We start from the raw sequence: 138,855 nt of genomic DNA, 5'->3' as shown, positions 1-138,855 counted from the left end.
TTTATTTTGAAATATATATGTATGTGCTTCATAATATAATAGTGATGTTGCCTAATAATATATACAACAAAGGGTTTAGGAACACTAAAGTTAAGTTCTTTGAAATATATAATTCTTTATACTGCTGTCGGAATATTCCAAGATCCTTCTGAAAATTCATCGTAGATGTTGGCCTTACAGGAGCAGTTTTTGGAGTCAGTTAAAGGGCTTTTGATATACTCGTTGCTGTAATTATCCGAAAAAGGTTCATATTCTATAGAAATATATTCCGAACCTCTATTCTCACAAACCGAAAATGCCAAGTCTATGCGTTTTTGAGAAATGCTTAAGCTGTGAAGAAGATCATTGATATTTTTAAGGTTGGAAAACTCCGGTTTATGAGCTTCCTCAAGCAAGTATAGACTTTTATCCTGAGTTTGGTTGACAACGGCCAGCTGGTTAAGCAGGGATGTCACCTTAATAATGGAAGTCTCGGTGAGATTTTTAAGCAATGGCAGATTCTTTAGTTCAGCTTCAGAAATAACCTGGGATTCATTTATGTTGCCAAATGAGTCCTTTAAGCTATTAACTCTTGGTGTAATGTATTGCTTAAGTATCTGGTTAATCAGGCTCAGCTTATCGTCCAATCCCTTTGAGTTGCGCAGGATTTCCTCTTGCATTTCTATAAGTTTACTCGAAAAGTTATTAACATGGTCACGATTTAATTCTTGGAACTTAAGCAAATAAGAGACAGTATTAATAGTTCGATTTCCAAAGTAGTCCACTTTGTATATGGAGTTGACCAAGCTTTGCAAAAGATCGGCTTCTGAAACCGCAAGAGATCCCGTCACATTCAACAGGAGCTTTTCGATGTCATTAATCCGGGCTAAGGACTTAACTTGCTTGTCTAAGTCTGAAACTATGTTTGAGGTTTGCGAGTTCACAATATTAGCCAAAAAGTCAGACTTGGTCAGAGCAATTGTATTCTCAGCGAGAAGAGCTAAGAATATATCTTCTTCTGATGGCTGGGCAGTGGTTGTAGTGGCAACAGTTGATGTGGGAACGGTTACTGTAGTAGAACTTATGGAACTTATAGTTGAACTTTCTGTTGAAGAACTATCTGTTGTAGAAGTATCTGTTGAAGAAGTATCTGTTGTAGAAGTATCTGTTGAAGAAGTATCTGTTGAAGAAGTATCTGTTGAAGAAGTATCTGTTGAAGAATTATCTGTTGTAGAAGTATCTGTTGTAGAAGTATCTGTTGAAGAAGTATCTGTTGTAGAAGTATCTGTTGTAGAAGTATCTATTGATGATGTTACTGTTGTTGACGTTTCTGTTTGTGAAGAAGTATCTGCGATCGCAGTCTCTGTTGTTGCAGATGTTTCTGTTGTTGAGGCATCTGGTAATGAAGAAGAACCTGTGCTTACTATTCCAGAAGAATTGTACAGATTGTCAATTGTTGGGGTCGCCGTTATAATTGTGGCTTGGGTTACTCCAATTTCTGCAAGTGAGGCCGCTGCTTGGGTACCATCGTAATCTACAAAATCCGGGGACTCCTCAATAGTTATACTCTGATTTAAGGATGGATCTACTGCCGCCACAACAATCACTAAATATATAATTGTAGTGGGCAAATACATCTTGGCGTCTATTCGTTCGCTGGTATAATGCTTAACTGTCTTCTGACGACCTTCACCCCAGCTTAAATACGTAGATTAACAAACATTTCGCCCACACGTTCACTGTTCTGAAGTGCAGGTGTGTTATCAGAGTGCTTCTTCAGATTCTCCGAAATTGTTTCGTACACTGTACACTCTCGATTATCGGCTTTATGCTTCGCTTTGTGGGTCACTTTGACCAGCACGAGTTTAATGTTTGAAGAAACTGCCGATTCTGGTTCATTGGAATGGGGGGCAGTGGCAAACAAAGAGACGGACAAAACAACGAACACATGGCTCGATTTCCCCATCTATCAGTTGAAATGCTAACTATTAACCACATAAAAGTCAACGCCAGCCACATGAGGGTCACACTCAAAGTCAAATTTTAATGAAAAAGTGATTCATCATTTAAGTGGCTGCATCAATTAATGGCCAACGGGGTGAGTTTGGGGCCCGAAGGGTGGGCCTCTCAATAAGCGGGTCAAATTAGAATAAATAGTTACACAAACAAGCGGACCCCTTTGCTCCCACCCTCGGCGGAACGGGGTGGAGTGCGGGAAATATTGCAACAAATCAAAAAATTAAAAATAAATAAAAATGAATTGAATAATTTAGGTCACCCAAGTCTCCTCGGTCGCTCCCTGAAATGCACAAAGCCCATGAATGAGTCGAGTCAAGATGATGATGATGATGATGGTGGTTCAATGGGGATTGGGTTAGTTTCGGGTTTCTTTTTCTATTCTCGTCTAATTAATTGCCGCATAATTCATGAATTGCATGCTTGGATGGAATATATATTTTGAATATAAAAATATAAAAGTTTTGGAACCAGTACGAGTGAGTCTACAATTTAATTTAAAATGGGTAAGAACCTTACAGAAAATTGAATTAAAATATTTTAAATTTTATACAAATTACTTATTTGAACATTTATCCCTTCTTTGGTTGGTTTTCCCCAGTGTACGGAAGTAATTTCAATATATATTCTATTAGTCTATTGAAAAACATGAAAATATTATGAAAATTGCCTTTCTTTTGGGAACACTCTTATGCTGGTTGACATTTAAACCCATTTCGATACGAAGATGCCAACGGGGGTTGCCATGGATGGGGGGATTGTGTTCCGGGGGCACTGCAACCGCATGGCATGCAATTATGCATTCATCAAGATTATGACACGACATGCGAGTTCCTCTTGTGTCTTTAGCAGCAAATGAATTTGTACTTTAGCTGTGGGTGATGTTCTCGTTGCCAGTTTTTTTGTTCAGCCTCTTCTGGTGGTGCTGCTGCTGATGTTGCTGTGTTTTGATAGAACAATTTTGCCGGCAGCACACGCGATTTGGAAGCGGCGCGTAATTAATCGTCAAATGAGTTTAATTGTTTATGTCTCTCGCTCGCGTCTGTGAACCGAGTGCGGTGTCTTCAGATGGCCGACAGATAGGAAAACATAACATAAAAATTTGGCTCACAAGCACTTAACTAAGAGTTTAACTAATGGCCCCAACTAAAAACAAACTGTGCATCGCATAAGCCTTTATATTTATTTAATTAATTTATTTATGGATGCAGGGCATTTTGGTATTTCTTTAATGATACTTCTATAGAAAAATATTCTCATTACAAGTTCATCAGTGGAAATTAAAAACGTTAGCTAGGGGAAAATTAGAAAAATATAAAAATAAATTGGGGAAAAAAACAATTACAGCCAGGGGGTGCAAAGTCACATGGCCGGGACCAGGACCCCTGAATCCTGACTCCTGATGCCTGGTCCAGCTTCCTGACATACGCCGGGGTTCACCATTCATCATCAGCCAAGTGCAACCGCAGTGGGCCTGTGGCTGCCCGCTGATTAAGACAAAAAACAACAAAATTAACAAAAAATTTGCATTTTAATACGAAAATTCGAGCTCAAGCTACAGAACAAAAAAGTTGTATCCTCCTCCTTGGTTCCGGTTCCATCGCAGGGGAGTGGGCTAAAAACAAAAGGAGGGCTAATAATTTTATCAGCGACAAACAGTTGACAAAATCAGCAGAATTTTTTCCAGCCAGGTCCTGCATCCGTTTGGCGTGGAAACTTAAATTAACTGTGAAAGAGACCACGCAGCCAGGACATTTGTCTTGTCGCGCGATTTTCCCTGGATGGGGGATGGCACTTGGGAGTCAGGGCAGGGTCTGTCTTGGAGATTATTAATCATCTTTTGTGCGCATCTTTTGGCTTTTCGTATGCCTCATTGCAGACAAGTCCTTGCTTTGAACTTTTGGACTAACTCTGCATTTCCAGGGGAAATCCTTTTCTAAGGAAATTATTTTGTGTGTTTATTTTTTCTCTTTCAGTTATACTTTGTATGGCGAGACTTGTTTTAGATTCAAGCTAATGAATTTCTGTTGATAAAGAACTTCATAAATTTTCAACTTAATTAAGTTGCCCCGCTTGTCAGTCGGCAGCTTAGAACGTGAGAGAGACTTCTGCTTGGGTTTCATAGAAAAAGCGAGGGTTTGCGGTGCTCATGGATATGAGAGTGTTCAGGTGGATAGATTTACAGCTGGTACAGCTAATTAAGATTGTTACGATGCTGGTAAAAATGTCAGTTATCACCCGCTCAGGCGATATGAGAACTAAGATATATGATAAAATATACGAATACTACACATTGGAATATCTATCATCTTGGACAAAATGTACATGTTGATTAACAGTAACTTAGCGATATGCCAATTTTAAGTTATTTAGTGGTAAGTAAGTCTTATTTCTTAGCCATTTTCATTTACCCTTAGGGAAAGCTTTTCGGATTTTCCTAAACTCCAGGAAGTGTGCCAGCTCTAAGAGGGCAACCTCTGTTCCGTCTGTTTGGGCTTAAAGCGATAATTCGTAATTTATGTGTCACACGAATCGAAATTGAATGCCAGGCGAAATTATGGAATATTTATCATTTCACACAAGTCCAACCAAAGTGAGCCAAACTTGGCCAACACCAGCTAAGGCAATGCACTCAGAAAATAAGTGTTTCTGTCTTGGTATTACTGTGATCAGATCTTAATTAAATTCAATTAAATAAATGCTCAAATAATGAATATTCTTAGTTAAAATAAAATATATATAAAATTATTTTATACGTGTTTTATGTGACTTTTATACATACTTTTTCCTGCTCCTCAATCTTTTTGTGAGTGTTAAGATTAAGCCAGGGAACTCCAAGGCAAACTGGGGCCACGGAGCGTTTGTCAATTCGAATTACGAATTACGACAAAGTGCGCTTAAAGTTATGTGCGTGTTTCGTTCGCGGCAGAGAAAGGGATTGCAGTCTGGTGTTGGCCATAAAGTCGATCTCCCTTTTGGCCAACTGCCGGGATATTGTGGCTGCTAACCGTAAACAGCACACAAGGAGTGAAATATTTATAACGTTTGCATACAGTCCGCCGAGAAGAAAGGAATGCAACCGCCGGCGGCCGATGGGCAATGTCCACTGTCCACATCGCCATCGACTGGCAGTCCTTGCAGCGGTGGCAAGTGTTAATTGGAATCAATTTGATAATCTCTTCACCCGATCCCGGCATACGGGTCCACTCTGCTATGCTGAGTTCATGATAATTTCGCGGATGTGCGTTTTTGATTGAAAATTACGCTGTGGGGGGCTGCCTGCCCTGGCCGAGACCGATTTCGAACCCAATCCCCAGGCCGAGTGATTCCCTTTTATCGCACAAAGCGCATAATTCAAGGTGAATTAATTTAAATGCCAATTTATGGCAAAAACATTCCCTCTCCGGCTCGGAGTGTATGTGTGTTAAATGGAGCAATGCAGCCCAGAACGGGCCCAGAATAACAGTAACTGCGAGCGACAGATTGATCATAAATAAAGCTTTATATTGCAAAACTCTTCCCTTGATAAATTTGTACTGGAAATGGGTTTTGTTGAGTGGATAAAAAAAGAGGGTCTAAAAAAAAGATTTATAAAAAGAAAAAAACTTTCGGGAAGACTAAGTTTATTATAAAGGATCATTTTGACATTGATCACAACTAAACTAAACATATTCGCATTCCTATTTAGCAACAGTTTTATACGACCATTTTTTCAATAAATCAAATTTTAAAAATTGCTTAACTAAGTCAAAAATGCGTTAATTTCAATTTGGAAAACTGTTCGGGGCTTGTTTTTGTTAGGTTCACATTTTAAAAATTATTTTTTTTTTGTCAAATTTTGGCAATTTTAATGATATATGATATATAAAATTTTCAATTTTCGGAAAAATGTCAAAAATTTATTTCTTGACCGGACATCATTACATTACATTACATCATTAAAATTGCCAAAATATGACAACAAATTTAATTCTTTAAATTTGAAAACTGAGTATGCAGCTTTGTTAATCTATTAAAAACTAGCATAGAACAGCTTTCCGAATTAAAATTAATGATTTATTGGCTTAGTTATGAGTTTTTTTAAACTCTGATTTTTGGGAAAAATTGTCTGTTTTTATACCTTTTTGGAGGTTATTATAATTTTAGTCAGAAACTTATATCAGGATCAACAAACGCAGTATGCAGATTTTTTAGTGCTTTTAAATCTTGCACAGAAAATCTTTCCGAATCAAAATTAATGGTATTTTGGCTTAATTATGATGTTCGGAAAGCTCCGATTATTTAAGAAAATTGTCTGTTTTTATACCTTTTTGCAGAGTATAGCTTCAGTCAGAAGATTAAAATGCAGTAAAGGAGTCATTTCCGACCCTATAAACCATATATATTCTTGATAAGCATTAACAGCCCAGTCGTTCTAGCCATGTCCTGTCAAGGAATTAATTTTTGACATTTTTCCGAAAATTGAAAATTTTATAAGGGGTTACATCATTAAAACTGCTAAAATTTGACTAAAAATTGAATTCTATAAATTTGAAAACTGAGTATGCAGCTTTGTTAATCTACTAAAAACTAGCATAGAACAGCTTTCCGAATTAAAATTAATGATTTATTGGCTTAGTTATGAGTTTTTTTAAACTCTGATTTTTGGGAAAAATTGTCTTTTTTTTATACCTTTTTGGAGGTTATTATAATTTTAGTCAGAAACTTATATCAGGATCAACAAACGCAGTATGCAGATTTTTTAGTGCTTTTAAATCTTGCACAGAAAATCCTTCCGAATCAAAATTAATGGTATTTTGGCTTAATTATGATGTTCTGAAAACTCCGATTATTTAAGAAAATTTTCTGTTTTTATACCTTTTTGCAGACTATAGCTTCAGTCAGAAGATTAAAATGCAGTAAAGGAGTCATTTCCGACCCTATAAACCATATATATTCTTGATCAGCATCAACAGCCCAGTCGTGTCAGCCATGTCCGGTCAAGAAATAAATTTTTGACATTTTTCCGAAAATTGAAAATTTTATAAGGGGTTACATCATTAAAATTGCCAAAATTTGACAATAAATTGAATTCTATAAATTTGAAAACTGAGTATGCAGATTTGTTAATCTACTAAAAACTATCATAGAACAGCTTTCCTAATTAAAATTAATGATTTATTGGCTTAGTTATGAGTTTTTTTAATCTATGATTTTTGGGAAAAATTGTCTGTTTTTATACCTTTTTGCAGGTTATTATAATTTTAGTCAGAAACTTATAACAGCATTAACAAACGCAGTATGCAGATTTTTTAGTGCTATTAAATCTTGCACAGAAAATCTTTCCGAATCAAAATTAATACTATTTTGTCTTAATTATGATGTTCGGAAAACTCCGATTATTTAAGAAAATTCTCTGTTTTTATACCTTTTTGCAGAGTATAGCTTCAGTCAGAAGATAAAAACGCAGTGAAGGAGTCATTTCCGACCCTATAAACCATATATATTCTTGATCAGCATCAACAGCCCAGTCGTTCTAGCCATGTCCGGTCAAGAAATAAATTTTTGACATTTTTCCGAAAATTGAAAATTTTATAAGGGGTTACATCATTAAAATTGCCAAAATTTGACAATAAATTGAATTCTATAAATTTGAAAACTGAGTATGCAGCTTTGTTAATCTACTAAAAACTAGCATAGAACAGCTTTCCTAATTAAAATTAATGATTTATTGGATTAGTTATGAGTTTTTTTAAACTATGATTTTTGGGAAAAATTGTCTGTTTTTATACCTTTTTGCAGGTTATTATAATTTTAGTCAGAAACTTATAACAGCATTAACAAACGCAGTATGCAGATTTTTTAGTGCTTTTAAATCTTGCACAGAAAATCTTTCCGAATCAAAATTAATACTATTTTGGCTTAATTATGATGTTCGGAAAACTCCGATTATTTAAGAAAATTGTCTGTTTTTATACCTTTTTGTAGAGTATAGCTTCAGTCAGAAGATAAAAATGCAGTAAAGGAGTCATTTCCGACCCTATAAACCATATATATGCTTGATCAGCATCAACAGCCCAGTCGTTTTAGCCATGTCCGGTCAAGAAATAAATTTTTGACATTTTTCCGAAAATTGAAAATTTTATAAGGGGTTACATCATTAAAATTGCCAAAATTTGACTAAAAATTGAAATCTTTAAATTTGAAAACTGAGTATGCAGCTTTGTTAATCTACTAAAAACTAGCATAGAACAGCTTTCCGAATTAAAATTAATGATTTATTGGCTTAGTTATGAGTTTTTTTAAACTATGATTTTTGGGAAAAATTGTCTGTTTTTATACCTTTATGCTGGTTATTATAATTTTAGTCAGAAACTTATAACAGCATCAACAAACGCAGTATGCAGATTTTTTAGTGCTTTTAAATCTTGCACAGAAAATCTTTCCGAATCAAAATTAATGGTATTTTGACTTAATTATGATGTTCGGAAAACTCCGATTATTTAAGAAAATTGTCTGTTTTTATACCTTTTTGTAGAGTATAGCTTCAGTCAGAAGATAAAAATGCAGTAAAGGAGTCATTTCCGACCCTATAAACCATATATATTCTTGATCAGCATCAACAGCCCAGTCGTTTTAGCCATGTCCGGTCAAGAAATAAATTTTTGACATTTTTCCGAAAATTGAAAATTTTATAAGGGGTTACATCATTAAAATTGCTAAAATTTGACTAAAAATTGAATTCTATAAATTTGAAAACTGAGTATGCAGCTTTGTTAATCTACTAAAAACTAGCACAGAACAGCTTTCCGAATTAAAATTAATGATTTATTGGATTAGTTATGAGTTTTTTTAAACTATGATTTTTGGGAAAAATTATCTGTTTTTATACCTTTTTGCAGGTTATTATAATTTTAGTCAGAAACTTATAACAGCATTAACAAACGCAGTATGCATATTTTTTAGTGCTTTTAAATCTTGCACAGAAAATCCATCCGAATCAAAATTAATACTATTTTGTCTTAATTATGATGTTCGGAAAACTCCGATTATTTAAGAAAATTCTCTGTTTTTATACCTTTTTGCAGAGTATAGCTTCAGTCAGAAGATAAAAACGCAGTGAAGGAGTCATTTCCGACCCTATAAACCATATATATTCTTGATCAGCATCAACAGCCCAGTCGTTCTAGCCGTGACCGGTCAAGAAATAAATTTTTGACATTTTTCCGAAAATTTAAAATTTTATAAGGGGTTACATCATTAAAATTGCCAAAATTTGACAATAAATTGAATTCTATAAATTTGAAAACTGAGTATGCAGCTTTGTTAATCTACTAAAAACTAGCATAGAAAAGCTTTCCGAATTAAAATTAATGATTTATGGGCTTAGTTATGAGTTTTTTTAAACTATGATTTTTGGGAAAAAGTGTCTGTTTTTATACCTTTTTGCAGGTTATTATAATTTTAGTCAGAAACTTAAGACAGCGTTAACAAACGCAGTATGCAGATTTGTTAGTGCTTTTAAAGCTTGCACAGAAAATCTTTCCTAATCAAAATTAATACTATTTTGGCTTAATTATGATGTTCGGAAAACTACGATTATTTAAGAAAATTGTCTGTTTTTATACCTTTTTGCAGAGTATAGCTTCAGTCAGAAGATTAAAATGCAGTGAATGGAGTCATTTCCGACCCTATAAACCATATATATTCTTGATCAGCATCAACAGCCCAGTCGTTCTAGCTATGTCCGGTCAAGAAATAAATTTTTGACATTTTTCCGAAAATTGAAAATTTTATTGCTATGCTAGTTTTTAGAAGATTAACAAAGCTGTATACTCAGCTTTCAAATTTATAGAATTCAATTTATTGTCAAATTTTGGCAATTTTAATGATGTAACCCCTTATAAAATTTTCAATTTTCGGAAAAATGTCAAAAATTTATTTCTTGACCGGTCACGGCTAGAACGACTGGGCTGTTGATGCTGATCAAGAATATGTATGGTTTATAGGCTCGGAAATGACTCCTTTACTGCATTTTAATCTTCTGACTGAAGCTATACTCTGCAAAAATGTATAAAAACAGACAATTTTCTTAAATAATCGGAGTTTTCCGAACATCATAATTAAGTCAAACTACCATTAATTTTAATTCGGATAGATTTTCTGTGCAAGCTTTAAAAGCACTAAAAAATCTGCATACTGCGTTTGTTGACGCTGTTTTAAGTTTCTGACTAAAATTATAATAACCTGCAAAAAGGTATAAAAACAGACAATTTTTCCCAAAAATCAGAGTTAAAAAAAACTCATAACTAAGCCAATAAATCATTAATTTTAATTCGGAAAGCTGTTCTATGCTAGTTTTTAGTAGATTAACAAAACTGCATACTCAGTTTTCAAATTTATAGAATTCAATTTTTAGTCAAATTTTAGCAATTTTAATGATGTAACCCCTTATAAAATTTTAAATTTTCGGAAAAATGTCAAACATTTATTTCTTGACCGGACATGGCTAGAACGACTGGGCTGTTGATGCTGATCAAGAATATATATGGTTTATAGGGTCGGAAATGACTCCTTTACTGCATTTTAATCTTCTGACTGAAGCTATACTCTGCAAAAATGTATAAAAACAGAGAATTTTCTTAAATAATCGGAGTTTTCCGAACATCATAATTAAGCCAAAATACCATTAATTTTGATTCGGAAAGATTTTCTGTGCAAGCTTTAAAAGCACTAAAAAATCTGCATACTGCGTTTGTTGACGCTGTTTTAAGTTTCTGACTAAAATTATAATAACCTGCAAAAAGGTATAAAAACAGACAATTTTTCCCAAAAATCATAGTTTAAAAAAACTCATAACTAGACCAATAAATCATTAATTTTAATTCGGAAAGCTGTTCTATGCTAGTTTTTAGTAGATTAACAAAGCTGCATACTCAGTTTTCAAATTTATAGAATTCAATTTTTAGTCAAATTTTAGCAATTTTAATGATGTAACCCCTTATAAAATTTTCAATTTTCGGAAAAATGTCAAAAATTTATTTCTTGACAGGACATGGCTAGAACGACTGGGCTGTTGATGCTGATCAAGAATATATATGGTTTATAGGGTCGGAAATGACTCCTTCACTGCGTTTTTATCTTCTGACTTAAGCTATACTCTGCAGAAAGGTATAAAATCAGAGAATTTTCTTAAATAATCGGAGTTTTCCGAACATCATAATTAAGCCAAAATACCATTAATTTTGATTCGGAAAGATTTTCTGTGCAAGCTTTAAAAGCACTAAAAAATCTGCATACTGCGTTTGTTGACGCTGTTTTAAGTTTCTGACTAAAATTATAATAACCTGCAAAAAGGTATAAAAACAGACAATTTTTCCCAAAAATCAGAGTTAAACAAAACTCATAACTAAGCCAATAAATCATTAATTTTAATTCGAAAAGCTGTTCTATGCTAGTTTTTAGTAGATTAACAAAACTGCATACTCAGTTTTCAAATTTATAGAATTCAATTTTTAGTCAAATTTTAGCAATTTTAATGATGTAACCCCTTATAAAATTTTCAATTTTCGGAAAAATGTCAAAAATTTATTTCTTGACAGGACATGGCTAGAACGACTGGGCTGTTAATGCTGATCAAGAATATATATGGTTTATAGGGTCGGAAATGACTCCTTTACTGCATTTTAATCTTCTGACTGAAGCTATACTCTGCAAAAATGTATAAAAACAGAGAATTTTCTTAAATAATCGGAGTTTTCCGAACAAGCCAAAATACCATTAATTTTGATTCGGAAAGATTTTCTGTGCAAGCTTTAAAAGCACTAAAAAATCTGCATACTGCGTTTGTTGATCGCTGTTATAAGTTTCTGACTAAAATTATAATAACCTGCAAAAAGGTATAAAAACAGACAATTTTTCCCAAAAATCATAGTTTAAAAAAGCTCATAACTAAGACCAATAAATCATTAATTTTAATTCGGAAAGCTGTTCTATGCTAGTTTTTAGTAGATGAACAAAGCTGCATACTCAGTTTTCAAATTTATAGAATTCAATTTATTAGTCAAATTTTGGCAATTTTAATGATGTAACCCCTTATAAAATTTTCAATTTTCGGAAAAATGTCAAAAATTTATTTCTTGACAGGACATGGCTAGAACGACTGGGCTGTTGATGCTGATCAAGAATATATATGGTTTATAGGGTCGGAAATGACTCCTTCACTGCGTTTTAATCTTCTGACTGAAGCTATACTCTGCAAAAAGGTATAAAAACAGAATTTTCTTAAATAATCGGAGTTTTCCGAACATCATAATTAAGCCAAAATAGTATTAATTTTGATTCGGAAAGATTTTCTGTGCAAGCTTTAAAAGCACTAAAAAATCTGCATACTGCGTTTGTTGACGCTGTTTTAAGTTTCTGACTAAAATTATAATAACCTGCAAAAAGGTATAAAAACAGACAATTTTTCCCAAAAATCAGAGTTAAACAAAACTCATAACTAAGCCAATAAATCATTAATTTTAATTCGAAAAGCTGTTCTATGCTAGTTTTTAGTAGATTAACAAAACTGCATACTCAGTTTTCAAATTTATAGAATTCAATTTTTAGTCAAATTTTAGCAATTTTAATGATGTAACCCCTTATAAAATTTTAAATTTTCGGAAAAATGTCAAACATTTATTTCTTGACAGGACATGGCTAGAACGACTGGGCTGTTAATGCTGATCAAGAATATATATGGTTTATAGGGTCGGAAATGACTCCTTTACTGCATTTTAATCTTCTGACTGAAGCTATACTCTGCAAAAATGTATAAAAACAGAGAATTTTCTTAAATAATCGGAGTTTTCCGAACATCATAATTAAGCCAAAATACCATTAATTTTGATTCGGAAGGATTTTCTGTGCAAGATTTAAAAGCACTAACAAATCTGCATACTGCGTTTGTTGACGCTGTTTTAAGTTTCTGACTAAAATTATAATAACCTGCAAAAAGGTATAAAAACAGACAATTTTTCCCAAAAATCAGAGTTTAAAAAAACTCATAACTAAGCCAATAAATCATTAATTTTAATTCGGAAAGCTGTTTTATGCTAGTTTTTAGTAGATTAACAAAGCTGCATACTCAGTTTTCAAATTTATAGAATTCAATTTTTAGTCAAATTTTAGCAATTTTAATGATGTAACCCCTTATAAAATTTTCAATTTTCGGAAAAATGTCAAAAATTTATTTCTTGACAGGACATGGCTAGAACGACTGGGCTGTTGATGCTGATCAAGAATATATATGGTTTATAGGGTCGGAAATGACTCCTTCACTGCGTTTTTATCTTCTGACTTAAGCTATACTCTGCAAAAAGGTATAAAAACAGAATTTTCTTAAATAATCGGAGTTTTCCGAACATCATAATTAAGCCAAAATAGTATTAATTTTGATTCGGAAAGATTTTCTGTGCAAGCTTTAAAAGCACTAAAAAATCTGCATACTGCGTTTGTTGATGCTGTTATAAGTTTCTGACTAAAATTTTAATAACCTCCAAAAAGGTATAAAAACAGACAATTTTTCCAAAAAATCATAGTTTAAAAAAACTCATAACTAAGCCAATAAATCATTAATTTTAATTCGGAAAGCTGTTCTATGCTAGTTTTTAGTTGATTAACAAAGCTGCATACTCAGTTTTCAAATTTATAGAATTCAATTTTTAGTCAAATTTTAGCAATTTTAATGATGTAACCCCTTATAAAATTTTCAATTTTCGGAAAAATGTCAAAAATTTAGTTCTTGACAGGACATGGCTAGAACGACTGGGCTGTTAATGCTGATCAAGAATATATATGGTTTATAGGGTCGGAAATGACTCCTTCACTGCGTTTTTATCTTCTGACTGAAGCTATACTCTGCAAAAATGTATAAAAACAGAGAATTTTCTTAAATAATCGGAGTTTTCCGAACAAGCCAAAATACCATTAATTTTGATTCGGAAAGATTTTCTGTGCAAGATTTAAAAGCACTAAAAAATCTGCATACTGCGTTTGTTGACGCTGTTTTAAGTTTCTGACTAAAATTATAATAACCTGCAAAAAGGTATAAAAACAGACAATTTTTCCCAAAAATCATAGTTTAAAAAAACTCATAACTAAGCCAATAAATCATTAATTTTAATTCGGAAAGCTGTTCTATGCTAGTTTTTAGTAGATTAACAAAGCTGCATACTCAGTTTTCAAATTTATAGAATTCAATTTTTAGTCAAATTTTAGCAATTTTAATGATGTAACCCCTTATAAAATTTTCAATTTTCGGAAAAATGTCAAAAATTTATTTCTTGACAGGACATGGCTAGAACGACTGGGCTGTTGATGCTGATCAAGAATATATATGGTTTATAGGGTCGGAAATGACTCCTTTACTGCGTTTTTATCTTCTGACTGAAGCTATACTCTGCAAAAAGGTATAAAAACAGAATTTTCTTAAATAATCGGAGTTTTCCGAACATCATAATTAAGCCAAAATACCATTAATTTTGATTCGGAAAGATTTTCTGTGCAAGATTTAAAAGCACTAACAAATCTGCATACTGCGTTTGTTGACGCTCTTATAAGTTTCTGACTAAAATTATAATAACCTCCAAAAAGGTATAAAAACAGACAATTTTTCCCAAAAATCATAGTTTAAAAAAACTCATAACTAAGCTAATAAATCATTAATTTTAATTCGGAAAGCTGTTCTATGCTAGTTTTTAGAAGATTAACAAAGCTGCATACTCAGTTTTCAAATTTATAGAATTCAATTTATTGTCAAATTTTGGCAATTTTAATGATGTAACCCCTTATAAAATTTTCAATTTTCGGAAAAATGTCAAAAATTTATTTTTTGACCAGACATGGCTAGAACGACTGGGCTGTTGATGCTGATCAAGAATATATATGGTTTATAGGGTCGGAAATGACTCCTTCACTGCGTTTTTATCTTCTGACTGAAGCTATACTCTGCAAAAAGGTATAAAAACAGAGAATTTTCTTAAATAATCGGAGTTTTCCGAACATCATAATTAAGCCAAAATAGTATTAATTTTGATTCGGAAAGATTTTCTGTGCAAGCTTTAAAAGCACTAAAAAATCTGCATACTGCGTTTGTTGATGCTGTTATAAGTTTCTGACTAAAATTATAATAACCTCCAAAAAGGTATAAAAACAGACAATTTTTCCCAAAAATCATAGTTTAAAAAAACTCATAACTAAGCCAATAAATCATTAATTTTAATTCGGAAAGCTGTTCTATGCTAGTTTTTAGTAGATTAACAAAGCTGCATACTCAGTTTTCAAATTTATAGAATTCAATTTTTAGTCAAATTTTAGCAATTTTAATGATGTAACCCCTTATAAAATTTTCAATTTTCGGAAAAATGTCAAAAATTTATTTCTTGACCGGACACAGCTAGAACGACTGGGCTGTTGATGCTGATCAAGAATATATATGGTTTATAGGGTCGGAAATGACTCCTTTACTGCATTTTAATCTTCTGACTGAAGCTATACTCTGCAAAAAGGTATAAAAACAGAAAATTTTCTTAAATAATCGGAGTTTTCCGAACATCATAATTAAGCCAAAATACCATTAATTTTGATTCGGAAGGATTTTCTGTGCAAGATTTAAAAGCACTAAAAAATCTGCATACTGCGTTTGTTGATCCTGTTATAAGTTTCTGACTAAAATTATAATAACCTCCAAAAAGGTATAAAAACAGACAATTTTTCCCAAAAATCATAGTTTAAAAAAACTCATAACTAAGCCAATAAATCATTAATTTTAATTCGGAAAGCTGTTCTATGCTAGTTTTTAGTAGATTAACAAAGCTGCATACTCAGTTTTCAAATTTATAGAATTCAATTTTTAGTCAAATTTTAGCAATTTTAATGATGTAACCCCTTATAAAATTTTCAATTTTCGGAAAAATGTCAAAAATTTATTTCCTGACCGGACACAGCTAGAACGACTGGGCTGTTGATGCTGATCAAGAATATATATGGTTTATAGGGTCGGAAATGACTCCTTCACTGCATTTTAATCTTCTGACTGAAGCTATACTCTGCAAAAAGGTATAAAAACAGACAATTTTCTTAAATAATCGGAGTTTTCCGAACATCATAATTAAGCCAAAATACCATTAATTTTGATTCGGAAGGATTTTCTGTGCAAGATTTAAAAGCACTAAAAAATCTGCATACTGCGTTTGATGATCCTGTTATAAGTTTCTGACTAAAATTATAATAACCTCCAAAAAGGTATAAAAACAGACAATTTTTCCCAAAAATCATAGTTTAAAAAAACTCATAACTAAGCCAATAAATCATTAATTTTAATTCGGAAAGCTGTTCTATGCTAGTTTTTAGTAGATTAACAAAGCTGCATACTCAGTTTTCAAATTTATAGAATTCAATTTTTAGTCAAATTTTAGCAATTTTAATGATGTAACCCCTTATAAAATTTTCAATTTTCGGAAAAATGTCAAAAATTTATTTCTTGACCGGACATAGCTAGAACGACTGGGCTGTTGATGCTGATCAAGAATATATATGGTTTATAGGGTCGGAAATGACTCCTTCACTGCGTTTTTATCTTCTGACTGAAGCTATACTCTGCAAAAAGGTATAAAAGCAGAGAATTTTCTTAAATAATCGGAGTTTTCCGAACATCATAATTAAGCCAAAATAGTATTAATTTTGATTCGGAAAGAATTTCTGTGCAAGATTTAAAAGCACTAAAAAATCTGTATACTGCGTTTGTTAATGCTGTTATAAGTTTCTGACTAAAATTATAATAACCTGCAAAAAGGTATAAAAACAGACAATTTTTCCCAAAAATCATAGTTTAAAAAAACTCATAACTAAGCCAATAAATCATTAATTTTAATTCGGAAAGCTGTTCTATGCTAGTTTTTAATAGATTAACAAAGCTGCATACTCAGTTTTCAAATTTATAGAATTCAATTTTTAGTCAAATTTTGGCAATTTTAATGATGTAACCCCTTATAAAATTTTCAATTTTCGGAAAAGTGTCAAAAATTTATTTCTTGACCGGACATGGCTAGAACGACTGGGCTGTTTTATATGGTTTATAGGATCGGAAATGACTCTTTCACAGCTTCTGACTAAAAGTATGTACCCATTAAGGGTATAAAAATACTCGTTTTGCAATCAACTAAACTGTATGTAAGATGTACACATTTTTAAATAAGGCAAACACAGGACTATTTAATTACAGAAACATCCTTCAGAATTATGAAAACTTTGAGATATAGAGTCCAAGGGAGACTTCTTATTTCCATACTGACCCTTTCTTGGGATTCTCTTCTAATTAAACCAGCGGTAAGGGTGCCACCGGGCCAAAGTGCCACCCACATTGTTGGCCAAAAAACCCACCCGCCGCAGCAGGAGCAAGGCTGACATGTGGCTGATTAACATATTATGCGACAAAGTGCCACTGGACACACCGCACACACCGCACAGACACAGATTCGGACAGATAGGAGGGAACTGTGGCAATTCAACGCCTGTCACTGGCTGTTTGCGCAGATAATTCACGCCAACGCCAAACCAAAGCCAAAACCGAAACCAGACCGAGACCGAGTTCGGGCTCGGGGTTTGGATTCAGATACAGATACAGATACAGCTACAGCTACGAGATTCAGATCCAGATCGGAGGGACCACAGAGTGAGCTTGTCTCGGTTTTTTGGGTAATTGAAAAAGTTACCTCGACTGCGGTGTATCTGGGAAGTGGGATCTGGTGCACGGGATATGGGATATGGGATATGGCATACACAGTGATGGCTATCGATGCCGGCGATAGGTGAGTGAGAGACGACAGCCAGCCAATTAAGGGTTAAACACTCTGCATATGCAGGCTCTGTGTCTTTGTCTGTGATTTGCATAATTCCGGGTGGTGTATGTATCTCCGCCGGTGTCCAATTTCATTAGCAACATTGGTCCAATCCCCAAACGACAGTGTTTTCAAATGGAACGAACTTTCAGCATATCTGTCACCGAAATGTGTGTGCGCGGCGAGAGTGCTGAGGCCGAGTCCCAGGCCTTTTTGTCACATTACGAGCATTTACATAAAATGAAATTGAATACGTTGCGGATTTGTGGACATGTGGCCCGGGACAACATGTCAACCCTCTCGCTATCCCTTTGTCATAATTTAATTAGCAAAGGTAACAAATGAATGGTGACCCCCCAACTTCGTTCAGGACATCATTGTTTGACCCCCGGCTCCTTGAGGGACATGATAAATTTGCGGCCATTTCGCACAAGTCATAAATTAGGCAATCGGAATTTGTTTTCCAATTACACATATTTCACACCGCATGCCAAATAACTTAGCTTCACTGTCAGACGCTCGCGGAAAAATGGCAGTGGGAGAATCGAAGGCTATTTCTATTTGATAATTTATAACGCACGGCAGCCGGGCCAACAAGTACAAATTGTCAAAAGTGTTTTGCATCTCGAGAGGCGACCAAGCCGACCACCCATGGAGGAGGCACACCACCATCGCCCGCTCTCCTGACCCCGGAGACTGCCACGCGTTCGTAACGAGTCACAAATTCGCATTGCAATTGACCAGACTCTCGGCGCAGCCTCAGTCTCTCAGTCTCCCATCATAATTTCCCGGCCAACAACACCTTCCGCAGTCCGGTTTTTCATTTTTTTTTTTCCTTCAGTTTTGTTGCAACTACTTGAGGTTGGAGAGGAGGGAGGAGCGAGTGCCACCCGCTTGGACGGCATTTGCCTTGGCATTTTGTGCCACCCAACTGGCCGCTTATTTTTGCGTATTAACGCGCGAAATAATATTTTATTTTGACCATCGTCAAAGGATTGAAAAATGCCCCCTAATATCTTAGGGTCTTTGTGACGGCTTTGTGTGTCCAGCGAGGATCGGAGATCGGGCATCGAGGACGGAGGACCGAGGACTGAGGACCGAGACCATGGACCATGCGAAATGCCTATATGTGGCACTCTCCGCTTTCAATGAGCTTATATAATTATTCTTTCTTTTCAGGCAACGTGTTTTGCATATGAAAGGCGCAGAAAAATGGATTGTAGCAGGTAAACGGAAAAGATTTCAAAAGGAGCTTTTGTGAGGAGTTCACAATTTAAATATTTGAATATACTATAAACATCAACATACTTTATTCGAACTATTTATATAAGAATTCGTAACAATTAGTTGAATAAAGCAATAGAATAAGCAATAATGTTTCAGTCACCACACACTCAGTTGATTGTCATTATTTTTACGTTAATTGTCGAATTATTTTCAACAGATATTTAATAATGTTATAAAAACCATTTACTTTTCAAGCACATTCGATCTATCCATATTGATTCTGTAACATGCCAGCTAAATTGAAAGATTGCGCCAGGCAGCTCTTTGGCCTTTTGGTTGTATTAAATTAGTCTCAGTTTTGTAATGGCTTGTCCAAATAATTTAATAGTTATTCTGAGCAATTTTCCGCACAATTTTCCATAGCTCGTTTACGGCATCATAAAGACAACAATTTTGTGGTACGAAATATAGTTCACGGACACACCTCCTTGCGCAGCAAATTGCAATTCTTCAAGCCGGATTCCCACGTTCCACCACCGCAAAAGCGACTAAGCGAGCGAGTCGAGTGTGAATGCGAATGCAAATTCAGGGGATCAATCACTCGCCTAGAGCCACTTGCTCAAGCCCGATCTTCTCCAGAGCAGCAGGAGGAGGAAAAAATAGTGGAAGCAACCGTTACCTTCCTCTGCTCACTCTCGGCCAATTGGTCACAAAATCTTAACACCTTGGCCAAGGTTGGGGGATGATCGACCGATGATGGGCGCAGCAAGCTGATCACTCAGTGGCGACCATTAAAGTCAAATCATTTTTCACATTTAGATGCTGGCCAAACGAGGAGATACTCAGTCGGATGCAGTGGAACCTGGTGAGGCACGGCGGCTTCAATTGATGCCCAAATCCGAGTCCATCCATCTGGAAATTGCCCCGATCACGATTCGCGGGGCGAACGAAATATATTCGATGGCAATTGCGATGGTCTCCGACTGGGACTGGAACTGGGCCTGCACAGAAAGAAACAAATAGTAAAGGGTCTTAGAGAAATCTCTATGGATTTGGAATCAATTGATAAAGTTCTCAAAATTATGCCATTAAGTATTTGGTATTATAAAACTTTGCTTTGTAAGTAGGAGCTTGTTAGTTAAGGGAAGCTAAAGGCTGTTTTCCTTCGCTGTTTGCAAAAGGTTGGCTATAATATGCTTTCCAGAAAAGAACCACTTTCAACATTTTATAATTGATTTGAGTCACTTTCCTTATTTTCTTTGAGTGTGTCACTGGTACTGGCACTGGGCTTATATAAAAGTAATCAAATCAACACCTCCATCAACTCCTTTGGCTACGCTCCAACCGCAAAATGCCTTCCTTATTTCGAAGCCTGACCAATTTGGGTTTGGTAATTTTTCTCTCTCGGAGTCAGAGCCAAGCTCAGAGTCGGAGTTAGAGTTGGAATCGGAGCTTGTTGCTTCATTCCTCTGAAGCTCTGTGCAGTGGCGATCGGCTGTCGATCAAATTGTTATTTTCGATATCTAATTTGTCATTTGGCAGCGGCAATTTGCCTGTTGCCCTGGGTCTGGGTCTTGGTCTTGGTCTGGGTCTGGACTCGGACTGAGGCTGAGTCTTGGGTCCCTGCTCCGGGTTCGACTTGACTCGACTTGACTTGGGTTGAGCTGGCTACACGCTGTCTGGCCGCACGATCCTCGAGACGGGCCCGGGGCCAACTGGGGAATCCCGGTGATTATCTTGTCGGCGCGTGAAATTCCCCCGGAGCTGCGGAGGAATTGACCTGCAATTGATACCAATCCACGGCAATCCATTACAGGGGCTAAGCGCACAAGTTGCATGTCTCATTATTGGCAATTTCGGATCGGTTCGGGTAATTGCCCCCTCGGTGGACCTGCGGTGGGTGCCTGGGCATGACTTGGGCATTTATGCCCCGGCAACACATGATATTTGGTTGCATCACGTCCCGCTTAATGTTGGGATATATGTGTATATAGTACACATATGCATATAAATACATATGCCCGCTTTGAGGAAGTTATGAAAGTTTCGCTAGTTCAGCGGTCATCAGATGAGTGACTCTGGGGGTTAAAGATCAGTTTTGGGGAGTGTGTATAGGAATTATGTGTGGAATTATGCTGTGGACCTGGATTAGTTCTGGGAGATCTGGTTCAGGCTACTTTATAGTATAGATCTTTTGAATTCCCAGGAATATATGTAGTTCAATCTTTAACACACTCCCAAGAATCCATTAATTAACATTTTTCCGAGTAAAAACTCTACTCCGCTGTTTGGTTTGTAATAAATGAGATTTTTATTTACCGATACACATTATTCAAATATCAAAATTAAAAAGCACGAAATGGAAAAAAACAAACACTTTAATACTAATTAAATACTTAAGTACATTTCAATGAACGCAATAAATATGTCGAGTGCCGCTGGTGTTGATGCCTGTCTACCGTGATGAGTCTACAATAATCGGTGATAAGGATACATATAGTACAAACACACCCGCCGACACTTGCCTTTTAATTACAGCTGCATCCATTATTTATTATCAGTAGATTTACATTATTGAATACCTCGGAATCACACTTAATATGTATTTACACGCGTTTACGTGATGCATTCAGTAAGCAATTGGATTTTTTGCAATATTTATTTAGACTTAATTTGTATTTCATGCTATTTACACAAGTTCTGTTCGCATCATTGTTCCGTTTCTGTCAATGATTTATTAATACGCAAATTGTAAATGTTTTTTTTCGATTACGAATCTTATATACAGTTTGGAACGATGTTCCCTCCCATCGAAAGAGGATACTAAAAACTAAAAATCAAACGCAATACGAGGGGATTTCATTATAAACGCAAATTTTTATTATTACAAAATATAGAAAACGTTCATACTCTATACACATAAATAAGATAATGCTTAGGCTTAAGAAAAAATCGTTTAAGAAACTGAAACTTGCACTGAGCTTTTGTGTTTTACTCGTTTTGATTACTAAATAAAAAATTCGCTAAATTTTGTATTCATATTCAAACGATACAGGATGCCCCCTTGGCGGCATCTTTGAGATGCACGTGGGAGGGGAAAACTAGTCGAGAATTGAATTGAATTTTAAATTTTACTTAAAGTAAAAATAAAATTGCTAAAGCACACATAAAAAATTGCCACACATCAAGTAAACATAGCTTAAAATTTTTGGTATATTTCTGCAAACCACTGGGAGTAGAGTTTCATCTATGCATTCATATATGTATATTCGTATATATGCTACATTACATATATAAATATTTCAACTAACTTTATGTTTTGTCTTTTGAGAGGATTACGGAGATGTCTCTTTCGTCTTTTCCATCGACTTCCTTAACTTGTTCAGCTTTTCGAAAATTAAGTAGAACTCAGTGCCATTTAAATATTATACACATTTATATATAAAGACATTGTGTGCCGCCATTATTTTTGGGTTTTAACTTTTAAAGTTCTCTGGTATTTGTTCAGCTGAGATTTTCCAGCTGTGGCGGCGGCCTAGAGAAAAATTCAGGTTTTCCGTTTTCAAGGGAACTATGTACAAAATTACAAGAGAAACAAGTATTGGAAAATTACACAATTAAGCTACGCGCTTTTTCACTTTTTTTTTTACATTTTTTGATTTAACTTTTTTTTTTGGGAAGGGGAAGGTGTGAAAGGGTGTTGAGGGGGCGGTTTTTGAAGGTGGCGGGGTATCTACAAGGTTGCTCTTTAGCCCCATTTCTAGATGCATAAATAATTACACTACTTGACATCCACAATGAGAGGAACTTCGCTGATATCGATTAAATTTGGCGGCGATTGCTGCTGTTGCTGTTGCTGCTGCTGCTGATGTTGCTGCTGCGGCGCCACGGCTGCTGTTGCAGTCGCAGACGATGTTGCAGTGGCCGTGGCCGTTGGCGTCGATGAGGCAGATGACAGCGATCCGGCCGAAGACGAGGAGGGTATGGCCGCGGTGGCCAGGTGATGATCACCGCTGCTGCCGCTGTTGCTTGCCAGCAACATGCGCTGGTGGTGCTGTTGCAGGCACTGATTTGCATTGACTGCAGCGGCGGCCATCATCATGGTGGCGGCATCGCAGTAATTAGACAGCATCGTTGTGGTGTTCACCGCGGATGTTCCCGCTGTCGCCGGTGTCACATATGCGCTAGTTGGTGTGGCCATATAATCGGCGTTGCTGTTGCTGTTGCTGTTACCGTTGTTGCTGCTGTTGCTGTTGCTGCTGCTGCTGTTGGTGTTGTTGCTGCTGCTGCTGCTGTTGCCGACACCGCCGAAAAAAGTGCCTGAGCTCATATGATTGCCGCTGTTGTTATGGCTGTAGTTGTTGTTGATCTGCTGATTGCAAATGTTGCCGCCGCCAATGTTACTGTTGTTGCAACCGATGCTGCCGTTGCTGCTGCTGCTGCCGTATGTCGGCTGCATGACAGCAACATTGGCGAGCTGGTCATGACTGCTGGCGACAACGTTGTGACTGCCACAGCCAGCGACTCCGACTCCGACTCCAACTCCGATACCGCCACCGACCCCGAGACCGCCAGGAACACCGCCGCCTCCGCCGGGATTGATGTTGAGCGTTGCAGCCGCCACAGCTGCGGCCGATGATCAAGTTGTTGTCAATTGGCGCCACATCGTGTGTCACATCGAAGGCAGATAGGGCCACGAGAAACTGTTGCCGCTCAGCAGCATGTCCCGGATCAGCGTTTCGATTGGCGTTTTTCCGACTAGACGCACAAAAAACAATTGCTCGATGACCTGAGTAGGGAAAACGAGGAAGAAAATAGAAGAAATATACGCAAATTAAAAAAGGGGAATATGTATCTTATAAAAATCAAACCCTTGATCTTGATTTAAACTTAAGAAAGCAATCAATTTTAATGCTATTATGCACCATTTGTATACCCTTGCAGGGTATTATAATTTTAGTCAAAATTCAGTGAAGGAGTCATTTGCGACCCTATTAATCATATATATTCTTGATCAGCATCAACAGGCAAATCTATCTCTATCTATATCTATCTCCGGAAGAAAAACAAATTTTTTAAAAATTTTCAAATTTTTCAAATTTTATATAAGGGGTTACATCATTAAAATTGTCAAATTTTGGCAAAAAATTTATTTTTTCTAAATGTTGAATTTGGTATGCAGATTTGTTAACCTAACAAAAACTAGCACAGAAACGATTTCCGAATTGAATTTAATGCATTTTTGGCTTAGTTATGATCGATCGAAATGGCAAGGGTATAGAAATTTCGGTTTTCCGATATTATCTTCCTTACTTGTTCTTATATTAAATCAAATATCAAACTCACTTGTGAGGAGACCGTTCGCAGCGATGGCAATCTGAGGAGCAGCTTGCCAAATCTCGTGGGCTGGTTGGGGTACTGTGTCCGGCAGTACTCCTCCAGGGCGCACTGCGACTTCTCTTGCAGGGATTCGATGTGCGTCACGTCGGACAGGCCGCAGGCATCTGCAATGGAGGTAAAAATCGACAATAAGTACACTGAGGATCTACAATGTATCGATGCAAATGCCATACAAGGCTGATACTTTTTCTTTCTTCAGCTATTTTTGAAGGCAGTTCACCTGGCGCCTCCCGAGTGCCTGTCACGTTGAAGTCAGACAAATAACCGAACATCAGCCGATGCCACGCCCACTGAATACAACACAACACAAGAGCCATGGATCGATGACGAAACTGGGAGATTACGTCATGTTCACTTGATTTATGTTCAATTGAAGGCGCTGCGCGTGCTCTACTGCGAACGGTCGAACACTTAAACAGCAAGCACTTGGGTTAATTAAATTCGGGAAAATTGAGCAGCAAAAATAACGCCCTGTCCCTGTCCCAATCCCCGCCAGGGTCCATCTCTTGCCTGATGGCCAGTTAGCCGTGGCATTTAATTGCAGCAATGCTGGATTGCGCATACGCAGCGTGTGCCGCCGAGTGTTAATTGCCAGGCACCAAAAGTTTGCTTATCAATTGCTGCCGTAAACACATCAACAAAAAAATCGCAACGATCGCAACGAGCGGTTCTTCTATTTTTCTCTATTTTTCCTATACTCATATATATTTTGTGTGTCCGACTGTTTGGCTGTTTGAAATTCAAATTAGACATCAGCACTTGTAAATTTGCATAGCTCTAAAGCATTTTAAATGGTTGTGGCCGTCGAGAATGGCGTTTCGAAATTGCATATGAAATTTCGGTTTGCTTAATTAGTCACCGTCACCGCTTAACATGAGGACGGAGGACTCGCAAAGAGGGGATCGCGGAACCGCCAGTTGATATATCATTTTGCAGCCGAGCAGGCTGGGTTAATGATTGGCGATATCATCGTGATTCGGTCTCATATATCCGATTGCCCAGACTGCATGTCGTTAATGGCTCTCCGGGCACGCAACTTCGAGTCCGAATCCGAATCCGAGCTGGCCATAAAAGACAAGTGTCAATTGAAAGCCAAAACCATGGCTTGTTCGCTGTTCGACCTGGGCTCAGAGATAAACAAACTGGCAAATGGAAAACATTCAGCTGCAGTTATCGTATAAATTTCCTAGAGGCCCCCCACACACAAAGCGCTTAAATCAAGTTAAATGATTTGTCGCCGGAGGCAGCAGGAATTCAATTAGCCATTATTAACCATTCGGCCTCATAAACAACGAGCGGCAACGAGCGGGCCAGCGAGCGAGCCGTGGTAACAATCGTGAAGCTCCGGCGATACAAATTAGACATGGTCAGTCTGGCTCAGCTCAGCGAATCACTTCATTGGCCATGGCCATAATTGTCAATTGACTTTCCATTAGCCCGGTCGGTCGATCGCCTGCCTGGATTCGAGATCCGAGAGATCCCAAAATTCGAGAAAGAAAATCATAAGCGCAGAAGGAGGCCAGGCCAGGCCAGGCGCAACATTTTGGTTTCATTGAAATGCATCGGAGATGACGAGGAACGGCTCTGGGATGGGATTTCTCAGCCGAGGAGTTGCATGCTCAAAGTGAAAGACATTCCACTTTCAGGTCGGGCAGCGGAGAAATGCATTACCCAGAAGATCGAAGCTTTCTCGAGGGGATCCGATGCTCCGTCTCCATCTCCATCTGGGCTTTGATTTTTGGCTCCAGCTTTCCAGCCTGTCTTCGATTCGTATTTGTATTTGCTGGGGATTTTGGATATTCGGTTTTTGGTTTTTGGGTTTTCGGTTTTGGGTCGTCGCAGTTACTAACTCAGCTCAGCGAGGGAGAGATCGTGACCGCGTGTTTTAAATGCATAATGACCGTAAAGTAGTTGGTTGGCCAGCCATACATTCGTATCGGGGGAAAAGGAGCACCGGTGGGGGCCAGGAGGGATGTTTAACAAAATTATGAATTGCTGCATTATATTTTATTAGATTTGTGTTCTTTATGGCTCCAAATTCTGGCCGCTCAGTTCGTGCCGCGACCGCCACAAACAGTTATAGCTTTATTTAGTTTTAATAAGGATCGGGTCGCAAGGGGTCAACTGTGGAGACAGGCGACGGCCCAGGCAGTTCCGCTCCATCGACTAAATCTTGGGTAAACACAGAGTGGGAGAGAGAGACCAAACCTAATATCGAACGCGCCCTTAATGATTCCAATCAACCAAGGCCCAGCAGAGTTACTGTTAATTGCCAGACTCTCAGAGCCAGCCCCAGTCCCAGTTTCAGTCCCAAATCCCAGGCCCAAAAGGCACGTCCCAAGGCAATGCAATTTTCAGGGTAAAAGTAGCTCAGGCTTCGGGGCAATGAGCCAGCTATGAGCCAGCGAAAAACACACACACAAAATGTTGGTCAAAAAGTGTGGCCAAGACATGAAAGCTACAACTCTTAACAACTGCAGCAAACGACAGCAATCAGCGGGGCGAAGATGCACCCAGCCAGGTTAAGCCAGGTTTTGGGCCAGGGCTAGGCGAGGCAGCCGGAGGAGCAGACATGTCGTCAATGCGCCGCTGAAGATCTAGTAAGTCTATACCCGGTACTTTACTACCGCGATCGTGTCTCGTCTCCCACAATCTTGGGGCTGAGACCACGGCGACTGTGCAGCGATTGATCGGCTGCAGTTTATGGACTCATGCAGCCAATTCAAATGCAATTGCAATGCAGCTTGCGAGTCGGTCCAGGGTCTTGTGGTCTCCGGTCTCCGGTCTCGGATCTGGCATCTCAAGACTCGGCTTTCGGGTCTCTGGTCTTAGCCAGCGAGACCACGAACTCCATGCCACACACGCCCCCTCAAGAGCCGCGCTTAGCTGATCTTAGCTTGCACCGGAAAAAACCAGAGAAAAACAAAAGCTTCTATAATATCTGGGAATATTTCACCAACTAAATTTTAAATGAAAGGAAATTCTCATGACTTTGGAGAGTCTTTATCGGAAACCTTTCGGTTTTCAAGAAGACAAACATTCCTTGATTAAAAATGGAACTCATTGCAATTACCCGATCACAATCATTTGTTAATAGAACAAGAATACAAGAATACATTTTCAAAATGTAAGTATAACTTCTCAATGTCTTTTGCTTTTCCCCCCGTGTAGCTGTGCTAGCGACACACACAGCGTTTTGGAAATTGTAAAATTATTTTCATTGCAAGTTCGGCCAAGGCCTGGACATGGTCCATTGGCCGACTGGAGTCGGGCTTGTAAGTAAGCGACATAAACGAGTGTTGTATTAATGTTCATAATGTGGTATCTCGACGTCAATAAACGTCGCCACGGCGAGCAGGGGAAATGGCTGGGATATGGCCAGAGCTGAGTCGGCTCAGATCGGCGGAAAAACAATTGCGACGTGGAGTTGGACAGCTGGCTGACACGATCGGAGGAGGAGGAGGAGTGGAGATACTAAGTCAAAATTTCACTTTTCCCTCACCGAACTTAAGCCTGGACTTAATTGCTAACTTAACCTGGGCTACGAAGACAAAGAAAAGCGCTGTTCACTCTATTTGCATACAAAAGTTCCATGATTTATTTCGCGTGGAGGCTAATTGTCGAAAAATAAGTATATATATATAAGGTGGCTTAAAATATGTAAATTATTCGCTTATGAGCTGGTGTGATTTATTTATATTTGTGTGTGCATTTTGTGTGTGTGCTGTGTGTTAGACGTGCATGTGTTTCAGTGTGAGTGTGTTTGTAATCCCAAAGTCCAGAGTTTTGTTGCCACGTGCGGATGAGATTAAATTTTGTTTGTTTTTGTGTGAATAGCTTTTGTTAAAAAATGAAATAAAAATGCGAAAAAGATTAGTTATAAATAAATGGATGTGTGGAAAACGGAAAACAGTAAATTTTGCTGAAATTATGCGTGTTAAAATGACAGAAAAACATCAACCAAATTTAGCGTTTTCCAAAGAGCTGAAATAAAAATATATATTAAAATTTCCTTTACCTTGGGTTATTGTTTTTGCCCTCAAATCTCAATCAGAACGAGTTCATCATTTTAAGAATATCAGGCAAATTTGTAAATAATTGATGGTTTAAATACAAATTTCTTGTGAAGTTTTTAATTATTATGATTTTAAAATTGTACAAGAGTTTTAAGTTATTGTATCAAAAAGATGCAAATATTTTTAGCATGGAATAGAATTCACAGGAAACGATTAAATCATTTTAATTTCTGGAAATCTCTACGAAATTAAAACTAGTTAATCAATGATTTACATTTTCGTTGAGATAAAATTGTCTTTAATTTTATATTGTAAGCAATTTATGAACAAAAAGTTCTGAATAAATGATAAATTAGTTTTCGTCTCATTCAAAATAACAGAGACTAAAACCAAATCACCATTACTATTGATTTAGTTGATATATATTTCATTGAAAACTTGTATTTTAAATGTTTAACTCTTCAATATTTATGTATAAAATCAACTCAAGATTGAAGGTACAAAATAATTATAAGAAATCTGAAAAACCTGGAAAATAATATTCTATGGAAATGCTAACTTTCAAAAATAAATCAAATTTAAACCAAAATGTAGTTTGTTTAAACCAAAAACTAGTAGGATCTCATTTGGTAATATAAGGCAAAAAATAAAGTGCATTTAACCTTAAAGTTCAAGGCTACAAAGCAATGTTAGTAAGTTGGTTAATCAAAAATAACACATAAATATAATATAAGATTTAAATAATAATCAGTGTTAGAAAACCAAAAATAAAGCGAATAATATGTTATACTAGAACTAGTCAACAAGCGATTAAGCATTAGTAATGGATAACGAGTAAAAACACAGGCCAGTATTAGATTTTTGTTTAACAGCAACAGCTTTATATATATATTCTTAAAGTTCTCTTCTCTCCTCCACTATCGATTCTTGGTATTCGGTTTTTTGGCAAAGTTCTCTAGACGAATCTAAGCAGTTACCTCTAGACTAAACTAGACTTAGCGTAAGGCAATAAATAGGTAGATACTAGCAATAGGCACTAAATTAATATACAAGGGCTGACCTCGCGCTATACAGATACAGATACAAAAACACATACGGATACGGATACATTTACAGATAAGTACAAGGAGGGGCCGATTCTGTGAGATCCTACAACTGCCATCTACTGCCGGCCAGGCTGTAAGGCGAATACCTGTAGCTGGGGCTGCCGAAGGACGCACTCCCGCCGCCCGCCGAGTGGGCCAGGGCGTGGGCGTGACCCACTCCCACCCCAAAGGGCGTGCTGTGGTGGAACATATCGAAGGCCGAGCCGAAGGCGGCGCGCGGCGGAGTCTGATAGTGGAACATAGCTGCCGCCGCTGCCGCAGCCGAAGGCGTCTGATAGGCTCCACCCGCCAGCGAGGAGGTCGAGGAGGCGGTCGACACGGATGTCACTGGGACAGAGGAGGGGGGAGCAGCAGGAGCGGGTGCTTGAGCGGATGCCAGCGAAGTACTCAGCGGCGAGGCGGTTAGGTTGCGGGAGGACGAACCGCTTTGCGATTGAGTAGGAAGCGAGGCGCCCAGCCCGCTGCTGTTGTTGTGCCCAGAGGAGGTCTCTCCGCCGCCGCCGCCGCTGCTTGGGGGCGTGGCTTGTGCCTGGGCATACAGGCTGGCCAGAAGATCCACCTCAGAGCTGGAGCCGGAGCTGGTTCCGTTGCCATTCCCAGCGGGCTTGAAGGCGCTACCCGCGGAGGGCACCAAGGTAGCAGGAGCAGCCGCCGCAGAGGCAGAGGCAGAAGCCTGAACCTGCTGCAGTTGCTCCGCCTGCTGCACTGCAGCCTCAACGCCGGCCACGCTCTTCATAAACGCCGCCAGATGGATCGGTGCCTGCTGTGGAGCCTGCGACTCCAGCTCGAGCCGATTGAGCTCGTCCAGGTGCTCTCGAACCACGGCCAGAATGTCGTCGTTGGTCGCCGGGGAGCTGCCCTTGCCGAGCAGTGCTGAAACCTTGGTGAGCAGCGCTGGCACATCCTTGTAAAGGATGTCCAGCAACTTACCGGTGGTGAAGAGCACGATGGCCTTGAGGCAGGAGTACTCCGCGGAGTCGACATGCAGCGCCTTCAGTTTCTCCACCTGCTCCTGGAAGATGCGGATGTGATCCATGAAGGCCACCACACGGTCGGCGGCCATCGGGGAGGCATGTAGGCCGGCGGCCGCCAGGAGCGGCGCCACATGGAGCGGCATGCTGCATTGGCTGGCGTTCAGGACGAACAGCTCCGACCAGACGAGGCGGAGGAGGGCCACCTGGTCGGTCACCTGCAGTTCCGGGAAGAAGGGGATGTTCTTGGCCCACTCGACTGCCGAGAAGAGGAGCCGCGCGGCCAGCTCGCAAATGTTGTCGATGCCCATGATGTTGTTGGGCTGCATGCACTGGCCGTAGCGGGACGTGGGATATGGCTCCGCCCGGAGCAGCAGCGAGATGTAGGAACTAAGGTACGAGTGCCCGTTGAAGCCAGCGATGCCCATGGGGTCACCGTTGGCGATCTGGTACTGGCCGTGCATGCCGGCCAGACCGGGTTGTGTTGGCGGAACGCGGCCACGTTGGACAGCTGAAAGTAGAAGAAGGATGGAACAAAGTTAGTTTTGAATTTACCAAATACCTTTAATATTTAATTTCTAATCTCTATCTCTTCCAAATAATATAAACCACTTTAGAGGCTCTCTAAAATCAAATCCTTGGGAAGGAGTACCCGGCTTTTGTTGCTCTTATTTTGACCGCCACATCACACGCGGCACAATGCGAGGCATTCAGCTCTGTTGGCAAAGCTGCCACGGCACACAATGCCCTGTCCAATCTGGATATCTGAATGTCTGGATATCTGCGATCTCTGACGCATCTCCCGGGAGGGAGAACTGCGTTGTTGCCGTTGCCGTTGCCGAGCGTCCTTTGTCGTAAGTCCGAGACATCGTCATAAGATACTTTCTGCCACCCCAAGGGCTACGGAAGGGGCATTTCAACCCCTTTTGTGCGTGTTGTCGCAACTGCTTAGATATGCAAATTGAACTAAATACTTTCAGCGCATCTCGCGGATACACACACATTCACATGACGTGCATCTTTCGGATACCTCAGCTGCGGACTCTTGGCAGATTTCAAGATGGCAAGGCAGAGCAGAAGGAAATATTGGACAGGTCTTTGCTGTACATATAAACATTATAATTAACAATGTAAATGCTTAACAACGGAGCTAACTGAAAGCTAAGCAGCTAAATGGAAAGTGAAAGGCCTTTTGAACTCTCGGGCCCGGAAACGGCATTTCCCCAGACATCGAGACACTGACATGGACGTGGATCGGACAGGGACATGGCTGTGGATATGGATATCGAATATCTGCTGGAAGTTAAGCGCAGCTTGAACACGCTCTCAAGTGTTGGCAGCTAGTGACATGTGAGCTTGGGGAACTTGAGCACGTGCTGGCGGAGATTCATTCATTAAGCAATCAGCCAAGAGGGCAACTTGGGCCAAGGGCCTGCCCACTCCCCACTCCCACTTCCATTCCCATTCGAAAAACCCAAGCCCTTGGCTGCTGTAATCTTCGCCAGATCTCGAGGTAAAACCACAAGCTTAGGCAGACTCTCCTTTTTGTTTTTTTCGGTGGCTTCTTTCGCTGTTCTTGCGGTCAGACAGTTTTTTCCCAGGCGCATAAATAAAAGGAGCTGGACACTGGCCGGCAGACCGGTTTGCATCATAGATCACCAAGTGCAGGCTACTCCTCAACCCCCTGCACTATTACGCAAATGTATTGTGTAAATAAGTGTCCCCGTCCCGCTTTCTCCTCCGGCTGGACACTGGTCAACTGGTTGCAACCCCCGGCTTAATTGCTCCGTCAGGGCAATAAACAAACACCTTCGGAGATGGGACAGAAAAGGGATTTCCGGATATGTCCATTGTGCGGACTGACCAAAAGCACCATCGCCTTGGCTTTCTTTCTAAAAGACGTTACGTTTTAGAGTTCCAGCTTGATTCAGGTAGAGATCTGCCAGGTAGAGTCCGAGTCCCGTACCAGTCCTAGTCCCAATCCCAGTACCAGTTCCAGTTCCCGGTCCACTCCAGCTGCAGCACAATGAGAGTTGTGATCAATAATAACTAACGTCTGTGCAGTTTAGCTATTGCCTTTGCTTTGTTTCACTCGCGGATTCGAGTTATTGGCCTGGCCCAGGGCTCCGATTGCGTTGGCCAGATTGCGCCAGAGCTCTAGGTGTGCCTAGGATGTGTGCCGCCCGGTTCCAAGGTGTGGAGGTGTGGAGGTGTAAAAACCTTTGTTGACCCACTTTTCTAGACCGAAAGTCTCTCCAACTAAACCATTGTCTGTCTCTGCCTCGAAATGCGTTCGAACCAAGCCCCGAAACTGGACGAATGCAGGTGTTGGTTGCAACCAGTGGAAGTCGGAATTCCGTCGGTCAGGGTTCACGAACAGGAGGTCAACCCCTTCGAATGGCCAGTTCCCAAGTAATTCCCGGTGAAAATCCCTTTAAAATAATTACAATAAATTCAAAATAATTTAACGAAATTTCACTACCCCTAAAAAACTTGTTTTTTCTAGCGTCCAAGCTGACCAGTTTCCTGGGCTGCCCAACCCCACTTCCCTTGACCAATTGACACTGCAATTTAATTAGAGCGACCCGGAACACTGATTTGATGTTGTTTTTTCAGGTTTTTCGAGGCTTTTTGTACGCCAAACCCGTACAATTCCCTGACCCAGGGTCGCTCCAGGCACCACCTTTGTCCCGCTTCGCAGCTAAGTACCGTGCCCTCTGCCTTTGCCCAGTAAAAAAGAGGGTAAAATCCAAGGAAACCTCCTATGCAGAATCGAGATTTTCTCACGATTTCTCAGCTTTGATAGCGAGGGACTAGTTTTACGCAGAACTTGTCATTAAAGAAATGTGACTCAACTGGCGAGCAGCTCCAGAATGTAGCAAAAGGTGTTGAACTCTTTTGCGTTTACGAGTTCTGGGGCAAGTCCAAGTGCCGCCGCCGTTGGGTGGGGAAATAGTGGACATAATGGGCCCAACAGGTAGATCCGACCTGGGCACTGACTGTGTCATTAGCCGAAAACTTGCCTAGGTAAATTTGAAATGCTCTTTTCACAATCCGTCGCCGGCGACTAAATAAATGTTTATATTCATTTAATTACAAGTGCATTGAGAGGAGGCTGCTGTAGCTGCATTTTAATTGCCCGTAGTCGCCATAAATTAACGTTTTCGTTCTTAACCCAAATCGATGTGTACACCGCTCAGACAGACATCTGTGTAGTCCATAGCTGTTTCCATTGCTGCTGGCTATTAGCATTTTGCGAAAAAACCTGTCAATATTAGTGCAAATAATAACAGCTTAGCGGACGGCTAACTGCGGTCTGTCTCTATCTTTGTGTCCGCGCCTCCCTGACGGACGCTAATTGTTAATGCTGACAAGTGTAACTGGCCATTGTGACTGACTGACTGTCGGTCCAGACGGATAGGCAGCGAGTCAGTCAGTCAATCAGTCGGGCAGTGGAGTCAATCAGTCAGTCAGTGGCTGCAGGAAAACAAGTCTCACCCAAGTATGCCAAATATTTGGCTTGGCTTTGCTTACAAATTAGTTACACATTGGGCTGCATTCGATTAACTACTGATCTCTCAGCAGCAGCGTTTCTCTCAGTGCAGGCTCGCTTTAATTATGGGTCGAGCGATCGAACCGAACAAGTTTGCATCTGATCCCAAGGGGTCAACCCGTCTAATTGTCTTTTGCCAGAGAGCGGAGCGACTCTCGTGCGTGGAAGTTTTGGGTAGGGAGCACTTGGCCTGATCAGCACCGCTGATCCGCCCTGGTCGGCGGCCACATTCCCTGGCATAGTTCCTGCCACCCAAATAACTCAAATGATCCGCACCGAACTGAACGAACCCGATTCGCAATTGTTTCGCCCGTCGAACACATTCCTAGCATGTGACATTTAGTCATCGCCGCTGCTCTACTTCCGTTCTTCTGCCGTTCGATTTAATTTATTTTGTTTGCATTTGCCATTGCCTCGGGGTTTGACTTTTAATTGACCCACAGGCGGCACACTGCGATGGCCGAGTGTCGTTCTAAATACTAAATATTTTGTTATTCTAACTAGACGGAATGAGTCTTACCTTCGCGTCGCATGCCCATCTTGAGGCACTTCTTCAAGCGGCAGTATTGGCATTGATTCCGATGGTGCTGATCGATGGGGCAGTTTCTGCTGCCGCGGCACGAGTATGTGAGATTGCGTCGCACAGAGCGCTTGAAGAACGATTTGCAACCTGCAAAAGAAAAATATAAGAGTAAATTTAATAAAATGTTTAAATTTTCAAAACAAAACAGAACCTTTTCCCCCTTAAGCCATGTTAGCTACAAATTCCTTGGCACCAGTGACTCCCTCGAAAAGAACACTAAGGGGAATCGTTACCACTTGTCCCCCAAAAGTGAGTTCCAGCTGCACTCCTTGACAAGCTGCACAGCACCAGAGTTCCTGATGCCCATGTCAATGGTCATGTTACACGTTTCATGGCTTAACGCCTCCCATAAAATTACCTTTAATGGCTTTCAATTAACAAAGTGTATCTTGGCCACGGCGCGATACGGCCAGCCAGCCTGCCTGCCTGCCATCCATCCCCCTTCCGAAAATAAAAGGAAAATAAAAGAAAACTGGCAGCAAGTTCAAGTTCGGCTCGAATGCCACGAATTTACTGTTAAGGCAGACGGCCAGATCAGCCACGGCTCGTTGGGCATCGCTTTTGGCCACAAACTGAGCATCAGGCTTAGCTTCAGGTTCAGCATCAGCATCAGCCAGAGCTTTAACTTCAGCAAACAGCTAAGTGCTTTGGGCCACAGTTGGGTGTTGTTGTAGGACAAGCCAGCGACACGGCAAGTTAATGTCGCCGACGCGTATCTAAACATGTGTATCACCTGGGCCCATTTTCTGCATAAAGAGAGTCTATCCCCCATCTGGAGTAGAAGGGGGGATACTATACTATAGATACTATATGGGAGGCATTGTCTGGAGGCTTTTTCCTTGGCGGACCGAAAAAAGATTTCTCACAATAACTCAAAACAATGGCATATGCTCATAAAATTCGTTTTAAGCTGTAAAATCATCATCAAACAAAATATGTAAGCACTGAGCGTTTATGCAGACTCGATCCCATCCCGGCCCCATCCATATAGCATGCGATCACAGGCTATAAAAGATCTTCAATGCCTTTTTGCCATTGCGATCGTGTGGCTTTAGCCTCCCACCGAAATGGAAACAAAACGTGGCCAGCAAATTGAAACTGATCGAGAGTCAAAGTCGATGGCTAAATGCGCTGCACAGAAGAAATTGAGATTGGTTTTGGTAGGTATATTGTATTAGGGGAACCCTTAAAGGGATGTTAATTAATACTGACAAGTATAAATATTTATGAAACGGAATGACCTGGCTTGTCCTGTCAATCCTAAAGACCAATTTCTATACTATTTGCCCGAGTTAAAGGGCATTCAGTATTCCTCACTTTCGGGCCAAAAGCGGCTGCATGGACCAAACCCCAAAGAGCCAAGCTACGAACACATCTAGGCAGCACACTCACACACTGCCAGCTTTTACACCATATGATCTACGAATAACGATATTGTACCCAGTCACGATTTCTGCCAAAACGTACCGTTGCCTTACCGTTCGCCTCCCCTCCCCCCGCCCCCATCGCTTCCCGCTGGCTGCGCTTCGCCTGTTGTGGGAGCGGACTGGGGACGGACGGAACTTGGCCCGAACCCAGAGAGGTAAATAAAAGAACTGGCAACAGAGGCAAACTGCCCATATGCGCCTATCGCAACTCTATCTAGAGCTGCAGCACCAAGTATCTGAGTATCTGAGTATCTGAGTATCTCGCGGGGCGGAGGCGATCCCCAGTGGACTTTTGCGATGCGAAAGATGCGCGTCGTTATTGATGAAGATACGAGTACATGGCGCAGATACCGTACACCAAAATCCGCGACGGGGTGGAGTGGATATCGTGTTATATCAATAACCGAAAAAGGGTGGATCGATCCAGCTCCAACTCCAACTCCAGCTGCAACGAGTGTGGGAAGTGCGGGCAACGAAGCCCTAGAATCCTGGCCCTAGCTCTCTCTCTCTCTCTTGTGTGTGTGGAGAGCCGCTTCTTTGTACGGCTTCGGCTTAAATGGTTGAGAGCGGTTCTTGTGACCAAGTTTGCGGTAGTTTCAATTACCGCCTCACCTAATTGGCGGCGGGTGGGTGGGTGGCCGAGGAAGTTGGCTCGCGTGCGCTACGCGCCATAAAGCGTTCAATACAGTTAGAAGGGGTTCCGAGAACTAAGCCCAACTTAGCCGGGGCTAAGCTAAGCGCTTTATTAATTGAACTTCCTGAAAGTGAGCTGAAATTGCTCGTATCTATCTATCTGCGCCGCACGAGATCCCCTTGCCGCTTCGTTGCGCAATTTAAAGCGTTAAATTAGCCGCTGTGCCAGAGTATCTGAATCTTTGGCATACACACACACACACACACACACACACACACACACAACACACTCTTCGCCGGCAGATGGCCCAATCAATTGCAGCGGCCCAACTATTCGGATTTCCCATTTTCCATTTTCCATCTCTCACAGACGCGGTCAATGATCGCCTGGCCCAGAGGAAGCTCCACGCTCCAGTCTGCCAGCTCCAAGTCAAAGTCAATAGCCACAGACCTCGCCTTGACTCTGGCTCATTTTCTAATTATTAATGCACACAGCGAGCGAGGCAGGCAGGCAGCAGGCAGGGGGTAGAGGGAGGGCCGTCATTAAGGTGCAATAATTAAATGTTAAGCTTACACGGAGTCAGTGTAATTAGCGCGCCAAGACCGCGACTGCAACTGCAACTGCCACTGCCACTGCCACAACTCCCGTCCAGAGGCTAGACAAAATATCTGGAGTACAACCGAAACATAATTACAGCCCCCCCCGAACAGACACGAAGCCGCAAGTAACCGGGCTCATTCAGCAAAATGCACTGATTATGAACGGGAACAGGTGCCTGCCTGGCTCTCCCCCGCAGTGTTTATGGCCCAATATGGGTCAACTGTAAATCAAATGCCCATCTGGGAATCCGGGAATCCGGAATCGGAGCAGCCTAAGCCCTAGCTGCCTCCTCATTTGCATCTTCCATATGTCACGTTGCAACCAGTATACCGGAGAGATGTTGAGAATGCAAAGAGAATGCCGCCTTAGATAAGCGATTTAGCTCCGATTTAACTGATGCTATGCGAAGTTATGCCGCCGTAGTTAGTCCCGTCCCGTCCCGTCCCATCCCGTCGCAGCTCCGGTCATGCACTCGGCGCGATAAGCGGGGTTATGGCCAGAGACCATCGTCTCTTGGCCATGTTGCAACGCGCAAGTGCGGCCGCCGAAACGTGCCCCAAAGTAGAAGTAGAAGTAGTTGCAAGACCGCTCTTTGCTGGGCCTGATCGATTAGCCCAACTTGGTTGAAAACGAAAATTGCGCATGAAGTGGCAACAGCAACAGGGGCAGCTCCGGACCAGAGTTTGCCATGGCAGCGATCTCAGTCGAGGAGAGCTTAACATAATTAATTAAACCGTTACATTATAAAGCGGATCAAGTCGGTAGTTCACGATTTCCTTACTCCAGAGACTCTCTTTTTATTTCGGGGGCCTTTTTCGAAATCGCATCGTGTCAGGATGAATTTTTTGCGCCTCATTTTAAGACGGGGCCCCCAGTAGGAGTCTGGTGACTTGGAACTTGGAACTCAGAGCTAGAGATCTGGGAGCTGGAAACTGCAAACTGTAAGCTTGAAGCTCAGTCCAGGTTAGCTGCTTTATTGGCTTGAACATTTCTTCTAAGTACAACGATTTGTAGTACAAGCCAGCTTTTAATGATTACAATGTCTGTCTGTCTGTCTGTCTGGCCGGGATTTGCAGTGGTTGTCTGCTGTTTGTTTTTGTTTCCTCTGTCTCGCGCAATATCTGTACAATTAAGTTTTGTTTTCGCCGATTCTCCTTTTGGCCGCCTTTTAATGAAGGGTTCAGCCGAGGGCTCATTAATGTTGACACAGAGCCAGCGCCGTGTTGGGCAATGCCATCAAAGCCCATCCTCTACAGAGGTATGATATTGTGACAGCGAATGGATATACACATATTTCAGGCTGTGCGCCGACATGGAAATTTGTCAAAATAAATATTGAGGCCATAAGTTATGGCGATGGGACCCCGTTTCTTGGGGAGAGAGAGAGCTACCGAGTTGTAAATCAAGAGCCAACTGCACGGAAGTTATAAATGTTTATCAAAAGGCGATTTATTTGATAAATGTTATGGGGCAGCAATTGACTTGGCTGCCTCTGCTGCCAAATGCAAATTTTAATACAAGCCCCGAATTTATTTCGCCTTTTGCTAATTAATAAATAAGAAATCCGTCGGGCCACGCCCATTACCCCCAGGAAAAAAGCCCCCAAACTGCAAGCTGCAAGCTGCAGCGTCATAAATTGCAATGCTCGGTGGGCGTTGTTAATTTTCTGCATTCGTATTTACTTTGTTGCTCTCGCCGGAATTGGGGGGAGTCGGGGAAGTCCCGGGGTAACTCGTATCACAGACAGCAAATTGATTTATGTTTGGCTTTTGTTAAATGCTCAGAGTGGAATGAATTTCCACAGCGAAACGCGAAATTCGGCCGAGCGCCATTTAACAGATTGTCAAGAGGTGCAAAGTGAAACGCAGAAATGTATCTTGTATTTAATACAAAATAAACCATTTCAAATTTGGCCTACACAAAGAAAGGCAATAAGAAATTAAGCAAAATATCAATGGTTATTAACCCATAAATTGTATATGATGTTTCTTTTCTTGCTTAGCTAAATATACATTCTTCAGAGGGCAGTTTATATATTGGACTTGTAGATCTGCTGCAGTTTCCCTCGAAATTCTTATTCATTCCCTTCAACTTATTTATTTGCCCACATGATAATGAAGTTAATTAAAAAGCCACACATGTGGAATACAATTCTGCACAAAAGGAAGAATACAGAGGAAGCGAGATACAAAGATACAAAGATACAGAGACCACGTTCATCTCCGACATCACAAAAATTCGGACATTTCCAGACCCAAAGTTCCTACTCAAAACTCTGAACGGAGGGATTGGGAGCCTGGGCTTTGGGATTTAGGGCTCTGAGCCCTAATTGCCGAACGTGGGAATCTATTTAAATGAGAACGATGTAAGCTCGTTCGCGGAAAATGTAGCAAAATGGAACGAGGCGAGTTGGGGATTTATATTTGTGGTGTGCTCAACGTTGACAATCCGGAGCTGGCGGCTGCACTTCACACACATTATTTGTGGCAGCTAATGGGCTCGGCTGGCGCTTAACAATTAGTTGAGATGGTTGATTTTTTACCACTCTTTATGGCCGATGTTTGCTTTAATTAATTACACGCCAGGTACTTAGTACTGGAGGTAATTTTTCGCGAAATTTATTTGTCATTGTCATGTGTGTGCGCAGTAGATAAATTATGCTAATTCCCTTGCCTTAACATGGGCGCTGAGATAGTTTTCTTGTCAGAATTTGAAATTCAATGGGTTCGAAGAACACCAGGTTATGTATTTATATTTAATATTTTCTGCACACAAATATGACGGCGCTGATTGATGATGCAGCCAATGCAGCCGACGAGATACGAGATACGAGGAATCTTGGCTTTTGGGGCCACTAATAGCCATGACAAATAGCCAAATTAATTGGAGATCCAAGTGGGGGTGGCAAAGGGGTCTTGCCACATTAGAGCCATGCACTACTCATCATTAATATTATCGAGACACTTTTATCAGCGCACATTTTTCAGCCGATGAACCGTGACTTTTTCGAGTCGTCTAAAGGTTATATGGTTGTGTTTTTTTTTCTTAAGGCCCACCGATTCCTCCCAATTTCACCGATCTCCGGCACAACAGCTGTGCGCGAAATCAAACAAGTTGCCACCACAATGGGAGGATACTAGGGATCGGGATTGGGATCGGGAACAGGAACAGGAACAGACAACACGCATAAGCTACAATTAATCTTGCAGCTACGATGAGTCTACGACTGGCGGGGTGTCTTGGCATAAATTTCACATATTCGCCCTGGAACCTGGAAACTGGACAGGCGGACCGAACGGACGTCCAGACAGACGGACAAGTGAGCACAACACACACACAGCGGACAGAACTCGTTCTCTTCTAAGAGCCACGAAAGTATCTGCACTTTGGAGTGAATCAGCTGAAAGGACGCGACCAGGCACATTCTCGGCTCTGGGGTTCAGTGAAATATTCTTCTTTTTTTTCTAAAAGAAGGTACAAAACAACCGAAAGCCTGAAAACGCCTGGCAATGATATGGGCTGTGTGCGCTTTATTATGATTTTTCCTACGTTTTATTTCGCCTGCATTTGAGTGAAGCCCCAGCCGAAGCCTAAACCGAGTCTGAAGCCGAAGCTGAGGCGCTGCCAAGAGATTGCATAGAACAAAATAGATTGCTATCGTGGCAACATCATCAGGCCAACAGGCAGAGCCCAGATACTCGTACTCATACTCATACTCATACTCGAACTCATACCACACTCACAAGAGGCGGGGCGGAGGGGCAACACCTTCAGAATGCAACGAGGCGGTCACAGAGCCGCATATCTCCTGATTGTTGCTGTTGTGGGTTGCGCATGCGTACAAAATGCTCGGTGATTAATAATAATAGCAGCGCCTACAAAGCCCCAACAACACCCGCCACAGTGGGAGCCAAGTATCTGACTATCTGGCCAAGTATCTGTATCTGTATCTGTGCCTGTGCCTGGACCCACTGTGCCACTCACTTCTTCGCGCGCTCTTCGCTGCTCTAGTGCCAGAACATTTGAAGAGATACGAGCATGACAAGTTCAACTTCAGGCTGCACTAAATGCCAGAGCTCGCTATCTTCCCCGAATGCAGTTGCCCATCTCCAGGCCCCCAGATTCCGGAACTCCTCTCCTTCCTCTCTGCCCTTCCCTCTGAAAAAGAGAGACAATACAAAGGTGGGCGCTTCATTTAGCAGCCGCACAATTTGCATGTTTGCACAACAATTGTTTGGCTTAGGACAAAGCACGGACCGTATTTTATTTAGATAATAATTTTTATCTGACGATAAGCGATGAGCAGCCAGCAGCGACTGCGACTAAGGCAGTCTCAGTGCGTGCCCGGGTCGCCGGAGGGGGCACATCTCCCCATATATATTTCAAGAGCTCTCGTGCTGCCACTTGGAGTGTAACGGTATGCTGACCGGGAGAAATGAACTAGAAATGCATCTGGGAAAGTGACTTGCTCGGAGATCTAGGAGATCCATCGAAAAATCTAGATAGACCAGACCCTAAACTTCCTAAATGGGTTTCCATTTACACAAGTTTATAAATAATATCCTTTAACTACTTTTATGATTTTAAAGAAGGAAATTAATTAAGGAAAGTTTAGCCTATCTAAATGTTTAGATACAAATAGAATTACAACTATACGGACTAAAAATATGCTCAAAAAAAAGCACTTAGCTTTTCAAATACCATTTTTGTTAGCTCTAATCATTAAAAAACAAAAACGTAAGTGGGCTATAAAACCGTCTAAGGTCAGAGGTGGCAGAGCTATCTTTTGGTTCATAAATGTTGTACTTTTTGCTCGTAAAAGAATCTCTACATGATTTGGATACCAATCACTGGCAGTTGCGAGATCTATGGAGTTCCCAGCTGCATTGCCTGGCTCCCGCCAAGATTTGCATGGGAAGAGTGAGAGAGAGATGAAGACACCCACACCTGGCCATTTCCACAGGTAAGTGCCAACTCATCATTCTGCCATAATTCACCGAACGAAACTGTCAAAAATCAGCGGCTGGCAGGCAGTCAGTCAGCCAGGCAGGCACGCTTTTGTGCCCGCTTTCTGTTACGGAATCCGCGAATCTGGCTGGTCATTCCCATTCCCATCCCCAAAGTCGATATCAATTGACCCCCAGAGATTCCCCCGCCCCCGGGTACTCACCTTCGCAGGTAAACTGGCCGTAGTGCTTGCCGGAGCTCTTGTCGCCGCAGACGACGCACTCGATGTTCTGCTTGCTGTCGATCTGCGATCCACTGTTGCTGCTCTGCGAGTGGGAGCTATTGGCCTGGGAGCTGGGCGTGGAGCTGCCGCAGCCGGTGGGTTGGCCCTTGATGCTGGTGAGCATATCCTGACCGCCGCCTCCACCGCCATGTCCCTTTATCAGCGGCAACATGTCCGAGTTGTGGCCGGTGGGGATGCCCCCGCTGGAGTGGTGACCGCCGGCGGAACCTCCATTGGAGCTGGGCAAGCTGGAGAGATCCTCCTTAATGCCGCCTCCATGATGGTTGCTCTGGTTGAGATTCGCCGACAGATCCTGCTTGATCACCGCCGACTGTTGGCTGGCCACACTGCTCGGCGTGGTCTGTCCCCCACCGGCGGACACACTGCCACCTCCGGTGGTGGTGCCACCGGTGGCCAGGGAGCCGCCAGGACCCGCCGATGCAGCGTGCAGGTGACCGCCCAGCGAGGACGAATGCGGCTCATGCCAGGCGCCATGCGGCGGTACGCCCAGACCCATGGACCGCGAGAGTCCAAGGTCGAAGGCGGACAGCTCGGCGCCGGACTGGGGGCGCGGATTGAAGAAGCCGGGAGCCGTGGACGGGGAGGCGCACATGACGCCGCCACCGTACACGCTCAGCGAATTGTGCGTAATAATTTTGGCGGCCGGCTCGGAACACGTGTTATAATCGCTGGAATACACTTTCGCGCTTCACTCGGAGTCCTAGCTGGTCTCGTTAATATATATTTTATTGCGTTTGTACTTTGTAATTATTGAGTAAATAATAATAATTATTATTATTTCTTTTTAGGTAGAGCACATCTCTTGGCACGCCGCTGTAAGCAAACACTTGGCGTTTTTTTTTCAATCAGATTCAGATAACGATTAAGATACAGATTCGATTTCCCGCTCGGCACTCGCGATGTGTGATGGAAAAGACTTAGAAATTTTTTCAGGCACTGCACAAGTACATGAAGTATCTGATAAATGCGCGCGTCATGCGGAGCAGCGAAATCTCAGCTGGTCTCGTACGGTTTTAGAGCCTGACTGGCAAAACATTCGTGGCAAAAGGTACACGACCCGACCCGACTCGACTCGACCGTTTCGACCTAACGACACATCACACAAATCTCTCTCATTCCACGAACACAGGCGCACCACCACCGCGAGCACTACTGCTGAGCTGCTTCCACTCACTGTGAGTCAACGGTGGTTGGGCGTTGAGTGGAAGTCGCCGCTCCCGCTCGCACCGGGGCAAGACCTTCGACGCGTTTGGCTGATTTGCCACCACCACCAGCACCACCACCACCACCACTACTATGTAGTACTCCTGCTGCTGCTGCTGCTGCTGCTCCGGCTGACTGCGACGGCACACCACCACCACCACCAGTACCAGTACCAGTACCAGCACCACCACACCACCAAGGGGGCTCTCTCTCTGCTTCGTTGAGTGTATCTCACTCAGAGAGGCCACTCCACTCCACTCGACTCGACTCACTCGTCCCAACTAGAACCCGTTTTCCTTATTAGATCGCTGCCGGGCGCATCTGCCAGATACTGTTTACCGTTAAGGTTCTTTATCGCAACTTTTCGCTTTTCTTGTTATTTTTATTCCTCTGTTAAGTTTCTGCAACTTTAAACCAAGTCTCCTCCCCGAAATATCTCTCTTTGGAAGTTCTTCGCTGGTTGGCTGGCAATCTTAAAGTGCGTTCTAATTTGTATCTCACGGGTATTTCACTGCTTAAAGACCACTTCTTATCAGCTGGCCAAAAGTTTTTGCGGCCATAATGGCCGTTCTTGGCCAAATGTTTGCTTTAAAGCCCTGTTTCTATTGGTGGCTTCCCCCTGATAAGCTAAGAACACAAAAGATACAGCAATGATGGATGACAGGATGTGCTGAAAATGTATCTAAATATCACGTTAGGTGAAGCAAGTCAAGGATGCAGTCTGGAAATTGAGTAATTAAACCAGTTTAGATCATTCAAATGGCTTATTGATTTTTGATGGCTTTTCTTGGCCATTAAAAGCGAACTATAAATATTTAATAGATTAAGTTGCCCCACAGATTATGGTTAGTAGTAAAAATTGTGACTTTTTCTGTAGAATTTCTAGCTGACCCCAATATCAAGTAACCTGCTTATTATTTACGCGCAATAGAACCCGGATTACTGCAGTGAAGCCCACTGACTGTCGTAATATAATTACAATATTTCCCAGCTAATTGGATCATTCCCGGGACTTGCACTTCACGTGTCTCGGGGCGAAAGTGCCAAAACATGAAGTCATCATAACCATAATTGAATTCCCTGCCTTACCGAGGACACCTCTCTACGCGTTTTGTCCATTTGCCAGTCGTGTTGTTTCTTTGTTTTAATCGAAATTAGCATTTTCAAGAGGCACCATTTGCACGCAATCGCAGAAATCACTGGATGCCACGCAAAGCTCGCCCGGCACTTCATTTTTCATCCCACCAGAGCGGGTCGGAGGGGGTGTGGGTGGTTGGGAATATCGGAAAAGTGTCGCTGGCTGCAGAGTTGCAAAGTTGCAGCCAGGTCCAAAGGGCCAAATTGTGGCCACCGCACTTTGCACTCTCTCCTCCTGCAATTGGGGGGCGGGGTGGCGCCCTCTGGGAAGGCCAGAGCGAAGTGCAAACGTACAATTGGATGATGGACGATATGCTGACTGGGGGTAGCGATTCCACTCAAAAGTGAGAGCGCGAGTCCAATTGGAATCTCTCTTTCGTTAAGTTTGTTTTCCACTCGATTTGGGCAACGCCTCTGCCCGGTTGCTGTTGCTCTCTCGCTTGCCCAGTCTAGCTGTGTCTCTTTCACGAGCATGCCAGCCTTATCATTAACTGTATCGGAATTTTGCTGGCCTTTTTTCGTATTTGATTTTTTTCGTATACTTTTTTTTTGGCCCCCATAAAAGTCGGGAACAAAAAGCGTGTGTGTTTGGCTTTTATTAACACCGCTAGATGTCTCTCTCTGGCAGCCTCCACAGATGGGGCCTAATTCAATTGCGCGGCGGCGCCTCTTTGGCCTCTCTTTCGCTCTTCCTGCTCCAGATCCCCCATCTTCCTCTGCTCCCATCACATCCTGGCTCCTGTGAACCTAATCTCGGGGGCTCTCGGGGTCTCCTCTTGTTAGTCCTCGTATGTTGGCAGGGAACTCGTAACTCGTCCAGACCCCTTTCTGTGCTCCCCACTCTGGCGGAGTTCGCGCAGTCGGGCGGCACCTCCAACCCCTGTGGGTTAAATACTGACAACCCCATTTGAGCGCCTTTTTGCACTCGCTGCCACAAAGGGGCCAAAATGGGGAGGCGGCCGGTCGCCCCACTCATTCGCCCTTGTTGGCCATTTCTTTTTTGTCGTCTCTTCAAACGCTTCTGCCTTGGACAGTTCATTGAAAATGGAACAGAAGAGGGGGCGGAAAGGGGTAAGGAAAAGTGGTGACAAAAAGTGGGAGAAACATCTTTAAAAGCTTCATGTTGAACTACGGCTTAGTAGCATCTGATATCATCCATAAACTTACAAACACTATTTATTCTATTTCCCATCAAGGTTTACTTAAAATTTCAGAAATTCTCAATAAATTAATATCTTGAAACCCACGTCTTAAAGATATTATTGATATTCATAAATAAACCAATAATACAGTGGAATATATTGGTTTAATTTATGAATATAAGATCATGATTTAAACATTTTTTGGTTTTATTTTCCAAAATAAAGTATATCTTTTCTAGAACAACTAAAATGTGTGTTTCGCAAGTTGGCTTTTAAACAAAAAACTGTTTTTTAGCCTAGCCAGCACATGCGGATGCACAGACGCACTCGAATGCATCCTGCAGCCGGTTCCAAGGACTCTTATGTTCTCGCCAGCATGTACACTATACACAAGGATATACATTTTCGTTCCGGCATGTATCTGCTCCCATTCCCGGGACAAAGGGAAAGCTTGCAGCCTGCAGTCGGGGGAAAACCACGTTCTTCTGGCGAAATAGCGAATAGAAAACCAACTGGCATATAATTTACATTGTTGCTTGTTTCCTGCTCCCTCCCTGACACCTCCCAGGAACCACCTCCCACCTCCGCTTTCGGCCAACTTTTACATTGATAAATTTTTAGTAATTCCTCTTCTCTCCGGGCTTTTTTGCCTTTTGTCTTCCGTCGCTGGCAAGGACTTTATGAATAAGTGCTAAAATGCCAGAGACCAGGACCGCAATGGACCGGGCCATGTCATGCTGGTTAAACTGACGAGCACGCGACCGCCCCCTTTGCTCCTTTCCCCCACTCTTGTCCGGAGCCACCTCCTCTTTTTTTCCAGTTGGGTTTTTTGCAGAAAAAGTTCCCTCTGCTGGCTGTTGTTTTTAGCCCGATGATTCATTGTGAAAGTGGAGCTACGTGGTCGTGGCTGGGAAATGCTGAAAATGTATTCCGTTGCCCGGAGTCGCACACACAAATATCAAATGTTGCAGACTACAAAAAATAAAGTAAAGAAAAACAAAAAGAAAAGTTCTCGCTGTTAACAACTTTGTCCACCCAATATGCTTGATGGCTCTGTTTCACTGAAAAATTAACTCACATTTTGTGTTCGTTTTAAGTATTTTTATTTCATTGGAAATCGAGAACAAGTTTTTTAACAAGCTATAAAAAATACTATGTAAATGTATTCCATTTGCAGGATACTACAATTTAAGCCAGAAGCTTGTAACACTGTGAAGGAATCATTTCCGACCCTATAAATCATATATATTCTTGATCAGCATCGATAGCCGAATCGATCTAGCCATGTCCAGAGGGAATACATAACTTTCGAAAATTTTATCAAAATTTCTCAAATTTTATAAGGGGCTACATCGTTAAAATTTGCAAAAATTGCCAAAAATTTTGATTTTTCTAAATTTCAAAAAGAGTATGCAGATTTATTAACCTTATAAAAAGTAGCATAAAAATGGTTGAATTTAAAGCTTTTTTGGCTGACTTATGAAATTTTTAAACTTCGATTTGTCAACTAAAACTGTCTTGTAAAATGATGTATAAATATTATGACAGATTTCCGATACGTTCCAATAATTTTTATTGCAAACTGCAAAGAGGCTTCCTGAAGTTAGTTTCCCTTTCTGTTTTATATACTTATAATGATAATTCTCAACAAGACTGAGATTTCACCATTTATTGGTTTCTTTTCAAAGGTTGTCATTTTAAATAAAACGAAACTTAATGCCAAGAATGTGTTAAGAAAGTTTCAGGAACGTTTTACTTAATCTTCTGAGTTCAACTCTTAACCTTAAAGCTACTCTATGCATATCCATTGTGCTATATATAACAAGCTAACTAAAATCGATTTCAAGTATCTTCCTCTGAACCAATTAAAAATCTCTGCAATCTCTGCTTGTCCATTTGGAATTACTGTTTGAGCCGAAGAATCCTTTTCCTGGAATTCCTGTGACATGCGAGCCACAAAGCTAAGGGTTCGTTTGTCGTTTTGGCCACATGGAAAATGGAGAAGGGAGCAGGGAATGGGGCTGGGGCATTGTACATAAGAGCCATGTGCTTGTGCTCCACTCGAAATGTATTTCGAGAGCGCATGTCAAAGGTCAGCAGCCACTGCTCACATGTGTGTATGTAATTACATGCGAGCCTCCCCTTTTAATTTTTAGTACGAACTAAGACCACAACCACTAAGAGCTCTGTCCCTGTTTATGTGTTCGTCGGAGGCCGAGCCATGAATTAAACATTCGCCATAAAAGCCTTTAGCTAAGGGGGCTGGGCGAGTCCGAACCATGTCACAAATCATTAGCACTTATTCAAATCGAAATCGGGCGAAGGGAAGGCCGCCCGACTGTATGCAAAAAGATTAATGCAAGATATTCAAATGGAATGTGTACATATTTTTGACCCCAGAAAGTTTGCCTAATTGCGTGAGACAGCCAAAGGTCAGAGGCGACGGCGCTAACAATGAGAGAGATCACTGGACCAGATGCCGGGATCCTTGCAGCCTCCCAGGTAGCAGCTCGGTTCGAGTGTCCAGGCACGGTCTTAACCTTTGCAGCGGTGACAAGTCGCTGCAACAACCCCCAGCAGATCCCACTGGACATTGTCCAGAGTCCCTCGAAATTTTCTGCTCGATTTTCGTAAAATCTTAGACAATTTTATGGCTGCGCCAAAAAGGGTTCCGCTTGTCCACCCCGATTACCTGGGTTTTGTCCAAGAAACCGTCCAGTTTTTGGGGTTGATTTTGGGTCGATTTCGTACGCATTTCCATTTTAATTCCGTCTTCGGCGTCTTGCGTTTTTGCATACGGTGGCCCAACGGCGTCCAGGGATCTACAGACACGGCTGCAGCGTGGGAATCGGACACTGGTCAGCCATCCCGGGGACATTGGTCAGTTCAGCTGTGCGTCCTTTGCCAGGACTTCTACATCCAGCAGAACATTAATCCGATTTTAATGAAGCGCAACGCTTTGCGGTCGTGATCGCATTTCCTCGGCGGAAAGAAAAACGCAATTTTGGCTTAGGTCAGTCGAGAACAAAGGCGAGAACATGGACCTTGGTCAAGCGGAGATTATTGTGAATAAAAAGTTGAAATAGTAACGAACAATTTCCATGAATTATTGCTACATTTGCTGTGGAAAGAGTTTCAATTAAAATACATTTCCCTGAGAGTATATTTAAATTTATTTCAGTGGGATTCATTCAATATTTAAAGACTAAATTAGTAATTTAATCTATACTAAAGTCCTTTCTCTATGAAGTTTAGTATCTCCAATCAAAGATACCCAAAAGACATAATTTATAACCCTCCCAAAACTTTTAACGGAAGTGGTATTGAATTTCATTCATCCTCAATTTAAATGGAGTTTTTAACAACGTAAGCCAACACTTTCCCGCAGCTCCATGCGGGTCCTCACGAGCTGTCCGCTGGCGTAGACCCCATCAAAGTGATAATTGAGCAGTCAAGCTCAGATGAACCCATGCCAAAAAAAAAAGAAAAAGAATAGCTGGTGGAATAAGGAGACTCTCCTCCGACTCTGGGCTGCAACAATGGCAACTCATTTCACCCAGGTTATGGCTTTGATGAATGATCTCATCAGCGAGGTGTCGACCGGAGCCACAATGCTGGGGCTATGGTGCTTCAGCAGCTCCCAGATTGGCCCCCGATGAAATGAACATCATTTGCGGCCAAGTGTAAAATTTAAAATTTAATAATTAACAATTGTTTTTTAATTTCCCAGCGGCCATCAGGCGCTCCAGCGATCTAAGCTGCCTGCCTAAATTACTTTCCCCCGTCTGGAGCTGTCAATCTCTGGATGCCCGAGATCGCTTTGTTGGGCCGTGATTAATGATGCGAAATTATGAACTCGCTTGTTCTGGCCCCGCCGGTTGTAAGTAGTTTTGTAAATCGGTTAAAGAAAAATGACTTCATTAAATTCATTAGCGCCCATGTGTGAAATTCGATCAATTGGTCTTCGACGGCTATTTCCCTTTGTGTGCCCTGAATGGGGAGGGGCACGGGCACTTTGCCATGATAACTCCATTTAGAGAGGGCATATCGAGACGGCCTAATGACACCTTCTCCAGATCGCCTAACCGCTGATTCGGCTTTTCCGCAATGCCCACAGCTATTTGCTCGGCCTGGGAAAATCAATAGCCCAACGAGACTAGCAATTGCCCAGATAATCGAGCCGAGCTGCAGTCAAATGTGCCACATAGATGGATGGATTTGCTAGCTCAGCTCATGTGTGTGCCGACTTCAACTTGGAGCTGGGTCTGGGTCTGGCTCTGTGTACGAGTCCATAAGTCATCGGCATTGATAGCCATCAATCGCGAACCGCTTTCCACGTTGCCACGACCACAAAGCTCTCCACCAAGTGGCGCGAAATCCATAGTGAGCACAATTAGTCGGGGGCTGAGACGGAATCCGAATCTTGCCTCTGGGACTGGGCTATGGAAATCCCTTACCGGCTTCGTTACCGACTATTACTCCAACGCATTTTCCTAACTTGGCCATTTTTCTTGAAGGCGGCTGCCCCGGCAACCGCAGTACCACTCTGAGTCTCCACTCCCAGGCCCTGGACCTGCCTTGTGGTCAGTCACTTTGTCAGTCGTCAGTCGTCAGTCGACAGTCGTCAGTGGCCAGAGTCTCGTTCGCCCGCCTTTGGCTCGTTGAACCTTTTTAACCGTTGCTTGGTCAAGAGTTGTTAACCATATTAAAGTGTTCAATGATTAATTACACGCGTCCAAGATTAATTGAAATCAATCAAAGCTGAAGTTAACTAATGGCAACACGTTTGTAATCCCCCAGCGCAAGTCCGTTCTCATCCGCGGCCCTGTCTGTCTCTGTTTCTGGTATCTGGAATGTCGGTACCCTGGACTGTACCCTGACTCCTACTCCTCACTAGATCCATCTCCCACTCTCCCCGAGCCCTAGCTAGGCTCCCTGGAAGACACTGTAATTTTATTGGCCACATTATTTGGTTTCGGCTTCGGTTTCCCATCTTCTACTGTTGCGCATCCATTGTGGATTCCCATGCTTAATTACAATTAGGGAATTTTTTTGGGGCATACGCATTAGCTGATAGATGTGTAGTTTGGGAAGAGTTAAAGACTACTGATTCTTATTGGAATATGGAATCTTGAAATTCCTCAAAACACCAACGAACTCATTTAATTTATACATAGCGTGAAAGTAGTTTTATTTTGCAATTGTTTAGATAAAGTAATAGGTTGGATATCCATATCGGTATAAGTGGGGTCTCATAAGTAAAGTACGCTTGACTCGCTTCGGTGTCTCCACCGCCTGGACGACAGTCTTCCTCGGAGGGCGCCTATATCCTGGCTGATGTGTCGATCCCTCGGATGCAGAGACCATACTGAAAGCCAGACAGGCCAACAGGACAAACAATATTGTGATTCGCATTGCGTTGCGGTGTCTTCAAATTGCAATGAACTTTCGGTTTTAACTGGTGGTGAACTGGGTTTCTAGATTAGCTTTTATACTCTGTGGGAAACGCAATTGATCTGCGGTGTGTCGCATCGATTTAACACCGAAGACTCGAAATAATGATATTCAAAAGCAATTTCAAACAAAAGTTCTATGACCAAATGGGTTAACAGCAAAAATAACTAAATGTAAACAGCAAGGGAAATCCCAGTTTTTTTTTAAATTAAGTCGAAAGCCAATCAATCTACTGTCTTTTGTAAATAAAGAACAAGTCTTATTTGTAGCCTATCTAGTTTTTATTAAAGATTACATTTTGAACTAACCTATCTGGTCTTACTACCTTTAATTGCTAACCCCAAGAAGGACAAGGCCTTCTCCTAATTAAAATAAGAATTTCCCTTTTTTAATTACCAGGTGACTGGGCTCGGAAGTTGTATCAATTGTCTGACAGGCGGCTAAGTTATGGATTATGCCCCCGGGGCAGAGCCAGACTTAACCAGGATCGCTTACAGAGTTACACACGTGACATACACACACCAGGAAAGAGGGGAGGAAGTAACTTTAACCGACTCGCCTTTTGTCGACGAGCAGGAAGCAGTCAAAGGACATGCTAAACCGCTTCCCCATGCAGTCACACACACACATGTGGTTAATTATAATTACGCAATTTTAATATCAAAACATGCCAAGAGAGGGGGAGGCATGTCCAAGTCCTGCTCGGTTCTGTGGAGGGTTGCTCACGCTGAAAAGGCGAAAAGTGATGAATGAAATGCGATGATTTCCAGCGGTCGAGCAACCCCCGGCGGGCAGGTTGAGTGAGGTTTGCCTTTGCACACCTCACACCCCACACACCCACCTCCTACCTACCACCCACTCCAGTGTCCTTTCCCCGGCACGCACACTTTGCGCTTTGATTGAGCATATCCGGTGGGATTAGAGCGGGGCTGCCCACCGTCTGCCGCGTCCAGCCAACCGAGAGTTATTAGCTTTTATGATATTGATAGAAGCCGATGTCTATTGACAATTAAACAATGACTCGGCCGAGGGGCGTTCTTGTTTTTGGGGTAAGTCACCGAGCTGGGCGTTTTGTTTGCGGCGAAGCCCTCGACCCCCGGAACCCCGAAACCCCGGAAACCCTCGAGCCCGTGATAACCATCTATTGGCGGATTTGTGTGCAAATTAATATGCAGCGCGAGTCTGAGGCTGGCTTTCATGTTGATTAGAAGAGGATTAGGACATCAATAAAACTCTATGGGGCTCTTAACGCATATGCTGCAAATTTGATTAGCTGCCCGCTAAATGCCAAAATTGTTAAAGTGATTTATGTCTACTGTTCCTGATGTTCCCACCAAAAATGGCAGCGATTCCATGCCAACTTCAGTGACATCATTCAAATATTTACCTATTTACCTTTCCAGTTGCTGCAGCAGAACAAAGAGGCATGGCGACAGGCGGAGATTGGCCTGCGGGTCCAGCTAATAAAATCCAAAATGATAATTATGACAATCGTACGTGATAATTGCTGCAAGCCCCAAAGCGACTCCCACACAAGTCCCATCCGGAGGCAGAGGCGGAGGAGCAAAGTGCTCGAAAAGAAAGCAAACAGATCGTGACAGCTCATGGAACATAAACAAAGCACACCCTCCTCCTCCGCCTTCTTGGACTTATAATTAGCATGGCTCAGGAGCGAGACCTGGCGAACGCACTAATAAATAAATGGAGATCTTCTGTTATTTATTTTTAAAATATTCCCCCAAACCCCAAGCCCCGGGCTCCTAGCCTCGGTCGCGCTCACGTCGTCGCTCTGGGTCACACACATTCCCACAGACGAGGTCAAGTTGCGAGATAATTTGGGACTCTGCATATCCCCAATACTGGGGAAGATGCACACACATTCTTGGTTGTTAGTAGGTAAATCTACATCGATATTAAATATATAAATCAATAGAAATATGAACGATATACCTCGATTACTTCTCAGTGAATTTTGAAACTCAAGTAATTTCTGGAAACCAGAAATCCAGGCAACGAATTAAATCAATATTTCCTCACTTAATCTTTTAGATGTTTCATATTTTAGATATATATTTTCGTACAATAATTTCGATATGATATTTGACATCATATTTGTGTCGTTGTATAATAAAGGTGGTAGTAAAATCTTTCCTGGTCGTCAGTCTTCGTTTATTGGTAGCAATAGATTAGCGATGGGCTTAGCCGTAGTAACCGAAGCCGGGCCCATAGCCACCACCGAAGAAGGGGGGACGTCCATATCCACCAAACCCTCCAAATCCTCCTCCATAGCCTCCGTAAAAGGGATAGCCTCCATATCCATATCTACCATATCCACCATATCCACCATATCCGAATCGTGGACGACCATATCCGCCGTAAAACTGACGCTTGGCTCGTACCTCGGACTCCACAGCTTGGCCGATGCCCTCCTCCACGGCGGACAAGTCGTTGGACTGGACGGGACTGGACTCCTCAAAGGCTAGCACTAGGCTCAAGGCCAGACAGGCAATCAAGCCAAATAGAATCGCGGAACGCATTTTTCACTTTCGATATGAGAACTTCCAATAGCGATGAAATTTCGGTGTTAACTGATATAGAACCGCCACTTGAGATCGTCTTTTATACGCGACTTTGGACGCAGATCGCGGCTAGCATTTATCGTCTCGATATTAATGAGATTCAAGAACAATCTAAACAAAATACGATGCCCAAATGGGAAACCTGTTCCTCCCAAAGATGACTAAAGACAAACATCTGCCTAGAATCCCCACCGGCTTTTGTGGTTTTCTTTCTTCTCATTTTTTTTTTTTTTTTTTTTGCCTTTGGAACATTTAGAAATACTCCCAAATTCGATGACGAAATAAACAAATCAATAAACAGGTTCTGACTAAGATCTCGTGCCGGTCTGTTGGTCCCTAATGAATGCAAATTTATTTTTGGCAATATTTGTTGAAATATTTTACATGTTCTTCGAGGGGATTTCTTTCTTACTTTTGAAAGTAATAATTAGAGGCACTTTTGTTAAGAGGCTTATAATTCGAATGGCAAGAAAGGCACCTAGTATTAAATAGCACAATGAGATGCCAAAATCTGAGCTCTATTCTTACGTATTCATCCCGCAAACTAGTTTGCTCAGGTGTGAAAAGATTGTCATTTAAGTTTTTGTAAACAAAAGTTGTGGTTTTTTTCGGGCAAAACCAAAGCGATGCGGAAGCCGGGAGGTGTGTTGTCGAATCATCTCGATGCTTAAGTAGGTAAACAACAACAAACCCAATTTTAATGCTTTATTGACTGGAAATACCCCAGTGTGGTCGTGGTCACACGATCAGTGATCGATGATCTGTGCTTAGCACAAGCATATGAAGTAACCAGATCTCAGAGCCTCACTGATTTTCTTTGATCTGTTCGGAGCTGTTCTGTCTGATCTGTTCGGAGGCTGCAGTGCCATAAATCAGGGGGCCTGCCAGAGGAAAGCGACGATCGATCGGGAACGCGGTATCGGTATCATTGTCCGCCTCCCATCAACTCCACTCCCAGTCACAGTCACAGTCCCATTCCAGACCCATTTCCATCTCCATTCGCACACATGTGCTGCCCAGACATTGTCATCGCATTTGCTCGATTCGATTCCCGATCTGCAGCGATCTGGTTTGTTGTCATGTGATTTAAGGGTTCCGTAAATCACGCTTCTTGTCTAATTTTGTCTCGCCCGAGATTCCCGGCATAGTTGCCAACTCAATGGAATTATTTCTTCATGTCAAGTGCCTCCATGGAGCACTATGCCGAAAAAAAGCATTTTGCACATGATCGCGCCACTTCGATCGCTGCTCGGCAGCTGCACACTCGCAACTGTATCTGCAACTGCTTCTCCATCGCCATCTCTGAATCCGAATCCGAATCTGCATCTGAGTGTGGTGCATCTGTATCCGAATCTGCCATTTCATGTTAACTCGCATCCACTGTCTGCTATCTGCTGGATGCAGTCCCCCCGGCTGGTTGGGGATCCTCAATCGAGCGTAACATTTACAGACATCATTGAGTTGTCTCTGCCACTTGCGGCCCAAGATCTGGCAAAACAGAGTCGAGTATCTGGAGTTGTCTGGGCGCAGTCGTGGACTTGTCAATTTGCATGCCACAACTAGTTTGGCCAAATGCTGTGAGCAGGGTTGGGCAGAAGTACCATATCTCTATCAAATGGGGGCCGGGGACAGGTCTCGATTGAGCCATATATGCAAGTACTACTACTAGCCCTGCCCCGAGACCCATAATTAATTTACATATAATTACTGCTATCAGAAATCAACGTCAAATGACATAACGCTGTCGCCATTTACTCGACCCGCTGACGAGCTGTAAATTTGTGATTATTGCCTATGCAGTGGGGACAATCTAGACTACATTTATTGACCATATATGTACACTCGAAGAAAATTAAAGAAGAATATTAGCTAGACAATACTGTACATATGAATGTATAGTGACATGGATATTAGAATGATGAACAACAACAGGCGACAGGATATTGAAAGGAATAATGATATCCCCAATCCCAACTGTCTGTTCTTTAAGTTTTGTTATAGTATTTCCCTGAATTATTCTTAACAAAAATTATTCATAAATTGTTAGTTTAACTCAATTTAGTTGGATTTCTTCACAGTGTATCTGGCAAGCGCCACCCGGCACGCCCTCGTCATGCGGGCGGTAATTGTGTGTGCAGGTAGCTGTCCACTCGGCTGACAGGTGGAATGGTCTTGGAAACAGAAACCATTTGGCGTGTCATCAAAACAATGGCCATGGCAATCATCACGCAATGGAGAGTCACCGCCCCATAACTTTGCGTCTGCGGGCTCTTTCTAATTTGGAAATGTCACCGATTTGACTGACGTCCAATATGATTTAACTAACTTTTATGACACCAATTATCGTGTTGGGCCTCTCGATTTGGACAGGTGATGTCAGCGTGAGTAAACTACTGGATTTTGTTCGAAATGTATTCCCATTTCTACTTCCGTCGGGGACCTTGGCCTGCGGCTCAACGGGAAAGAGAACAATGCGGAAATTTACATTTACTTTTCCCTGCCAGATTTATGTATGAATATTCAAGAAGAAACTGAAATTTGGAAAAAATTTGCACATTTCGATACGCAAATAAACATTTTGAATCGCCCCCTCCACTTTCCATTGTCCAGCCGACTTTATTCCGTTTTATTTCGGGTTTTTCTCTGCGATTATGGGGTAGATTTTCGCACTCGCACTGGGTCGCTCCAGTTTGCACAAAAGATCTGTCCCGATCGCGATCATGACGTGGGTCTCGTCTCCCAGCAGCTGGACGTCTCCTCGGGGCCCGGGATCTCGGGTGGTTGCACTCCGGACATCTTCTTGGCTTTGTCTCGAGTGCGTTTTTCTGGGTGAAAATCTACCTAAGATACCGTTTTTTTCATGGGTGAGTTTAATGTGATTGCATGTGAATATATTTGATGATCGGTTTTGCTGTATGCAAAACATGTTTGCAAATTTTTTAAGTGTTATTTTTTCTTTGCCTACCCGCTGGGGTGGTAAAAATTTGCTCTGTTTTTTATTGTTCTTTGTTCGCATGGTCATAATAAAGCGGAACGTGTTGTAAGGCTGTAAGAATTGATGGTCTAGGGAGCTGGGATGAAGGTGACCTTAATTAGAGATGTTGACCTCTTTTTTGCGGAGAAATTCCCTAAGAAAACTTCTGGAATGTTGAAAGGTTCTAGAGTGTGAAGTACTGTGGAGTGAGTGCATTGTGATTTTAGCAGTAAGCTATCTATGGGATATATTATTTTTTAACATTCCTTAATGATTATTGGCATTGATGCAATTCTAAGCAGCTTATGCTTTAAGTTGGATTAAGAACAGAGAAGACTTTTATATATTATATTATATATATTAAAAGCTTTATTGCTATTTAACCTATTAACCCATAAACCAGTTCGTAGAGGTTTTAAATAATAAAACAACATTTGTAGAGAAGCAAATGCTTGCTATACCTTGAATTTTTTCCATGTCTAGGAACACTCCGTTGGCAATTTAATTTATTTTAAAAACTTCTCACCCATTTATTATGTTTTCGATCTACTTCTCCTTTCCCGCCAAAAAGCAATATGTAACTGCATTTGAGAGACCCAAGGTAAGACTCTTATTCAAATCCCAGACTTCACGCCTAATCAGCGAACTGGACAATGGACAAATGCAAATGCTGTGTACATTTTTCAAAACGAAATCAAAGCATTAACGCCGGAAAAAGTAGAGAAAATTCCTTTGAAAAACCTCCCTCCAGTCACCGTTCTCCCCTCTGCTGTCCGAGCCCTGACTACGTTGATCTTTTGACCTTTACGCATGAGTTGCTCAAATCGCCAGACATGCAAAATAATGCACATGAGACTGCATACAGAATGTAGGGACACTTGGGCGACACTTTTAGGGGTGGCAACGGCTTGAAGGGCGCGAACCAAGGAAGTCCAAGTACAGTCCAGGACTAATTCCTAGATTCGGATTGAAAGAAAGTTTTAACATCTTTCATTTCTTCAGCTGCTGCAGTCGTAAATGTCATATAAATTACGTTTTTCCATCAAACGATCGTAAAACTTGAGATATCAAGTTTGGTAATTTGAAAAACCATTTTGAATGAATTGTTCCAATACCCCAGAAGCTATATCCTATATAGTGAGCTCAGGTGCCAGGTCCCCACTTGAGCAATATCAGATTTACGAGCCCAAGGCATGAACCCTTTTAGGGCAATTCATTCGGCGAGGTGAAGAGGAGTATCCCTGTCCCTATTTGGGGGTGGAATTGTCAGCGATGGACTTAAGTGGAGATCCGACATCCAAGCGGGATCGCCTCCATCCCAGACCCTGTGTTGACAGACTACTTTGCGCGATGTGGGTGCTGTGCGGGCGCGGAGCACGCGCCAACTTCAAACTGCAGGCCGGGCCATAACTCCTCCGGTTGTCAGCCGTTTAGCTACTTAAACACTTAAGACGCCATGCGGGCTCCTCCCTTCTCCTTGGACTGCTTCTCCAGATGATTTGGCCGCCTTAATTGCATTTCTCCGATTCCACGCATGCCACTCAGTCAACTACTTGGCGCTCCATTTCATTTTCTGTTCCATTTCATCTCCCTCCTTTGCTGCTTGTGTGATAATTTTGGTATTAGTAAATTTATTTGGTTTTTGGCAGAGATTTCGTCTCTGGGAAATTTATTAGCACATTAAGATAAAATGAAGTCGTTTGTGCCTCCACGCTCCACGCTCCACTCGATCTCGCGGCTCCCTCGTCTGGCATTACATTTTATTGCCTTTTTTGCCCGTCGTCCAACTGCTCGCTCCAGCTCGATGCGGCTCCTCCTCCTCGTCCTCGTTCTCGTTTTGGTGGCTTGGTATTTGGGGAATTCTGTAGTTCTGGTATTTTGAATAATGTCAGGCATCTTTATGGTAGATTTATTCCGGCTAAGCTTCGCCCAGCCACTCGCTGTGGTGGGGCAGCAGGTGCTGGTCGGTTTTTTGGGGGCCTTAAGTGCGATTAACAAGCGATGAGCTTGTAAGCGCACATAAAACATATCGATTACATCCCCATAACTGAGCCACAGACAGTCAATAATAAAGTAGGTGTTACCAATCGACTGATCCCAATTCATCGCCATTTGTGCTTATATCAATTTGGATCCTAAGGCTATTATGATTGTATAGAAATATTAAAATAGAAATACATTCAATAAACAAAGTTTCCTCTGTGTATAAAATACAATCCATTTCTATGCAACAAAATGAAGGAGCCATTTCCGACACTATAAACCATATATATTCTTGATCAGCATTATCAGGCGAACCTTTCTAGCTATCTCCGGCCAAAATTTAATTTTTGCAAAATTTTGACAATTTTGTAAGGGGTTACATCGTTAAAATTTAAAAAAATTGACAAAATATTGAATTTTCTAAAACTAAAAATTTTCTATGCAGATTAATGAATCTAATAAAAACTAACATAGGAAAGCTTTCCGAATTGAAATTAATGCTTTTTTGGCTTAGTTATGAGTTTTTAAAGCTTTGATTTGTCGAAAAAATACATACATAAAGATCGATTTCCGATACAATCCTATAATTAATATCAAACTCTCTGTGTATATATGTTAAACTTCGGTTAAACTATATAGGAGGTAGCTTGTCGTGGCTTCTTTTCGATTTAAAATATAACTCCATTCATTATAACAATACATTAAAAAGTCTGTAAAATCCTTTAAATCTTTTCTGTATTCTAGAATACTATGATGTCCTCTTCTAAAACTGCATTCTGTTCTTGATACAGAATACCTAAAGTAATAAACTATGCTCCCAAATTATTCACATTAATTTTAGTGCAAAATTTCACTGCATCCTTGTAAGGACTTCCCACTAAACATTACTCCACGCAAAGTTAGCTATCAGTTCTGTACCAATCTATTCCCAAGCGGAGTATCAATTAAAGGGTTCCAGTCACAGCGCGCAGCTAACTGCATCAATTAGGACCTGCCAGCGTAGAGACCGCAAGGAACCAACTTTGGTCCTGCTGCAGTTGCCACCCCGCGGGTCCTGGCATTCCCATGGAAGGACAATGCGGCCAGTTCCGCTTAGGAAGTCCGACTTCCTGCAGGGGAACTAAAAACTACACCTCATCGAGGGGGCGGAGTGGCCAAAAGGGGGTGAACTGCTTCTGCACTCAGTATCCTGGCCACTGCCGAGTGTCCTGCCACTGATTGAGTGCATGACTGACCAGGCTGACTGACTGCCTGCACTGGAGTGACAATTAAGTGACACACAGCGGAAAATGCGCTGCATGCAACATCAAAGCGGCTGCAGTTGTCACGCGGAGCAATGGAGCTGGGGCGGCGTGTGAAACGCTGACTGGGAGATTTCCATGCCAAAACAGGAAGTTGATGTTGCCACAGGAAATGTGATTTGTAGTTTTCCCTCCGCCTTGTTCCTTTTCGTTTTGATTAAAACTTGTTTGTCCTGCGACAGGTGAGGCAGCCAAGCAGCCAGGCAGCAGCAGCTGACTTTTCCACATCGATTTCCGAGCAGCTTTTTAAAGTCCTTGTGCGGGCCAGACGCCATTTTGATGGCAGCCAGCCAAGTCAACGATCCTGCAGCGCGGCTTCCTTTTATTTGACAACTCGTTCCGAGTGACACAAAAGCCAGCCTGACATGGATACACATGAAAGTTGCGAGTCGCGAACGGATTTTTATTTCATTTCTCCCCCGCTCTTTTCATTTCCGTGTCCTCCTTTGCTTGCTTTTTTATCTTTTCCATATTATTATTTTTTTTTTGGCGCATGTCCTTTGGCGGCTGCGGAGATTCAAAGGCGGAAGCAGCGGTCTCATGTGTCGCCGTGTGCCGGCCACTGGGAGAAATTGTTTCAGAAATAAACTGATATATTTCTTAATATCTTGTCTTTTAAAATTGAAATTAATTGTTTAAAGATTGGTATATAGTCCTGGATTCACTGCAGCATCTTTTGGCCCTAAGAGGTTTTTGTCTCTTTTCATGTTTATAGGGAAAAGATTCCTTCCCTGAGTTACAAGTTTCTGACTACCCTTTAAGGGTATAAAAAGTATTCTTGACATATTTTGACTAGTATTTTATAAATTTGTTTTATAAATATATATATTTTCTCTGAGTGCTTCGATGTTGCTCTGGCTTTTCTGGGTTTCTTTCGTTGGCTGTAATCAACATTTTCGCAATGATTCCGTCTGCTGGCTGCTGTCTGTTTGTTTATCAAAAGAGTCAACTGTGGCAACCTGGTGGCGACCAGCCTTCCCCGTCCTTCCTCCTCCCCACCTACTACCAATGGTTGTGTTGAAATTTTCAATTTAATTTTCTCCGCTACCATTTCCCTCTGTTTGCTTTGACTCTGCTCTTTTCTGGCTCACAGTCCTGCTTTCATTTCATTTCATTTTCCTTCGTTTCATTTCTCCTTTTTGTGATGCATGACAAGACGCATTTGACAGACGACGGCTGCACCTACACACACTCGCACACACCGGCACACTCGCACACACCTCCTCCTGGCAGGATATTCGCATGTGACGCAACGAGGAAACGCACGCGCTGCTCATTTGTCTCGAGCTCTGCGAGCAGAAGAAATTGAAGTGTCAAAATTTTTGACACCTCCGATTGTGCCCCATGACAGATCGGGGCCGAGATGGAAAGCATTAGCAGGCATATGGCAGGGATTAGCCCATTCCGACGCCCTTGGAGCCCAGTCAATGGTAGATCAATGTCGAAAACCAGGGAATCTTTAGAATCTCATTAGCCAAAAGTCAATAAAGACAAATGTGACTGTAACTGGAAAGCATCATAATCATTGGAGCTGTGTTATTATAGTAACTATTTGAAATAGAAAATATATTTTAATTGTAAATAACAATAGCTAAACTTCTCCATTTACCAGCATCCTTTTCATTTAGGCTTGCATCATCGATTCCTCAGAAAATTGCCTATGGCACTTAAGGGATAGTCAAATTTTGGTGCCGATATCCCAAGGACATCCCTAAACCAGGCAAGGGTTGGCCGCGGCTTTTCGGGGCGAAGAAAAATTATGAATTTATGCAGATTTTGGGTGTGCGAGCATTGTGTGTTATGTAAGGGGCGACAAAGATTCATTCCGTGTCATCAGTCAACTTGATGGTGTAATTATATAGCATTACAAAAACACAATGAGAGGACCAACCCGAGCAGCCACTGTCGGAGCAAGTTCAAGTGGCGCGTCCGCGTCCGGAGCCGTGGAAAGTGTTAATAATAATGATGATGGTGATGCTGCCGATGTGGAAACTGGATGCTGGAAACAGGATATTTTCGGCCGAATAATTGACTGCAGTTACGCGCCTGTTACGGACCAAAACTCGCTGGCAGTTTATTAATTTAAATGTCACCGTTCCTGGGAAGTCAGCACTACCAGAGAGTCCTTCCATCGATGTCAAAAGGTGAAATTTCAAACCCAAACAGTTTCTCATTCGGCTTTCGTTGGTTGCTTGGCCCTCTGGTTAATGAATATTCGCCGCGATTTATCTTCATTAAATTGGGAATAAAACAAACCCGAAATTTGGATTCTTCCGGAAGTGCCCTACCAGTAAGTACATTTTGAAAGATCGTCCCAGTCGGTGAGTTCAAAGTTTAACTCGGACTAGCAAGAAGTGACAACTATATAGATATATCTTACGAACTGGATTTACGTCATTAAGCAACCCGAGATTGAGCTGCAGGTGTCAACAAACCAACTAAGGTGGCCTGGTCAAGTGGCAGCCATAAAAAGAGCGTTGGGCCAGCAGTTAAAGAGCCATAAAAAGCCGGGAAAAATTCATGTGTATAGAAGTGAATTGGTCTCGAAGCATAATTCTGTCCAAATACCGTTTTAATAAAATTATAAAAAAGTTTTTAATGGTCCACACGAGTCAACGACAAAGTTCAACTGAAGCGTTTATTTCTTTTAAGAGAAAAATACTTGAAGGCCGGATATCCTAATTTCTTTTTAGGAATTCCGAAACATAAAAGCATGTTTTGTGACATCTTCCTTGGCATTCGGTATTCTTTAAAAGATGATTCAGGCAATTATAAAGCATAGATATTATCTGGCAACGAAGTCTTCGGAAAACTATTTATAAACAATACCATTACTAGATAAAGCTTCCTTAAAATATAATAGATGAATATGAAAACTTAATTTAATTATTTTCAAATTCTTTTAGTTAAGAAAATAAACTAAATTATTTTATGTTTTTGTTTTTTTTTTATATGTGCATCTTGCTATTTTCCCCCCATTTTTTAGAGCGTAAGCTGGCCCGGTTTTGAGAGCCATTTTCTATTTAGTGCCAGCTAGCGGTTTTTTGTGGCGGCAAATTGAATTTTTTTTCGAAAGCTTAAGCGTTCTGATGAAAGACCAAAAACTATTCGGCAATATCCTTTATTGAAAGCACTTTTGCTTTATCTTGGATTCATTTTATTTGTTTGCTGCTTGCCACAAAATGGCTACCGAAGCCAGGACTCAACCCATGCGCCCTGGACATCAACTGTTGCCCTTTTGGGCTGACCCCTTTGGCGGAGGCCACACGAGAAGGAGTTGGACAGTTTGCACAGTTGGACAGTTGAAACACGGGACATTGGCCATTTTGGACGAAGATTCGGTGAGCCAATCCAGCCGTCAGCGGGATACGTGTCCTGTCGCTGCCTGGACACTCCCCTGGGTGCTGGAGTAACTGCCCAAACTGGTTGGGGCAGGCCTCATTTGAATACAAAAATCATTAAAATTCGTCGTGAAAACGTCTTAAGTTTCCTGCCGGACTGGCTGGACTGTGAGAAGAAATGTGCAAAAGTACGGTGGTGACCTCTGAACTCTGCCTATCCCGTTGCGCCGAGTCCAGCGTCTTGTCCTGTATTCTGTGTCCCGAAAGGGTAATGCCGGAATTACGTGCGTGACTGACCAATGCGCTGACCACTGTCCACTGTACGTAAGTCCTCGACCGCATCCTTTTGAGGAAATCCCTACCCCGTTACTCGTTGTCCTTCAACCGTCCCGTCTTGGAAGTTGCCCGGCTGCTGTCGCTGTCTCCTTAATGATTAATAAAGTCTAATTTATGAAAGTAATCTGTTTGCTCCGCTCATTCCTCCAGGTCCAGGCCCAGGACCAGGCCAGGTCCAGGTGTAATCCGAATCCATTCCGGGCGCCCAGACAATCGCTTTGCATGGCCATAGCGAAACTGCCAAGCCCGAACAATGCGCCCATCAATCAACGGATTTTTCGTGTTCAACAAGAGGTTTGCGTTTCAATCTTTCGCATAAGTAAATCCGCAAATGTTTGCGTAATTAGCCTAATGGATAATTTGCGTAGCAGCGAAAGTTGATTTGAATTTCGCTTTCGATAAGCGGGCTTTCAGCGAAATATGGTTTGATGAGCCCTCACATTATAAAGAATAGATAAATTATAGTAATAGTGACTGAATCAGCTTAAAATATTTTAATATTTACTCTTCATGTAATACCTTAGCAAAAAGTTGACTATCATTATTTTAAGCAGGCAATCATTGACGTAGTTAAAAAATAAAGGCATAAAAACCTTGCTTAGAACGCCAAATTGCAGTATGCCTCTGTGAAATTGTTGGCTTTGCTGCCATTTCCAGCCTGTCATTAAACAATTAAGTGACTTTAATTGCATCCATTCTCCTTTTACTGCCTCAGATCACTCAGATGTATTGGCACGTGCAGCGGACCAAAGATGAGAGTGCAAAAGTCAAGCCGAATGAGGAGCAGTCCGCAAACAGCATTCGGCCGTCCCAGATCTAGATAGTCCTGTGAAAGGCTAAACAAATATATAAATCACATCGGAGGTAAAGGGATCGGCGGCATAAAAAAAACGAGATCAACGAGATCAACCCCTTGATGCAAACATTGTGATCTTGGGCATTAAGGAGAAGAAGGCCAAACAAAGCATCCGCACAAAGGACCCTGGAATCGGAATGCCCTAATTTGTCGAGTTTCAGTTGCAAGTTGAGACCCCGGGACAAATGGGTTAAACACCCGACGAACCGCACTCTCCAAATGTTCCACAATGGAATTCCGACGGAGGCTGCACGCGTAGGATCCTGTCTTGGTCCTTGCCCGGTTTCGCCGTGATCGGCTTAAGTGGCGCATTGAAAGGGTTATGAGTTCACGATCCCAGACTCCGAGACTCTGTATCTATATTCGTTTGTTTGCTCGGCAGTAGCTTCTTTATTTGAGATGCCTTTGTCTGGCACTTCAATGCTCATTGAGTTTTACGCATCCGCCGATTAGCATGGGCAATCCGCTCCAGGAGCCCAGCCCAGATGAGTTGCTGAGAGGATCTGTTCGATTCGCAACAATTGTTTGGACTCATTCCCATTGTGCTTCAACACTCTTCGGCTGTGAGCTGTGGGCGAGTGTGGGAAACAAGGGGTTGTTCGAGGTGGGCGTGTGCTGACAAGTGACGACGATTTTCCCACATTAAGGGCTCTCGAAAAGCGGCTCAGCGGGATTCCCCTTTTCGCACTATGCCCGTGTATCTGGAGGCGTTTCTGAGAGAGTGCCATTGAAAAGGCGTTCAGCCGAGCAATTTCGCATGTTATTTTCGCTAAATTGCGCTAATCGCTTAAACTTTTCAGCAAAGGTGGGTATGCAACCGAATGCAGAATGCCTGAAAGCCGCATTGTTTGCGCCCTAAGTCTCATTTAATATGTTGTCATGGCGAAAAAGGTTTATGGCGCCTTTGAATTAGGCTTTTCTTGGTGAACTGCTCAAAGTTTCCACTTAATTCCAATTCCTTTTATAAAACAGCCACACCCACACTCACAACAAAATGGACGGACTGCTCAATGGCCACTCAAGGCTCTTTGTCACATCCTTCTATTCATGTCCGGGCGAAATTACATATTCATTGCATAGAGGCTCTCCTTCAGCTGGGTCTCGAGTGCTCGTTTGCATTATCCTTTTAGGGCTTTCGGCGAGAGGAATGTATGCTTAAAGAATGCTAGCGACATCAAATCGTACCCTGCCTCGAAGAGAGGGACTAATCAACGGCTCGAAATAAATCCTTTTGGCCCTAAAAATGAGAATTTAGGGTCTGACATGAATTGCGGAAGGAAGCAGTAGTTTCAATCGATTACATCGCCTCTGGTCAGCGACACTTTTGTGGCCAAACAAAGCCGGCTGCATAAAGTGCCAAGAGTTATGGGCCAGAAACCCCAGAAAAGGCAACGACAGCGGAGGGAATTTCAATGACTACGGCTACAGCCGGCTAATGTCCTTTGAGTGACTCTCGGGGGATAAGATCTGGGAAATAGTCAAGCTGTGTGCGAGCGCCTCGGTAAACGGTACTTTTATATCTCACAGTTGCATCTTGTTATCTTGTCAAGTCCCTGCTGCGTGTGTAAACTCTCGGCCGGCGACAATTTTGCCTCATTTGCGGTTGGCCAAGAGCCGAGAGGAGAGGGAGGGAAGACAGAAGAAAAGAGGAGCATGTGAACCCATCCATCCATCCGGCCAACAAAAGGCGCCTTTGTTTGGATCCTAAGCAGCAGCGGCAGCCGTCGTCGTCGTCAACTCAAGTATCTCGCAGTACGTGTGTATCTGCATCTCGGGCATACATATGCTGCCGCTGTAAATGCTCCTGTGAGTGGGCACCCTAATGCGATTCTAATGGCAGCCGCCGACCGCATGAGTATCCAGCCATTGTCCATCGCCAATGGGCACTCTTTGTCTCATTCTCATTCTCGGTCTCGGTCTTGGTCTTGGTCTTGGTCTTCCGGAGCGTGGGACTCGGAGTCGACCACCCGTTCCCCGATTAACACTTACTGGCGATTGCACAACAATTGCATTATCAGAAACTAGTGGCGGTGCGTTAATCGCGATCGCGGTTCAACGTGAACCTAATTGAAATTGTTCACCCTAAAAATTGATGTCGCCAAAGATCAGGGAACGCGGCTGCTGTCGCAGGACAAAAGTTCAGTTTTGCAGCCAGTTTTAATCTTTGCAGCCACTGTGCCGCTCTCTTTCTGTCTATTAAAAGTCTTATGTAAACAACAATTCGCATCCTCTGCGTACTGATAAGAACTATAGAGACGTGTATGAGTACTGTACTGTACATAAGGTTATTTCCATAGTAATATTATGAGATATTCGGAACAAGTAAAATATATTCCTCAAGAATATACTAGCCTATACTATATAGTATATACCTATCATTAAGAAATGTTTAAATTACATCTAGAAATAATTGAAATCAATGAAGTAAAGTATAATATTTTTGGAAAAGAATAAAATTCCATTCCATATTAACTAAAACTTTGTATATTCTCTTGTAGTATTGTGAATAATAATTTGTTGGAAACACCCTTAAGTAAATATATTTATGCTCACCGTACTTGAAGCTATTTATTTGTTCATTATGAGCATGTGGGGAGGTTTTTTTTTTAAATATATGTACATATATTCTTCCTATGCACTGTTTGTTTACATTTTTGGCTCGAAAATTGACGGCCTGCAAAACGAAACGAAAACAAAGACGGACACTCCACTGATAGATTAGCAGAATGGTTGAGTGGCAATCTCGGAGGCACTTTTTGACGATTGGACGAGCACAAGTCTGTGCTTAAAAGGGGGTCAGCTGACCCCGCCTCAGCAGCGCTCTCTCAGATGGCGCTTATCAGCGCCATTCGCATCGTTCGGGGAACGAAGTGCTCCTTATCACCAACTGTCTGCAGCAGCACTGTGTCTCTGAGTGGAAACATCAAGAAGAAATCAGCCCACAGAATGAAACAGAAGTTGAAGATTCTTCCCCTCGATTCAATGGAAATAATATTTCTTTGGTACTGGGAATTTATTGATGATTTGTATACCCTTTTCGGGTATTATCATTTTAGTCAGAAGCTTGAAACTCTGTGAAGGAGTCATTTCCGACCCTATAAGTCATATATATTATTGATCAGCATTAACATGCGATTCAATCTAGCCATGTCCGTTCAAAAAATAAATTTTCAAAAATTGTTCGAAATTTTAAAATTTTACAAGGGGTTACATCATTAAAATTGCCAAAAATTGACAAAAATTTGAAATATTTTTAATGGTAAACTAAGTATGCAGATTTGTTAGACCAATAAAAAATAACATAGGAAAGCTTTCCGAATTGAGTTTAATGCTTTATTGGCGTAGTACTGAGTTTTTTAAACTTTGAATTTGTAAAAAATTGTCGTATAAAAATATAGATGAGAGTATATAAACTTCGGCTTTTCGAAGCTATTGTCTTTTCTTGTTCTATTTATATAAATTCTGTTTACAGATATGGAAAAATCCATATTGCGGAGAAACCCCAAGACCAATCCAGTTCATTTCATGTTTCTAAGTAGCAAATTTGATAAATAATGAACAGAGAATTTTCCAATAATATCTCATAGGAAAACATTCAAACTTTTCATTATTAATAAACAACTCTTATCTTTAGTATTTGTCATTGGTTTGAATATTTTCCCTTGTCTAATTTATTTATTTACATTGTATGGTTGTCGTCATTTAAATTGATAATCTAATCTACTATGAGAAAAATAATAATTATTGCATAATACATAGCAACATTTGATTATTTCCCGGACTACAATGTTAATTATAGTTTGCTGAAGAAACTACAAATTAAATACATTTGTAAACATCAACAATAAATATTACAGTTATATCAGATTTCAGGTTCCCACAAAGCTATCTTAGCTGAAAAAGAAACCTTTAATTTAAGTCATATGTTAATTCAAACATTTTACTTGTCAAATAGGCTATGGATTTGAGAAGTTGGGCAGAAGTTGATATTGTTTGTTCAATTGTAATGCTGTCTAATATTTGCTGCTAAATTTGAACTATGTATTTCGACCAAACAATTAGTCGTAAAATAGTGAATCAATTCTCAACTGAACCAGTTTGGTTCGAATCAAAGGTCCTGTCCTATTAATAGACAGCATTTACTTGGTCAGTTTGTGTAAATTCCCAAACCAGATACAGTTACAGTTGTTGTATGGAATCATGGGCTACATCATTAATTATTTGCCTAATCCATCAGCATCCGTCAACAGATTGGGCCTCTCACCTCGCCCAGTCTTACCTTTGCCTCCAACTTTCTCACACTCGGCCGGAGCTGGATATTAATTAACCATGCCAAAATAGCGAAACTGACCATTAACGCCAAGGAGGACGAGGAGCGTCGAAAACTATTATCTCTCTAATGGGTGAAAACACACGCGCTGTGTCCTGTAAGGGGATACTTTCCCGGCTCATCGGATTCCATCACGGCCTCATCTCATAGCTTCCACTGACCACTGTCCAGCAACCCCTTCCTTTGCCCAGCTTGAGACTCCTTGGGCCGGGAATCCTTTCTTCGCTCTTTGCCTAAGCCTTTGTTTTTCCCGGCATTGTCCTGGGCAGCGGGCACTTTGCATAATCAATAATCCTTGACGCTGGCCAGCCCGCCATTGTCGCGCTGACCAACACGTCTGAAAAGATAAATTATGGTTTGTAGTCAAATTGAAGGCAAACAATCCCGGACAAAAGACGGCCCAAGGAATGCAATGGGCTGGAATCGAGTGGAGTGGGTCGGTCATCCGATCGCCCCGAAGACAGCTGCCCCGAGCTAAAACCGGACAGTGTCGAGGAGTAAGGGGTTAAGGGCTTCCTTCTTCCCGACTACAAAAAGTTTGTTTTCCCATCTTGGGACATATGAATTAATTTGATTATTTCTTAGAGAGAGTTGCCGTGTTCATTGGAGTAGCTTGATGAAACATATTTACGTTACTGATGGGGCTTTATGTTAAGAACTTGTAGCAAATGTTTAATTAAGTATCTTAACTAAACATTTTTTTCCGATAAAACATAATGCATAAATATTGCTAGCCTCTAAAGGAAAGTAAATTCACTTAGCTAAAAAATCCCTTTTAAATATTTACTATAGATTGCTGCATAAATATTACATTTTGTTTGCCTTACAAAGTTAATACCTGAGCAAAGAATATGAGGTATAGTCATCAATCGTTGGTTACGCCAAACTCCCCAGCTAGAGTAAACATAATTACAAATTTATTTAAATTGCGGAATCGGAATCGATTCGATAGTTGAATGGAAAGAAAGGACGTCTAAGGCGGACAGTTGACCTTTTCCATTCGCACCAATGGCCAAAAGTCCTAAGACAAACGGCCAGCTGTGCAAATGTCAAGACGTAAGTGTCAAAATGCTCATTAATAACGTCATCCTTAACGGTCGCCGGGAAGTGCAGGACGATGGCTGCGAAATCGGATGGAAGAGGTCCTTTCTGGGCAAAAAGCAAACACACGCGGACACAAGGAATCGATGAGAATGCAAAAACGAAAGTCCTATAACGGCTTAGCCATCGTCAAAGCGAACTCTGGACAATGGACAAAGTTCGTCAAAGGATGTTTGCGCAAGTAAACATTGGAAACTATATGCTAGCATCGAGGGGTAAGGATCAAGGAGCAAGGAACAAGCAGCAAGGATGTGAGGTGTGCTCACTGTCCCTGTCCCGTGTTAAATTGAAAAATTATGATAAACAGCACAATGGGAAGGAGGAAGTTGCAAAACAACCGAGCCCACATCCCACCGGGAGAGCAGCGAGTGACATGCAAAAGGATATCAAGGATATTCAGGGGTTGGGCCCAAGACGAGCGACCAGCCTCGAGTGAGTGTAGCCAAAGTGTGCAACGGCCTATAAAGGCAACCCATTCGCCACGGGATATCAGTTACGAGGTCCTCTTGGAACCTGGACCCTGGACCCAGCTTCGCCTTAACCCCTTCTCTCCCCCTTGGCAGCATCTTCCTTTGTGTCCTTTGTTTATCTACCCGGCAATAGTTCACATGAGCTTATCATCCGCAGTGCGAGTGTTTGCGAAAAGTTTGCCAATTGCCGGAGGGTGTGCGAAGGGGTTGACAGTAGCCATAACTTTGGTCCACGGGATATTCCCGGCTTAGTCCTGTAATGCCCTTTGTCTTTATGGTCGGTCTCGGACGTTTGCGAGTGATTACGGGACCAGAAATGGGATTTTCAGAGGACATAAATCCGGAATCTTTATTCTTCGGGATCGATTTTCTCCCGCAGGGTGTAGCCGCACTTCTGGCGCCACTCTTCCAGCTCCACCTCATCGATAATCGGCCGCGTGGACAGCGAGTCGATAGTGCAGACTGTTTCGCCCAGCACTTCTTCACCCATTTGATCCAACTGATTGATGCGGTCATAGATGATGCCCACTACGCCGAACCGCCTTAGACGATTGCGCACCTCCGCACTGGTGGCGGTTCCGCCCCAGGCCAGCGTCTGCAGATCGAACTGGCGCAGCAAGGACATCAGAGCGATATCCTCGAGCAACGTGTTGGTGTGCAGACTCAGGCCGAAGAACTCCAGGGAGTTGCACACCTGCACGGCAGTCCTCACCCGACTGACCCGCTCGTCGGCATACTGGACCGGTGAATCCGGGTCCGCGGAGAGCAGGACCACCGGATAGAGATTCTGCTTGTAGCGCACCATTGCACAGATGTCCGCATCAGAGCTGGAGATCATGATGCGCCTACGACCGGCGTTTTCCAGAATAGTTCTGAGGATTGTGTCCACATAAAAGTTGCGATCGAAGGTGGGCTTGAAGCTGCCCGACTCCCAGCGCCTCGAATTGTCCAGCTGTGGCCATTTGATTTCGATGTTGAAGCCCACGGACATGGGCAAATCCTCATCCCCGAGCTGGAAGAGATCCAGGAGCAGTGGGAAAGGCCGCTGGTCGTTGCGCATCTCGTCGCAGGATAATTCGCAACTTTTGCTTCCGGCAAAGCGCAGGACACGCACATCCTTCAGCTGATCATAGGTGAAGGCTTCCAGAGGCACAGCGATATGATCCTTGAGCTTCGAGCCGCCCATGCAGAGCAGCATCATCTTGTTGAGCTTCTCGTAGGGAAAGACCAGCAGGTCCTGGTTCTCCAGCAGCTCATCGTAGTTGGGCATGCGCTGCTGCAGGAAGCGCAGCACATAGTCGTGATACACCACCACCTGTGCATCCTGGGTGAGTTGAACGTCCAGCTCCACCATGTCAGCATTGTTTGAGGCCGCTTCCTTAAAGCCGTGAATCGTATTCTCGCGGAACAGGTCAGCTCCGAGCCGGTAGGTCTTGCCTGATCCCCGGTGTCCGATGTCCATGCACATGCGACTCTTGCGCCAATAGCGTTCGAAGCTCTGGCTCATGTTGCACATGAAGCCCTCCAGTGGACGGATGAGTAGGTACTGTACGGTCAACTCCATCAGTGGCCTATGCGTGGAGGCGCAGGTTATCTTCACCTGGGCTGAGCCTTCGCTGCCCTGCAACTGTTCCGGCTGGAGGAACCCGTAGCCATAATGATACGGCGGCTCGTCTGAAGCCGCCTTATACGCGTAGGTGTAGAGATCTATCCGGTAGAGCGTCTCATCTGGATAGGCTATTGTGCAGTGAAACAACTGCATGTCATTCGGTCCGCAGGGCACCCCATAAGGGGGCTGGAACTCCAAGATTCTGGTGCTACGCAGATTGGTCACCTCAATGTAGGCCATTCGAAGTTCCAAGTTCGAGTCCCCTAAAGAATGACCGACCAGGTAGTTGGAGAGACGAGTCAATGATGATTTCTCTATGGGTTCCTTAAATGCGGCCCCTTTGCAACCGTTGTCAGCCTCATGCATCGGCGTTACGAGGACATTGAGCAGACGCGGCTGCTGGCACTGCCAGTGGAAGGGAGCGTTAAAGAACTTTAAGTGGACTATGGACTCTGTGGTGATCCACCCGCGGTCCACAATATTATCGTCCTCCTCAATGTGTGGATGGCCAAAGCAGTCGATGTCCTTGAGCAGGTTCTGGCAGGTGCGTATGACCCGCGGCTGGAGCTGTGCTTCCCAGGAGCGTATGTAGGATTCCTTTGCTACCGGGTCGTAGACCACCACGCAGTATCGGTAATGGATGTCAATGTTTCGCGGTATGGTCAATACAGCCTCGTAATTGATGCAGCTGCAAATGTTTTTGGTGCAATGCTGCTTTTGCATTATAACCACGCGCTTTGGGTCCCAGGAGCCCAGCGATTCGCAGTTACCGGATATGGCAACATACTCGTTGCCACTGAGCTTGCGGTGGTAGATCACAGTGAAGGGCCACTCGGTGGTGGGCACCGGTGGCGGTGTCTCTGACACCACAGAAGACTCCCTCTCCGAACCGAGTCCATCTTCCTTCAAATTGGGATCGCACTCCTCTCGTTCGTTGGCGAAGAACCAGCGATGCATGGTTACCTTTCTATATTGATTGCTACGGAAATTTCGCTAGAATGTTCTTTATAAAAAACAATATAGTGTGTTAAAAGTCTAGATTTTAAATGTGTCTGTTTGACAGTAGAATAGATTTTAATAAATTAACCAAACATCTATTTTTGTTTCTACGAAATTCAGGAGTTCCCAGCCTTCAGAGCTCCCCATTTAATAGATTTCCAAGTTGTCTCTGTCTCATGTCAAAGCATATCATTAACCACATTATCATTAACCACAAACAAAACAAGGACTTCGTTTGAGGAATTTTCAAAACTTTCCCACCAAAAGTCGGCTGAGCATCCTGTCATATTTCCCGCAGGAAGTGATCTTTTGATCCGGAAACTATAAAATTGGTACACCAAGCCCGTACAAATCTCTGTGTCGCGGACTAGACACGCAAGCCTCGTTCGCTCGGAGAAAATAAAAATAAAAAACTCTAAAACGGGCCACCTGCGACAGGATCGGGGGAAGAAAACCAAGGATCGCGGCAGGGACATGCCTGGTACTCGAACAAGGGGTTGTAGTCCTGCTCAAACAGGAAAATTAGGCGCAGTTTTAGTTTAGTTAAGAGGGGGAAAAAACATAATTAGTGTTGGCTTTAAAATTAAATTTTAATTGTAGCCCCTCCTCCAGAACTGTTCCTGGGGTAAACTGTGGGAATTTAAGAGACTCCTCCGCCGAGTTGATTCCAAATTTAGAACTGTCTTTTTGACAGTTGTCAATGAAACCATTTCGAGCACTTCCCAATCGGAGTGTCTCACCTTACCCCGAATCAGGGCGACACTTCGCTGGCTTCCGACTTGGGGCGATCTCGGATTTCCCTGGTGCCTAATCCGCTTGTTTACCAAACAAATCAGCCGAAAAGGGGTGACAACCGCGAATGGGGATCGAAATTTATGCACGTCAACAGCGATTAAGCAGCAAACGAGGCAATCAAAACCATAGAAGACACATGCCAGAAGATTCAATCCCAGTTGCAGATGCTGCAGCTTGTTAAGATTTCCCCGCTGCCAGCTGTGCATCTGCCTTTAGTCGTAAAAAGTAAATAGAGATCAACAGCCTAACTTGAATAATGATATTTAACAGCTTTCTATCTTAATGCAAATACTGGAAATCGTTTAAAATGTACTCAAATAAAGGAAGAGAGCTCTGCTTAACCCTACCCTCCCGCAACCGAAACGTAACAAGAACCTCACGCCTGTCGCAAGCGATCTCTTGTTGGTCCTTCCTTCCTGTCAATGTCCTTCGTCCCTGACACAGCATAAAATGCAGACACATGTCCGCTAGACCGCAGAACGAGTGCCAAAAGTGCTGTCCATCGGCAATGTCCTTCGCTTGGGTGACCATGTCCTGTGTGCAACTGCAGCTGGCAGTGAAACCGAAGCCGCGCCTGCGTAGGCCCTAGCAGGTAGAAGTCCCTCGGTTCCTTCCGTTTGACAGACTTGCTGCTCTTGACCCCGCTGCGGTCGAGATTTCCACGGTTGCAAGTGCAATTAAATGGCAAACAAAGCAAAGTATGTAAAACCGCAGCATGTGCCCAGGTAGAGGCGGGATCAACTGTCAATTGGCAGCCAGTTCAGACCTCGCTGGCTTGGAGCACTGCACTTCCTGTCGCGGGAAACTCAAGCCGAAATCCTAATTAAGCATAAAGAAAGACTAATTTTCCCGCTGCCCTTCTGATGTCCCATAGTGGGAAAGTCGAATTGGAAATCTGTGAGGCACTCGTTTTCCCCGGTGGATAATCTACTCTCCTTTCTCGCGGTCTTCGAATTACGCTCATTGCAGCGAGGCCTGCGCACAGGCGTTCTGTGCGAGGGGGGATTACTGTGGAAAATGTAGTTTTCCGCTTTGTTCCCGTGTAGTTGAATATCCTTGGGAAAGACCTCAATGTTTTCCCCTGTGCGGTAAGTAAATAATATTTTGTGCGATGTTTACGTGATTTTGGAGCAGTCCGATTTCCTTGGAGGATGTCCTGAGGCAAACACGGATGCAGGATGTCCTTACAGGATATGCTTAAGCAAAGCCTGGGATATCCCTTGGCCAAACAGGTGCGCAGCCTTTACATTCCCAGGATCAAAAGTGGGAATATACAAGCCCCAATCCCAATTGCTTAAAGACCCCATGTCAATAAATCATCCCAGCACTTTCATGTCATCCAACCCGACGACTTCACTCAATGGAAATCAATAGCCGGAAAATGGTTTTCCAGGCGAGCGTAAAACCAATCCAACACCGAAAACACCAGAAATCACAAATTAGCTACACGACAACTACAGTGTGAGAACAAACCCCGAGGCAGCACAGCATTTAAATACCAAAAAAGTCATTGACACATGGAGTCCTATGGCAACATCTGGACAAGTATTAAAAAAACAATAACAGACCCTTAAGTGACATCCACCGCGCCAGGATCTTTAGCGGCAACTCGCCCGTGGAAGATTACAATTTATGGCTGAGACTGATTCTTCAAATATTTAACCAGAAGTTGGGGCCGGGGACACGACGTGCATTTCTCAAGACCTCAGGAATTTGTTACGGAAAAAACGGTATTGAAACAATTTTAAAAAATTCTGAATGATTTCCGTGAGAAGCGATACAGGATGTGGGGCTCCATGAAATGGGAATTGGGCGGAGCTAGATGATTTTAATTGGACTTTGGGGGGAAATCTTGGCAGCCATTTCTGTAAAGCAATGTAACAAATCCTTCTGCTATCGCTTCTCCAAGCTGGCGGCTGATTTATTTACGATCTGAAATCCGAAGCTGGACTATCTCTTGGGCCTGTTCCAGTTCTAGTTTTCGACCTGCGATAAGCCTTTATCGTCGCGGAGAGTTACACTGAAAATTGAGCAGTTCGAATGTTATTTACGAGCCGCCCTGCGGTCCAAGATAAGCCCGATGAGATTACATGGGATCAGGAGTGCCGCAAACCAACTCAAATTTCACGTCCATCGAAGACCCTGCCACTTTATGACTCAATAATACTTTCAATATTTATATCAATTGTTATTAAATATTATTGGCGACCAAGCAACCCTAACTCTTGGACTCAACCCTTGCTGGGTTCCTCCTGGAAATTCGAAACCGCACAGGGCAATCAAAGTCAGCTTCGAATGTGAGAATTATTGGGTTTCGGCAATTAAGTTCCTGGCAAAACGAGGGTGACTTCGCCCCAGTCTTGGGTATTAGGTATTGGGTATTGGGTATCGTGTTGGGTTCCGGTGCCGCAGAGCTTCTGTTTCTGTCACAGATCGGTCCGAGTGGTCACCTTCGATTGGGTGGAAGTAATTAGCCAGCCGGCTGAGCCCGGCAGAAATCGTATATCAGAGGCGATCCCGGATGTGCCGAGAGGGCATTTGCATTTGCATAGGGCCTCTGGAGGTCCGAAGCCCCAGATGTTTCCACATCGGAACCAATTTTATCTAGCCCTAGACTTCCGTTCTGAATGGATTCCCACCAGATAGCAGCGATGGCTCACCTGCGGATCTGGGAGCATGGAGCGTGGAACCATCTCGAGGGCGACCCGACCCAGATGCAGTGCCAGTGCCAGTCATTACTATTATCGTGACAAATATTTGCCCGTAGATAAACCTCGTTTGTTCGCCGCTCCGAGAGCAGTTCTATTCATTAGTTTGGACTTAGTTTCGGTCGTCGTGTTGACTTGTTACTTGTTACTTGTTACTGCATTACGCATACTCGCACTTCCTCGGGGCTGAGGCTGAGTTGGTTCATTCATAAAATTAGATTCGGCGCTGCAATTGGAATGGCATCCCACGGATGCCGCTCGTATCTTTCAGATACACAAATGTTGCCGCTAAGTGTAAATAGGTTTTTGGGCAAATTCGGTTGTTTGCCCGCCGTTATCTGTGCCTTCGTTTCGTTGATAAAAGTTCTCCGAAAATACGAGTATAAAGCAAGTAAGCGGGGCAGCTGGCTAAGTTCCGAGATAGTTTCCCACAGAACCTACGAATGGATTTCTGGTAATATTGGCCCGTTCTGGATTTTTTGGGCTAAGTTCAAAGGTCAGACTCTAGAAATGTGTGCTTAAAATGGAACCGAAATTGGTAGTTAAACTCGTTTTTCCGTGTCCGAAATCGAGTTGATCGCCCTGACCCATGAGAAGTTTTCGTCCAGCCTGACCTCTGACCCGAAAGCACTCACCCCTGGCCAGAGCCTGCCAAACGGGATATGTTCAGTGTCCAGTGTTCGGGCGGTCAGCTCTGAACTCACCGAAAGCAATACACGAGCTTTGAGTATGTTCGCATCATTTGATTATGAATTAAGAGCCAATCTTCCGGAGGCTGCGATCAGAGTTCAATTGCTCAATTAGCAGATCGGAACTCCTGTGAATGGCCGGCGATCTGAATGAGTTTTCCACGCAACTATGTACAATGGGGCGATGGCATGGGGAGAGCTCCACCGAGTGGAGCTGCCAGCGGAGCTGCTCTTAATCATGTTAATGGCATTAAGCAGCTTAATCGACGGCAAAGATCTAAGCCCGCGCGTCGATAATCAGCCATGGAGCGGAGACCACCCAGTCAGGGCTCCACTGCTACTCCTACTGCCAGTCCCCGACTCCCAATCCGACTCCGACTTCGAGTCTAATTAAAAACAAAAGTCCGCCGCCTTGTAAATGTCAAGCGATTGCCACAGATCACGAACTTCTGCCTTCGCCGGCATAAGGCAGTTGCAAAATCAAAATGCATTTAGCAGAAAGCAAAAAGCAGCCACAATTAGCCGGCAGTTCGAAGTCGGCAAATGACAAACAAATGAGCAGAGTGACGGTACAGCGGGGAGGAGTATGGAGTATGGGAATCATAATAAAATAATTGACGGGAACTGGGGGAGCTGGACCCCTTGTATTGACATTTGCCACCGGAGGTTGACACGTTGGTCCGCCTGACATTTTAATACGCGGCGGTTTGCTTGCGAAACCAGAGTTTCGGAGCTTCTGGGTTTCTCCTCTCTTGTTTTTGTCAAGCGACTTCATAAAAGGGGTTAAGCAGTCTCTGCTGATCCCAGCGACTTAGTTTTGGACCTGGGCCAGAAGGGTCTTGGGGCAGAGGTTTGGCTCTTGTAAATATTTGTGTAGAACTCCAATGAAATAGTTTGGGCAAACCGTAAATCTCTCAACACCTTTTTGCCGAGCACAGCATCTGCTGGTGGCCAAGACAATGGACCAAGTCAGAACGCCCACAAAGTGACCATGAAATTGCCAACGGAAGGAAGTTCGGCTGCCACAAAAACACGGCCTAAAACAATTGCTTGCAAGAGCGGGGGAGCATGAGCACCTCACTAAAATAGTTGTCCAACGAATGAGCTCCGAATGACCAAAAGGCAAATGTACCGACATGAAGACATAAAAGGCTGTAATGTCCATAAATATGGTCAATTATTTTGGTAGCCGGACAAACACCATCTCCTCCCGCCTCATGTCCTTTCGTCAGCCCGTAAATCACTGGGAAACCGGAGCGGCAGGACAATGCCACACCCCTGCTGCCGGCGGTCGGTAGGTGTGTCACCTTGCGCACAATGAGCCTGGCTACCTTTTGGCCAACACCTTCTGGCCGAGACAAAGACATCTCATCGGACTTAAACTATTTCCTATTCCGACGGCAGCTGTAGTCTGAGGCGGCTAATGCGGTAATTAGATAATGCCGGGGCACGCGGCACTTCCCACTCCCTTTGGCGGCACGACGAATGTGATTGCCGGAGGCTGACAAATACGGGTTAACAGATCGCAATCAGCCCGGTAATGCGATACTCTGGGCAGAAAAGGAAACAAACGTAGAAACTCCTCAATTGATGCGGCTCAACTCGTTGCCACAGTTGCAACCCCTTGGCAGCGGGCGCAGGATCCCTCCCATCCTCCAGGATCTGTATCAATTTCGGTGACTTTGGGCCATCCCTCAAAGCAAGAATCCTTTCAAATCAAAACCGCAAACATTAGTAAGCCCATTTTGTGAGCTCTCTTGTCTGACGGCCGCTATTGTTATGTTATAGCCCAATTTGCCATGATTTCACCAGGCCAAAGGCAATTAAAGACCGCGATATAGTGATATTTGATACTTGTTTTGTTTGCTTAGAAATTGATTAGAGTTTGGTACTGGAAAAGTTTTCAAGTTTAATTTTATGGTATTTCTGCTTACAATTCAATGAATATAATTTATTTCTAAAACAGTCTGGACATTTTCCGTTAGACTTCCAGCATCCATTTCAAACATCATTAGGGTCTAACCCCTTTTCCATAAGCTGGCCCCGAACTTTGAGCTGGTCAACCCTTTGGCAGCCCAGCTGACCAACGGTCAAATGTCAGTCTCCGGAGTGCAGCTGCTGTCAGAGATCTCGGAGACCTCAAAGATCTCCTTCCCAAGATCAAGGAGCTGCTGCTGCATCCCCATCTCTCGTTGTCGAAAGTCAACCCCCGGGGTTAACATCTTGTTTCGCAACTTTGTCAAACACAATTAAAAACACACACGAAGTAGTAATGGAATTTTGATTGAAACGCCAGCGAAGTGTCAATCATAGTCGTTTGAGGATATTTTCCAAGGATCAGAATTCGCAAAACAGTATTGTAATATTAATTAAGTAAAGCGAGGATAAGAAGAGACGTATATGGATAGGGGAAATCAAATGGTTCACTGCTTGTCCTCTTTATACCCATGAGAACGAAAGAAATTTCATTAAAAATCAACTCGATTTTATCCCAAAAAAATCGAGTTTTTCTTTTGAGGAAAATTATACAAATCATGCACCCAAAGGGACCCTAGTCCATGAAGTATGCAAATGCAGGAACCGTTGCGAGGTCATCGGGGTCAGCGCTGTCCAGAGCGAAGGGTTGCTCGGTTGCTATCTGTCCAGGTGTGCCCCAAGGAAGCTTGAAGATTTTTCATTAGAAATCCATAAAACTGAAATCGCAAATCGCGCTGTCGGTCAGCTTATTATGCGTGACAGCATTTACAGAGAGATATACCCATGACAATCGTATCGCCATTGGCATATCTTCGTGGGGCGACTTGAGATCGAGGCCAGGCAGCTGTCTTTCCGCCGGATACTTGCCCGGATTCAATTAGCCGTCGATAGAAGGAGTTTGGGTGCTAAGACATTTATGTTTTTATGGTGCACATCGAATCCATTGGACAGCCCTCGAATTAGTCCGGCATTCGGGACTTTATTAAAGTGCGATAACTTGGATATTGTTCGATGATCGTTTGTGATTCATTAAAGGAACTCAGCTCAAGAGTTTTTGGCGGGAATTCGTTGCAAAGTTATTTGGCTCCCATCGAAATTCGATCAACAATAAATCTGATTTCAGCTATTCATGCTACCTTCTTAAAGGTGGCAAAAACGCAGCATAAGGATTTGGAGAAAATCCTTCAAGGCAAGAGCAAATCCAAAATAGCCCATTGTATGCCCGTTTCGAGCTGTCAATAAATATTTATGAATATAATAAAGTCAACTTCGGGCGAGGCAGGAACAAAACAACTGATGCCACGCGGCTTTCCTCCTTTCTTCTCTGGAAATGAATTTGTTTGCCTTCAACGCCGCTGAAGTATTCAAGACGACGACGCTGTGTATGCAAAAAGGTAAGGAAAATATTTGCAGGGCCCAAGGAATCTGGGTCAGAGGTCGCCTGCACAGAATCGGGCAAGGATCCAGGACTCGCTGCAATTTTCTATGCCAGCGCATATGCAAAAACCGAGCAACCTCCCCTTGCTTTTACTTTGGCATGGCAGTTTTCCCGGCAGTTTTCCCTCCTCTCACCACGTTCCGCTTGACAATTATTTTTGGTATATTTTCAATGGATTTTCCGTTAATTTCCGTTTGATTTTTCAGTTTTATGCGTTTGCTTTTTTCACCCATTTTTTTTTCCTGGTGTCGGTGTCGGTGTCCGGGGAAATGGAAAAGCGAATAGAGTGCGAAAAATTGCATAGTTGCAGTTACAGTTCGGTGGCCAGTATAATTAATTATCATTTTCGATTTGATGTGTCGCCGCAACTAATTCGGTTTTTATGTTGCCTGCCTATGATTTGGCGAAAAAAATAACGTCGGTTATAAATTTGAAATAATGGTGATTTCCAGAGAGACTTTAAAGACTCACATAATTCTGCATATTTTCATTGCCTTGGATTTCATTTCCTACGAATTGAGGTTTCCTGGGAAACATCTCTCCCTCATGAATTATAATAGATTACAAACTGAAAGTTTCCCATAAAAAAGGTGGACTTTGGTCCAGTTCTAACGGTCAAATGTTCATCAAATGCTAAAAGTTCAGTTGTTTAACTGGACCAGAGAACAGCTTGTCACCTCTGTGAACCCCCTAGCCTGTGTCAGCAGCAATTAATGTGGAAAGTTCAAAGATTTTACCCTAAAAAAACATTGAAGAAAGGCAGAGAAACACACTTCTGTTGGTCGAGCATCTTTGATCTGGCCAAGATCCCGACTCAGCATCATCATCATCATCCCTTTACCACTTTTTTACCCTCTCCTTGCCCTTTTTAAGGAACTCTTTAACAGAAATTAATTTTCGGGGTTTTTTGCACCCAAAAAGAGTCGAAGAAAAAAGGGGAAACTAAGCATCTTTTGATGAGGCAGCGGCAGAGCATCTTGGTTGCTCGGGTTCAAGGGTTTCGGGTTAAAGGGAGTAAACCTCTATTGGCAAAACAGCAATTTATTAATTACTGAACTCTAGGGGCAGGCTAAAAATAAGTCAAGAATTGAGGAATTTGAAAAGATTTCAATCGAAATTAAAACCGCAGGCTCTGCTCGGAACTATCTCGTCGATTATGTCACTCGGCGCACTTGTTAATTGCTTTTGTTTTTGGGTTGATAAGGAAGATGCTTTTTTAATTCCCGGAAAAAATACTCGTTTTTAATGGCCCCTTCGAAAGACTCAACAAAAATTGACCATTCAAGCGATAAGCGTGCAAAGAAATCAGCTGATAAGCCGCTCTATAACTATAGCAATACATTAATTAGAAAGTTTATAAAATTTATAAAATTATTTATTTAACAGAAGATATAAAGCCAGAGCTGCCGTGCGCTCCACTTTACTGCTGCCTCTGTGCTTGCTTGCCAACTGGGAAATCCTCCAGCTTTCGTTGCTTTCCTTAACAAATTTTCCATTTTTCCCCAAGTTTCCCCCCAAAAACTGCCCCACCCGTGTAACCCCTGACTCCTTATCTGCCATCTCGTTTGCTCTTGTGACAGTAAGAGCCGGTGGTAGGCCAGAGGGGGCTTCGTATTTGATTAACAAATAAAAAAGAGCTCTGCTCGCTCTCACACTCTCATGTACACTCTCTCCACACACACACACACACACACACACGGTCTGCGCCGAGGGGCGTGGCCTTCGCTTTGAGTGAGTTTGCTCTGAGTGGAATAGCATGGCCCGGGGTTTCGTTAAGAACGCTCCCAATTGCAACCCAAAGCGATGGGTAGTTTTCCAGTTGGACTAAGTAACAGAACGGAAGGGACTGTTAACTAACAGAATGTTAATGTTTATATTTATGGCAAATAAGAATTTATGGCAAAAGAGAATTTACAGGGTATATTTCAAAAAGATATTTAAAATTTGCATAATAGGAAAAGATAAGAAAAGTTATGCTAGTACTTACCTTTGATTCTTTTTGTTTAAATTCTGTTTAAATAGTGAAAAATTTAAAAGTTTTAAACTTAAAATTATTTTAAAATATATATTCATTTGGAATCAATTCAAAGCAAAACTTAAAAAAGAATAATTACATACATATATGAAGTGGAAGTCCGGAAGTGGCTCCTTTAACTACCTTTTGATTATTGTATTAATATTCTGCAAGTAGATAATAAAACAGAAGACAAATTATTAAATGATTGAATCAATGACTGATGCAAAATAAAAATATTTAGCTTATGGTATGAATAATAATAATAGTGTAATAATCCATAAAACTGTTTCATATTCTCCCCCAAAATAAATAAATAAACAAATGATAATGAATAAAGTATGGGTAAAATGAATATTTACATTATTACATTTATAATTTATATTGTAATTTACCAATTGCATTCCTCGCAATCTGACCAATTTCTTTGGCCATATTGGGCCATCAATCAATGGAAACTGGCACTCGCTGAGCATTCCCGTTACACTAATATAGAAATCGGGGGGGAGGGGAAAATGTAAAATTGCGAAATTCCGCAGAGAAAAACGTCTATTAATTAACAACCTTTCCACCGCTTCGAGCGGAGCTTCATCCATTCCCCAGATGAATGCCAGCAGCCTGCGACTCAAATAATTAATGATGCGCCGCGGCGTCTCAACTTTGCGCCATCGCTGTGCAAATATTAGCAAATTATTTTAGTTTTATAGAATCCCAGCCCGGCTGCTGCGACTGTGTTTGCTCAGCGCCAGCCGTTAGCCAGAAATGTCAATTTCTTAGACTCCGTCTCCGACTTTGACTGCCACCGAGACGTTGTCTTTGAAGGACGAAAATGAAAAGTCGGCCAAGGCAATGCGCATCCCTGCCTGCCTGCCAGCCAGCCTTCCCTTTGAGGGGGCACTAATGATGTCCTGGCCCTGTCCTGTGTGGGTTACATTCGCTGGCTCACACTCACCCTTCCTTCCTGCCATCGAAGCATTCTGACAATATTTGCACTTTTCCATTTGGCTAAACGCCGTCCCACAGCTCCCAGAGCTGTCCCAGTTGAACCTTAATTGTTCCTTTTGTCAACTACTACTCGGAGTAATTAAAAACACCTTTCAACTGTCGAGTCGAACGGGGAGAAAGGCTCAGTGAATGATGTCCTGGCAGTAAGAGCGTTCTGTTTGATTAGCAAATTTGTCAAATTTGTGCCCCAAAATCCATTTGTCAAACTCCTAATGATTTTCCCAAAAGAGAAATCCGGGGAGAGAGAGAAATCTCCAACTAAACTCGAAGATTTTGCAAGATTTTGCGTAATTTACATATGCGGGTAATTTAGGCAAACAAAAAAATTAATTAAAACCGCAAAGCGGCGACGAGAGCAGCAATTAATTTTCAATTTGAGTCGCATAAACATTTTAATTGTTTGTCTGCAATTTAGCTGGCACAACAACACGAGTGAACAGGCAAACATATGTTAGCGGAAGATGGAAATGGAAATGGAGATGCCTCCTTTTGGCCACATAACCATATGTACTCCGATTCAGATTAACGCCGCGGGCACGCTCCAAGCGTAGGGATGGGGGCCAGCTCCATGAATTTCAATTCGCTACCCCAGGCACACACTCACACATATCTCTGGTCTCATTTATGCCACAAAGCGTAAGCAAACTTTCGAGGCGGCAATAAAATCGCAAGACGCCATGTTTAACTGCCGCACAGCTTCCGCAACCACTAAACTCACATGGCGCACATCCTGCCCATACATTTAGCATCCTATTTGCATATGTATATGGCAAGTAGAACCTGGAGGATGGATGGATGGAGTGCCGGCTTCCTTGTCATATTTCCATTAGCATTTTGCCATTTAACTCATCCTTGGTGTGGGTTTTTGGGCGCTGCTAAGTGTATCATCTCGCCTTGCCGCATTTATTACCCATATTCGAGCATCCGGCTTTTATCCTTTCGCTCCTTCGCGTTCCAACACGCAGCATAATTGCCGCCTTTGGCGCTTCCTCCATTGTCACGGATGAAACTTTATTACTGCCTTTTGTTCAACGTGGCGTATGGGTAATGGCATCCTTGGTGACAAAATCACAGTATGGGATATGGTATAAAGTTGCAACTAATACTATATATTACTATTACTAAGAGATTACTATTTCTTGACCCACATCCATTAAGAGTAAAGAACTTAACCTCGAAAGCCAGCAAAAAAGAGAAAACCAAGTGGAGAAGCTACTGATTGTTGAACTCTTGAACTGTATCGGGACTTAATAGAAACGCAATCAAATAATTGCGCAAAGTGTGCCACAATCAAATATAGCAACAAATTAGCCAAACGCCAACACCAACCAAGTTTTCCCGCTGCGAATCGATAAAGGCGGGGGCAGGGAGCGAGGGGTTTGACCAAGAAAACCGCAGAGAAGACATTACAGAACTATCCAGTTGGTGGATGTGGATGTGGATGGATCGGGCAGGCCGAAAAGCGATAAGTTTACAATTGCTTATGACTTCAATTAATCTGTGAAAGCGCCTACGCAGAAGGCGCACAGGAGGGGAAGATGGAACAGGGGGACTGGTCTGGGATTGGGGCCTTCGATGTCTGTCGATGTCGATGGTGAATTCGCCAGCACGAAAATAGGAAACTATGAAGAGAAAAACCGAAAATAGAAATTGCAATTGAACTGGGCAAGAACTGGCTGTTTGGCGTTGGAGCAGGTCTGGTTCTGGTTGCGGTTCTGGGTCCCAGGTTTTTTCGGTCCCAGACCGCAGCCAAGACAATTGACCTGGAGCTCCACTGAAGATGTGCCCGGGCCCCGGGGAGTGGATGGGCCTCCGAGGTTCATGGCTGGCGGAGGAACGGTAAATTGCTTAGTCACTGGCCAGCTCCCATCTGCGATCTGCAGGCGGCGATTGTGATCACGATCATTATAATTATTTGACTTTGGCATTATTATCAAAATGGAATCGCATGCATGTCCGCATCTCGGATCCTCGGATCTCCAAGACTTGAACCCGCACGCATACCCGAGGGTCTATTCCACACCCACCACACCTGAGTGGCATGAGTGGCATCCACTGGGGTTTTCCATGGGATCCCCTGTTTGGCCCACATCTGATTTCAATCATGGAACGATTTACATTTGCTGCAATTATTCGGGCTGCCTGATTATGTCTGTTACAATTCCTGCAGGTGTTTGTGAATCCTTTTCCGCTTCATTTTCAATTCACGCAAATGGATTCCCCGATTCGCGGTACACATGAGGCTCGGCCAGGTGCTCAAATTGCCCAGGTATAAGATGTATCCGAGAGTTTCATCCAAAGGAAGGGGTTAGGCGAGCAGAGTTCACGGCCAGCGAACGTGTGTGCTCACCGGACGCATCTTCATCTCATCTCGATTGCAGTTGCACCTGGGCATCCGTGGCTACTGGAGATGCAGTGAAGCTGGAGCTGGAGCTGGAGCCGAAGATGGAGCTATATTTTGGCCAGCCCCTGGATATGTGCGGATGTCATTTGGGCCACCTTTGAACTCCTCACGCGCCTCCTGAAAATGATGAAAGCGCCGCATCTAATGGGAAAAATGGTAAGACACTTTTTTCTCCATATTTTTTTTTACATTTTTGTTTGCTTAGGGAAAATTGAAAAGTTGATTAAGCTCGAGCGTACAATTCGAAAGTGAGTTTCAAATTAGAAAAATACAAGTTGAACTTAAACTTTGACCTGGTAAAAATGATTAAATGGAATAATAAGGTATTTTTTAAAAACCAGGATGAGTTTTGGTTCATAATTATTCTATTAAGGGGTCAGGAACCTACTTTAAAGCTTTGTTTACCTTAAACATTTTTAGATTTAATAAATAATAAAATAAAGTAGGGGATATATTATACTAAAATATTCATATTACCATTTTTTATACCATAATTTCTACAGTCATGGTCATGCTCGCTCAGCTCATGCATATAAATCATTTGAAGAGCCATAAAACGGCAGCGAAAAAATCGCAAATAAAAACATGTCATTGTGAAAACAGCAAAATGGGTCTAAAACATAAAATTTAAGATTTGTGTCCGAAAAGAATACTTTGCACGGTGCTGAGGACCTGTGACCAGTGACCAGGGGCCAGAGCACAGAGCACAGAAGCGGCCATAAAGTGGCTTTTACGGCCACCGGGCTGGAGGCGAAACCGAAGACCAAGTCGAGATGATAAATTGTTCACCGCGGCCACTTGGCTTGTTGGACGTTTGTCGATTATTTCCCCGGATTTGCCTCTTTTTTTTGCGTTCATACTATACCCTGGCCAAGCAGGTCGACAACTTTTCACTGCCGACGACACTAACGGCTACCATAGATCAGATCCGACCTGGCCGAGGACTCGGACTCGGACTTGGACTGGCGGTTCTTCTCCGGCGGCTGGCCGAGGAGCATTAGATTAGACAATTTGTTGGGACTCTGTGGCGAACAGTTTGTGCCTGCAAGCGCCAGGGTCGAGGCTGTGTGGAATTTATCACTCCTCCCAAAACCCTCCTCTGCGTGTTAATTGAAAATTGTACGGTAATGTTGCTTATCGCGCGGCTATCAGCCGGCAACGTCGTCCCCAAGACACAGACCCACACTGGAAACAAAATTTTAGGGAGCCTTTTGCTTTAGAAACTATGGAAAGCAAACCCTAAACATATCCGTATCGCTTGTTGTTATTCCTAATCTTAAATTAATTCTTCCAGTGCAGCTCTCCTCCTTCGTGGATATCTTTGGGGCTTGCGTGCACCGCGACCATGTTCGTGGGCAGCCTGCCACACCTCGGGACACCTTGGGACACCACCACCACGCATCGATTGGTGGCTCATGGTACACTGTCGCATTTGTGTGTGGCTTGCGGTGAAAATTTCTAACGCTTTTTGACAACTTTTTGGGGGAAACGCACTTAAAGACAATTTATCGCCGCTGACATTTTTTGTGACTTTAATTGCCGCTCACGGAGAGCCGATCGCAGTTACCTGTTGCGGTCCGGCAGCTTCTTGTCTATGGATTTTTTTGGGCTTAGCCGGGTAAGCGTCGCCTTAGACTGGTAAGCGGCTGACACGATTCGGGCTTAATTGCTTTTTTCACCCAGTATTGATGATGGATCGCCCAGCGATTGAGAGACTCGAAGCTCAGAGCACCAATCTCCAAAAAATCCAAAGGGAGTCCGGAAGTTGGTAAACGCCAACTGCCTTCATTTAATGAGACTAATTTTCCACTTTTCAAGAGGCTAAGTCGAGGCAGTTCAGAGTAATTTAACATGTAAGCAATTTAAACACATCATAATGTATATTTAAGGGGCTAACACGCTTCCAAACCTATTTAAACCCCAACTTAAGCTCTAGAACGAGATCATTCCTAAGGCACCGAGATGCTAACGATACATTTGCTACTGACCGCCGGAATACTGGTTTGGGTATATTTCTTATGGAGTCGACGGAGATATTACATGGTGATGCTGAAGTTGCCGGGACCCATTGGATTGCCCCTACTTGGAATTGCCTTGGAATTGTTCATTCATAAAAGTAAGTTGACCAATTAATCTTGAATATATTAAAATTTCTGCGTTTTCAGTAAAATGTAGTGTATTCACGCGTATTCTTAATAAGCACGGCTCTACCGTATTCACCTGGATTGGCCCCGTGCCAACCTTAATTACCAAAGACCCGAAAATGGTTCAGGACATCCTGACATCTCCCGAATGCATAGACCGAAGTTCGCTCGCTGCAAATGCTATGGTGACTAATTGTGGACACTCGGTGTTGACCCTGTCAGGTATTGGATGTCTGTATTAATTTCCTTCAGTGACCAATAACTAAGAATTACTTTTAGAACCCTTGTGGAGCGAGCGTCGTAAGCAGATGAATCTCGCATTTAAACAGAATATCCTGCTAAGCTTTTTTCCCACCTTCAACACTGAGACTAATTTGCTGCTAACTTTGCTGGACTCTCATGCAGGCCAAGGAGAAAAGGACCTGTTCACAGATGTGCTTAGGTGGTCGTTTGCAATAGCATTTCGTTAGTAGTCGGAGACTTAACCCATTACTCAAAGAAATTGAAATATATTATCTATGTGCAGAGACCACCGTGGGCGCTGATATCCAGCAAGAAGAAGGTTTTAAGAACGACATGCTCCTAAAATGCTTTCAGTCGTAAGCAAAAGTACACCTCCATTATCCACTATCATTATCATTGATTGCATTTTCTTAGGGGCATAAAGCTAGCCACATTAAATATAGCTGTTCCCTTGACCCAAATCGGTGTTATTGCCAAGTTAAGCGGAAATGAAAAGCAAAGAGCCAAAAGCTTTGCTACGGTGCACCCAGTGTTGGATTCAGTATGCCATTATCGTAATTTTAAAAATTATACGTAATTAAAATCCTTTCCTTTTCAGATCATTGAGAAGAAGCTTAGCTCCAATGCGGATAATAGCTCGGAAACGGATGTAAAATTGGTTATCGATCGAGCCATCGGCTTGTACAAAACAGGGAAAATATCCTGGGCGGAAGTGCGAAGCGAGTGTTGCATTATGGTGCTCGGTTCCTTTGAGACAACAGCCCTCGCGGTATATCACGCTCTCACGCTGCTGGCCATGCATCCCGAATTCCAGGATACGGTATACGAGGAGCTCAATGAGGTCTTCCCAACCAGAGGAGACTTCGATGTCGCCTACGAGGATCTGCAGAAATTAGTTTACTTGGAGCGCGTAGTGAACGAGACACTGCGCTTGATACCATCCATTCCTTCAGATTTAAGGGAACCTTCGAAGGATTTCCGCCTTTCGTCTGGAGTTATCATACCCAAAGGAGTCATGATAATCATCGACATATTCAACACACACCGGAACCCGGAGATCTGGGGTCCGGATGCCTCCAAGTTCAATCCGGATAACTTTCTGCCGGACAACGTGCGTGCGAGGCATCCTTATGCCTTCATTCCCTTCTCGAAGGGCAGGAGGAACTGCATAGGTTGGATTAATTTTTTCTTAAAAAGTTTATGCTTTTCAATTAATTTATTGTTATGATTCACAGGCTGGAGATATGCACTTCTCTCTTCAAAGCTTGCCTTGGCCAAGATCCTCAGGAATTTTAAGGTGAGCACAAGCTTTCGCTATGAAGATCTGGATTTCATTCAAAATGTAGGAATGAAACTGACCGAAACACCAACGCTGGCCTTTGAACGACGTATTTAGGGTAATGTTGATTGTTTTTTATATTAACTGTTGAAAAATGTATAATATTAATAGGGGATAATAAATAAAAAAGCTTGTAACTCTGTGAAGGAATCATTTCCGACCCTATAAAGTATATATGTTCTTGATCAGTATCAGTATAGCCTAGTCAAAGAAGAACGTGCATAGGTAAGACCAATATAACCTACTCATAAGATAATCTATCCGTAGGAAGTATTTATTTATTTGCAGTAAGTAAATCCAAACAAAAATACAAAAAAAAGGTTCCACTAACTTTCCGAAAACAAAGCAGGCCTTATCGGACAGGCCACCCCTGCTGTCCCCTTAGTGTTTCAGTCACAACATCAATCTAAAATGAACACCATTTCGATCTGGACCTTTTTCTAAATTCAACGTTTACCACAATGTTGGCTCTGGTTAGGAGCGCTTGGGGTGGCCAATTGATGACCCGCCTGGCTACCATGGAGGGCTGGTGCTCATACTCTAAGAGCCCCAAAAGAGCGGCGAGTCAGGGCAAGTACAAGATCGTAATGTTGCGCCACGGAGAGTCGGAGTGGAACCAGAAGAACCTATTTTGCGGCTGGTTCGATGCCAAGCTTAGTGAAAAGGGCCAAATGGAGGCCTGTGCCGCGGGTCTTGCGCTCAAGGAGGCCAAGTTAGAGTTCGATGTGGCCCATACTTCGCTGCTGTCCAGAGCCCAGCACACGCTGTTTGCGGCTCTGAGGATTGCCGAGCATCGGAAGATCCCAATATGCTGCAGTTGGCGCCTTAACGAGCGTCACTACGGTGGTCTGACGGGTCTGAACAAGGCAGAAACCGCCAAGAAGTACGGCGAGGATATGGTGCAGATATGGCGTCGTAGCTTTGATATCCCGCCGCCGGCCATGAACGAGGACCACGAGTACCATTCTTGCATTGTCAAGGATCCGCGCTACAAGGGCTTCCTGGAGCCCGCGGAGTTCCCCAAGTCAGAGTCCCTCAAGCTCACTATTGAGCGGACCCTGCCCTACTGGAACGAGGTAATTGTGCCGCAAATCAAAGAAGGCCAGCGCATCCTGATCTCCGCACATGGCAATAGCCTGCGGGGATTGATCAAGCACCTGGAGTCCATCTCCGACGGGGACATCATGGGTCTCAACCTGCCCACGGGAATACCATTCGTCTATGAGCTGGACGAAAACCTTAAGCCGCTGGAAACCCTAAAGTTTCTCGGAGACCAGGAGGTGGCCAAGAAAGCCATGTTGTCGGTGGCCAATCAGGGCAAGGCCAAGTAGTCCTGGCAATAATTCGGGAAGGGTTACTCTCCTCCGGCGCAGGTCATTCCAATCAAGCTCAATGCACTTGTATGCCAAACAAAAATAGCAGATCGAAGGCGTCTAGAGAACGGGGAAATGGTAGTGGAAGCCCAAGGCGAATGTCAAGCAGCAAATAAATTTATTTGATTTTAATTGACAATGAAGAGTCAACAGCGACTGGTCTCTCTCTCTCTGGGTCCCAGGGTCCGGACTGGGTCTGGGTCTGGGTCTGAGCCAAAGTCCAGCCGTATTTATATGTGTTTCCATTGCGCTCGTTTAAGAAATCAGGGAATCGAGTGTGTCGCGTCAATTTTAATTGCTGCGGGATGAGTCCGCGCAGCCTCTGGCATTCCGAACGGGTCGACATTTAATTTGTTTAAATGAAATACTCATTTGGGTCTTATTGACAAACAAATTGAATTGATTGATCTAAATGAATTTATAGGGTGAGCTGCTGGCCGAGATGCGTAGTCTCCTCTGAGATGCTGGGCCCGAGGAGGCTTAGTCTTTGCCGCATTTGACCCGCTCTTAGCTGTCCCTCTAGGGGTTCACCCGGGGCCAGATTTTCCATGTTATGCCCGAGCCGAGCGTGGCGAGCTTTGATCCAGTAAATTGAGAGCGTGAAACGAGCTGCGCGGGGGCATGGGCCCAGCTACATAGGTTCGGATGATGGGACCTGTGTCGGCCAGAGGATCCATAGTGCAAAAACCTAGCGTGAGCTCCACATTATTTGAACTTAATTACACAGCCGCGTTCGAGGCGAGACCGAAGTTGAGCCTGGAGTTGGAGTTGGAGTTTTAGTTGGAGTTGGAGTCGGAGTCAAAGTCGGCGCCCCGTTAAATCGTTTCCAACCACACATACCAAACGCAGCATAGAAACGGCGGGAACATAAAAATGTTTGCACTTCGTATTTGTCGCGCATAAAATCTAATATCGAATTACAGGCCCGGTCTTCAGGCCCTCAGTTCAAAGAGAGAGAGAGGAGTTCGAAGGAGGAGCTGCGGCCTGCGTGACTCCGATGGAGACTTTGTGGCAAGCTCCTCCCCGCCAGCTCCACCTCCTGCGACCATAAAGAAACTGAATTGAGTTAAATGCGCGATAAATTGCTTTTTGCATTTATCATGGTGCCTTGGCAGGCGGCAGGCGGCAGCCGGGGATCCGCTGGAACCGAGCCAAGTCTAGCCTGCCCAGACTGCCCAGGCTACTCCTCGCAGACTGCCACCTCTTTGGATGTGGCGAATATTGAACAAGATTTTTAATTAGTCGCCAAAAGGATGTGGGGAACGGGAGGAAACCCAGAAGAACTCAGAAGACTGCGAGGAATTTAGTCAAGTTCGGTTTGGTTTATTTATGCTCTGCGAGACTGTATTTATTGGGCCAGGTCCTGGTTGATCACCTGGGCTATGTAGGCCAGAAAACTGGACACTCTGGTGTACACGTCTGGTCTGCCCTGGGCACAGGTGGAGGAGCCGTAGGATACAATGCCCACCAGGTGCGGATGAGGACCGGCCTTGATTAGAGGTCCTCCAGAATCCCCCTGAATCACATTAATAAAGTAAAGTTAAAGTGAAAGTAACCACTTTCTCGCCACAAAAAAGGAGGCTTTAAGCAAGACTGTTGCCTTACCACACATGCTCCTTGACCCTGGATAGCCAGGGCACAAATCTCATTGCGAGTAACCCGGAATCCTTTCTGGTTGCACTCCTCGTTGGAAATGGTTCGATAGTTTAGGGACTGCAGTTTATCCGGCAGAGTGGCGGAAGAAGTGGACGGCGTGGTGGAGCCCCATCCAGTGAGGCGAACGGGCACCTTCTCGCCTATGCGATCGGACCCACCGAGTTGAATGGTGGCAATATTTGATCTCTCTAAGCGGAACGGTGGTGTTACCCTTACCAGGGCAATATCGTTGATGATCCTTGGACTCATCGAGTACTGCGGATGCACATGCTTGGCCAGCACACGGTGCCGCACTCCACCGGACTTCCAATTGAGCGTTCCAATCACCACGCTGACATCCTCCACCTTCATCTTCTCCATGCAATGGGCTGCTGTCAGGACATGCTGGGCACTGACTATGGAACCGCCACAAAAGTGCTGCCAGCGTCCTCGCCTCTGCATCTGCAGAGAGACCTGAAAAGGCACCGTCTCGTTCACCAATTGTCCACCATTTATACGCGGCGGTGGATCAGAGCTGTCCAGGATCGGGGACACCTCATCAGCGACGGATTCCCGGAGAATCAGGAAGAGGCAAACAAGTCTCAGGAGTGTCATTATGATACTATTTCTCTTAAACAGCAAGTGAGATTGATTGACTTGCACCTGCAGTCAGTGGTTTTTATACTTTTTGAGTGCAGTCTTATCATTTATTTGGCAGTGCAAACATGTAAATGCCTGTGATCTTGAAAACGAGAGTAATGTGGGTTGAGTTTGGATAACCTTCACATAAACCCTAATTAAATGTATGAATGTACACTTTAAAAGAAGTTCAAACTTTATATAACAGAAACTCTTCTATGAAAATGTCCTTCAATTGAAATTACATTAAATGCTTAATTCCCTAATATGATGGCTTTATTAATACATTATTTTCCGATCACTATGCACTCGAATCTGGGACTTTTAACTTATTTTGAAACAGTAGTAGGATCTCCTGCTGATCGGTTCCTGATCAGGTATCCCTGTTGCGTGCTTGGTTACCATAAGCTGGCATGGATCGCTAGATGCCATCATATGTGGCTGGGATGACAGAAGCGCCTACCTGTTGTCATCAATTAGGTAACAAGCTCACGCGACCGATAAATATTAAGCTCTAGCTCTAGCCTCAGCCACCGTATCTGTATCTGCATCTGCATCTGCATCTGCGTTTGTATCTGTATCTGTATCTGTGACTGGGTGTCTGTCTCTGATCGCTGCTTTGTGGCATGATCTCTTATCTGAGTCGCAAATAAAATCTGTTTAATTTTGCCCAATGCTCTCCGGGCCAGAGCCCCCGATGCCAGATCGCGGCATGTGTTGGAGGCGAGAGTCATAATTTATAAGACCAGTTGGGAACCGAACCTCGTGGCGCGATGCTGGGCAAATTAAGTACTGGAATAAACGACCAATTTACTGATTATGCAAAACACGCAATTAATTTTCGCACTCGTTTCCAAGCGGAAAATTAATTGCCAGCGAGAGCGGAAAACTCATTCCGCAAGCCAAGCTGATCCCGTATGTTTATGTTTTTTATTTTGGCCGCAGTCATAATCATTAGCATACAGGTCGAAGTTCCCCTAGGGCTTTTCCACTATCCTCCGACCGTTTGACTCTGATATTGAGATACAATTCCCTTTCACTACTACTGAGCTACTGGATATTTCATGAGAGGCCTATAAAACGCCAAGAGATAATAATACCAGCGGCTCTGGCTTATGAAGTCAGTCCATAAATCACGGCAAAGACGGAAAAACGAGAAAACAAGTCCCGAAAACGAAAGACCATAAAAATTGCACCGACCATGAGGGCTCACTTCTGGTTCTGGGCCACACGCACAATTCCACCGAAATCGGCCGAGTGAACATGGCCATGAATGAGGCCCAGATCGGAGAGAGGCAGCCAGTCAGAAAGGCAATCAAACAAAATGTCATAATAATGATGGCGTCCCGCCGCATCAGACGGACATGGACCTGGGCAGGATGCTTATCTTGTCAACACCGAACCGATCCGATCTGTAGACCCCTGGAGAATGGCCAAGGAGGATGTGGCCTGGAACATGACTGATGGAATGATTAAAGTGCATTTTATTAGTGAGAATTTTGCAACAGTTTGGAAGATGGAGCACAAAGCTTCATCAGTGTGTTGCAGTTGAAGTTAACTTTAAGTTTCTTGGTATTTGTAGCATTGAATAACTTTTTTGTGAGGTTCTTTAATTTAAAATGAATTGAAAAAGAAAAGTTAATCTATCCATATCCTGGGCTAGAACAAAGCCTAATGAGTTTATACAGGGATTAACCCGTCAAGCTGAAGTAACACCCAGACTCATATGCAAATGAGCTTTAGGAATTAAGCATAACAAGAAAGGAAGTTAACTTCGGCACGCCGAAGTTTATATACCCTTGCAGATAGAACTTCTATGAATAGAAATCCCTACAATATAAATTATTTATATTTATGATTAAAAACAATGAAGTAACACCTGTTTTCATTTCATTCACCTAAACATATTTATATTTGCAGTTCACAGATTTGCATTTTTCCTCTACATCAAACGATTGTTTGTATGGCACAGTCGTCCGATTTTCATGAAATCTTACACAAAATTTAAGACTAATATAAAATGGCTTTACCTCAAACTTGATGAAAATCTGTTGAAAACTGAAAATGTTATAATTTTTTTTGTAAAAATTTTCCGGTCATTCCAATGGCAGCTATATGATATAGTCGTCCGTTCCGACATATATACGAGTGAGAGTATATAGAAGGCTAACTACAAAGTTTCATTCAGATAGCTTCAAAACTGAGAGACTAGTGTGGGCAGAAACGGACAGATGGACAGATGGACAGATGGACAGACGGACACACGGATAGACGGGCATGGCTAGATCGACTCGGCTGTTGTTTCTGATCAAGAATATATATACTTTATATGGTCGGAGGTGCCTCCTTCACTGCGTTGCAAACTTCTGACTGAAATTATAATACCCTGCAAGGGTATAAAAAAAAGAAAAGGAAACAAGCAAGGAAAAAAATCCTAAATAGGCTTATATTAGCAAGCTTAAAATCCTTATTTTTTGAGCGGGTTTTTGTGTGAAGAATTACTTTTGCAAAAATTATATACAAGCATTGCTTGATATATGTTTACTTTCTGTTATTTAAAAGCATACCAATTCTTAAAAATTTGCTTTACAAATATAGATAAACTTATTTTAATATATATTTTATATTGAACAGTTTCGATCATCATTATTGTTGTGTTCTTTGTTTAGTAAGTTGTGCTGAATAAACTATTTTCGGGAGTTAAGTATACTTTACTATAAACAAATAAATGATACCATATCCCCGCTCGTCATGATCATCACGGCTCTTAAAGAGAGCTTGGAAGACTTTTCGAGATCAATAATAAGCTAGTCAACACGGCCAAGGGTATGGTAATTAAACAATTATTTAATATAAACCATATTTTCATGTATCTTGACTTTTTTGGGCCTTGTTTTGGTTTCAATTATCAAGAGATATTCTATTAACGTCTTACCTTAATTAAGAAAACTATAATTTTTATGATTGCCACATCCACTTGATCAAAGTCTATCAACCACCAAGCACTAGATTAGTAATTTATATAAAAAACACACAAAAAGAAGAAGAAAACTAAACTTCCTCTAGCTAGGACCTTGCTTAAGTATAAGACTTGAGAATCGCAGAGGAGAGCGCTCTATGTACCAAATAATTAAACAAAGCCTGTCTCTCAGTCGAAAGCTTGAAACTTAGTGATGGAGTCATTTCCGATCCTATTATTCATATATATTCTTGATCAGCATCAACAGCCGACTCGATCTAGCCATGGTTGCCACATCCACTTGATCAAAGTCTATCAACCACCAAGCACTAAATTAGTAATTTATATAAAAGAAGAAGAAGAAAACTACACTTCCTCTAGCTAGAGCCTTGCTTAAGTGTAAGACTTGAGAATCGCAGAGGAGAGCGCTCTATGTACCAAATAATTAAGCAAAGCCTATCTTTCAGTCGAAAGCTTGAAACTAAGTGACGGAGTCATTTCCGATCCTATTATTCATATATATTCTTGATCAGCATCAACAGCCGACTCGATCTAGCCATGGTTGCCACATCCACTTGATCAAAGTCTATCAACCACCAAGCACTAAATTAGTAATTTATATAAAAGAAGAAGAAGAAAACTAAACTTCCTCTAGCTAGAGCCTTGCTAAAGTGTAAGACTTGAGAATCGCAGAGGAGAGCGCTCTATGTACCAAATAATTAAGCAAAGCCTATCTTTCAGTCGAAAGCTTGAAACTTAGTGAAGGAGTCATTTCCGATCCTATTATTCATAGATATTCTTGATCAGCATCAACAGCCGAATCGATCTAGCCAGGTCTGGCATTAATTTAATTTTTTCAAATTTTTTGACAATTTTAAATTTTTATAAGAGGTATCGTTGAAATGGTTAAAAATTTACGAAAATTTCAATTTTTAAATTGAGTATGCAGATTTGTTACCCTAATAAAAACTGAAATTAATGCATTTTTGGCTTAGTTATGATATATTTAATATTTGTCCTCTAACTTCAAAGGTATTAAGAAAATTATTCATGTTTTTTTTTTGTATATAAAATAAGTTTTTAATATATGATTAGTGTACTTACCTTGAACTTCTATGAGTAGGAATCCCTAAAATATAAATTATATATATTTATGATTAAAAACAATGAAGTAACACCTGTTTTCACTTCATTCACCTAACATAGTATATAGTATATAGATTTTCATTTTTCCTCTACACCAAACGATCGTTTGTTTGGCACCTATATGATACAGTCGTCCGATTTGCATGAAATTTTACACTAAATTTAAGACTAATATAAAATGGCAATATCTCAAATTTGATAAAAATCTGTTAAAAACTGAAATAGTTGTAATTTTTAATTGTATTAATTTCTCGATCGTTCCTATGGGAGCTATATGATATAGTAATTCGATTTTCATAAAATTTTACACAAAATTGTAGAGTATAATAAAATGGCTATATCTCAATTTTGATAAAAAGCTGCTGAGCACTGAAAATGTTATAATTTTTTTGGTAAAAATTTTCCGATCATTCCTATGGCAGCTATATGATATAGTCGTCCGATCTGGCCCGTTCCGACATATATATGAGTGAGAGTATATAGAAGGCTATCTACAAAGTTTCATTAAGATAGCTTTAAAACTGAGAGACTAGTTTGCGTAGAAACGGACAGACGGACAGACGGACAGAAGGACAGACGGACATGCCTAGATCGACTCGGCTGTTGATCCTGATCATGAATATATATACTTTATATGGTCGGAGGTGCCTCCTTCACTACGTTGCAAACTTCTGACTGAAATTATAATACCCTGCAAGGGTATAAAAATCCGCAGATAAGTCATGCCTTCACAGGGTGGTCCAATTAACATGGGAGGCATGAGGCGACGACAAGGCAGGCGCCAGAGTCTTGGTTGCAGCAACATCCGCAGACACATCCTGTGGACCAAGGTGCGGTTCGATTATAATAAAGCCATTTCGGGTTCAAATCGGTTCGCTGGCTTGCAGCACAGAGGCACTGCATCGAGGCCCAGGACAATTAACACAGTAGTCCAAAGATCAAGACCTCAGCGGACAAGAGCGGACAGAACGCGAATGGAATCGCCACGAAACCGAGAGGTGTGCATAATTAATTTGCGCCAGTGCGCCACACACACAGTCCCAGGGAGGTCGAGGAGGAGGAGTAGGACTCAGTCCAGATCCAGCTACACCCAAAATGATTCATTAGCTGGATGCAATCAGGCCCCGGAACTGACACATGCACCTCCGACTGTGTCTGTGTCCGGGACTCCAACTTCGATACCAGAGCCCGCCCAGACATCAAGCAGCAAAGGAGTGAGGATACGAAACGGGGGCTGATTTGCATCGAACACGTGAGATTGCCTGGAGCAGCAGCTGCTGCTGGACTGCCTCCGAGGTGTCCGAGGTGTTGATTGCCAGCGGCAGGTCTGCTCCTCTCCCCTGGTCCCTGCCCCGGCCACAGTGAATTAAAAGAAATGTCCGCTGTCGTCGCAGGCGCTGCTTGTTTAATCGGAATATTTAAATTATTCGCTGATTAAAACCCCAAGACAGATCGGTCCGAATGGAGAGGGTTCTGTCTGGCTTCTGCCTTGCTCTGATTTCGATCCTTCTGTCTGCCTTTACGTAGGAGTAGGATTCTCAAGAATCGCGGAAACAGACTCACCCTACTCCCCAGCAGTTGAAGTGTGAATCTTTTCTACAAATGGAGATGGAAGAGTTGGGTTTTTGTGGCTTCTTTGCTGCATATTCATATGTCTTACTTAGTGGGCACTATTTCTCTAGAGTTTGGCCCGCCTTAGCTAACCAACTGCCAGTTGCAATCGCTTGGCGCACTGCTATCGCCGCCCAGCGACCTTGTAACCCATTACATGAGGTGAGACGACCGCCCACAGCTGCACTCGATAAAATTCAAATGAATCGCACAGAACGAAAAACCCCAATTAATTGGGCCTCAAACCTGGTATATAAACCTCGGATGCAATGCTAGTTCTAAGCTCAGTCACACCATGAACGGAGTAACTTCTTTTGTGCTGCTCGTGGCAGCTCTATTGGCTTTCGAGGTGATTGATAGTAAGCCCATGGGTAACGTCATTGACTGTAAGTTTAAGTCTATCAATACTTGGGAAATTATTCTATATCTAAATCTCCAACCTTATTCAGTGGACAAGTTCTTTGAGGAGGCAGACACCAATTCCCAGGAGCGCGTAGTGGGCGGCTATGATGTGCCGGAGGACGAGTATGTTCCCTACCAGGTCTCGATGCAGTTCCTCACTCGCAACGGCCAGAAGCGACATTTCTGCGGTGGTTCCCTGGTGGCTCCAAATCGTGTCCTTACCGCCGCTCACTGCGTCAATGGCCAGAATGCCAGCCGGATTAGTGTGGTGGCCGGTATCCGGGATCTGAATGACTCCTCCGGCTTCCGATCGCAGGTGCTGTCGTATGAGATGAACGAGAACTACCAGGAGCTGGTGACCAGCGATATAGCCATTCTAAAGATTGACCCTCCATTTGAGCTGGACGAGAAGCGGGTCTCCACCATAGATGTGAGTAGCTCGGATCTGGTTGGCGCTGACCAGGAGGTCCTGCTCACCGGCTGGGGTTCGGTCTTTCACTTTGGCACAGGACCCTTTGCCAAGTATCCTACGGTGCTGCAGAAACTGAACTACAAGACCCTGAGCAATGCCAAGTGCAAGCAGACCATGACGCAGTTGACGGACACAGAGATCTGTGCCCTGGAAAGGTTTGGCAAGGGGGCTTGCAATGTGAGTTTGGATACAATATATAAACTTTATAAATATCCCAACTAATATTTCCTATATTTTAAGGGCGACTCTGGCGGCCCTCTGGTGATGAAGAGTGGTGAGACCTTGCGTCAGGTGGGCGTCGTTTCCTACGGCACCGCTTTCTGTGCCTCCAACAGTCCCGATGTCTACACCAGAGTGTCCATGTTTGATGGTTGGATCAAGGAGAGAATGGCCTAACCGAAAAATATTCATTCATTCATAAATAAAGAAACATCTATCTGAAATAGAAACTTTCTCTCAACTACACAAATTCGTAAAAAGGCTAAGTGGGTTACGTTTGCCAGCAGAATGAATGGCTCATTATAATTTCAATTTCAAGAGCAAATATAATGGCATAAGCAAGTGGCCCAGATATGTGCGATATCTATGCAAATTGCCTGTCTAATGGGGGCCAAGTTTTTATTTAAGAAGCGCGACAGTTCCAAAACCATCGGCATTAACCATTAACCAACGATGGGTCTGACTGAGCTGCTGTTGATTGGAGTACTAAGTGTGGGAGTCGCTTTGGGCCGATTGAACTGTGAGCTGCGATGGGAGTTCCATTTGACGCATTCACTTAATAAATGTCTCTTCCTTCAGCCCGACAACCCAGCGGTTATACACCGCATCGCATTGTGGGTGGCTCCGATGTTCCGGCTGGAGAGCACGTTCCCTACCAGGTCTCCCTGCAGTATAGTACCAGCGGAGGTCAGATGCATTTCTGCGGTGGCTCCATAATCGCCCCCAATCGCATCCTAACTGCCGCCCACTGTTGCCAGGGTCTCAATGCGAGCCGCATGTCCGTGGTGGCCGGCATTCGGAACTTAGACGAACGGGGATCTCGCTCCCGGGTCTTGTCCTACAGCATTCATCCCCAGTACCAGGAGCTGGTTACCAGCGACATAGCCGTCTTGTCCATTGACCCGCCGCTGAAGTTTGATAATGACAGCATTAGTGCTATCGAATTCAGAGGCAAGCAGTTCGTGGGCGGCGGCGTTCCCGTAACCCTGACGGGTTGGGGTCTCCGGCTGCCGGTTCCCTTTCCCTTCCTGGACAACGTCAACTATCCAAACACTTTGCAACGTATGAGTTATAACACCATCACGAACAGGGAGTGCAGGGATGCGGGCATGGAGGACGTTACCGATACGGAAATATGCGCCCGGGGTCCTTTCAGGGGTGCCTGTTCTGTGAGTCTCAGGTTGGCTTTTAGATAACTCCCAGGATCTCAATGTTTACTCTAATTTCAGGGAGATTCTGGAGGACCACTGGTCACAACGGACAAGGGACTAAAGCAAGTGGGCATAGTATCCTACGGCCTGGTTGTTTGCGGTCTGTTTATCTCGCCTGATGTCTACACCCGAGTGTCCACTTTCAGCGAGTGGATTGAGGGCCAATTGGAATCCTAGATCCGATTTATTCACTTGCAGGAAACATAAATTTAACACATAATTGAAACAAATAAATTCGTGCAGCCCACATTACTCGGCTGCCTCTTCGGCGGGGACGGGCGCCTCTTCGGCCGGCGGTGGGGCCTCCTCCGCCGGTGGGGCCGCTTCGGCCGGTGGTGGAGCTGCCTCTTCGACGGCTGCTGGAGGTGCCTCTTCGGCGGGTGGTGGAGGTGCTGCCTCCTCGGCCGGAGCAGGTGGTGCTGCTTCGGGGGCAGCAGGTGGTGCCTCCTCGGCCGGCGGCGCAGCCTCTTCTGGGGGTGGTGCCTCTGCTGCTTCTGCCGGTGGTGCTTCTGACGCCGGTGCTGCTGGTACTTCCTCTGGCGGAGGCTCTGCTTGAACTTCCTCTGGAAGAGCAGGCGCTGTTGTGTGCAAGCCAGCTGCTGAAGGTTGAGCGGAGGGTGCGGCAGTTGCCGTCGCTGTTCCCGCAGCTGTTCCCGGAGCAGTTCCCGCTGCAGTTTCCGCTGCAGTTGTCGCTACAGTTGTCGCTGCAGTTGTCGCTTGTGTGCCCATTGCCGACATATCTGCATTCGTTGCCACAGTAGTCGAGGATGCGGTTTTATCGAGTGAACGTGTACTTTCTGCACATGGATCTTTCACCGGTTTGCTGCTGGCACGCTACAAAGTATGGAAGAGAAGCTCCAGGATTAGGATTCAATCCATCTATGGATAAGGAACTTTGTTATGTTCTCTTCATTTCCGGAACTCACCAGCATTACGCTGCGGAAGAAGCGCTGAAGCACAAGAGCAGCTTCATTTCTGCGCCTCTCCTCTTCGTCGTCTTCCTTCTCCTGCGGGTGGAAGGATCCCAAGAAGGGATTAACACTCAAACCAGGAGGAATTAACCGATCAAATTACCGTGGCACAGGTGCACACACAGATATCCTTGGGGAACTGGGCGCGAACCCAATATCCGCGCCAAGCCGCCTGAATGGTGATCGCCGCCTGGTTGCGTTGAGCCATCTCGAGGCGCTTCATCTCCCGGTCGCGGAAGTACTGGTAGAGCACCTCGGTGCCATCTGTGCCGCGCTGTGCGGACATGTAGGCTTCCACAAAACGCTTGTAGGCAGTGTCAATGGCCGGACGCGACATATTGAGCTCCTCTTCGGTGAACTTGCACTTGGCCAACAGCTCATCCAGCATGTCGACATCTTCGAAGTTCACCATTTGCTTGCCCCGACGCATATCGCAGCGGCGCTTTTCGAGGAAATTGATGAAGCACTCCTCAAGCACCTGACTCATCAGCTCGGACTTCTCCCTGGACAAATCACAGATGCACAAGTCCGAGATGATGGTGTCCACTTGCCGCAGAGATCTTTCCAAAATGGACTTGGCCACTGATCAAGAGGGATTTGATCTTTGAAGGACTAGCTTGAACCTTTGTCCAGGACACTGTTAGCACTTACCCAAGGCCTTCTCCCGGGTCACAATCACCGAATGAAGATAATCGATGATGAACTGGCACAGGCACTCCTTGGTCGGCTGACAACGCAACACTTCGCGTGTTATATCTGACAAGAGTTCCGGAAGACCTTCCGGAACACTGATTGCCTGCTGGCGCATCTTACCGCGCTGAATTAGATAATTCATGTTGACTCTGTATTTATTTTCAAATTTAAAACAATCTTTGATATGTCGATATTCGACAATTTGGAACAGAGTACAACTTGGGGAGTGAGGATGTATGAGTTTGGGCTAATGAAGGCTTTGAAATATGTTCAAACAAGTGCTGCCATGAGTGACAAGTAATACATGAAACACTCAATTTGTGTGCTGATATCGCCCCTAAAATTGTAATAAATTAATTTGATATTTAAGGGTTAATATAAAAATAATATTATAAATTTGTTCAATGCTGCCTAAAAGTATACATAACTTTTCTAAGTGAGGTAACATACTTTGATATAAAAGCAAGCCTTTGTGATGGCACTTTGACTCCCTCTTTAATAAGATTGCTAATTAAAAATTAATTGTTTATAGCTTTAATGCTGGCCTCTTTTTTATTTACAAGAGCTATAAGTCCGATGGTCTGCATAGCTTGCATTTTTTAAATACAAAGTCCATCTTTAAAACCCTTTTACAACAATATGGAATGTGCCCTCAACAACACCTCACAACACCTGCCAACAAAAGTGGGTGTGTATCGGGGATTTGCATTGCAAAATATTGCATATAGCGGGAATCGGAAATCAACGCGCTGTTGTTGGGTATATATACTTATTTTCAAAAACCATTGAACCGGCTTTCTCTTTCAATTCTCTCTGACCTTTAAACCGCCAACTCGGTAATTTTTTCCAAAAACAACAAAAGAAAAGCTCGAAAGCAAAGAACTTATGGATTTGCATATATAAAAGGCGTTGGGTTTGATGATAAGAACCCTACCATATTATACCTTGTACTATTTTGATATATGGTAAATAAATGTATTTCCTCTATAACTACTTGAATTTCAATTAAATTGCTTATTACGGAAAATATGTCATATTAAATAAATTGGTTAAATAATGCTACATATATATGTAATTGGAAAATTATTTAAAAAATATGTAATATCTATTAGGGAACCCCCCTTAAAACACCCCATGGTACGCCTCTGTTTTCCTTGGCCCTGCTAAAAAGCTGCCCATAAAAGCTGTTCGTCTCTGATAGATTTGGATCCACTCGCTGCTTCACGAGCCCCACACAAAAAGCTCCAGCAGCGTCGATCGCAGCTGGCACCACGGGCTCTGGGATCAGTTGGACGAGCGCGAGAGCGGAGGAATGCAGCAGCTGATCGGAGTAGCGCGGAGGCTAGGTGAGGATGTGACTCACTCCCGGCTGATCGTATCGCTTATCATATCTATGTGTCAGGTCAACGCTCTGCCGGAGCATGGAGCTGGGCCAGAGGAGGAGTAACCGTAGCCGGTGGGAACAGAGGCATCGCCTGTCTGGCCGCACTCTCGGAGACCCATCAGATTCTCCAGAAGACCTGCCGAGACTTTGCCAATGCAGAGTTGGCGCCTCGGGCCCGCCATCATGATCGAGAGGAACTATATCCGGCGGAACAGGTCCGCCGGTTGGGGGAACTCGGCCTTCTGTCGGTGGCGGTAAAGGAGGAATATGGTAAGTTTATAATACAAATTTATGCCTTACTTTCAGCACGTTCAGAATTATAATCAACTTAGTCGCAAAGCTTTTCTTCTATGCAGTGTTATTGTTTATGGAAATGAAAAATTCTTTGAATAGTGATTGTCTAATTGAATAATTTACATATATATATACGATTTATAGTTTTTAGAAAGCTATAATCGGTACCGGAAATATATAAGCCAACGGGTTAAATGTTAATTGTACTGTTTAATTAATCCTCCAAGAAATTAACTTAAGATTTTGAGAATCTAATTATCGGATCTTATCCCCTCAGGTGGATCTGGATTGGACTACCAGGCCTATGCCATTGGCATGGAGGAGGTGGCCAGGGGAGATGCCGCCGTGTCCATTGTGATGGGCGTAAACAATCTGTTCCTGGGGGCAGTTCAGCAACATGGAACTGAGGAGCAAAAACAGGATTTCTTGGTGCCCTACACCCAGGGTGACCACATTGCCTTCTACGCCCTATCGGAGCCCGGCAACGGATCGGATGCAGGTGCCGCCAGCACCACAGCTAAGCAGAAGGGAGATGGCTACCTTCTCAATGGAACCAAAGCCTGGATATCGAACTCAAAGGAGGCCAGTGGAGGTCTCGTCTTTGCCACCGTGGACAAGGCCCTGAAGCACAAAGGAATCACTGCTTTCCTCACGCCGAAGGATGTCGAGGGACTGTCCATAGCCAAGAAGGAGAGCAAGATGGGCATGAGGGCCAGTTCCACCTGTCAGGTGGTGCTGGAGGACGTCCAGGTGCCCAGTTCCCGTGTGCTTGGAGCCCCTGGTGATGGCTTCAAGATCGCCATGCAGTCACTGGACTGTGGCAGGATCGGCATTGCAGCCCAAGCAACAGGAATTGCACAGGCTGCCCTGGAATTGGCGGTGGATTACTCCCAGAAGAGGATCGCCTTCGGAAAGCAACTGTCACGGATGCAACTCATCCAGCAGAAGCTGGCAGAGATGGCCATCCGGGTGGAGACCTCCCGCTTGCTCACCTGGCGCGCCGCCTGGCTGAAGGACAACGGCATGCCCATCACCAAGGAGGCGGCCATGGCCAAGCTGCACGCCTCGGAGGCGGCCACCTACTGCGCCCACCAGTGCATCCAGGTGCTGGGCGGCATGGGATACACCACGGACTTGCCCGCCGAGCTCTACTACCGGAATGCCCGAGTCACGGAGATCTACGAGGGCACCTCGGAGATCCAAAGGATTGTTATAGCCAACGCCGTGCTCCGGGAATTTGGCAGAGAGTGACTGCAACAGAAACTAAGCCCCAAATTGCTGCATTTACTCACAGGAGAAAGCTATTTAAGTTGTGATTAACTAATCTAACTATTCTATTAACTATTATTATATTTTTTCTTCTATATTTTTTCCTATTTTTATACCCTTGCACGGTATTATAATTTCAGTCAGAAGTTTGCAACGCAGTGAAGGAGGCACCTCCGACCATATAAAGTATATATATTCTTGATCAGGATCAACAGCCGAGTCGATCTAGCCATGTCCGTCTGTCCGTCTGTCCGTCTGTCCTTCTGTCCGTCTGTCCGTCTGTCCTTCTGTCCGTCTGTCCGTCTGTCCGTTTCTACGCAAACTAGTCTCTCAGTTTTGAAGCTTTCTGAACGAAACTTTGTAGTTAGCCTTCTATATACTCTCACTCGTATATATGTCGGAACGGGCCGGATCGGACGACTATATCATATAGCTGCCATAGGAATGATCGGAAAATTTTTACAAAAAAATTTTTAACATTTTCAGTTTTCAATAGAATTGGATCAAATTTGAGATATAGCCATTTTACTATACTCTACAATTTTGTATAACATTTTTTGAAAATCGGGCTACTATATCATATAGCTCCCATAGGAACGATCGAGAAATTAATAAAATTAAAAATGATAACTTTTTCAGTTTTCAACAGATTTTCATCAAATTTGAGGTGTAGCCATTTTATATTAGTCTTAAATTTTGTGGCAAATTTCATAAAAATCGGACGACTATATCATATAGGTGCCATACAAACGATCGTTTGATGAAGAGGAAAAATGCAAATCTGTGAATGTAAAACTGCAAATATAATATGTATAGGTGAATGAAATGAAAGCAGGTATTACTTCATTGTTTTTTAACACAAATATATTTAATTTATATGGTATGGATTCCTAGTCATAGAATTTCTATCTGCAAGGGTATATAAACTTCGCCGTGCCAAAGTTAGCTTCCTTTCTTGTTTTTAATTCAGATAAATGCATTTATTGAAATATTTTTAAAACAATATAAATAGTTTTCGGAAAGCCGATACATACACTTGCAGTTTGAATTTAAAATTTGGGATCGGATTGGAAATCGAATTTTTTAAATATTAATCGAGATTCTTATGTTCCAATTTTTTAGATAAACTAAAGTTTAAAAAAACGCATAACTAAGCTAAAAAGGCATTAATTTCGGAAATCGTTCCAATGTTAGTTTTCATAAGGTTTATAAATCTGCATACTGCGTTTTTAATTTTAAAAAATTAAGAATTTTTCAAATTTATGAAAAAAAATTTTTTTGGTCGGACATGGTTCAGCTTTTGATACTGATCAAGAATATATATGATTTATAGGGTCGGAAATGTCTCCTTCACTTTGTTACAAGCTTCTGACTAAAATTAAAATACACTGCAAGGGTATAAAAATCAATTAATAAAATATAATAAAGAATTAATTGTTTAAACTATTTTCCTAAATTCGTACCGGATAATTATTTATTTAAAATCATTTGTTTATTCAGATAAGTTATACTTCTTTGACCAATTAGCCATGTTTCCCACCTTCTAATGTATGCATGTTCAACAATGTGTCTGTAAACGTGTAAAATGGTTATCTACACGTGTAAAATGATAGCAAGTTTTTGGAAATAATACTAAAATACTAAAATATATCGCAACATCGATATTATTTTAAAATCAATATATTCACAACCCTAATAAAAATCCTATTTTTGTTTTCCAATGCAAAATTTAACGAATTAAATGACGGCCAACCTGTTGAACCTGAACGTGGACACGCTGTTCGAGCAGCATGGCGTGTCCGAGATCGACGCCGTGCACAAGAAAATCCAGACTCTGGTGGAGAACAAACGCGAGGAACTCCGAACCCATGTCGGGTGAGTGATGTGGCACTGCGACAGATGAAAACACTGACTAAACAACCTCCTAATCCCTGCAGGGAGCGGTACCGGGACCTGCTACAGGCGGCGGACACCATTGCGGCAATGCAGACGTCGGCCGGCACGCTCATCGAGCAGGTGCGTCACGTGCAGGCCAACTGTCGCAGCTTAAACGAGCAACAGCTCCTGGGCTTCCAGTCGGCGGCGAATACCACTTCAAACACGTTAGACAGTCGCCCGGAGGCGGCGCTGCACCAGCGGAGCGCCGGACGAAAGCTGCAGACGTACTACGGCACCATGGCGCAGATCAAACTGCTCACCGCCTTGCCTGAACTGATCTGGACACATCTGGACAACGAGCGCTTCTACGCCGCCGCTGAGCTGTTTATCTTTAGTCGCCACATCAGCACCGGTCTGCAGCTGGACGGACAGAGTGCGCTGATGCAAAAGTTGCCGGTGGCTCGAAAGCAATGGGAGATCCTGCGTCCGTTCCATGTGACCATTAAGCAGGCGGTGTTAGCCGCTCTGGAGCGGGAGGAGCTGGTGCCCGAGGTAGCAGTGGACTGCTTGCAGAGTCTGCTGTTGCTAGACAAGAGCGATCTGGGCGCAGTGCTGCAAACATTTCTGGGTCTGCGCTCCTCGGCCTTTCTGAGCTGCCTTCAGAACAGACCCTCGGAGTCGCGTCGCGTCAAGGAGCGTATTCTGGCCAGCTTGGGCGTACTGAACGATACCGTGGAGCTAATAGACAAATGTCTGCTGAGTAAGTGGATATTTATTTGTGGAATTTTTTGTGACTTGTGGCTTGTGGCCACACCCTGCATTTCTATATTTCTATATATATCTATTTCAACAGATGATGGCCTTCTGTTTACCCGACTGGCGGACTGTGCCTCCTCCACGTGCCCGCCTAGCATCAACCGGATGGAGAGCGGCGAGAGGCAGCTGGCCCACCTGCTGCCAGACATTATCGCTGACTTCAGGCCACAGTTTGAGGTTCCTCAGCTGACACCTGAGCAACTGGGCGCTGCCCTTAAGCAGTGGCTGGACAAGATGAATGCCCTGGCAGCGGCTCACCTGCAGCAGGTCTTCGCATTAGTCAGTAACATGCAGACCATTCAGGACATCAAGTCGGCAGCCAGGTCAAATGGAAGACCAGACTTTGTGCGTCTAGAAGAGCAACTACACTTGGAGCCCAGCCAGCTTGACTTCTACTCTCGCAAGTATGTGCCACTAATCAACTCCCGTGTACGAGAAATTATACGCAGCAGCTGGGCGGCGTCCATGAAGCAGACCTACGAGCGTATTCTGGTGCTTATCGAAGCCGGCCAGGCACAGGCGCCGCTTGAGATATGGCGAGAGCAGAACGACGACCTGCCCCTGAGCTTGGCGGCGGCTCTCAGCGACCAACCGAAGCGGTTGGCTAACCGGACGAAGGGATACGATGGGGCCACCGTGGAGCTGTGCAAGCAGTTTGACTCACAACTGGCAGATATTGTCCAGGAGCTGAATGTAATGCTGCAGGAGCAGACAACTCGGTCTGAGGATAAACTATCGCTAATCACGTTCCTCCGCGAGACAGCTCAGGAACAGCTTACCGAGTATCTGAGCAAGTTGAAGGGACTGCAGTTAAAGGAGCGCCCTGCACTGCTCCTGGCTCTGCGAAACAGTCTGGCTTTAGTGGAGTTGTGTCCCAATCTAAAGCTGTGCTTCTGCCAACCCTCCAGTTGGAGACAGTGGACAGCGAACGTAGCTGTCGGCATTGAACACTGGCAGCGCATTTGCGGTCTAATCGAAGAGGAAATGCTCAGCTTCTGGCTGCTCGTCGTAGACGATGTGCTGGCGGGTTGCAGTTGCGAGGACAAACTGCCAAAGGTCATCAACCACGAAGTGGTCTTGAGGGATTTTGCGGTAAGTCTACTTATACCCTTGCAGGGTATTATAAATTCATGTCAGAAGCTTGTAACGAAGTGAAAAAGTTATTTCCGAACCTATAAATCATATATATTATTGATCAGCATTAACAGGCGAATCTTTCTAGCCATGTATGGAAAGATAACACATTTTTGCCAATTCTTACCTAATTTACACCGTTAAAATGATCAAAACTTAAAAAAAAAACCTTTTAAATGTTCTTAAATTTTAAATAGAGTAAGCAGAGTTTTTAGCCGGTTAAAAAATAACAGGAAAATTCACGATTTTTTGGCCTAGTTATGAGTTTTTAAATTTTGATTTAAAGAGAAAAAAATTGTCATATAAAAATATTCCACAGCACAATTGTAAACTGCAAACTTCCCGAAGATAGTTTTCTGTCTTTATTTAATTTCTTCCTATAATGAGCCTTGTTTCATTGATATTTCTTTATATATATCTTACAGCTCTGGCAGACCCTGACTTTGGAGCAGCGTGACGAGGAGCAGGACAAAAGTGTCCAGTCAACGATTCGCATTCCCAGCCAACCGCGCCACTCCCTCCAAACGTACCTCCATCAATTGATCCAAGCACTGAATATGGCCGTTCCCCAGACCTTGCCGCCCAAAGTGTTGCACGCCTTTAATCAGCGTCTTTTGGGGAAATTACTGTCTCACTACGAAGGAATCATCACGGCGGAGGGCACCAAGTCCAGTCAGAACATTGCCCTCCAGCTGTACTTCGACCTAAAGTTCCTGGAGCGTGTGTTCGCCATCAGCCGTGAGGAGCGGCTTCTGTACGACCAGATACACGCCCAGCAGAATCAGTTACGCGATTGCATCGATCCCTTCGACTTCGAGCTGTTCGCCGAGCACATTACTTCGCACGTGGCTAGAGCTTCGAGTCGCCTGCAGGGAGAACTGGGAGTGCTGACACCATCGGCAGCTGCTCCAAGCCAGAGCAGTGCTTTGGCCCATGAATCCGATCCCAATGTGTTGTGCCTCAGCTCATCCGGATCCACATCGCTGTGGTTCCCCCTGCTGCCAATTGTGATGCCCCAAGCGGCAGGAGGAGGAGGAGGTGGAACTGCTAACGAGCGGAAGCTATTAGCCCCGGAGCCGGCGGAGAAAGTAAGTCAATCGCTTGTTAATGTATCTCTTGGTTCTTTTTGCAATCTTTATCGAGCTTTAATTATCTGTTCCAACGTTTCTCTCCTAGGATTTCGTTCTATTGCTATCCTAAGTCACTACGTAGTTCCATCGTTCGCTCTGGTTGGGTAGGAATTGTACCTGATTGTTGATATTTCGTTTCGTTTACTAGTTTGCATGCTGCATGAGTTGGCTTTGCCAACAAACATTTTGAGCGAGTCGCAGTGGCTCCTCTGCTCTTATTAGATGCTTCATTTCCGAATTGGAAGGCTCTTCAAACTGAAGCCGCAGTTTAATTAAACTAATTTGGTTCGCCCAGCAATAAATAACCAGAATGCCGCAAGACAAATTTTAATTAGGTGCAACTTGCCACCGCTTCCCAGCTCTCTCTCTTTCCCTATCTCTTCACTTCGCCCGCAAGTGCTTGGCAAAAGTTTCGAGGCTCGATGCCGAAACCAAAATTTCCAAGTGGATGGCCAGTACAGCGGCAGGATGATTGTGTGTACATTGTGTGTGTATGTGTGTGAGAGTGTGTGGCTGAGTGCCTTAGATGCTAATTAATGAATCGCTGCAATTATTGAAATCAAATCGCTGGGCAAATGTTAATTTATGGCCTCAGTTCCTTGCTCGTTTCTCGCATGTTTTGTAATTAGCTGCGATCTCCGACGGTATAAATCGCTCTCTAATTATGTCTGCCTTCTGTTTGCCCTTCGTTTTGTTGTCCGCCATAAATCTGAGAGTTCAACCGCAAATTAACAGATTAATCAGACAAACTACCAATTAATAGTACTAATTAATAAATAACATTTTGCTTCCCCCCACTCTATCTCTACGCTCTCACCCCCAGATAGCGCCAACGACCACGACACCGACACGGAAGTCCGGGGGCAGTGGAGCCCGCAAGGCAGACAGCGGAAAATCCAAGTCGAGCGCAGCCTCATTCTTCGGGATGTCCCAGGAGTGGTTTCGCTAGAAAAGTCAACTCAAGTGGCCTGTGAAGTGCATCCGAGTGGAATTCGAAGGGGCCTCGCACAACTGTTCCATTGTTAAGCTGAGCATTCGAAATGTTGAACCTGTAAACCCCTAGCCTATAGCCTATAGCCTTGTAGCCTGTAGCTGCTTTCCAAACACATTTGTAAAATGGGCGCAGCAGCGTCAAGTAATCGTAAGAGAGTCACAGATATATATATATATATATTATAGATACATATTCCCTGATACCAAGTTTAATTTCAGCTTAATTCTAAATTTGTAATTTTTAATGCGCTTTGATGTTTGCCACCGTTGCTATTTCTTGCCTCCTTTCTTGCCACCGCCTGCGGCTGCCTTTGGCTCTGGTCCTTTCTTGGCTCCACCTTTGTCACCACCGCCACCGCCTTTGTTTTTATTTCCCGCCCCGCCGCCAGCAGCGGCTCCTCCGCCACCGCCTCCTTTTTTCTGTGGGCAAAGAAGAAACACGGAAAGATTTCTCTTTGAGCTGTGACTCGGCAAATAATGAGACACGGTTGTTTAAAGTTGGGAACAAACTCAGTTAATGAGAAAAAGGTTAGTAGTTTTGTTGGATTGCAGTGGGCGTTGGGTTCATTAGTCCAAAAGGTGGATATAGCTCAGGGCTTAAAGCCAGTACTTTTTTTTAAGCTTGTAAATTAGTAGTGTAATAAATTATGAAACTCTATTTAGAACTTGAATTTAAATGTTAAAAAAGTATCTTGGTTGCCTTTAAGGTACATTTTAATTTACTGCAATGCTTTTAGGGCTCACAAAATCATGGTATAAACAATTAACTTAGTTAGTCAGACCCAACTAGCATTAAATTCAATTATATGTGTCTTTAAAGCCATTGTATTTGTTATTTTGTGTAAACCTTTTGCAATCAAAGGAAGTTCTGCAATATTAAAGGTTCTATTTAGGACTTATAGCAAATGAAATTAGGAATTTAGGCGAGAATTATTTGAGAATTTCTTTGACTCACAATTAGTACGCTAGTTGCATAACACAAATATTGCTTACATTGCCGCCACCCCCTCCGCCTCCTCCTCCTCCGCCACCTCCTCCTCCGCCGCCACCTCCTCCACCACCCTTATTTTTACCCATCCTACGAGTATCAACTTCTTTGGGCAGCAATTATTCCGATTATTTAATTTGGTTTGGCTTGGGGCTGGTTGTGGGCTTTCGGCACGAACTAACTCTGGCCACAGCTGGCAAATTGCAACTAATAAGCATCGCCAGAGCCACAAAGCGAAATGCATGAAATTAAATCATTTGGCCAGGAAAAGAAGGCCAAAATAAACGTTGAGAGCAAAACACAGAATGCACAACAACACCCGACGGCGGAAAGCGGAAGCCAGAGAAAGAGAGCCTTTGCTGTTCTTTTTTCGGTTTCCTTCTGGGTGTGAAGGTGAGAGTGGTTAGAGAGAACGGGCTGCGGCTGCAATGGCCAATGGCTCTTAGCTGATTTAATCATCGCCCTGGCATCGCTTCCCCCTTTGGGCCGGAAGCTATGGCAAGTGGCTCTCTGGCGGCGACTGTTGGATTATTTTGTAGTGCCTTTGCCGCCACTGTTTGCCACTTTCATTCCGCTTCAGATTTTGTTTTCGGGGTCTGCATTTGCATTTGGCCCTGTCCACGTCCACGCCCCGCCGCCACCTGTTCCCCAAGGCCACGGCATTGACATTGGCCACCTCTCGCGTTTCTGGTCTGGTCTGCCAATGGCCAATGGAAGGCAATACGCTGATAATCCCGCGGCTCAGTGACGTAGCCCACGGGTACGAGCAAGTGCAGCAAAGACGGTATTTATAGATGCAATGAGAGCCGAGGGAGAGCTCTCTGGGGCCAAGGAGAGATTTTCGGATTTAAATGGCCAATATATGGTAAGAAGGGCGATTGAATTCGTAGATATATGAACGCAGAATATGGTCAGCACACAATTGAATCAGGAATAAATGGTTAAGCTGCTCAAAACGGAATGATGTCATTAATTCTCTTGGATAAACAGAAAAGTGCACCAATAAAGTTAATGAAAAATATAGGTTGAGAAACCTAAACCCAAGATAAAGATAATGGTTGATTGATTTTAATAAAAATTTATTAATAATAATACGCAAAAGCAAACATGGCTGCAAATAAACTCACATTTCTGAAACAACATTAATTAAGTATACGCCATGTTGCCATATGAATATTTCACTAATAGAGCAAATGTAAAATCTGAATAAATCAGGCCAATTCAGATTATTTAATTAAATTCTTTAGACTGTCTGTTATTGGCAGGGCATTGATATACACGGAACTATTTTATTTGCATTTTGCAATTGGCATTCTGAAATTAAACTAGCGTTTGATTTACACAGGATGTTATTAGTTAAACAACAAGTGAACCTTAATTAATTCTATAAAATTCGATGACTAAATAACTTTTATGATGAAAAATATCCATGTTATTATTTTGTTTTGGTAAATATTTTGCTGCTAACTAATTTAACCAGAAATTCAATGTCTTTAATGTAACTTCATGGCTGTGTGCATATTTAACCAGCATGGCTACGCCCTACGTCCACCTCAGCTTAATTTCCATCTTTAATTACTGCCACAGCTCAGCAGGTGGATGCTCCTAATCGGAATGGAATACATTTAACGACCCTTCGCATTCCTCCGCTCCAAGGTAAAAGAAAAATGTCCGAGTCCGATTTCTTCATATGCTAATTACAGTTATCAAAAAGTTTCTCTGGCTCTGGCAATGGACAGTGGACAGTGGACACTGGAAACTCAATGCATACATAATGAGTCCTCCTACTTTTCCTGCTGCTGGCACAGATGGTAGATACTGGACGAGTCCAGTCAGGGAGAAAATGAAGACAGGTGGGGGGACACCGTTCGGTGGCACCTAATTAAATTAGATGTTTTATATTATGGTGAGCCGTAAGTGAAACCGATATTAGCAGTCGGCTACTGAAATGAAAAGGAAACGGACTCAACAAGTAGAAATCTGCACATGGCAACGAGCATGAAACCAAATTAGAAGTGAAAAGTATGAAATAAGCTCATAAAATTACGCTCTCACATGCTGTGGATGAGAAGGGGGATGAGGACAGGTGGTCACCCATTGCCGGAGGCGAGGGCAACAAAGTCCAGCCGCTCCGGACATTTGCTGCAGGTGCTCCGACCCAGAGTTGCAGCTGAAGGACTCCGAGTCGGAGTCGGACAGACACTTTGAATTTAAACGAAATGGGCGGACTTTCCGGGACTGTCTAAATACATACATAAGGTCGGGACGGATTTACGGGGATGAGCACAGAAGGAGATGGAAGCCAGGAGCTGGGAACTGGGAGCTGGGAGCTGGGAGCTGAGAGCTGGCTCTGTAAAAGTGCGGAACTTTAATTAAGTTTTGGTTCTCCCAGCTGACTGACATCTTGAATTACAAATGAAAAACTTGTGTGCAGCAGCAGAAGGAAAGCAGCAAAAGGAAGCGGGCCAAAGAAGCGACACGGAAAAAGGACGAATAAAAAGGCAGGACTAGGAAAAAAGCAGTGCATAATAACACACTGAACTGCAAGAGGTGGAGCTGTAGCAAAAAGGCAGCTTCTGCAACAGAATGCGAATAAGTTGCACAGCCAGCAATTCAGCGAAGGAAAATAGACCAGAGCCCCCCGCCCCCCAAAGGATGGACAGCCCCAAGTCACTGGAGAAGAAACCCAAACAACTACCTTAGCCAGTTACCCAGTTGGCCAACTGGCCAGCAGGCCATCTTGCTAGTTAGCTGCCATAAGAATACCCAACTAAATGGGACCGCGGATTTCCAGCAACTGGCGGTCTCTTAAAGTCCGGGTATCTCGAGAATCGAACAAGGGCCGCAGCGACAAAAATAGTTTCATTCATGCCGAGCCAAGAAAATTATGCGCCAAGACCCAAACTACGGATTACCCTTGGGTATCGCGATAATCAACTTCCATTTCCTCCAAGTCTGTGTAAGTCCCGGGCATTGGTGACGTCTGCTTACGTTAGTTTCGGCTGCAAAGTATTATTTATCCAGGTAAAGTGATACCCCGATAAGATAGCGCGAAGGTGGCAACATTTAAATCAAAATACAGATTCTATATGTCTTGCTTTTTGTGCAATAGTCCTCGGAAGAGCCCTATATATTTTCAAGTACAGTCTAAATTCCAAATATATATATTTTATTAATTTAAAGTATTTAATTGTATCCATTCAACTATTGCCATGTGTGATACGGCTTTAAGTGCATCTTATCTAAAAAATAAATAAGACCCCCATTGTTTTATATATTCAAATTTTAGGTAACTTTGCTTATATTATATTATATGATATAAAAGATAATATGTTGAACCTACAAAGTTTATGTTGTAACTTGGGAAACGTAAGGTAAAGGTGTTTTGTAATAATTACAATACATATTATACTTTTGCAATTTCCCCTTTCTAAGTACAGAGCAACTAGAAGTCTGTTCAAGTATGAAACTTCATCCGCAACCGAACTTCATCATCGGCAGCCCTGCCACAGAATTTGGTTTTAGTTCACGTGCCACCGGGAACGGAAAGTTGATTTTCCCTGCCGAATGCCGACTGCCGTGGCTGGAAAATCAGGAAACAGATGTTTGCAAATATCTTGCAAGCTAACTTTTTCGCCAAGGTATTTAAATAACGTTCTGGCTGCACCAACTTTTTTGTCAGCCGCAGCGTAGAAAAAGGGAAATAAAATCTGAAAGGCGCCAAGAATGGAGCATAGAGGGCCTGGCCAAAAGGAAACCCATTCAATTGCGTTGAATTGGGCAGATTCGTTTGAAGGGAATTTCCCGAATTATCGTGGCAAAGCTCCTCAATGGGATATCATGCTGCATTCATATCGAAACGCCGACTAAATATAACTTTAAATAACCCCAACTGAACATATAAAGAGCGCGTGTCAATGCCGATAATCCAAACTGGTGACTAATTAAAATGTTGGTGAAAAAATGGTCAAACTTTCCATTCCATTCCTGATATCTCATCGTCGGACGTCTTAAGGTATTCCTGGTACAAAGTCCAAAATTAACCAAGCTAAACGTTTGTATAATTATTTTGATACGCAAGTTAGCGCCCCACTGGGCTTGCACTTTATCAAAACAAAGTCAGGAAAGAAAAAATGCTTATGATATTTATCTTTATCATGGGACTTGCCCCAAGGGCTTGTGATTTTAAATAAAATAATCTGAACTATTTCCTTCCTGTAATCGTGACCCAAAGCTAAAATAGTCTCGAGCCCTGTTACATAAGGCGCATATAGAGGGAAATCCCACAACCGGAACAAAGATAAACTGTTAGGCAATTAGGGATGGATGGTCATTGACTGGTCAATGGCCAAAATTTAATCACGCTTATCATGACTAAGGACACCCTTCAATTAAAATAGCCCGCACAAGCTATCCGATTAACTTTGAATAATATATGCATACACGGGGCCAACTTTGGTCACTGGCGTTTATCTTTCATTGATACCTTGCACTTAACCTAGTCCATGCTTATCACTGGCGATAAGCCCCATGGTTTCCGCGTCTTTATAAGTAGGCCCTGCGCCTGGACAGCCCACAGATACTGACCGATCTTTCGGGTGTGCACTTAAACTATCAAACTCTCTCAGAAAACATGTCCAAGTTACCCTGCAGCTATGATCCTGAGAAGAGGATCTGGAAGGGCATGCCCCAGTACACCCCTTTCAAGCCAGATACCTCTCTCGGTCGTATCATCTTCAAGAACATGAGAAACTGGCCCCAGAACGTCTGTCAGGTGAGTTGAGATCGGACTGCTCCTGCTAAAAGGACATTTGTAAACCAATCTTGTGCCTTGCCAGATTTCGGACACCGAGGGCGTGGAGGTTACATTCGGTCAGGCTCTTACCTGGGCCGTTCGCATCGCACAGCACCTGAAGAGCCGTGGCCTTGACCACAAGGATATCATCGGTATCTCTGCCAAGAACACCACCTATGTGATGCCCATCGCTGTGGCCTGTTTCTTCCACGGAACACCCTTCCAGTCGGCGAACCCCATTCTCGAAGAATGTACGTAATAGTATTTTGTTTAAGATTAATTTAAATATTTATATATTCTAAATTTCGTATACTTTTTTATCTTGCAGCTACGCTCAAGCACTTGTACACCATCTCCAAGCCAAAAATAATATTCACCGATGCCGTACACTATGAGAAATTGTACTCCGCCACTAGTGACTTTAAGCCAGAGATTATCCTCACCACCGGCACCAAGGAGGGAGTTCTCAGCATACAGGATCTGCTGCATCCGACCAAGACGGAGTTCTACTACCAGTGAGTTGGATAAATCATAGATACATTTTAGAGATTCTATAAATATAATATCACTGATATTAGGCCAACGCCCCTGAAGGAAGGACCCAAGCAGACAGTGGCCATTCTTACTTCATCCGGCACCACAGGAATGCCCAAGGCTGTGTGCATCTCCAACGACATCCTGACCCAGGAAACTATGTAAGTTGCTTAACCCACTTCCATTTCCAAATCATAATACCTAATGCTATATCTTTTTTTGCTGTAGCTTCGTCAACTCCAGCGATACCATCTTCATCTCGGCCAGCCTGGACTGGATCACGGGTCTGTGGGCCACCATTTTCAGCACGGTGAATGGCTGCACTCGTATCATCAGCAGCAACCCCTTCACCGCGGATTACTTTGTTTCTCTGGTGAGGAAGTACCGCATCACGTACGCCCTGATTCCGCCGGAGCACTGCTGCGCTCTGCTGGACTGCCCAGCGGCAACACCGGAGGCAATGGGTAGCCTCACTAAGCTGAACTTCGGTGGCGGCCGCATGACACAGGCCACCTTGGAACGCATCAAGAAGCTGGCACCCAACGGAGTGCTCAACTCCTCGTACGGCATGACTGAAGTGGGTTTCATTGTGTTCAATCATGGACACTTGAAGCTAACGGCGGCTGGCAACCCGCTGCCGGGCATCCAGATAAAGATCGTTGATGACGATGGCAATAGCTTGGGCCCGAACCAGACGGGTGAGATCATTGTGCACAATGGCTTCAACTGGAACGGATACTTTGCGGACCCCGTGGCCACCAAGGAGATGCAGGACGAGGAGGGTTGGTTCCACACCGGTGACATGGGCCACTTCGATGAGGACGACTACCTGTACATGACCGATCGCAAGAAGGAGGTGCTCAAATGGAAGGGCCTGCAAATGTCGCCCGCCGAGGTGGAGGCAGTCATTGACGAGCTGCCGGAGGTGAAGCGCGTCTGCGTCATTGGTGTCTATGACGAGACGCAGGGCGATGTGCCCGGAGCCCTGATTGTCCGCGAGGAGAACGCCACCCTCACTGCCCAGCAGGTGATAGACCATGTGGCCAAGCGGCTTCCCGACATCCAGAAGCAGCTGCGTGCCGGTGTCCAGTTCGCGGATGAGATTCCTCAGAACCACAACGGCAAGGCTGTGCGTCGCTATGCCCGTGATCTGTTCGTGGCCCTCTCCAAGAAGAACTGAGAATGCATCCTTGGCTAATGAAGTCTATGTCTAAGTTTAAGTTTTTTAGGTTAGGGAAACTGGCTGGTCTTTTTTCAATTGAATCGTCCTTTTAAATGCTTTCTAATAAAAGTCGCTCACAAATAAAGAAACTGCTGACGAATGACTTTATAAATTATTTAACATCAGGATATATAAACAAATATAAATTTGGTTATTTTTGTAATGAACTTCCGGGTGAACTTATGCGAATTATTGTAGTATTGGGTCAAGTGCTTGTAACAAAGTATTTAATGAAGTATTTATAGCTAAGAAGTCACAGTCAAAAAACAATTGCCGAGAACATTTGATTAACGTTGCCATCCCATCAATTCGGTTATAAAAATATTGCGCCAGTTTGGGCGGGAATTTCGGCCATAATTCAACTGGAACGCCGTGTCGCTGTGTGTGTTTATGGCTAAACACTTTCATGGGGTAAACAAAGAATTGCCATTTTGCGTCAGTGCCGTGACTCCTCCTCTTGCCGCGGCATAAAAAAAATCATTTTATTTAGTCATAAAAATCGCACGCATAGAATTGGCCAGGGGAGCGTCGAATCCGCGCCGCCAAATCACGGGGGCCGCACAAAAAGAAGCTTTTCACGAAATTAAAGGTAAATAAAATGTTTATGAGTGGAGAGCAAAGCGCTCGCTCATATGATTTCACATTCGATTGAATAACATTTACACACGCAAGCGAACGCCGTCAAGGATTCGCAATCCGCGCCCGGATCCACATCCTCGTCCATGGGGTCCGTCGGAGGAATGGCAGTCGGCACCCAAAGACGGGCAATAAATTCAAACATGTGCACATAAATTTTTATTTCGATTTACTGAGCCGCTGTCAGTCCTGTCCTGTCCTCCTGCTCCCTGCTCCCTGCTCCCCATTCGGTTTTATGAACTGTGAATATGCGCATGATGAAGTTGCCAAAGGATCTCGACGGAAGTGAATCGTTCGGCATGCGGTTCCCTCACTGTGCGTGTGTGTGTGTTTGTGGGTGATGCCTGTCAGGAAGGGGGCTAGGATCGAGGATGAAGGAGGTGGCAAACGTCAACGGCATCACAAATTATTGCATCTCTATGTGCCGGCAAACTGACAGTGGATAAAATGATCGATATAGCCACTAATAAGATAAAGAGATTATACATATTAACTACATTGTATGGCTTACCAGCTTGGCTTCCTTTGCTGAACCTTTTTCAGGTGCAATTCTTATTATTAGAAAAGAAACTACCTTTGGGAAAGCCAAAGTTTGTATACCCTTGAGGTTTGCAATTGGATCATTTAATCAAAGGTAGATTGATCATAACTCAGTCAAAAACGTATAACTTTCAGTTCGGAAAGATTTCCTTTGTTAGTTTTTATTAGATTAATAAATTTGATAAATCTCCATTTGAAAAAAATTCAAAAATTTATTTTTCGACCGGACATTGCTACACCGAATCAGCCTTAAATGCTGATCAAGAATATATATGATGTATGACTCCTTCACTGCGTTTAAGCTTCTGACTAAAATTATTATACCCTGCAAAGAGTATACAAAGACGAAGCCTTTTGTGCCCACAGTGAACATCCGGGAAAACCTCTGTTGGCAGCGAGAGGGGAACGTGTTCTGCCGTCAGTCAATTGACTTGTCTAGGCGGGGAAATGGGAATTCGGGTAAAAGTCAGCGGCAAATGATCCCCTCGCCTGCATAAGTCAAATAACGAAAATGTCAACTCCTGATTGAAGACCCCCCAAAAAACGACGGTGCAGCTCAATCAGGCTTGAAATATGCACGAAACGGGGCACAGTTCTTTGGAAACACCGAAAAAAAAGAAAATGGCAAAAAAGTCACAGTGACCTTTGCCTCTTGTGAGAATTGAACTCACGGCCCCTGGTTTACAAGACCAGTGCTCTGCCACTGAGCTAAAGAGGCTCACGTTTTGAAGGTGTTCCAAAACCCACCTCAAACCACCTTTCTGATTGCTCTCCGAACTTCGAGTTAACAACATTTCCCAAAGCATCTCGCAGGTGCAAACAATAAACAGGTGTTTGAACAGTTGTCAACTGATAACTACTACGAGTCTCGAACAACATGTGGCGGCAAGTGCCCATTCATTTGGCCAATCACTCAATTGCGTTGGCTAATTAAAACTGTGGAGATGGAGTCCAATTAGCAGCTGCCTGAGAGATACATTTTCCCATTTTCCCACCTGTCCGTCTCGTGTATCCTGTCTCGTTGGCTTGGTAATTGATAGACCGGTGCACTGAGGCAAATACACGAATTCGTGTGCAACACTCCCGCATGTTTATTTGGCAAATTGGCAAATCAATTGCCTGAACTGAATAAGCTGCCACACATCACCGGCAACATAGCCTAAGATGTATCTGTATCTGTATCTGTATCTGATCTGTGTCGTTCCTCTACGATTTCTATCGAAACCGCAAAAGTAATTGGCGCAATGAATGAAATTAATGAAACGCATCGGAATCTTGTGTGATGTTTGGCAAATACATTTGTGGTAAGAGCCGGGAATACACATGCAAATGGGCATAGAACAGAGCTGACAATTTGGCATTTTATCAGCCAGTTAAGCTAGTTTGAAGATAGTTAAATTATTTCTGCGTCCAGTAAATAGATTGAGTTTAGCAAAAGGGAATTTTTAAATTAAAAAAATACATATCTTGCAAAGAGACACATTTTTGAAGACCATAAAATCATATTAATGCAAATAACAGAAAGGCATTTCCCATCATTATTAGACTAAATCAAGCTCCTTGCTAACCCATTTCCCATTTAAATATTTACAGATCGTTCTCTCAACATTGAGTATTAAAGCACTAGCTAAGGCTTTGCCAAAAAATTCAGGCTACTTGCAAAGCGTTAAGAGCGTAGACAAACAGTCAGCTGAAGCCGCTTAAAAAGTGCAGGAACACGTATACGCACCGTTGCGCCAGCAACTACTTTCCTCAACGGCGCCCCCCTGGAAAGATTATCTGGCAGCAACAGCAGCATACTTAACAAGTATTTATCGAGTTTTTCAATATTTTTAATGCCACTTTAAATACTTGATGCGATTATTTTCCACAGATTTTGCTTTGCATACATACATACAACTTTTCCGATATACATATATATATATGCATACATTTATAGTATATATAGGCCCCGCCTTTCCGTGCAACCTGCACTTTTTTGATCTCGCGAAAGTAAAGTTTCAAGTGCCAAACACACGCAAACTTTTTGCTCCGTTGCAGCAGTAGCATGCAAGTTTGCTGCCACCGAGAGACATAAAACTTTTATAGAAGTTATTAAAAGCGCGACGAAATGAGAAAGAGAGAGAGAGAGGGATATTCTGTGCGAAAGAGACAGTGAGTGAGAGCGAGATCTGGTAGCAGGTCTCAGCGCCAAAGAGTTGAGAGAAATGATTCATTTGCCATTCAATAAATCTTCTCTTTACTTGACTACACCAGGCAAATGCCCGGCAGTTCTCACTTCACTACACTCGGATAAAATTAGTGGTCTAGAAATGTACTATAAAAAACCATGTCATTAGATCTATCACATCATCCAATCAAAAGCATCTTTAACAAGTTCAAAAACAATCAAACCGAAATGATTTAGAGAAGCAGGAAATGGTTACATTCACATTTGGTTATTATTTAACTCCCAACTCCCTCAAAGTACTTAATTATTAATTATTGAATTAAATATTAAAATAGTTGCCAAATTTTCTCAGAGTTTATTCCCGGCGCCCAGCTATCGCGTTTCTGCATCGGACGGACGCTTTAAGTAATGACCATCAACGGCTGGACGCCGACGGCGCCAGTTTGTACATTGTTATCTGCTAAGGATTTCGGGATTATTCGGCGAATCCAAGGTGCAAGGATGTGGCCCGGAGCCCCACTCCGAGGCATACTCCTTCCCGCATCCATTCATTATTCAAACGCATTAACAGAAGTTGTCCGGCTCGACTCCGGCTGTAGCAGGACAATTTTCGTGATATCCTTGACTTGGCATAACTTTGTCCAAAGTGGCCCAGGGCCTGCTCCTGCCTGCTCCGGCTCTGGCTCAAGCTCCAGCTTCAGCTTCAGCTCCTCCTTCGCCTCCAGCTGCTGTGTGAAAAGTTTTCCTGCTGCACTCGAACAATAACACAGCCAAGTATTTAAATGCAAATTAGCCCCAAATGATGCAATCATAATGCAAGTGGCTCCGGGCCCAGACCAGAAGGCTTGAGTGGTTATGGGCATAGGAGGTGAAGGCGAAGGAAATGGCAATGGCAATAGAGATAAGGACGAGGATGAAACGAGACTGTGCGAGTACGAGCGTAGTAGGTTCCCCATTTAATTTCCACTTGCCTGGGCTCATTTAGCCCAATTTGGCAGCCACTCATAATTTCCACTTCTTTTTCGTTCGCTCAAATTAATTTCCACCTCTATTTTATCCATTTCTTCCTTTGTATCCTTTGGGAGCAACTGAGTTTTGCGGGGCTCGCCGTGGGTGTGGAAGATAAATGCATTTCAACACATGTTGTTGAAAGTTAATTTCCGAAACCGTTGCTCATTTATTTTTAAATGTGGATTTAGTGATGCTTTGCCCACAGCTCGACTCTTTTTGTTTGCCTGCCACAGTGGTAATGCATTTTTGATCGTTGTACTCAGGCATCCTGATGCACTTTAAATGAGCCAAGAGTCCCCTCAAAGACAGGGGCCGGCCCGGAATTATTCAAATGCTTTCTTGCACTGCTCTTCCACGAAAGTGCCAGAGTTCAAATCTATGTATAACCCAAAGCCAACTATTTCCAGCTGCTGCAAAAAGACCAAAACTTGGCAATCGAATAGCCAACTCGGCCGCAAGCACAATCAGCCAGCTCCCGAGAAATGAGCAACTTGAGAATTGAACCCGATGGCAGGACAAAAGGAGCACACACAGGACGGTTGTCCGGCTGGGAAGGAGAAACTTTTGGTGTTATAATCTGTACCGAATTTAAGTGCCCTGATATTGCTAATTAACCCACAGCCATTCGCACATGCATGAAAGCCATTTGCGAAATTGGAAAAACAAAGCCAACGGGCCACCGAAGACTTCTTGTGCCCGGTTAGTGGGTCCTTCGGTCGGAGAGTGTAAATGTAATTGTGATTGGGTTGGTGTTGGCTGGCAGTTTATTATTTTGCCAGCTGCTCGTGGAATTGGGGCTGCTCTTGGATGTGTTCCAAGGCGATTCGCTCGTTTTTGGTCCGGCCAGCAGGACTGCAACGGGGCGTATGCGTGATATGTGCGACAACAATGCAAGCGAAGCAGCTTTGGAGGAAACTTTTCAGATATCTAGCGTCTGTCTCTGAGGCGGAATCTGGCAATGAACGCTTGAGAACACACTTTAAAGTCCATTAGCGTTGAGTGGCACAAAGGCAGCAGTCACGAGGACAGGAAAAATTCGAACAAACTGAAGAACGGAATCAAACAATTGCAAGACGCATTGCATATTTATTTATGTATATTCGAATGTATTACAAATGTATATTTAGCACAATTTATTCAATTGACAAATTTCCAGTCTGCGACACTTGGCAGACGAAAAATATGGCCACAGAGGGTGAATGGAAATTTGTCTATTATTTGTGTTACTTTGCGGTTGTCAAAATATTGAACTCGCCATAAAGCAAAAGGAAAAATCTTGTTCGTCTTTTATTGCTGCTGCTTTATTGAAGTTTTGCGGCGTGGAAGAAGCCAAGAGATATTCCATGAAATATTGTAACTGCTGCAAATTATCGTTCTTCGTTGCTAACATAAAACTTTTACCACCGCCGGCCCCACAGCGCTCGCCGCTCCGCTCCGCAAGCCCGGGAAAAACTCTATGCAAATGGCTCAGACATTTTGCAATTGATGCTGCTCGGGGGAATGGAAATGCAAGACCAGAAAGGGAGCTTAAAGCTGTTTAAAATACGAGCAAATTTAACTAAATTCAACAGTACAGCACAGAACAGCCCAGACCGCTTCCTAAAGTTACCAATTAATTTTGGCCATGTGGCAGTAACATGTAATGAAAGTGCTTTCAACTTAATTCAATAGAATTGGGACTGGAAAATTATAGGTCGAAACCGAATCGATGCCATGCATTAGCAGGAGACACGATTCGCCATTATCCCGGAAATCTTCGATAATTTCACATAATCCACAAGAGCACACAGTGTAAACTTGCAACTGCCAAAGCCACAGCCAGAACAATACGCACAATGACAATGGCAATCAGCACTCGAAACAGGATGCACTGGGAAAAATATTACTTACACTTGTATCTTGGCATTATAATTGAATTAATATAAAAAGAATGTATTTATTCCTCTATTTTTAAAGCAGTTGATGATATTTTAAGATAAAGGTATGACTTTCCAGCTCATAAATTTTATTATACGGCTGATGCTAGTTCACTTTATATAGGAACAACGTAAAATTGTCAATTGAATTTTGATTTACCTTCCAAACTGGGAAATCTTCTCTTGCCGTGCAGGAGGAGCTCATTGGAGGTCTGCGAGATTGCGGTTGCAGAACAATGACTCACTGACTCACTGAGCAAATGAGTGGGAACCTACATAGATGCTGGGAAAAGGACGTGCGGAACTTGGTAAAGGGTTCCTGACGAGACATTGGCATTGGCCGACAGTTGGCTGGCTACAAAGTGTAGAGCTCAGGAAAAGAAACTTTTGCCATTTCCAGCACAAACACGATGTGAACAACTTTCAACATTTACTGCTCGGCTGTGGCTGTTGTAACAAAGTTACAAGTAGCATTTGAAACTTGTCCTGCGACTCCTGTGCGTCCTGCCCCATTGCTGGCTGTCCCCCATTGCGTATGAGTGATTTTTATGAGCTGCTCTCCACGTCATGCGTGTTTGTTTGTTGTCTGCTCGCAGCTATGTCATCCCACTCCCCAGTCCCACTCATCCTCCCATTCCCATTCCTGTCTCTAGTGTTCTTCTACGAGCCCAAGGACACACGCAATTATACGAACATGACAAGTGCAATTTGCCGATGGCTCCACCTTGGAGGGGCTTCTGATTTGGCTTCTGATGGAGGAAGCCTAATCAAATTAAATCACTTAATTGCATAAATTAGGCCCAGTCTGTAACAGGAGGTTTTTCTTTCTGAAAAAAAAAGAACAAATTAAAAGAAATGAAAACTTTTCACTTGAAAATATACACCATTGCTTCATATCTTCGAGCCAAACATGTTCATCTGACTTGTGATTTGCCCAGAATTAGCTCGGCTCGAAACTCGAGCTCTCTTTGTTCACCCAACCTGAAATCAAACTTCGGGCTCCGTGACTCGTCCAATAAATTAGGTCTCGCGGCAGTTTTAATAAAATTCTGGCCCTGTTAATTAAAATCCCGCCCGGGGCCGAGTGCAGCCATATCCGAGCCCCGGCTGCCGTAATTAAGCTGTCAGCCCGCATTCCGTCTGAGGAGATCTCACCTCTCAAGTCATAACTCATAACTCATGTGGCCCCCGGGGTCGGTGGGGCCATGTGTCAGAACATTAGCTTCGAGATGTGCATATGACAAATCTGAAAACTTTCTAGCCGAGATTCCCTTCTCGTTTTGAGACGTTTCCTTCGGTTTAGTTAGTTGTGTTACAGTGTCCCGCTCGCCAGACGCCCAAGTTTGCGGATACGGAATGCAAAGTAATGGGAGCAGCAGCCTTGAACAGTGGAGTTTTTCAGCTTTAAGTTGTTTGACTTTGGACAAAGGAAATCTTTTGAGTTGCTGTTTGCTGCTCATTTTTCCCACAGCTAATTGCGCGGTGTCCCAGAACGGAGAAGTGAATGAGAAGCGCTGAGCCACTGGACACACACAGCGGCGCTGGGCAGGATGGACCCTGGAAGCGGTAGAGGGAGAGGGAGCCGGAGGGATAATGTCATAAATCACCATGGATATATGCATAAATTATCGCTTGAGCTCTGGCAGCGACCAGCGGCCGAAGCCGATTCCTTCTGGAGGGAAAGGAGGTCGCTGTGAAAGTTAAAAAACAAAGCTCACGATAAACGAAGCGACATTTAAGGATTTAACGAGAAAAAATCGCTGTCACGAGGACGCATCGTTTTAATCAGTGGAAGACAGTCACTGTTCTGCTCCGCCTCTGTAGCCCCTTCAGCTCCATCTCAACTACAGTGTGCGAAATCGCAATTCACAATCTTAATAGTAAATATAACAATATAGAAAAAAAAACGATGACTAAGTCCAGAACCTATATGAATATTGCTAATAAAGAAGTTCTTTAAAATTCTTGCCTCATAACTTGTATGTAATTGATACTCTATACATATATTTGCAATAAAATCAATACTCTGAGAGAAATGAATGAAAAATCCCTTATTTCTTTAGAGAGAATTAAGGACTTTAATTTTTATAAAGTGTCCCTAAGGAAGTATCTGTCCGAAACCACTGTCCGCTGGCACGTGCTCTTGTCCAGCTGCTTCAGCTTCGCTTCTTCTCCGTCTTCGGCTCTGAAATGGTAGCAATATTTTGTCAGACCAAAGTCAACAGCCGGCAGGCAGCAAGCAGCCGGCAGGAGACGCCAGGACCCTAAAGACAAGGATCCGCCGCGGCGGTGTGGGGTGGAAATTTACATTGGCGCTGCAAAGTATGCAACGCATATTTTTACATCACTTCTGTTTGCCTTTCTCGCAGAGCCACAGCTTGGCGGCGAGGAGCAGTCAGCCGGGAAAAGGGTGCTTTATACATTTAAATGTATTTATTTTTGTCGGAGCCAAAGGCAGCGCCAAGAGCCAGAGGACTCTCGCCGGCATGAATATGCCAGTCAAGGTGCGGGCCAAAGGATATTGCCGGCAGGCAAAGGCAGGAGGCTCTTCGATGGTGTGTCTGCCCCAGGTGCCTTTAATTATTATATTGATTGCTCGTGGGTCGAAGTGGTTAAGCTGGTAATCAAGTAAAGAATTTATACGATTTTATACCATTATTTTTGGTTTTTTGGGGAGATAACAAAAAGGTTTTAAATAGTCACAGCATTTGAACCATTTTGTTGTTTGAAGCCTATAGAACCTAGAGAATTATATGATCTCTGACCAAGATAATTCGACTTAGAATTTATTGTAATAAAGTTCCGGTCATCTGTGTGGGCCTTGATTAAATTTTACATGCACGCCTCACTAAATTTCGGCAGCTTTTCGACCTGGACGCCAATCACGTTTTGAGTCTGCTGGGAAGCGAATATGGCGGTGCGGATGCAGTAGTCCAGTGGCATTTTTTGGACATACATGGAAAGGAACCCACCGATGAATGCGTCGTTGCAGCCGTTGATGTCAACGATCTTACTCTTTTCCACCTTCGGCACGGGGTACTCCAGGACGCGCTCGTTCTCCTGGAAGCAGAGCACAGGGCATAAGGGATCGGTGATAACAACCAGGCGCGGATGGTTGTTTGCCTTGGGCATGGTCTGCAACCGGTTGCCGACCTCAAAAATGTTCTTCGTCTTCCAGTCACTGGAATCGGCAAAGGCAAGGGCCTCGTCCTTATTGCAGATTATGATGTCCACGTACTGCAGGGTCTGAAGCAGTGAGGCGCGCTGCATCTGCAGCACAAACACGGCGCTAAAATTGAGGATCATAATGCGATTTGACTCGGAGCACATTTTGGCAACGCGCTCCACAACGATCGGACAAACGGCCAGGAAGAAACCGGTGAAGTAGAAATACTGAGCTCGATCTAGCCAGCAGATGTTCTCCTCCTCCTCCATCCAATCTTCGGTAAACATAGAGGCTGCACCGAGATTGGCCACCATCGAACGGTTCAAGCCGTTCATGATCACGGCACAAGAACCTAATCAGAGGTAAAAGACGCTGCTCATTCAAATTGAAAGAATATAGGATAGGAGCTGAGAACAAACCTGTTGGCAGCTCGTCCCTAATCTGATATAGGGTTGTCAGGCCATCTGCCTTAGCCCTCTTGGCGATACGTTCACCTAGCTTATCGTTCCCCACAGCGCCAGAGAAGATTCCTCTACCGGGGGTCTGAACGATCCACTGGAAGATTCTCATCGAATTCTGGCAAGCTCCGCCCGCCGAATAGATGACGTTCTCCATGTTCATCAGTTCGTCAAAGAGGGTGTCGTGTTTTTCCTCGGCAATGACAGCGGCGTTCGCGGCCAGGCCAAATTTCTCAAGGATCACATTGTCCTCGACAATGCAGGTGATGTCCAGCAGGGGATTGCCGAAGCCAATTATGATTCCCTCCGGCAGCTCCATCTTGGGTTGTTTTTGGGAGTATCAAAAACTCCTGACAGAAGCTCGAGACCCAAAGTGTCTGATATATCTAATGGATTGGAGCACTGAGATTGACTTAAGGCTGGTTGGTTGATCCTGCATCGATCCTGCACTTGCGTCCTAGGGATTGGCTTCTAGGTCTAGCTCGTTTTCATGCTGCCTGACTTTATACTGAATTTTGAATGATTTAACCAGTGTTGTGAGTGGAGGAGAAAAGCCGTCATTCCCCATTCAGCTCGCCGAGCAGAGTCGAAAATTATTTCCCTCGGTTGCTTAAAGCGATAATTACCTGCATAAATCAATCACGACAATTAATATTGCTGTGGCCCAATTTAATGTGCTATTAATTACGTATCCATCTTGTTGCCGGCAGTATGTATAATTGCTGTGCAATTATGAAGGCGGGCTGTGCGCGGTGCTTGCCAGCTTTTATTTTCATTTTTCAGCCGGAGATGAATGAATTGAATGTAAGTGGGCTTGACAAGCCGAGGCGAGGGGTAGTTGAGTGCAGCCACCCAGAACGTGAATGTCCTTCCTCCAAAAAAAAAAACACCATCAGCTAGGGAGGAGTAGGAGTGCAGGACTGGGAAACAATGGCATTTGCAGTGCTTTGCACAAGTTGCCTGGCATAAATTTTAATTTTTATGCAGCACAAAAGCTGCAGCAGCAGCCCAAACTTTCGACGCGCGTTGAAGCCACGCGAAATCAGAGGACACAAAATATAGACCGAATGCTAGAGACCCTATATACAGACATTAGATATATTTAACATGTATTGTTTTCAATACACTTCTGTATTCAAATTAAGTCTTAAAGACTTAACTTGATAACGACATAATCACTTATTACGGCTTAACTTATAGTCAAGTAAAGTTCAATGATTAAAGAAACAAATGTAGAAATCTAATCTACAGTTTTCATTAGTTATTTTTATGTAATATATTTGTATACAATTTATTTCTTGTTTTCCCTCGACTTACATCCCCTAAATGGCCAAGCATTAAAGTAAGCTACGATTTGCTATCAATTTTCGCGGCCATGAAAGCGGCGAGAAGCCGTCAATCCTGTGCGATAGCACTGAGTAATTTTCAAAATAAATTGTGTAGTGAAAATGTGTTTTTAATTTCCCTTTCAGGGGGATCGTGTACGGCGTGGCATACCCTTCTGAGAGGGGCTCGTTGTCGTTTATCGCTCGCGAGCCCCGCAAAGTATGCAAGCGGTTTTTCACTTTGCTGCTGCTGCCTGCTGTTGTTATTGTTGTTGGTGGCACACAGGACGCTGTTGTAGTAGAAGTAGCTGTTTTTGTTCCTCGGGTAAGTACTTACTTATGTGCCAGGGCATTATTCTTGGCTATATTCCTTTTGCTAAACCGCTGCCGCTTTTTCCCCAGCAGAAGCGAGGAGCATCAACGGCAGAAGCGATGGCAGATGAGAAGATGCGAGGAGGAGGCGGTGAAAGAGTCCTGAATGGTGAATGGGGAGAGCGGAGGGGAAACCGCAGCGGTGACGTGGCAATGCAGCTGCATAATGTGGCATGCGGTTTGCATTAAAAATGATATTGCAACACGAGCCGCACATCTGCAGCTGTGTGCCGTTAGGTGCCGCCTGCAGTCACTGACAGCCGCATGGCAATTATAATCCACACACACTCACTGCCTCACACTCAGCGCCTCACGCACACTCCACCCGGGCTTAAGTCTGCACTGGGGGAAACTTTGCTTATCTTGGATTAAATACTGCTATCTAGTGAAAGTTCCAATTAAATTGAGACTAAACCTATAAAGATGTTTTTAAACTAATTCTGCGAGTAGAAAAAATTCAAGTGTATAACATATGATACCCTATTGAACATTTCTTTCTGTGCCTCAACTGGCAAGTGCGAGGGAATCTGGAGCTGGGCCATGTAAGCAGCAGCTGCCAGTGACACACACATCAACATGACACCCTGTCGCCCTGACAAAGCTTAGCTCAGAGTCCGGAGAATGGGATCTGGATCTGGGAAACTGGAGGGAGGTGGTACCACAAACCCACACCATAGCCACACCCATACCCTCACCCATATCCACTCCCCATATCATCTTCCACACATCCAGGCACATTCACACGCTCGACATGTTGCTTTTTGGGGATGAGCCGGAGGCAGGATGTCCGCTTCCTTTTTCGCCGCTTCTCACGTTGTTATCTAACAAGCTTTTTATGTGATTACCTTTTGCCTTCTGTTAGTTTTACTATAATTTGGCCTTTTGCGCTTAACGAGATTGTTGTAAGGTGCTCGAGCTGCCTGCCAGCCAGCCAGCCGAGAATAAGGAAACCGACACGCCACGCCACGCCACGCCGTCTAAAATGGGCTCTGACCGGGTCCTGCACACAGGACCCTCGTCGCCATTGTAGTGCATTGTGCCGTTGTTTCCTTGCCTTCCCGCTGCTTAGCCGCGAACAATGGCCCGAAGTTAGAGTAATGGAAATTGGGTGTGTTGCCCAACGATAATCCCAAGATAGTTACTCCATTTCCCGCACCGCTTCCACAGCTCAGCAAACATTTATTCGAGCGATTCGAAAGAGATTTGGTAAAAATTATACAAAAAAGGAAATGGGAGTTATCCTCGATCAGGTCAGTATTCGCAAGACAAGCACGATCGTCGCCGTGCTAATCAGAATGAAGTTGGTCACTAATCGAAAGATAAACAGGCAAGAACACATTGTTTTATTCCAACGGCCTCACCAAGGACGTCATCTAGGATTAAGGAACCTCGGCATTTTCTTCCGGCGCCTCGAATAAAAAGTTCGACAATTAAATACGATCTTAGCTAGACAGAAAATCAAAAAACAACTACGTCTCGGAGAAACACAAACGGAATTTAAGCTTTTGTTGGGTACTTGGGGACTTAAACTTGTAAATTGTGAAAATCTTCCTGATTATCCCAGATGTATTCCATTGGTCAGGTGGTAATATTCAGGTAGAAGGGCAATCACTATCACTATCACCAAGATGTTATCAGCGAGGAGGCCGCGGACAGAATGATATCAGCGAGAAGGCAGTGGCTGTATTTATACTCTCCGAGTTAAGAGAGCAACAGAGAAAGTGTGAGCGAGAGCGTGGGAGAGAAAGAGATATCTCTAGAGAAAGGCATGTTTCTATGGCAGCTATCTGCAAGAGTAAGAAAAACGTGACACGCAGCAGAGTGTTAGATATCGATACATTGATAGATGAATCATCTATCGAACTATTAACTTTGCACAAACGTTTTCTTAAAATTCAGTATTGCTTAAGCTCACTTAATTAAAATGTGAAGACATAGCAACCCAGTTTAGAGTTGCCAATAATCTATCAAGAAGTGCTGTCACCTCCATAAGTGCAAACTCATTCATTGTGATTTTCCTGCTCGAGAGGAATAATCGGTCATTCAGAAACATTGTAAAAATCCTTAAATTTTCTTTGGTTTTTCCTGTGCAGCGATTCGATACGATCATGTCGAACTACGCTCCGTTCATTAAGCCACAAGTGGAGTACAATGAGCACGGCTGGGGTCCGTGTGAGGTGCCAGAAATGGATGTGCCTTATCAGCCATTCTGCAAGGGCGACCGCCTGGGCAAGATTTGCGATTGGACAGTGCCGCCGCAGGAGCGGAAGTTCGGCAATAAGTATGCCTCGTCATTCGGCAATAGCGGCCAGTATGCGTACTTCCACGAGGACGACGACACCACCTTCCACCTGGTGGACACCACGGGCTCCCGTTCCCAAAAGCCATTCCAGCGCGGTCGCTTTCGCCCGAATTTGCGTCCCAATGTTCGCGGGGGCAGAGGTCGCACGGGACGTGGCAGCGGTCCTGCTGGCATGGGCGGTGGACCGACGGCTGGTGGCGGAACCGGAAATAGTACGAAATACGGAAAGACGCGTGACACGCGACGCTTTCAGGGACGCCGCTTCGGCCGTAATGCCCCCTCCAGACTTCGGGAGAGCTCGGTCGTTGTGCTCTCCGACTGGGTATCCGTCGAGGAGCTGGACTTTTCACGCCTTCTCAAGCTGTCATTGCCGAACGTCAAGGAGGGCCTGGACATTGTCACCTGCGGCTCTCTGGAATACTATGATAAGGTTTATGACCGGATCAACCTGCGCAATGAGCGGGCTTTACTGAAGATGGACTGCATTGTGCACACGGTGTCCACCACCGATGATCCCGTCATCCGGCGCCTCTCAAGGACCATGGGTAATGTCTTTGCCACCGATGAGATTCTGGCCACCATTATGTGCAGCACTCGGTCAGTGTACTCCTGGGATGTGGTCATCGAGAAGCTGGGCACAAAAGTGTTCCTCGACAAGCGGGACAACGCCCGATTCGACTTGCTGACGGTGAACGAGACTTCAATAGATCCGCCGATGGACGAGGAAGGATCTATTAATTCGGCCCACAGCCTGGCCACGGAGGCTACTCTCATCAATCATAACTTCGGGCAGCAGGTTTGTTTAAATTTAACTTATATTATTATTGTAGGTTGTATATATATTCATTACTGGAATTTAAGGTGCTGCGCAGTGGCGATCAGGAGCCGCGCTTTAAATTGGACGAGCCGAACCCGTTCCAGGAGCCTGGCGTTCAGCTGGCCTCACTGGGCTACCGCTACCGCCAGTGGGATTTGGGCAACGGGATCGTGCTGGTCGCCCGCTGCAAGCACAACGGGGTGGTCCAGGGACCAAGCGGGGAGATGCAGTTCCTCACGATTAAGGCCCTCAACGAATGGGACTCGAAGGCGGCCAATAGCGTCGAGTGGCGCCAGAAGCTGGACACGCAACGCGGAGCAGTCTTGGCCTCCGAGCTGCGGAACAATGCCTGCAAGCTGGCCCGCTGGACCGTGGAGGCGGTACTGGCCGGTTCCGACCAGCTTAAGCTGGGCTATGTGTCAAGAGTGAGCCCACGGGACCACCTCCGGCACGTCATTCTGGGCACTCAGCAGTTCAAGCCGCAGGAGTTTGCCACACAGATAAACCTCAACATGGACAATGCCTGGGGCATCCTTCGGTGCCTGATTGACCTGGTGATGAAGCAGCCGGATGGCAAATACCTCATCATGAAGGACCCAAACAAGCCAATGGTCCGACTGTACGACATCCCGGAGAACACTTTCGAATCGGATGAGGACGACGAGGACGATTCAAGCGATATCGTCGCCAACTCCACCGACGTCTAGAGAATGATTCTTTTATTCATTTGTCGTATTATTCAGATAAACGAATAAATCTAATAGTTCGAATAAAGGGACCCGTTGACAGGCGACACATGCCCCTCTGACGGGCGCAACGCAAATGCAATTTAAATTGAGTTTTGACCGAATACGTACAGATGTCGGGGGTGACTTCAGCGGAGTTATTTGTATTCGGTGATAACATTGCCACATCAATCACTGCGGTTCAAAGAAATACAAAACGAATGCCGGCAAAATGTGAATGCATTGTGCTGAACATGTCCCGCCATTACCAACTGACAATCGCAATAATTGAAGGGGGAGTGTGAGGGTGTTGTTTGGCTGACAAACCTCAGGTTCAATAAATCACCGAATACGGCATCAATCAATGCAAATTTTGCTGCTGCGACAATTTAAGCAAAATGTTTGCGTACTCATCGCCATTTAATTAAATTCATATAAATGTTTAAGTTTCATATTCATCCATCTAGCCTTTTTTGTTATTCGCCAATTCAATTTGGTCAGTCACTGGGCACAAAAGTGCAAAAATTATTCCCCAGCGGAAATGCAAATCGTTCAACTAAATTACCGAAATGTTTTACACATTTTTGCTTTTGTTTTGCCACAGAGCATTTTCTTTTTGTTCAACGCCAAATTGAATTTGTGCTATTCAATTTGCATGGATAGATTCGCCGTCGAGTGAGTGTGAATATATAGTGTGTGAAAATATTTAGCACTGCTGCGCAAAATGAGAATTATTGTAGATTATTTTTTTAATTTTAGCCTGCGGTGGGCTAAATTGATTGATGAAGTCCGGTTAATTTATAATTTATTTTACGGAGCCATTCCGCTCATCAAGTATACGCACAGTTGATCTCGCCCATCAAGTATACGCATAGTTGGACAATGGCGCACTTGAACTTGCCGGTACGCAGCAGTGAAACACCAAAGTGTTATTCAATTAAAACATTTTGTTTGCTAAATCAACATGTAAGCGGGTGTGTGCACTTAGGAAAAATGGAATACAATTGAAACGATTGACAAACTTTAAATACATTTATTATGAACAACAATTTTAGTGTTTTGCTAAAGATAAACAAAATTACTACATAAAGAATATTTTATTTTTTCAACCTAGTTTTTATTGAATATTAAGTATACTTCTTGAAGATGTCTAATACTTGTAAATCAATTTCCATTTGAAAATTTTTCCGAGTGTGATGTGGAGTCAGGATGCAGGACCAACTTACGGAATGACTTTTGCGGAATGGTTTTTTAAAGCGTTTGCCGCAGAAAAGTTTGCTTTGGCTGGTTAGCTGCTCGAGTGGCTTCGGCAACCAGCTCCAGCTCCAGCTACCAGCTCTAGCTACCAACTACCGGCTTTAGCAGGCAGCTTTAGCTTCTGGCCAGGACGGGCAATGTGTGCGGCATTTCAAGGTCTGCGCTTGGCTAACCACGCCGTTGAAAGGCGTTTAACAAACTGGCTGTAGAGGGCAGGCAGCAACAACTCCGGGCCCAGCTCAAGTGGGGCCTTAGCGCAAAACTTTGTACATTTTATCGCATATGCAGGGCTGCGGGCCTTTCCAGGGGGTGTTGTTGTTGCCGTGGGGCATTGGGCAAACGGGTGGGTGAACGGGGCCAGGCATTTGCATATGCAACCACAAACACCGCCCGAGTGAAAAGTTAAGCGTTGAATGAGGGCGACAAATTGCAAATTAAACTCTTTTGCATTTTCCCAGCTCACTCACATGAGGAATAGTTGTAAATAAAAGTGCCACACCCGCGTCAACTTCTGGACCCGGCCCACGCCCACTCCCACTCCCAATGGCCCATCCCCGCCAGCGTGCCAGGGCTAAATTCAATTTCATTTCAATTTGCCCGGCGCGCTGCCTGGGCGCAGTAAGGGAAGCCGAGGCCGAAGCCGTCTGAGCCGCATTAGGAAACCAAATGCGACTTAAAGTTGCCGCCAAAGCACTTGGCCCCCAGCTCTCTGGCCGTTTAAGCAGCGAGTTTGCCATCTTTGGACATTAGTCGGGATCAGAGGGGGCATTTCAGAATTCGGATTTAGGGGCGCGCAGCTCCGGGCGGAGCAGAGTGGAGGAGTGAAGAGTTTAGGAATGTTTGCAGGCATATTTAATTTGCCGACTTGTGTCAGTTTTTCTTTTCTTCTCCTTCCTCCCATTCGAGGGAATCCTGTCAATTTTGTGACATTTGCTTTGGGCCACGTTCACCGTTAACTTTTCAAATGCAGCTCATTTAAATATCATTTGTCAGGCGAAAGTTTGCCACGAGTCAGTTAATCGAGGATGAAGCACCTCGGGGCCAGTATCCCAGCCAAGGGTTTTGCTGCAGTTGAAAGAAATTTACGAAATCAGTTGGCCTAATCTTTCAAAGAACCCAAAACAAAGGATCCAAAAGTAGGTTCAAGTGATTGAAAAATGGTTTGGCTTTTAAATATGTAAATTACAATAAAACTCATGAAATTGTGTTTTCTTTTTGAATAGACTGGGGTTTGCAGAAACTTTAGCGAATGAGAAATCTTAAAAGATGTTTATTTGTAGAGCTAATTTGTATAGTGTATTATTTTCAAACTCCTAACATAATTATTGAAATAAATTTAAGTCTATGAGGTTTCAGGATAACTCTCTTTGTTCTGAGGTTAATCCTTTCTTTGGTTTCTCCCCATAAATAATGTATTTAAATTACACTTTTCGCATTTTATTCGCACGACTAGACACAGACAAGCCCACCTTGTGGTTGATGCCACCGAAATGAAACTAGTTATCAAAGCCGCCACACCTCCATCAAATATGAGAGCCGCAACAACGACGAAAACAAATTCCAACGCCACCTAACAAATCTGCAACAATAGTGATAATTTTTTCCACTTCTCGGCTCGTCTCCAGACACTTTTTTTGCTGGCCAGAAGTTTTGAGCAAACATTTTGACAAAGTTATATTTTTTTCTCGCCATTTTTAGCTGAAACTTTTTCGGTGGCGAGAGGGAGAAGGAGAATAATGTCTAAAATTATGCAGATGCAATGGTGGCGGTGGAGCCACGAGACCCCGGCAATGGGTCCATAATTCGATGAAATGAATTGGTTGCAGTCGCAGTGCCAGATGCTGCGAAGTACCACCGGGGTAGCTGACAAGCCGCCCGATGATTGCACGCAAAGTTCTCGGATTCCGCAGAATTATCACCCCGCCCGGACCCGACCGGAAATCATTTTTCCTCTTCCGGTCAGGCGGAGGTTTCATTTCAGGCGCTCAGTTCCCGTTGACGCCGCAGGAAGAGGGAATATTTTTCTCGTCTCACTTGGTGCTCCTCTACACCAGACTCCAGACTGCGGCTGCGGAGCAACTTCTGTTTTACACATTTCTAATTCGTTTCCTGGGAAAAGTCTGGCTTGTTGGCTGTATGGCTTCTGGCAGGGCTTAGGGTTACAAATCTCGAATGAAATTCATTGAATACTTGTCAAA

At 43.5% G+C, this 138,855-nt stretch overlaps 17 protein-coding genes and 1 non-coding gene across 19 annotated transcripts in view; 8 read left to right on the top strand and 10 right to left on the bottom strand.

Moving 5' to 3' along the window:
- The window catches only part of LOC110191804 (uncharacterized), a 1,771-nt gene extending 22 nt beyond the window's left edge, over positions 1-1,749 (bottom strand). Inside the window, exon 1 of the mRNA XM_020962755.2 lies at positions 1-1,749. This exon is cut by the window's left edge and continues 22 nt beyond it. Within this exon, the coding sequence (XP_020818414.2) occupies positions 117-1,616 (1,500 nt within the window). The 5' untranslated portion in view covers positions 1,617-1,749 and the 3' untranslated portion in view covers positions 1-116.
- A 20,190-nt stretch (positions 1,750-21,939) lies between these two features.
- On the bottom strand, positions 21,940-23,541 carry LOC110176592 (uncharacterized). Its single transcript, XM_020943008.2, has one exon. It carries the CDS (start codon positions 23,539-23,541, stop codon positions 22,864-22,866), a length of 678 nt encoding a protein of 225 aa, XP_020798667.2. The 3' UTR covers positions 21,940-22,863.
- svp (COUP transcription factor 2) lies at positions 21,940-50,767 on the bottom strand. 2 transcript variants are annotated; one of them, XM_086833500.1, is made up of 5 exons: positions 42,543-50,767; positions 34,649-34,798; positions 30,535-31,086; positions 24,429-24,586; positions 21,940-23,871 (listed from the first exon to the last, which is right to left on the bottom strand). In XM_086833500.1, the coding sequence occupies exons 1-5, from the start codon at positions 43,213-43,215 to the stop codon at positions 23,755-23,757; spliced, it is 1,650 nt and encodes a 549-aa protein (XP_086689626.1). In that variant the 5' UTR covers positions 43,216-50,767; the 3' UTR covers positions 21,940-23,754. The 2 variants fall into 2 exon arrangements, with proteins under 2 accessions (XP_086689626.1, XP_020798666.2); XM_020943007.2 differs by lacking the exons at positions 21,940-23,871; positions 24,429-24,586 and having other exon boundaries at positions 24,667-31,086.
- Positions 50,768-51,266: 499 nt separating this feature from the next.
- Positions 51,267-70,815, bottom strand: LOC110176655 (uncharacterized). Its single transcript, XM_086833532.1, has one exon. The coding sequence runs from the start codon at positions 54,094-54,096 to the stop codon at positions 53,758-53,760; it is 339 nt and encodes a 112-aa protein (XP_086689658.1). The 5' UTR covers positions 54,097-70,815; the 3' UTR covers positions 51,267-53,757.
- A 332-nt stretch (positions 70,816-71,147) lies between these two features.
- Positions 71,148-83,191, bottom strand: LOC110176606 (glycerophosphocholine phosphodiesterase GPCPD1). Its single transcript, XM_020943030.2, has one exon. It carries the CDS (start codon positions 73,394-73,396, stop codon positions 71,180-71,182), a length of 2,217 nt encoding a protein of 738 aa, XP_020798689.2. The 5' UTR covers positions 73,397-83,191; the 3' UTR covers positions 71,148-71,179.
- Positions 83,192-88,427: 5,236 nt separating this feature from the next.
- Positions 88,428-90,352, top strand: LOC110176579 (putative cytochrome P450 313a3). The gene is made up of 7 exons (XM_020942993.2): positions 88,428-88,584; positions 88,634-88,834; positions 88,892-89,077; positions 89,139-89,211; positions 89,270-89,396; positions 89,454-90,027; positions 90,091-90,352. The coding sequence occupies exons 1-7, from the start codon at positions 88,431-88,433 to the stop codon at positions 90,249-90,251; spliced, it is 1,476 nt and encodes a 491-aa protein (XP_020798652.2). The 5' UTR covers positions 88,428-88,430; the 3' UTR covers positions 90,252-90,352.
- A 172-nt stretch (positions 90,353-90,524) lies between these two features.
- On the top strand, positions 90,525-91,710 carry Pglym87 (Phosphoglyceromutase 87). Its single transcript, XM_020943051.2, has one exon. It carries the CDS (start codon positions 90,656-90,658, stop codon positions 91,523-91,525), a length of 870 nt encoding a protein of 289 aa, XP_020798710.2. The 5' UTR covers positions 90,525-90,655; the 3' UTR covers positions 91,526-91,710.
- Positions 91,711-92,915: 1,205 nt separating this feature from the next.
- On the bottom strand, positions 92,916-93,817 carry LOC110176643 (chymotrypsin-1). Its single transcript, XM_020943070.2, has 2 exons — positions 93,173-93,817; positions 92,916-93,083 (listed from the first exon to the last, which is right to left on the bottom strand). Exons 1-2 carry the CDS (start codon positions 93,815-93,817, stop codon positions 92,916-92,918), a joined length of 813 nt encoding a protein of 270 aa, XP_020798729.2.
- A 6,026-nt stretch (positions 93,818-99,843) lies between these two features.
- On the top strand, positions 99,844-100,827 carry LOC110176580 (chymotrypsin-2). Its single transcript, XM_020942994.2, has 3 exons — positions 99,844-99,943; positions 100,007-100,608; positions 100,672-100,827. The coding sequence occupies exons 1-3, from the start codon at positions 99,853-99,855 to the stop codon at positions 100,825-100,827; spliced, it is 849 nt and encodes a 282-aa protein (XP_020798653.2). The 5' UTR covers positions 99,844-99,852.
- A 202-nt stretch (positions 100,828-101,029) lies between these two features.
- On the top strand, positions 101,030-102,113 carry LOC110176610 (chymotrypsin-1). The gene is made up of 3 exons (XM_020943033.2): positions 101,030-101,170; positions 101,230-101,819; positions 101,880-102,113. Exons 1-3 carry the CDS (start codon positions 101,104-101,106, stop codon positions 102,036-102,038), a joined length of 816 nt encoding a protein of 271 aa, XP_020798692.2. The 5' UTR covers positions 101,030-101,103; the 3' UTR covers positions 102,039-102,113.
- Positions 102,027-103,848, bottom strand: Rsbp15 (Radial spoke binding protein 15). Its single transcript, XM_020943032.2, has 4 exons — positions 103,484-103,848; positions 102,936-103,414; positions 102,788-102,868; positions 102,027-102,695 (listed from the first exon to the last, which is right to left on the bottom strand). The coding sequence occupies exons 1-4, from the start codon at positions 103,665-103,667 to the stop codon at positions 102,111-102,113; spliced, it is 1,329 nt and encodes a 442-aa protein (XP_020798691.2). The 5' UTR covers positions 103,668-103,848; the 3' UTR covers positions 102,027-102,110.
- An 895-nt stretch (positions 103,849-104,743) lies between these two features.
- LOC110176614 (short-chain specific acyl-CoA dehydrogenase, mitochondrial) lies at positions 104,744-106,567 on the top strand. Its single transcript, XM_020943040.2, has 3 exons — positions 104,744-104,871; positions 104,928-105,179; positions 105,481-106,567. The coding sequence occupies exons 1-3, from the start codon at positions 104,838-104,840 to the stop codon at positions 106,452-106,454; spliced, it is 1,260 nt and encodes a 419-aa protein (XP_020798699.2). The 5' UTR covers positions 104,744-104,837; the 3' UTR covers positions 106,455-106,567.
- A 1,508-nt stretch (positions 106,568-108,075) lies between these two features.
- Cog1 (conserved oligomeric Golgi complex subunit 1) lies at positions 108,076-112,630 on the top strand. Its single transcript, XM_020943047.2, has 5 exons — positions 108,076-108,347; positions 108,410-109,110; positions 109,204-110,258; positions 110,726-111,388; positions 112,254-112,630. The coding sequence occupies exons 1-5, from the start codon at positions 108,214-108,216 to the stop codon at positions 112,377-112,379; spliced, it is 2,679 nt and encodes an 892-aa protein (XP_020798706.2). The 5' UTR covers positions 108,076-108,213; the 3' UTR covers positions 112,380-112,630.
- Positions 112,581-113,825, bottom strand: LOC110176622 (uncharacterized). Its single transcript, XM_086833435.1, has 2 exons — positions 113,417-113,825; positions 112,581-112,843 (listed from the first exon to the last, which is right to left on the bottom strand). Exons 1-2 carry the CDS (start codon positions 113,498-113,500, stop codon positions 112,694-112,696), a joined length of 234 nt encoding a protein of 77 aa, XP_086689561.1. The 5' UTR covers positions 113,501-113,825; the 3' UTR covers positions 112,581-112,693.
- Positions 113,826-117,909: 4,084 nt separating this feature from the next.
- On the top strand, positions 117,910-120,050 carry LOC110176644 (uncharacterized). The gene is made up of 5 exons (XM_020943071.2): positions 117,910-118,185; positions 118,250-118,457; positions 118,535-118,721; positions 118,785-118,901; positions 118,969-120,050. The coding sequence occupies exons 1-5, from the start codon at positions 118,045-118,047 to the stop codon at positions 119,918-119,920; spliced, it is 1,605 nt and encodes a 534-aa protein (XP_020798730.1). The 5' UTR covers positions 117,910-118,044; the 3' UTR covers positions 119,921-120,050.
- A 1,734-nt stretch (positions 120,051-121,784) lies between these two features.
- On the bottom strand, positions 121,785-121,856 carry TRNAT-UGU (transfer RNA threonine (anticodon UGU)). The gene has a single exon. It is a non-coding gene; the product is annotated as a tRNA-Thr (tRNA).
- A 7,128-nt stretch (positions 121,857-128,984) lies between these two features.
- Adk1 (Adenosine kinase 1) lies at positions 128,985-130,461 on the bottom strand. The gene is made up of 2 exons (XM_020943036.2): positions 129,821-130,461; positions 128,985-129,753 (listed from the first exon to the last, which is right to left on the bottom strand). Exons 1-2 carry the CDS (start codon positions 130,176-130,178, stop codon positions 129,068-129,070), a joined length of 1,044 nt encoding a protein of 347 aa, XP_020798695.1. The 5' UTR covers positions 130,179-130,461; the 3' UTR covers positions 128,985-129,067.
- A 3,040-nt stretch (positions 130,462-133,501) lies between these two features.
- eIF3d2 (eukaryotic translation initiation factor 3 subunit d2) lies at positions 133,502-135,503 on the top strand. The gene is made up of 2 exons (XM_020943035.2): positions 133,502-134,654; positions 134,720-135,503. The coding sequence occupies exons 1-2, from the start codon at positions 133,665-133,667 to the stop codon at positions 135,380-135,382; spliced, it is 1,653 nt and encodes a 550-aa protein (XP_020798694.2). The 5' UTR covers positions 133,502-133,664; the 3' UTR covers positions 135,383-135,503.
- Positions 135,504-138,855: the final 3,352 nt, after the last annotated feature.

The sequence above is a fragment of the Drosophila serrata genome, unplaced genomic scaffold (genome assembly GCF_035046125.1).
Source record: "Drosophila serrata isolate PLE 108 unplaced genomic scaffold, ASM3504612v1 contig_30, whole genome shotgun sequence".
In the NCBI taxonomy this organism is placed as follows: Eukaryota; Metazoa; Arthropoda; class Insecta; order Diptera; family Drosophilidae; genus Drosophila; species Drosophila serrata.
This window is presented reverse-complemented; position numbering and strand designations above follow the sequence as displayed.

What these genes read in the sequence shown, in the direction of transcription:
- LOC110176592 (XM_020943008.2), bottom strand. Translation starts at nt 23,541, where the DNA reads ATGCAGCCGACATACGGCAGCAGCAGCAGCAACGGCAGCATCGGTTGC.
- svp (XM_020943007.2), bottom strand. Translation starts at nt 43,215, where the DNA reads ATGTGCGCCTCCCCGTCCACGGCTCCCGGCTTCTTCAATCCGCGCCCC. An exon ending in CGGCCAGTTTACCTGCGAAG is followed by an intron (nt 34,799 to 42,542) that starts GTGAGTACCCGG and finishes TTTCTTTTGCAG; the next exon opens with GTTGCAAATCGTTCTTCAAG. An exon ending in GATGGGCATGCGACGCGAAG is followed by an intron (nt 31,087 to 34,648) that starts GTAAGACTCATT and finishes TTCTACTTTCAG; the next exon opens with CTGTCCAACGTGGCCGCGTT.
- LOC110176655 (XM_086833532.1), bottom strand. Translation starts at nt 54,096, where the DNA reads ATGCGTTCCGCGATTCTATTTGGCTTGATTGCCTGTCTGGCCTTGAGC.
- LOC110176606 (XM_020943030.2), bottom strand. Translation starts at nt 73,396, where the DNA reads ATGCATCGCTGGTTCTTCGCCAACGAACGAGAGGAGTGCGATCCCAAT.
- LOC110176579 (XM_020942993.2), top strand. Translation starts at nt 88,431, where the DNA reads ATGCTAACGATACATTTGCTACTGACCGCCGGAATACTGGTTTGGGTA. An exon ending in CTCCTAAAATGCTTTCAGTC is followed by an intron (nt 89,212 to 89,269) that starts GTAAGCAAAAGT and finishes GCATTTTCTTAG; the next exon opens with GGGCATAAAGCTAGCCACAT. An exon ending in TGCACCCAGTGTTGGATTCA is followed by an intron (nt 89,397 to 89,453) that starts GTATGCCATTAT and finishes TTTCCTTTTCAG; the next exon opens with ATCATTGAGAAGAAGCTTAG.
- Pglym87 (XM_020943051.2), top strand. Translation starts at nt 90,656, where the DNA reads ATGTTGGCTCTGGTTAGGAGCGCTTGGGGTGGCCAATTGATGACCCGC.
- LOC110176643 (XM_020943070.2), bottom strand. Translation starts at nt 93,817, where the DNA reads ATGACACTCCTGAGACTTGTTTGCCTCTTCCTGATTCTCCGGGAATCC. An exon ending in AGGGTCAAGGAGCATGTGTG is followed by an intron (nt 93,084 to 93,172) that starts GTAAGGCAACAG and finishes AATGTGATTCAG; the next exon opens with GGGGATTCTGGAGGACCTCT.
- LOC110176580 (XM_020942994.2), top strand. Translation starts at nt 99,853, where the DNA reads ATGAACGGAGTAACTTCTTTTGTGCTGCTCGTGGCAGCTCTATTGGCT. An exon ending in CATGGGTAACGTCATTGACT is followed by an intron (nt 99,944 to 100,006) that starts GTAAGTTTAAGT and finishes AACCTTATTCAG; the next exon opens with TGGACAAGTTCTTTGAGGAG. An exon ending in TTGGCAAGGGGGCTTGCAAT is followed by an intron (nt 100,609 to 100,671) that starts GTGAGTTTGGAT and finishes CTATATTTTAAG; the next exon opens with GGCGACTCTGGCGGCCCTCT.
- LOC110176610 (XM_020943033.2), top strand. Translation starts at nt 101,104, where the DNA reads ATGGGTCTGACTGAGCTGCTGTTGATTGGAGTACTAAGTGTGGGAGTC. An exon ending in CGCTTTGGGCCGATTGAACT is followed by an intron (nt 101,171 to 101,229) that starts GTGAGCTGCGAT and finishes CTCTTCCTTCAG; the next exon opens with CCCGACAACCCAGCGGTTAT. An exon ending in CTTTCAGGGGTGCCTGTTCT is followed by an intron (nt 101,820 to 101,879) that starts GTGAGTCTCAGG and finishes CTCTAATTTCAG; the next exon opens with GGAGATTCTGGAGGACCACT.
- Rsbp15 (XM_020943032.2), bottom strand. Translation starts at nt 103,667, where the DNA reads ATGAATTATCTAATTCAGCGCGGTAAGATGCGCCAGCAGGCAATCAGT. An exon ending in GACCCGGGAGAAGGCCTTGG is followed by an intron (nt 103,415 to 103,483) that starts GTAAGTGCTAAC and finishes CCTCTTGATCAG; the next exon opens with TGGCCAAGTCCATTTTGGAA. An exon ending in TCTTCCGCAGCGTAATGCTG is followed by an intron (nt 102,696 to 102,787) that starts GTGAGTTCCGGA and finishes CATACTTTGTAG; the next exon opens with CGTGCCAGCAGCAAACCGGT.
- LOC110176614 (XM_020943040.2), top strand. Translation starts at nt 104,838, where the DNA reads ATGCAGCAGCTGATCGGAGTAGCGCGGAGGCTAG. An exon ending in CGGAGTAGCGCGGAGGCTAG is followed by an intron (nt 104,872 to 104,927) that starts GTGAGGATGTGA and finishes TCTATGTGTCAG; the next exon opens with GTCAACGCTCTGCCGGAGCA. An exon ending in GGCGGTAAAGGAGGAATATG is followed by an intron (nt 105,180 to 105,480) that starts GTAAGTTTATAA and finishes TTATCCCCTCAG; the next exon opens with GTGGATCTGGATTGGACTAC.
- Cog1 (XM_020943047.2), top strand. Translation starts at nt 108,214, where the DNA reads ATGACGGCCAACCTGTTGAACCTGAACGTGGACACGCTGTTCGAGCAG. An exon ending in GAACTCCGAACCCATGTCGG is followed by an intron (nt 108,348 to 108,409) that starts GTGAGTGATGTG and finishes TAATCCCTGCAG; the next exon opens with GGAGCGGTACCGGGACCTGC. An exon ending in CCCCGGAGCCGGCGGAGAAA is followed by an intron (nt 111,389 to 112,253) that starts GTAAGTCAATCG and finishes TCTCACCCCCAG; the next exon opens with ATAGCGCCAACGACCACGAC.
- LOC110176622 (XM_086833435.1), bottom strand. Translation starts at nt 113,500, where the DNA reads ATGGGTAAAAATAAGGGTGGTGGAGGAGGTGGCGGCGGAGGAGGAGGT. An exon ending in GCGGAGGGGGTGGCGGCAAT is followed by an intron (nt 112,844 to 113,416) that starts GTAAGCAATATT and finishes CTTTGCCCACAG; the next exon opens with AAAAAAGGAGGCGGTGGCGG.
- LOC110176644 (XM_020943071.2), top strand. Translation starts at nt 118,045, where the DNA reads ATGTCCAAGTTACCCTGCAGCTATGATCCTGAGAAGAGGATCTGGAAG. An exon ending in GGCCCCAGAACGTCTGTCAG is followed by an intron (nt 118,186 to 118,249) that starts GTGAGTTGAGAT and finishes GTGCCTTGCCAG; the next exon opens with ATTTCGGACACCGAGGGCGT. An exon ending in ATCCTGACCCAGGAAACTAT is followed by an intron (nt 118,902 to 118,968) that starts GTAAGTTGCTTA and finishes TTTTTGCTGTAG; the next exon opens with CTTCGTCAACTCCAGCGATA.
- Adk1 (XM_020943036.2), bottom strand. Translation starts at nt 130,178, where the DNA reads ATGGAGCTGCCGGAGGGAATCATAATTGGCTTCGGCAATCCCCTGCTG. An exon ending in TAGGGACGAGCTGCCAACAG is followed by an intron (nt 129,754 to 129,820) that starts GTTTGTTCTCAG and finishes ACCTCTGATTAG; the next exon opens with GTTCTTGTGCCGTGATCATG.
- eIF3d2 (XM_020943035.2), top strand. Translation starts at nt 133,665, where the DNA reads ATGTCGAACTACGCTCCGTTCATTAAGCCACAAGTGGAGTACAATGAG. An exon ending in ATCATAACTTCGGGCAGCAG is followed by an intron (nt 134,655 to 134,719) that starts GTTTGTTTAAAT and finishes CTGGAATTTAAG; the next exon opens with GTGCTGCGCAGTGGCGATCA.